The sequence below is a fragment of the Electrophorus electricus genome, chromosome 17 (assembly GCF_013358815.1).
Source record: "Electrophorus electricus isolate fEleEle1 chromosome 17, fEleEle1.pri, whole genome shotgun sequence".
In the NCBI taxonomy this organism is placed as follows: Eukaryota; Metazoa; Chordata; class Actinopteri; order Gymnotiformes; family Gymnotidae; genus Electrophorus; species Electrophorus electricus.
In genome coordinates this window covers 8,980,109-9,122,493 of record NC_049551.1, presented here as the reverse complement: position 1 = coordinate 9,122,493, position 142,385 = coordinate 8,980,109, and the positions used below count along the sequence as shown (strand labels likewise).

The 142,385-nt window shown below is 40.5% G+C and overlaps 10 protein-coding genes, 1 long non-coding RNA gene and 1 other non-coding gene across 17 annotated transcripts; 7 read left to right on the top strand and 5 right to left on the bottom strand.

Annotated features, from left to right (window-relative positions):
- Positions 1–28,353: 28,353 nt before the first annotated feature.
- LOC113576756 (claudin-23-like) lies at positions 28,354–29,219 on the bottom strand. Its single transcript, XM_027009043.2, has one exon. It carries the CDS (start codon positions 29,190–29,192, stop codon positions 28,377–28,379), a length of 816 nt encoding a protein of 271 aa, XP_026864844.2. The 5' UTR covers positions 29,193–29,219; the 3' UTR covers positions 28,354–28,376.
- Positions 29,220–39,199: 9,980 nt separating this feature from the next.
- On the bottom strand, positions 39,200–40,088 carry LOC113576757 (claudin-23-like). The gene has a single exon (XM_027009044.2). The coding sequence runs from the start codon at positions 40,013–40,015 to the stop codon at positions 39,200–39,202; it is 816 nt and encodes a 271-aa protein (XP_026864845.2). The 5' UTR covers positions 40,016–40,088.
- A 947-nt stretch (positions 40,089–41,035) lies between these two features.
- parm1 (prostate androgen-regulated mucin-like protein 1) lies at positions 41,036–49,376 on the top strand. Of its 3 annotated transcripts, none has more exons than XM_035535681.1 (5): positions 41,036–41,160; positions 47,279–47,388; positions 47,723–48,313; positions 48,590–48,665; positions 48,980–49,376. In XM_035535681.1, the coding sequence occupies exons 2-5, from the start codon at positions 47,340–47,342 to the stop codon at positions 49,059–49,061; spliced, it is 798 nt and encodes a 265-aa protein (XP_035391574.1). In that variant the 5' UTR covers positions 41,036–41,160; positions 47,279–47,339; the 3' UTR covers positions 49,062–49,376. The 3 variants fall into 3 exon arrangements, with proteins under 3 accessions (XP_035391574.1, XP_035391575.1, XP_035391573.1); XM_035535682.1 differs by having other exon boundaries at positions 47,276–47,360; XM_035535680.1 differs by having other exon boundaries at positions 47,276–47,388.
- Positions 49,377–52,008: 2,632 nt separating this feature from the next.
- On the top strand, positions 52,009–53,200 carry LOC113576760. Its single transcript, XR_003410554.2, has 3 exons — positions 52,009–52,095; positions 52,203–52,283; positions 52,503–53,200. It is a non-coding gene; the product is annotated as an uncharacterized LOC113576760 (long non-coding RNA).
- A 1,645-nt stretch (positions 53,201–54,845) lies between these two features.
- Positions 54,846–58,559, bottom strand: spp1 (secreted phosphoprotein 1). The gene is made up of 8 exons (XM_027009048.2): positions 58,500–58,559; positions 57,514–57,583; positions 57,245–57,301; positions 57,104–57,160; positions 56,893–56,946; positions 56,721–56,768; positions 56,126–56,422; positions 54,846–55,457 (listed from the first exon to the last, which is right to left on the bottom strand). The coding sequence occupies exons 2-8, from the start codon at positions 57,565–57,567 to the stop codon at positions 55,062–55,064; spliced, it is 963 nt and encodes a 320-aa protein (XP_026864849.2). The 5' UTR covers positions 57,568–57,583; positions 58,500–58,559; the 3' UTR covers positions 54,846–55,061.
- A 3,124-nt stretch (positions 58,560–61,683) lies between these two features.
- On the top strand, positions 61,684–61,755 carry trnah-gug. The gene has a single exon. It is a non-coding gene; the product is annotated as a tRNA-His (tRNA).
- Positions 61,756–75,459: 13,704 nt separating this feature from the next.
- On the top strand, positions 75,460–92,701 carry sh3bp2 (SH3-domain binding protein 2). Of its 3 annotated transcripts, none has more exons than XM_027009042.2 (13): positions 75,460–75,528; positions 80,501–80,640; positions 80,818–80,920; positions 81,691–81,808; positions 82,655–82,722; positions 83,443–83,528; positions 83,661–83,720; positions 83,854–84,463; positions 89,450–89,564; positions 89,891–89,946; positions 90,598–90,673; positions 90,826–90,885; positions 91,388–92,701. In XM_027009042.2, exons 1-13 carry the CDS (start codon positions 75,473–75,475, stop codon positions 91,526–91,528), a joined length of 1,689 nt encoding a protein of 562 aa, XP_026864843.2. In that variant the 5' UTR covers positions 75,460–75,472; the 3' UTR covers positions 91,529–92,701. The 3 variants fall into 3 exon arrangements, with proteins under 3 accessions (XP_026864843.2, XP_026864842.2, XP_026864841.2); XM_027009041.2 differs by lacking the exon at positions 75,460–75,528 and adding an exon at positions 76,813–77,036 and having other exon boundaries at positions 89,453–89,564; XM_027009040.2 differs by lacking the exon at positions 75,460–75,528 and adding an exon at positions 76,813–77,036.
- Positions 92,702–97,973: 5,272 nt separating this feature from the next.
- On the top strand, positions 97,974–113,609 carry vldlr (very low density lipoprotein receptor). The gene is given in 20 exon segments (XM_027009039.2): positions 97,974–98,293; positions 100,490–100,609; positions 102,068–102,190; positions 104,272–104,394; positions 104,673–105,044; positions 105,433–105,555; positions 105,927–106,049; positions 106,505–106,624; positions 106,857–106,982; positions 107,331–107,502; positions 107,716–107,940; positions 108,105–108,143; positions 108,145–108,221; positions 108,322–108,461; positions 109,046–109,187; positions 109,268–109,417; positions 111,033–111,101; positions 111,901–111,978; positions 112,074–112,243; positions 112,721–113,609. Coding segments are annotated over 20 exon segments (2,595 nt in total). The 5' UTR covers positions 97,974–98,226; the 3' UTR covers positions 112,757–113,609.
- A 933-nt stretch (positions 113,610–114,542) lies between these two features.
- kcnv2a (potassium channel, subfamily V, member 2a) lies at positions 114,543–116,747 on the top strand. Its single transcript, XM_027009050.2, has 2 exons — positions 114,543–115,850; positions 116,366–116,747. Exons 1-2 carry the CDS (start codon positions 114,543–114,545, stop codon positions 116,621–116,623), a joined length of 1,566 nt encoding a protein of 521 aa, XP_026864851.1. The 3' UTR covers positions 116,624–116,747.
- Positions 116,748–117,610: 863 nt separating this feature from the next.
- pum3 (pumilio RNA-binding family member 3) lies at positions 117,611–126,855 on the bottom strand. Of its 2 annotated transcripts, XR_003410555.2 has the most exons (19): positions 126,826–126,855; positions 126,256–126,338; positions 125,661–125,837; positions 125,417–125,555; positions 125,102–125,177; positions 124,780–124,873; positions 124,620–124,686; positions 123,743–123,917; positions 123,508–123,611; positions 123,316–123,394; positions 123,072–123,170; positions 122,913–122,966; positions 122,711–122,791; positions 122,228–122,370; positions 120,361–120,583; positions 119,829–119,916; positions 119,529–119,619; positions 118,092–118,596; positions 117,611–117,840 (listed from the first exon to the last, which is right to left on the bottom strand). XR_003410555.2 is itself a non-coding variant. In XM_027009074.2 (18 exons), exons 2-18 carry the CDS (start codon positions 126,323–126,325, stop codon positions 118,470–118,472), a joined length of 1,887 nt encoding a protein of 628 aa, XP_026864875.2. In that variant the 5' UTR covers positions 126,326–126,338; positions 126,826–126,855; the 3' UTR covers positions 117,611–118,469. The 2 variants fall into 2 exon arrangements, 1 of the variants encoding a protein (XP_026864875.2); XM_027009074.2 differs by having other exon boundaries at positions 117,611–118,596.
- A 266-nt stretch (positions 126,856–127,121) lies between these two features.
- Positions 127,122–135,170, bottom strand: carm1l (coactivator-associated arginine methyltransferase 1, like). The gene is made up of 13 exons (XM_027009026.2): positions 134,920–135,170; positions 133,857–133,982; positions 133,216–133,322; positions 132,981–133,085; positions 132,789–132,899; positions 131,760–131,937; positions 131,451–131,541; positions 129,375–129,456; positions 129,198–129,283; positions 129,004–129,093; positions 128,748–128,885; positions 128,544–128,633; positions 127,122–127,332 (listed from the first exon to the last, which is right to left on the bottom strand). The coding sequence occupies exons 1-13, from the start codon at positions 135,083–135,085 to the stop codon at positions 127,323–127,325; spliced, it is 1,380 nt and encodes a 459-aa protein (XP_026864827.2). The 5' UTR covers positions 135,086–135,170; the 3' UTR covers positions 127,122–127,322.
- A 2,009-nt stretch (positions 135,171–137,179) lies between these two features.
- On the top strand, positions 137,180–140,595 carry lyrm7 (LYR motif containing 7). The gene is made up of 5 exons (XM_027009027.2): positions 137,180–137,238; positions 137,992–138,064; positions 138,831–138,901; positions 139,158–139,239; positions 139,336–140,595. The coding sequence occupies exons 1-5, from the start codon at positions 137,221–137,223 to the stop codon at positions 139,404–139,406; spliced, it is 315 nt and encodes a 104-aa protein (XP_026864828.2). The 5' UTR covers positions 137,180–137,220; the 3' UTR covers positions 139,407–140,595.
- Positions 140,596–142,385: the final 1,790 nt, after the last annotated feature.

Sequence of the window (142,385 nt, the reverse complement as noted above, 5' to 3'; positions counted from 1 at the left end):
AAAATGGTTCCCTGTAACTAAGGCTTTATGAAGTCCCCTGAAAATGTCCCACATCAGCAGTGACTGTCAAAATCCACACAAGCAATATTGTCAAGGGGGGGGCGCATTTTCATTACATTTAATGGAATTGTTAACTTCTGCTGTTGGATCTTTAGGGGTTTTAGAGTTGTAGGATGAATTCTGTGTAGTTGCCTTGATGTAGAAATGGTGTCTAATCTTTTACCCTAACAGGGCAGTTCCAGTGTGCTCATAGGAGGATGTGTATAGATAGGAAGCAGGTGTGTGATGGGACTCCACAGTGCCAGGATCGCTCTGATGAGATGGACTGCTTTACACGCACCAAGAGCTGCACACATCGCTGTGACAACAAGACTCGCTGCATCCCAGAAACCTTCCTGTGTGATGGAGAGAAGGACTGTGTAGATGGCACTGATGAAGCAGGATGTCGTGGAAACTGTAATGAACACCAGCTCACTTTTATTAAGATCAAGTTGATGCGCTTTCATATTGTTGCATTCATTTTAATTAGGAGGATTCTTGGTGATCCTGTTTTCCCCAGCTCCTCCCACTGTAGGTGCTTCAGCAGCTGAGCTGTCTGCTAAAAAGATCTGTAAAAGTCCCTCTGTAATGTGTGAAGGCACATCACTGTGCATCAGTCAGTCTCAGCTGTGTGATGGGAAATTGGACTGCCCGAATGGATTTGATGAGCTCTCCTGTTTACATGAATGCTCAGATCCAGGTAATGTGTGGATACGATGCCTTTTGAGCCTTCAACTCCCATATCTGGGGTTTTTAATGGGTTCCTGTGTGCTTCGTGTAGGCCACTTCCTGTGTAAAAACAGGATGAAGTGTATTGAGCGGACCCTGGTGTGTGATGGCCGCAACGACTGCCCTGATGACTCGGATGAGCTGCGGTGTCCTACTTGTCCTCTGCACTGTGACGAGGGCTCGGTGTGTCTGACCAGCCTGCAGTTCTGTGACGGCCAAATGGACTGTAGGGACGGCACTGACGAGAAGGACTGCTGTACGCATTTTCTCACATTATACGCAAGCAATTTCTGTTAACGTACTTGCACTGACCGTTTCTGAATGTCTGTTTTGCAGACAATAGTGGCAAAGCAGCTACAGGCACTTCTCCTCTGAGGTGCCCTCTGGGCTTTAAAGCTTGCAGGGATGGAAGTGAGTGTGTCCTCTACAGTCATGTGTGTGATGGGGAGAAGGACTGCAAGGATGGATCAGACGAGAAGGACTGTGAACACAAATGTGAAAAAGGTGGGGATTCAGTGCATGTGCACAACTCTTCCATTTGGAGTTGTGTTCCTTGTAGGATTTTGAATTCAACAATGAATTTAGCCATATAGTGTAGACAAAATAATGGTTAATGGGTTCCAAATCAGTTCTAAATACTGCACATTCTGCACACTCTTCTTCTTCCGCCTAATCTGGCCCACCTGATTGCATCTCTGTATCTGGTTCTTTGGCCCATCTGGGGCTTAGTTAGGTTTGCAGGTAGACACGTGCAGGGGCTGTGGACTGAGCTTAGGAGCCACTCTTCCAGTGAGCTGTGCCTTTTGTAAAATGCTGCTTTTTCAGGATCACACAATGGCCACATGTACAAGATGTCAAGTAGGGTCAATGCAAGGACATGCAATTTTGCATGTCTGCAAAGTATAAATGGTTGTTTGCAAATTGACAAAGGACCTAAATCAGTGAAATGCCTGTCCTCTAATGGTAATATTTTGGCTGTTGCAGTGGAATGTTGATAGTTGTTTAATTGCAGAAAAACAGACAGAGCCGTAACTGCACTGTGGTGCCAAGAATGTTATTACTGAGTTGCTCAATAGGCTTGTGTTGTGCAAAAATCAAAGTACTCGGTAAGCAATGAGTCAGCATCTGCCCCCCCCCCCCAAAAAATCATCTGGAAGATGAACTGACACCAACCAGGTAATCAATAAAGGAGCTACCCCAAAGGACCACTGAACCTCAAGTTTGGGTTCCTCTTTCATACTTTATTTCCCATTTTTTTAGTGATGCAAGAATCTTGTCTTTTTCTTTATCCTTTTGGGGGCAGTGGTAGCTCAGTGGTAAAGGTACTTGACTTGTAATTGCATGGTTGCTAGTTCAAGCCCCACCACTACCAAGTTGCAACTGTTGGGCCACTGAGCAAGGCCCTTGATCCTCAATTGCTCAAGTTGTACTCACAATTGTACATTACCTGACGCTTTTATCCAAAGCAAATGTAAGTCTTCCAATCGTGTCCCATTCTCAATTTTTTGGCCTCTCCCTTTTCTCTTAAACCTAGTGGCCAATGTCATGATATAATTAATTATTCTTTGTTTTTAGCTTTGACCCAACCATCATGCAAGTGCGACCCAAGTATGAAGTTTAAAGATCAACCAATAAGACAGGCCTTGTTGAAGTCAGCGCCACAAGGATTGTCAGCTGATGCCAAGGGCTCAGCCCCGGCCCTAGTGCATTTATTGCTTTGTATGGTTCCATACAGTATGCAATAAAGGGACATGGTGACCCCATATGTTTGTTTGGTATGCAAAAGTCTAACTGTATCCAACATGGTTAGTGTGTAAAAGGCAGGTGCAACTTTGCATATTTTCAGAAAATGGTTCCCTGTAACTAAGGCTTTATGAAGTCCCCTGAAAATGTCCCACATCAGCAGTGACTGTCAAAATCCACACAAGCAATATTGTCAAGGGGGGGGCGCATTTTCATTACATTTAATGGAATTGTTAACTTCTGCTGTTGGATCTTTAGGGGTTTTAGAGTTGTAGGATGAATTCTGTGTAGTTGCCTTGATGTAGAAATGGTGTCTAATCTTTTACCCTAACAGGGCAGTTCCAGTGTGCTCATGGGAGGATGTGTATAGATAGGAAGCAGGTGTGTGATGGGACTCCACAGTGCCAGGATCGCTCTGATGAGATGGACTGCTTTACACGCACCAAGAGCTGCACACATCGCTGTGACAACAAGACTCGCTGCATCCCAGAAACCTTCCTGTGTGATGGAGAGAAGGACTGTGTAGATGGCACTGATGAAGCAGGATGTCGTGGAAACTGTAATGAACACCAGCTCACTTTTATTAAGATCAAGTTGATGCGCTTTCATATTGTTGCATTCATTTTAATTAGGAGGATTCTTGGTGATCCTGTTTTCCCCAGCTCCTCCCACTGTAGGTGCTTCAGCAGCTGAGCTGTCTGCTAAAAAGATCTGTAAAAGTCCCTCTGTGATGTGTGAAGGCACATCACTGTGCATCAGTCAGTCTCAGCTGTGTGATGGGAAATTGGACTGCCCGAATGGATTTGATGAGCTCTCCTGTTTACATGAATGCTCAGATCCAGGTAATGTGTGGATACGATGCCTTTTGAGCCTTCAACCCCATATCTGGGGTTTTTAATGGGTTCCTGTTTGCCTCGTGTAGGCCACTTCCTGTGTAAAAACAGGATGAAGTGTATTGAGCGGACCCTGGTGTGTGATGGCCGCAACGACTGCCCTGATGACTCGGATGAGCTGCGGTGTCCTACTTGTCCTCTGCATTGTGACGAGGGCTCGGTGTGTCTGACCAGCCTGCAGTTCTGTGACGGCCAAATGGACTGTAGGGACGGCACTGACGAGAAGGACTGCTGTACGCATTTTCTCACATTATACGCAAGCAATTTCTGTTAACGTACTTGCACTGACCGTTTCTGAATGTCTGTTTTGCAGACAATAGTGGCAAAGCAGCTACAGGCACTTCTCCTCTGAGGTGCCCTCTGGGCTTTAAAGCTTGCAGGGATGGAAGTGAGTGTGTCCTCTACAGTCATGTGTGTGATGGGGAGAAGGACTGCAAGGATGGATCAGACGAGAAGGACTGTGAACACAAATGTGAAAAAGGTGGGGATTCAGTGCATGTGCACAACTCTTCCATTTGGAGTTGTGTTCCTTGTAGGATTTTGAATTCAACAATGAATTTAGCCATATAGTGTAGACAAAATAATGGTTAATGGGTTCCAAATCAGTTCTAAATACTGCACATTCTGCACACTCTTCTTCTTCCGCCTAATCTGGCCCACCTGATTGCATCTCTGTATCTGGTTCTTTGGCCCATCTGGGGCTTAGTTAGGTTTGCAGGTAGACACATGTGCAGGGGCTGTGGACTGAGCTTAGGAGCCACTCTTCCAGTGAGCTGTGCCTTTTGTAAAATGCTGCTTTTTCAGGATCACACAATGGCCACATGTACAAGATGTCAAGTAGGGTCAATGCAAGGACATGCAATTTTGCATGTCTGCAAAGTATAAATGGTTGTTTGCAAATTGACAAAGGACCTAAATCAGTGAAATGCCTGTCCTCTAATGGTAATATTTTGGCTGTTGCAGTGGAATGTTGATAGTTGTTTAATTGCAGAAAAACAGACAGAGCCGTAACTGCACTGTGGTGCCAAGAATGTTATTACTGAGTTGCTCAATAGGCTTGTGTTGTGCAAAAATCAAAGTACTCGGTAAGCAATGAGTCAGCATCTGCCCCCCCCCCCCAAAAATCATCTGGAAGATGAACTGACACCAACCAGGTAATCAATAAAGGAGCTACCCCAAAGGACCACTGAACCTCAAGTTTGGGTTCCTCTTTCATACTTTATTTCCCATTTTTTTAGTGATGCAAGAATCTTGTCTTTTTCTTTATCCTTTTGGGGGCAGTGGTAGCTCAGTGGTAAAGGTACTTGACTTGTAATTGCATGGTTGCTAGTTCAAGCCCCACCACTACCAAGTTGCAACTGTTGGGCCACTGAGCAAGGCCCTTGATCCTCAATTGCTCAAGTTGTACTCACAATTGTACATTACCTGACGCTTTTATCCAAAGCAAATGTAAGTCTTCCAATCGTGTCCCATTCTCAATTTTTTGGCCTCTCCCTTTTCTCTTAAACCTAGTGGCCAATGTCATGATATAATTAATTATTCTTTGTTTTTAGCTTTGACCCAACCATCATGCAAGTGCGACCCAAGTATGAAGTTTAAAGATCAACCAATAAGACAGGCCTTGTTGAAGTCAGCGCCACAAGGATTGTCAGCTGATGCCAAGGGCTCAGCCCCGGCCCTAGTGCATTTATTGCTTTGTATGGTTCCATACAGTATGCAATAAAGGGACATGGTGACCCCATGTGTTTGTTTGGTATGCAAAAGTCTAACTGTATCCAACATGGTTAGTGTGTAAAAGGCAGGTGCAACTTTGCATATTTTCAGAAAATGGTTCCCTGTAACTAAGGCTTTATGAAGTCCCCTGAAAATGTCCCACATCAGCAGTGACTGTCAAAATCCACACAAGCAATATTGTCAAGGGGGGGGCGCATTTTCATTACATTTAATGGAATTGTTAACTTCTGCTGTTGGATCTTTAGGGGTTTTAGAGTTGTAGGATGAATTCTGTGTAGTTGCCTTGATGTAGAAATGGTGTCTAATCTTTTACCCTAACAGGGCAGTTCCAGTGTGCTCATGGGAGGATGTGTATAGATAGGAAGCAGGTGTGTGATGGGACTCCACAGTGCCAGGATCGCTCTGATGAGATGGACTGCTTTACACGCACCAAGAGCTGCACACATCGCTGTAACAACAAGACTCGCTGCATCCCAGAAACCTTCCTGTGTGATGGAGAGAAGGACTGTGTAGATGGCACTGATGAAGCAGGATGTCGTGGAAACTGTAATGAACACCAGCTCACTTTTATTAAGATCAAGTTGATGCGCTTTCATATTGTTGCATTCATTTTAATTAGGAGGATTCTTGGTGATCCTGTTTTCCCCAGCTCCTCCCACTGTAGGTGCTTCAGCAGCTGAGCTGTCTGCTAAAAAGATCTGTAAAAGTCCCTCTGTAATGTGTGAAGGCACATCACTGTGCATCAGTCAGTCTCAGCTGTGTGATGGGAAATTGGACTGCCCGAATGGATTTGATGAGCTCTCCTGTTTACATGAATGCTCAGATCCAGGTAATGTGTGGATACGATGCCTTTTGAGCCTTCAACTCCCATATCTGGGGTTTTTAATGGGTTCCTGTGTGCTTCGTGTAGGCCACTTCCTGTGTAAAAACAGGATGAAGTGTATTGAGCGGACCCTGGTGTGTGATGGCCGCAACGACTGCCCTGATGACTCGGATGAGCTGCGGTGTCCTACTTGTCCTCTGCACTGTGACGAGGGCTCGGTGTGTCTGACCAGCCTGCAGTTCTGTGACGGCCAAATGGACTGTAGGGACGGCACTGACGAGAAGGACTGCTGTACGCATTTTCTCACATTATACGCAAGCAATTTCTGTTAACGTACTTGCACTGACCGTTTCTGAATGTCTGTTTTGCAGACAATAGTGGCAAAGCAGCTACAGGCACTTCTCCTCTGAGGTGCCCTCTGGGCTTTAAAGCTTGCAGGGATGGAAGTGAGTGTGTCCTCTACAGTCATGTGTGTGATGGGGAGAAGGACTGCAAGGATGGATCAGACGAGAAGGACTGTGAACGCAAATGTAAAAAAGGTGGGGATTCAGTAATAGTTGTAGGACTTTGTATTCAGCACAGATTTCATCCAGCGTAATGTAAACAATAAGGGTTAGTAAGTACAAATGTTCTGTTAGAGACTCCTAATCAAAGTTCTGAAGCCCCATGACACCTCACCATTAGGTCCACCTGATTTGATTTCTATAGCTGTTTCTCTGGCCCGGGTGCAGCTTGTTCAAGTTTGGCCACTACATGCATAGGGTATTGAGTGGCATTGGTGGAGCCAAAGCAGGGTGATGTTCTAAAATTGTGCAGAGAATAAACATTTGCGACTTGAAGACATTGGGGCTAATTTCGAATTGCATGCCTTGATTCTAAAGCCCATTGATGGTGGAGGGACCTAGTCATGAGGACAGAATTATGCCATTTTTGAGTGCCAGCAATGAAAATGTCCATCAGCTGACATCTAATTGTTTTTTGATGCATATGGAATTACTAATGGTCAGGGTGTAGTTTGTGGTTTACCTCATAAATGACCATTATTCTTACACAGTAGGTTTGTAAAGATTAACTGAAGATTTAATCTTCCTATATATGTTGTTTGGGCCTGATTTGGGGTTGTTTACCAACTAGGTGCCTAATCCTAAATATAAATTAGATGAGGTGGAAGGAAAAGTATATTGAGTCTGGGTGGATGTTGCAGACTTGTTTTTACTAATGAGGATCAAGTGTACATTTGTGAGAAGAACATGTAAACCATGTATTTCATCTTTCATCCCACCAGGACAGTTCCAGTGTGCTCATGGGAGGATGTGTATAGATAGGAAGCAGGTGTGTGATGGGACTCCACAGTGCCAGGATCGCTCTGATGAGATGGACTGCTTTACACGCACCAAGAGCTGCACACATCGCTGTGACAACAAGACTCGCTGCATCCCAGAAACCTTCCTGTGTGATGGAGAGAAGGACTGTGTAGACGGCACTGATGAAGCAGAGTGTGGTGAGTGCTGGTGATTTTTGTTTGTTTGCTTTGAAATTTGGTGAGTGCATAAAGGATGTTTGCATACCCCATAATTTAATGTTGGGGGAAATCCATTCCAATGCTTTCTACAGCAAAGATGTTTATTCATGCTTGGAATGTATAATGAATATTTAAATGTATTCCTGTACCTCACCAGGTAGCGCTTGATGCTAGTAACACCAAGTTCATTTAATTCCCAAAGGGCACCTATACATATTTCAGTATGACCGTACGTTGCTCTGGATAAGTGCGTATGCCATAAATGAATGGGTCTTTTGACTTATGTTGACAGCTACAGATAATGGAGCTGTGGTAGAGGATAAAGTATCTTCCAGTGGTGGCTTGCCAGTTGTTCCAGCTCATGCTCCAGACTGTAGAAGTCCCTCTGTGTCATGTGCAGGCACATCATTGTGCATTTCTCCAGCTCTGCGCTGTGATGGGAAGCCAGACTGCCCTGATGGATCAGATGAACATTTCTGCAAAGACTCATGTGAAAACATTGGTAATATAATTGGGAAAATGTTTATTTGCCTTTGAAATAAGTGTTCAAGAGAAACGGAATGTTCACTTTTATGCTTCATCCTGTGCTGTTGTAGATTTTACTGAAGACTCTTTCCCACTAGGTGACTTCCTGTGTAAGGACAGAAGGAAGTGCATTGAGGGGTATCTGGTGTGTGATGGACACCCTCACTGCACTGATGGCTCTGATGAGGTCGGTTGCCCCACTGCTGCTGCGGAGACAAATGCAGGTCCCTTAAAGTGCCGTTTGGGCTCCAGAGCCTGTAAGGACGGCAGTGACTGTGTCCTGTACAGCCATGTGTGTGATGGAGAGGTTGACTGTAAGGACGGATCTGATGAAGAGGGATGTGACCTTCAATGTAACCCAGGTCAGATTAGCTCGCAATGCTTCCCCTCTGAGGTCATATGAAATGTTTGACTAGCTCCTGAGGCACCTTTTCTGTAGGCATTTCCTCAGTTTCTCAAAACGCAACACCTGGCTTTTTTGTAGAAACATAACATACAGAAATGTAGTTCATCCACCTGTAGCCACCAACCTGTGCTTAAGTACAATGTTTGCTTGCTAGTGGTCAGCACACTGCACTCCTTTTTGTTTGATTGTCTGCTCTTACCTGTTCCCCATGAGCTCTAGTGCATAGTTCCTTTGCAAACAGTTGCTATATACAGGTTTAATTTAGTTTCTCACTTGCTTCATGCAGCTGGGCCTTATGTGGCTTCTGATTTCTGCTGATGGTGATTTTATTTATAAATGCCTTTCAAGACAGCCAAAGGCACTGTACATAAAGGTGAAGAAAATGACAATGCATAGTAAGATATGGTGAAATGATTTTGTGTAATAAAATTCAAATGGTCACAGTGCTGCAATACATAGTTGAAGCTTTAACTGGGAAGGAAGGGTTTACTGCTGCTTTTTGAAAGATGGGTGAGCTGTACAGGTCTGTAGCTGAGGAGGGATGGTGTTCCAGAGTTTAGGGCATACTACATCAGAAACACCATCAGGCATGTAGCTGAGCCTAGAAGAAGGAACAAAGGAAATTTGTATTGGAAGACCAGAATATACGTGAAGATGTATGAGTGAAGGAGGGCAGAAAAGGAAGAAGATACCTGACCATGCAAGACCTCAAAAACCAGTAATACTTGTATATGAATCTGAACAGGTAGCCAATGTAGATGTTTGAGTGTGGGAGTTGTTCCCATGGTCTGGTGCAGGTGAGGTCTGCACATGCTGCAACTTTAAGCCTAGAGACTGGGAGCCTGTAGAGGACAGCTTTGCAGTAATCTAGTCAAGCAGTGAGAAATGAATGGATAAGGATTTCAATTGATGGGCACAATCTAGAAATGTTAAGCTGAAAGAAAGCAATGTTAGCCTCATTAATATTGGAAGTCAAATTATGGTGTGAGATCTAAAAATGACGCATCATGAATAAAATTCTCAGGCTTGGGTTTATTCAGTGTTCTTTCTAGTTTCCAGTTTATTTGGCAGTCCTCGTACCTGTTATTTACTAAAGTAACTATGGTGAACATATTTGTTGGAAGTGATTTCAGTAGTAGCATGTTTTCAGATGCCCATCCACAGGTTAGTGCAACATAATTGGCATTGTCTCTCCCAGGTCAATTCCAGTGTATTCGTGGCAAAAAGTGCTTGGACATGAAGCAGGTGTGTGATGGTGCTGCACAGTGTCCAGATCGCTCAGATGAGGCGAACTGCTGGATGCCTTCACGGAGCTGCAGCCTGCGCTGCGACCAAAACAGCCGCTGCATTCCTGAGGTCTTCATCTGCAATGGGCAGAATGACTGCTGGGATGGAGCAGATGAAGCCGACTGCGGTGAGCCCTTTTAATTCCCAGCGTTCCTGTTGCCTGTGCACCCCCCCCCCCCCCCTTCCAGCTATAGATGTCGGCAACCATCAGCAGTTCTGAGAGTTCGATATTTTTAACGCCGGCATCGCTCTTGACATTGTTTGGATTCCCTCCCCACTACCACCCCTCTGTCTGTCTATAGGCAATCCTGCACCACATTCTCGCTGCAAAAGCCCGTCTGTACCCTGCCTGGCAACATCCCAGTGTATCTCCCCAAGACAGCTCTGTGATGGAAGGAAGGACTGTGCAGACTGGTCTGATGAGAGACCCTGCATTCAGAGCTGCCCTTATAACAGTAACCCATTTAATTTGTCTACTGTTGGAATGAATTGAAGAGTAAGGCCTGGTAAGTCTAGCAAGTTACCTGGTTCTCTTCTAGGTGACTTCCTGTGTAAGGACAGGAGGAAGTGCATTGAGAGGTATCTGGTGTGTGATGGACACCCTCACTGCACTGATGGCTCTGATGAGGTCGGTTGCCCCACTGCTGCTGCGGAGACAAGAAATGCAGGTCCCTTAAAGTGCCGTTTGGGTTCCAGAGCCTGTAAGGACGGCAGTGACTGTGTCCTGTACAGCCATGTGTGTGACGGAGAGGTTGACTGTAAGGACGCATCTGATGAAGAGGGATGTGACCGTAGCTGCAAAGCAGGTCAGGAAATGATGCCATTTAAAAGTGTGTATATATACACACACCATGTGGCTGTGACTCTAATACCAGCAACTTTTTCCTTCCATACTGTGCTTTAGGGGAGTTTCAATGTGCTCATGGAAAGAAATGCATCAGCGCCGAGCTTGTGTGTGACGGTAAGCCACAGTGCCAGGATCGCTCTGATGAGATGGACTGCTTTACACGCACCAACAGTTGTACGCATCGCTGTGACAACAAGACTCGCTGCATCCCAGAAACCTTCCTGTGTGATGGAGAGAAGGACTGTGTAGACGGCACTGATGAAGCAGAGTGTGGTAAATATTTACACCTCACAAGGTAGGATTTGTATCGGCATGGTGAATGTAATTTGTCATGAAATCAGGCATCAGCTTCCAGGCGTAGGGAGAGGCCATGCAGATTTTAGCTTTGCAAGGGAACTAAATATGGGGGGTATTTAAACAGGGGAAAATGCTATGCTAGGGCCCTCCTGAAGTCAGCAATGTCCTTGTATCCTTCCTGAAGTAAACCCTTTATATCACATCTGTTAATCTTGTGGTCTAGGCTACCCTTCAGCAGTTTGCACAAGTCCTTCAGTGTTGTGTCGAGGGGGAAATTTGTGCATATCTAGCAATCAACTGTGTGATGGAAAGCATGACTGCCTGGATGGTTTTGATGAAGAGTCTTGCATCAAAAGATGTCCAAAGAAAGGTAGTGTGAGGAGGTGGTGGCATACTGACTGCTCCTACTCAGTTTTCAGGAGATTAGATTGGACCTGACCAAATGAGCTGTAATTACGGTCCTCCCCTCCCCCAATTTTTAAACAATATGTAGGTGACTTCCTGTGTAAGGACAAAAGGAAGTGCATTGAGGGGTATCTGGTGTGTGATGGACACCCTCACTGCACTGATGGCTCTGATGAGGTCGGTTGCCCCACTGCTGCTGCGGAGACAAGAAATGCAGGTCCCTTAAAGTGCCGTTTGGGCTCCAGAGCCTGTAAGGACGGCAGTGACTGTGTCCTGTACAGCCATGTGTGTGACGGAGAGGTTGACTGTAAGGACGGATCTGATGAAGAGGAGTGTCAGAACCAATGTCAAGCAGGTAAACAAAAGCTTATCCTCTTAAATGTTTGGCTCTTTTAAATGAACAAGGAAATGTCTGGCAGTATGTCATATTCAGAAGCCAGTATACAGTTTGTGTGCGTTAATAAATTCGATGAATTTAAATAGTTCTTATAACTTGTATTTTGTTTTTCCAGACCAGTTCCAATGTGCTCATGGGAGAATGTGTATAGACCAGAAGCAGGTGTGTGATGGGACTCCACAGTGCCAGGATCGCTCCGATGAGATGGACTGCTTTACACGCACCAAGAGCTGCACACACCGCTGTGACAACAAGACTCGCTGCATCCCAGAAACCTTCCTGTGTGATGGAGAGAAGGACTGTGTAGACGGCACTGATGAAGCAGAGTGTGGTGAGTGCAACTGTAATGACCCTCCAAACGGACAGGGGTGGACAAACCGGAACACTGCTTTAGTCTTTTAATGCTGCAATGCGTTGTGTAGTACATGGTTTCTTCTTGAAGAATTGCAGCATCTCCAGCTCTTTGAGGGATAGATCTAGAAATCTGCTTCCAGTTGGAGAAATTGCATGGTTATTAGATTTGGTGACTCTGGAGCCCATGGAAAAGGTTTACCTTCATCTTTTGGTGCACATGTTTAGCATTGTGCATGGGGGCACTCTTGGTGTTTGCACAGACTCCTGTAAAATGGCCTGATTCTTCAACTGCAACACAATACAAAGCACACATCTGATGTAATGACTCCCATGAGTTGACTGCCCCCATGATGAGGAATCCAACGCCACTTTTTACAGTTTGCAACAGATGTTGTAGCTTTAAGGCATCCTTTGGCATTCACCAAACATGCTAATCTTTGAATAGTAGGGAAAGAGGTTAAAGACTCGGGTCATTTTCCTTTTTTGTGAGGTGGCATCAAGGACTCCAGGTTTTGTGCTCATTAGCAGTTTAGGCATCTTTTGTACATTTTTGCCTTTAGGCTTTCAAATTATGGGCCAACCATAAATGTTCAGTTTCAGGGCACAGTGCTTTTATAGCTTTGGTTAAGATGGGCTGCTGCCTCAGCTCTGTGGTTACTTTTGACTCTAAGTAGAGTTTATCAAAATTCTAAAGTGAACCCATACATTCACAGCTCTATCAAAATGTATGAATGTTTTGGGGTTTTTTTTTGTTTGTTTTTTCCGCAATGTGCATTTGTGGTAGTTAAATCATCCGGCACCAACAGAAAATTGAAATGTCTTGGACATAAAGATGGGTATGACCATTCTCAGACTTTATAGATTATGGAGGTTAATGTTTTATAGACCTCACTAATGTCTTTTTTTTTTTTTTTTTTTTTTTTTTTTTTTTTTTTACCAAGGCAAAAAAACTGGGCAGACTTTGGTCTTCAGAAACAGGAAATAGAAAACGTCTGAGGTGGTGGTTTTTCCGTGGATACTTTCCCATTTGTCAAAGTTTTCAATTTATTTTTTGCCTCCTCTCACTCTAGGTCCTTCAGCTGGGATCTCTGCTAAAAAGATCTGTAAAAGTCCCTCTGTAATGTGTGAAGGCACATCACTGTGCATCAGTCAGTCTCAGCTGTGTGATGGGAAATTGGACTGCCCGAATGGATTTGATGAGCTCTCCTGTTTACATGAATGCTCAGATCCAGGTAATGTGTGGATACGATGCCTTTTGAGCCTTCAACCCCATATCTGGGGTTTTTAATGGGTTCCTGTTTGCCTCGTGTAGGCCACTTCCTGTGTAAAAACAGGATGAAGTGTATTGAGCGGACCCTGGTGTGTGATGGCCGCAACGACTGCCCTGATGACTCGGATGAGCTGCGGTGTCCTACGTGTCCTCTGCATTGTGACGAGGGCTCGGTGTGTCTGACCAGCCTGCAGTTCTGTGACGGCCAAATGGACTGTAGGGACGGCACTGACGAGAAGGACTGCTGTACGCATTTTCTCACATTATACGCAAGCAATTTCTGTTAACGTACTTGCACTGACCGTTTCTGAATGTCTGTTTTGCAGACAATAGTGGCAAAGCAGCTACAGGCACTTCTCCTCTGAGGTGCCCTCTGGGCTTTAAAGCTTGCAGGGATGGAAGTGAGTGTGTCCTCTACAGTCATGTGTGTGATGGGGAGAAGGACTGCAAGGATGGATCAGACGAGAAGGACTGTGAACGCAAATGTAAAAAAGGTGGGGATTCAGTATAACAATGCATGTCTAATGAAATGATAAGTGTAATGTGTTGTGCTCTTGAGCATGAACTGCTCTGTCTTCTGTACCAACGTTGTGTTCAGTGCCAAATTGACCATAAAATGGCGCAAATGAAACTGCACATATAGATGAGATGTGGTTATAGTGAGGAATTAGTCTGGACAAGTGGATGTTTAGGGTGTATGTGGTTAATGTTTTGTTCAGTAACAAGTTAATGAAGGCAGTAGTTTTGATTGTTTTGCTGTGTGTTCTCAGATCAGTTCCAGTGTGCTCATGGGAGGATGTGTATAGATAGGAAGCAGGTGTGTGATGGGACTCCACAGTGCCAGGATCGCTCCGATGAGATGGACTGCTTTACACGCACCAAGAGCTGCACACATCGCTGTGACAACAAGACTCGCTGCATCCCAGAAACCTTCCTGTGTGATGGAGAGAGAGACTGTTTGGATGGCACAGATGAGATTGGTTGTGGTGAGCTTTCACACGGTGCTCTACTGTTGCATTACTGTTGCGTTAAATTACTTTGTCATAAACTTCAAACTGGGCAAAATCCCACCTGTTGAGTTTAATGAAGCAGTCATTAGGCCAAGTATATCATGTGTCTGTAACCAAGGTCCTTTGGTGTTTGTCAATTTTCAGCACCAGTGCCTTGTTTGGTTGAGCAGTACCAGTGTGCCAGTGGGCAGTGTGTGTCCACGGTTCTCCGCTGTGATGGGCATGCTGACTGCCACGATCACTCAGATGAAAAGGACTGCCGTAAGCCTCCACACTGCCCCCTAGAAGAGCGCTGCCCACACAGCCATGAGTGTCTGCTGACAGAGTGGCTCTGTGATGGTGCTGAGGACTGCAGTGATGGCTCTGATGAACAGGTGAGGACTTTGTTTCCCTGATGCATTTTTGGTTTGGCACACATGTAAAGACTTGATGTAGGACGATGCTTTGCAAATTTAGTCCAAGCAGGCTTTTAATGTGCTTGGCTAAATCTTTTTAGAACTGCAGAATGCCTCCATTGCAATGTGGGCAGTTGCAGTGGTCATGCGCGTCGAAAAATCAGTGCATTCCTGCGTCATGGAGATGTGATGGCTCCAAAGACTGTAAAGACCAGAGTGATGAAGCTGGATGTGGGTACACGTTTGAATTCCCAGCTCTTGACTATACTATACTATACACCTGTACTATAGTGCCATATGCAAAGGTCCAAGTAACGGTGTTCGGTTTTAGGTCCAGGTGGGCAGGCGAAATGCCCCACACACCTGTTTTCGTGTGGCAACAAGGAGTGTGTGGACCCTGCACTTGTGTGTGATGGTCTCTCAAACTGTCAGGATGGCTCTGATGAAGGTCCTGGATGTCTCGTCAGTAACTGCTTGAGCCCACACAGGCCTCTGTGCAGCCACTACTGCATAAGCACACCCCAGGGAGCGGTCAGTCCCTCTAACTCATCAACCTTGGTTTTGTACCTCTGCACAGTTTGTGTGGATATACAATTTTTTTTTTAATTGCATGTTTTATGAATAACTGTTGCACATATGCACACAATGGTTTTTCTCCCCTTTTTTTAAACTCTTCAGAGGTGTGGCTGTCAGGAAGGCTTTGAGCTCCAGGCAGATGGTTTTTTGTGTATGGACATAGATGAGTGTAAGATTAGTTCTCCCTGCAGTCATAAATGTGTAAACACGCATGGCTCTTATGTGTGTGTGTGCTATCCGGGTTATATACTGGAGCCAGACAGCAGCACCTGCAAGACTGCAGGTATGTGCAATAGGTCTTCTTTACACTTGAGCCTTAGGGCATTTGCCTTGCACTGTGAACATTTGTGTGTGCTTGTTCTATGCATTTTAACTAGAACAGCCCAACTATATGGTATTTGACTCACCAAGATCTGTGTGTTTTCCCATCTGTGCTGTGTCTAGAGGAGCCTGGTCTTTTGGCTTCTGTTCAGTACGAACTGCTGTTCAAGGGCCTGCGTAGTGGCAACCTTCAGGTGCTGCACCCCCTTGGTCAGAAGCCCATCTTTTCTCTGGACTGTGACCAAATGGAGGAAAGGCTGTTCTGGGTCAGTCTGGAGGAAGAGAGCATTAAATTCATCTATCATGGACAGAAGGACATCAGGGCACTCGTTAAAGGTCTGGTGTGAGAGGGGAATTGGGTGTGCTTAATTCTTTCACCTAAAATGGGCCAGAAATGAGCCTGTTGGAAGCTGTGAAAGCAATCCACTGCAAAAATGCATCATATAATTAAGCTTCTGTTTTTGAGGAACACTTGTCAGCGTTGTTTCACACAATATATGCATGTCTCAGACAAATTGCTCTTCTCACAGGAGTGAAGTCTGACTCCATAGCTGTTGACTGGGTTGGGAGGAACCTGTACTGGGTGGATGGTGTTGCTGGGCAGATTCTGGCTGTGAGGCTCAGCACCAGTCTCGTCAAGCCTGAGAACTACATTGTGATTCTAGATGAAGACCTGGAGCAGCCCCGCTCTTTGGCTCTCCTTCCTCAGAAAGGGTAAGGAAGACCCCTCCCTCAGTACTGACGCATGCAGCCAGGTAATGGTTGCAAACAGGGCAATGATTTGGTCCTTACACTTTTCCCGGTAGGTTCAATAGGTTTTGTTCTCTTGAATTTTTACTCAACGTTTGCCTTTAGATGCTTCCACCATCAGTGTTACTAAATTGACAACACTGCTAAATTGCTGATATTCCCACTTCTGGGATCATAAGGTTTAATTTTGCATTACTGAACTGTCACTGCCTTACAGATAAAGCCTCCATGTGCAACATTCGTGTTGTTCAAAACAATTTTAATGTTTTGTTTTGGGTTTTTTTTTGGTTTTTTTCCCTCTTAGAGAAACCACCAGGCAGCAACCTTGGGACTACCTGCTTGCCATAATTATATATAATTATATGTCCCAGCAGTAAGGTCTAGTTGTTTAATACTTTTAGTACTTTTTAATTCATTTGAATATTTTTGTACTAAAGCTAGCTGATTCTATACCATATTTAATGTTTCTACTGGTCCAAAGCTTCCTTAGATTTTATCAGAACTCAGCAAACTTCTCACTCTGGCCAGTTCTGCATGTCCAGCAATGACTGTGCTTGGGACTTTAATATCCATGTGTACAGTAATTGTTCATTCAGTTGAATGGTCTGTGCTTAATTGTTTGATGCAGTGTGTCGATTTTCCCACCCACACTCAGCTGCTCATCAGATCTAATCTGTTCTGGTCTGGGTCAGTTGTCTCTGTAGTTGGTATTTCTGATCACAAACTCACTGAAGCTACTGCTAGAATCCGTTTCTCAGCAATGTATGAAATCTTTTTCATTTTGTAATAAAGCTATTGATCATCTAACTTTCTCTGCTCATCTTCAGTCTTGTCATCTTTCCAAACTTTCTTGTCCTGATATTCTTTTGTTTTATAGTGGCTCCATTTCTGTTGTTTTTAAAAGGTAGTCCCCTTTTTAAGACTAGACTGGTTCCTCATGGTTTGCCCCTGACCTGCATGCTATGAAAACTACGGGTCAGCTCTTCAGTTTTAAGGAAAATGGCTTTACTGTGCATGCAGTAGCGTGTTTATACCATGTTTGGTTATAGGACGGCCCTAAATCCTGCCTGCTCACTGTACATTTCTTGTCATGAATGGTTCCAGATATAAGCCCAAAATACTTTGTGCCATTAACAAATTTCAGCCCCCATCAACTATCCCTTTTAGTACTGTTGAACAATGTGATTTCTTGGATTCTTTAAAGAAAAAATGGCAATTTGATTTCCCCTGATCACAGCAACAGCCTTCCCATTTTAGCTGCATAACAGCTTTTTTTTTTTTTTTTTTTTTTTTTTTTTTTTTTTTTTTCTCTTCCCTTCTTTCTCTACCTCCCCGCCCCCACACTCAACCTTCCCAGTTCTACTTGCCAGCTTGATCCTGGACCCCATACTCTCCATACAAAGTGTTCTGTAATTACTATTCCTGTGTCACCCTTATTAAATCATCTGTAGCTTCAGGAGCTGTTTCTTCCCTCAAATCCTTAGCTATAACTCCCATTTTTAAAAAATAAATAAAATAAATAAATACAAATTGTTTAAATGCAGCACTCCTTGATTACCAGTCTATGTCCAGTCTCCCCTTTTACATGTCCTCCATCTCCTCCTCTACTGATTCTGGCACCTTCAGTATTCTCCTAGATTTAAGTGCTGAGTTTGACGCAGTTATCCATGACACTCATCACCCGTCTCAGCCATTTGGAATACCAGCACTGTACTTGCATGGTTCACTTGTGTATTCTAATAGATTACACTTTGTAGCCCTTGGAAAATCATAATTGATAGTTACTCAGGAAGTGCCTCAGGGATCAGTCCTTGGCCCTCTCCTCTTGGTCATACACAGCTATGGTCTTCACTTCTGCTGTTATGCTGATGACACGCAGATCTATATTGGCACCAAAGCTGCCACTTCCTACCACCCTCAACCCTGTATTCAAGCTCTTGGAGGATGAGCATAAATTTCCTCATCAGTAGTTCTACACCTTGATGTACTCTTTGACTCTTACCTTTTTGAACCTCGCATCAAATCTCAGAAAATGAAGACTTCCACCTCCTTAATATTGCTTGCCTTGGGCCCATGCTCACTGGGCAAGATAACTCTGGTTCATGTCTTGCCCTAATTTACTGCAACTCTCCTCATTGGTATCCCAAACAAAACAATCTGCTCACTTCAGTATGTCCAGAATTCAGCTGACACAATTCTTGCATGCTAGAAAATCAGCCCATATCACTACTATTCTGCATCAGTTGCACTGGCTACCTGGCAAACGATGCTTTCAGCTTAATCTCCTGCTCATCTACAAATCTTTGCTTGGTCTTGTAACCCTTTATTTAGCTTAACCTTTACACCCATACTGCCCTGCCCCTCCACTTAGGTCCTCTGATGCTGGTCTTCTCTCCATTCCTAAATTCAGATTTGTCTCTGCAGGGGGCAGGTCATTCAGCGTCATGGCCCCAAAACTACAGAACACGTCAGCACAATCTCTCTGCATGCTTCACTGTCCTCCTTTTAAAACTGAATTTGGAACATATGAAAAGGGGTGTGTTTTTCCTTCCCTCAGCATTTATCTTCCTCTCATCAATGGTTTAGGGATTTTTTTTTTTTCCTCCCCTGCATTGTTTTAAAGCAACCTTGAGTACTTGAGTCTCAGGTGTTGTACAAAATTTATTTTTGAAGAACTGGGCCCAACACTGTTTCCTGCTCTCGCAGTTAAAACGTCATACCCTTCACATGCTAGCTAAAGCAAAGCATGCAATTAAGGACCTGCAAGAACATGTGTATCTGATTCTCTAAACTCTTTTGGCTTTTCATGGTATTCTTCCAGGATTATGGTGTGGTCAGAGATGGGCAGCGTGGCACAGATTGAGCGAGCTGGCATGGATGGCTCCGACAGGAAGGTGGTGCTCAGCCATGGTCTGAGCTGGCCTGTGGCCTTGGCTGTGGACGCCCTGAAGGACCGAATTTACTGGACAGACGAGAAGCTCAAATGCATTGGTTCTGCCACATTGGACGGAGAGGACCTCAAGGTAATGGAAGTTTAAGATCATCTTTTAGAGAGTTTAATTTCAAAGTATAAAGAACAGACCAATTGTTTTTAATAAAATTGAGGACTAAATCTTATAATGCTTTTGAGAATCTTGGCACAGAAAAAGCCCTGTTCCATTCAGCTGTGTCCAACTTCTTTAGCTTCTTATTTGAACTAACACTCTTTATCCTCTTTCCTGTGTGAAGTTGCTGCAGTTGACTGAAACTCCGAGCCCTTTCTCTGTAGCGGTGTTCAATGACATGATTTACTGGTCTGACACCCAGAGAAGAGCCATTTATGGTGCTCACAAAGTCACTGGCAAGAACCCCAAGGTTATCTTGAAAAGACCTGGTCAGCCATTTGGACTTAAAGTAAGATGCCTACCTTTTTTTGTGTAGAGCCATTTTATAAGAAGTGGATAGTTCAGGTTTAGAAAGTTGTTCTTCCCTTAATGTGTTCATTGGCTCCAGCTAGTGTGTTGAATTGGTGAAATCAGCAAGAGTGCTTGTACACCATAAGGGGGACTTGCTTTCTGAATCTGAGCCTCTCCCCAAGTTCATAAAACTGTCCTGCAGAAACACTGCCATTTGGAACATCTACATTGCCATAGCTTCGAAGTTCTGATTACTGGGCACTTGTTCTGTCTTTATTCAGGTTGCCCACTTGCTTATGCAACCTATGGTGTCTAACCCCTGTGAGAGCCTTAGATGTTCCCACATGTGCTTGCTGACCCCAGCACCCAGGGCAGTGTGTAGATGCCCAGCAGGGCAGCTCTTGGCTACAGATAGACTCACATGCAGCCCACCTGAAGACTCCTCCTCTTCCTTCCTCCTTCTGCTCTCCCCCACAATGCTCACTCAGGTACAACCATCATTGCTGTCCATTTTAGATGCTTTTTAAAATGGCCCATGTCCGTCAAAGACGAGCTACAATGTAGTGAACATAGCCGCATGTGAGATGCATGCAAGTTCTATGTGTTTGCTCTGTAGATCTTCACCAGCAACCTGCGTGGTGAGGTTGGACTAAAGCGCTGGCCCAACCACAGGGCCCTGGCTCTTCCTGGCATAAACGAAGCTACAGGTCTCGACTTCGTCCTTGCTGACAACATGTTGTACCTGGCTGATGCCAGCCAGGCATCTGTAGTTCAGCTCAGACTCACAGACACAGCCCTTGCACCCGAAGGCAGCCCACTGCAGCTGCCGGGAGACACTGTGACCTCCCTGGCTGTGGACTGGCTCACCCACAATTTGTATTGGAGGGGTGCCAAGCAGCCGCAGCTCTATGTGACCTCAGCTGGCTGGAAATACACAGCTGTGGTGCTTCAGGTTGAGCTCCAGGATCCCACCTCAATCGCACTGCACCCACCCACAGGCAGGCTGTGTTTCACAGCCATAGGGCCAGGAAGGGACGGGCCTGTGCCTCAGCTGGACTGCGTCTCCATGAACGGCCAGAACCGCATGGTGTTGTGGAAAAGGGCACAGCTGCCCATGTTCCTGACCTTCTCCAGCCAGGGCTCAACGCTTTACTGGGCAGACATTGGTGAGTTTTATATTCACCATTTGTTTGGTAACAGTAAGGCATCTTGAGCACCATGCACTGTGGTGGTTGGTCTCATGTATTTGTGGTCCATCAAGGATGGATGGGCCTAAACACTAGCTGATTTGTAATGCAGCATTTCACTGAACATATGACCATTGTTTTGATAATAGCTAATATATACTGTATATACTGTCTCATTTTATAAGCTGACCTACCTCTCCCTCTCCAGCCACTGAGGTGATTGGATCTGTCAACATTGATGGTTCCGACTACAGAGAGTACAAAACTGGATCTCACTTAATTGTTTCTTTTGCCCAAAATGAGAATATCTTCTTTTGGATCACCCTCTATAATGGTAATTAAATGTAATTACCAAAACACCTGTCTTTCTTAAAATGCATTTTTTTTGGTGTACCAGTAGATGGCATCATGGTATTGTTTGTTAAAATTGCTGATGTTTTCCACACACTAACCCTGGTTTAAGTTGTATTGAATCGCAATGTGTTGCTTGCTGTAATGGAGTGTTAAAGATGTGTGGTAGTCAGCTGTGGTTTATTGGACACATCCAGACATTTGATTTACCTTGCAGGGACGACCAAAGTATGGTACAGTGATGGTGTCCAGCCTAAACAGATGTGGTTTGAGGTGCAAACAAACATTTTGGCACTGAAGGCTTACAGCAAATATAGCCAAAAAGGTATTGCAGCTAATGCCATGGCAAATGCTCTCACCTCTGGTGTGCCTTTTTTAGATTTTTCTTTCTGTCCTACTGTTCCTCTGAGAGGCTTCAAAAAAGGGCAGGTGATCTGATACTTGGTGATGCTTAGTGGGTGGAATGCAGAACAAACTCCCAAAATGAAGCCACACTTGGCCTTTTTTTCCCCACCTAGCTTCCCTCTTGTTCTCACCCACACGTCTGTGCACAGCTGCAGTTGTCAAACTAGTTCAGCAACTTGGCGCATGCTTTGCATGCAGCTTGTTGCTTTATCTCCAGGCTAAAGGTGAGCTATTCTTTCTCTTGACTGTTGGGGACAGACCAAAAAAAAACAAAAAACAGAACATTCTTGTCAAGCCACACTGACTGACTGTCTGGCTTCTTCTTGGAACCAGGTACCAACCTGTGTGCTGAGAACAATGGTGGCTGCAGGCACCTGTGCCTAGCATACCCTGCTGGTCGCACATGCCGCTGTACACAGGGCTACCTCACCGTGAACAAGACCCAGTGTGTGCCTGGACCACGGTGCCCAGCAGGCAGTGTGCTTTGTGGGGATGGATACACATGCCTGTCAATCAGCCTATTTTGTGACCAGGTCCCAGACTGCCAGGATGGCTCAGATGAAAAGGATTGTGAGTTTTCTTGGGCCCTGCTCAGTCTTTTGGTTTCATTGTCAATAGGGAAATTAAACCAGCTGCTGGACAACCCTGCTTCATTTTTCTACTGTTTCAGTGTTTAGTAGTTCATTGTGTGTAAATTGCAGCATAAACCTGTTTTCATGACTTGTGATATCCAAACTGATGCTTCCACACAGGTGCATATATGAAGACAAAGCCTGGCTTCCCTCAAGGTGGTGTGCTGGTACACCCCTTGGCTGGCCAGTCCTGTGACTCTGAGCTCTGCAGTGGCCAGGGGCGGTGTGTGTTGCAAGAGGGGGAGCCAGCCTGCGAGTGTCTGCAGGGTTACAGTGGGCCATCCTGTCAGTATGGTGGCTCCAGCAGTGCTCCCGTCATTCTCGCTGTTATCTTCCTCATTGGAGTATTGATTGTGTCTGCTGTAGCCCTGAAAAAGAGGTGCGCCATCAGTACTGGGAACTGTTATCAGGATCTTTGTTTTCCTCCTTTCAACTTTTTTTTTTTTTTTTTTTTTTTTTTTTTGGTTACCCTAGTGGTGCTTGCTGTTTGGTTGAGTGCTGTGTCCTGGTTTCTCACTCCCTCACTTTCTTGGTTCTTGCTGGTTACTTGCTTGCAGAAGAGAGAAATCAGCAAGGGAGCAGCCCATTGAAAAGGAGACTCTCATGAAGGACATGGAGGAACCTGAGACCCACCCCCAGAACTTTGCCAATGAACTTTACAACCCAGAGGAAGAGGTAGGTTCACCCCTCTGGTAGCATATTATAAATTTGTAACAGATTAAATTGGAGGGCAGGATGTTGGTGGCTTCCCTTCTCGGTGTGGTGGTTAATATCTTCTAGTGGGCTTTGTGTAGTATTAACTGTTCTTACCAGACTTCTTCTTCTCTTCCACAGGAGCAAACGTCAATCAACTAAGTATTTAATGGTTTTAAATAAAGTATATAACCTGCACTCTAAATTGGTGTACTGTGTGTTTCATATATTGCTAACTAATTGGTACAGTGCTGGATTACCAAACTCTTTTGGGTTCAATTAAGATGGCATCAAACTGAGCCAAATCATTGTAGCCTACTGCTGAAGACTTTTAAAGTGATGGTGTCATGCTGGAAATATTTACTGATTGATAAAGGACCATAAAGGTGAAAGAGCTAGACCTCACTTCCTAGTTTCTGACTCGAATGCCTTCCAGGCATGGGTGAACAGAGGGAAAAGATGATCTAAATATTTTTCCAAAGTAAATAAAAATGTGGCAATATGTGTCCATTAAAAATATTTGAACATGCTAAATGGTAGTTTACAGCATGTTTCTACCACAGACAAGTTACTATTGTATGCAACTACAGCTGTTACAGGGGGTAATGCATTTCATAGACATGTACTTATAATGTTTTGTATACAAATTAGATTATCCAGTGTTCATACATATCCAGTAAATATTTTCCATCTAAACATGTTAATATTTGAATTGTAAATGGATTCGAAGTCTGATTTCCAACACATTTAGTCAACACTGAGTCTTATTTACAATGGCTTGGTGTACTTGGCAGCTGACTCATTCCTTTAGACTTTCACGTCTCTGCTTGGCTGTGTACGACCTGCTTCCTGTTTGAACACTTGAGTAACCATTTTGCAGCGTGAGTTCATATATAAAATAAAAACGGTAACCAACTGAAGTTTGTCTCGTCAATGGTGCTCCACATGAATTCATGAAACTTGCGCATGGACTGAAACAATACAAATCTCAATTATACAGGGAAACTGCTTTAGAGACCTTTTAACTGTCTTGCATACAATGGTCGGGGGCATGGTAACTATTTGTTCACATTTACAAGTGTTCTGTTTTTTGTTTTGTTTTTAATTGTATTAAATTCTTTCGACTTCCGAGAGGCTTAATATCATATGAGCATTGTATCGTATGTGGTTTTTTGTGCAGGAGTTGTTTAGAGCCAGCTCCACTTGCTTGCATGTTTGCGAAAAATACCTAAAATAGCTGTCTACAGTCTAAATCAACCTTCCAAGTCTATTCACTAGCCTAAATATACTTTAATCTTTTAACCGGTGGAATGGGTGTTCTAGACCTGCCAAGTTGGAGGTGGATTCAAGCCAATACTTGTGTCTAATGAGGACCCGACTGCAATGTGTCTGTGCTGCAAAACATGTTAATGTGTACTTGGACATGGGAGGAATATCGTTTTACTTTTGTATTTTCATCCTGGTGTCTAACTTTAAAACGTCAGTTGGCCAGTTTAGCTTTGCTAATCATAGCCTTAAGAATTTTTTTTTTCTAACCGAATACCCTCACCGTGGGGTTTTGGCTTTGTGAATCGATTGGTGCCGGGACAAATTGCTGTAGCGCAGAGGAATAAAAGAATGAGACCATGAATTAAAGACTGCGATAATGCAATCAAAGATGTTCCCTCCAGGAGGCGGAGAAATATATTCATTTGTTTGCGTTACTCATCACATCAAGCCTATTTAAGACTTGGTCATGTTGGAAACAAAAAGCGTTAAGCAAGAAGTTTGTGTTGGATATCCGGTATAAGACGAAATTCCGAAGAGCATTCTGGTTTGAAACGATTACTGCATTGACATTTTTATTTAATTCACGTGTTTTCTTAGCGCATTGCAAAGGGCGTTGCGATCAGCAGTGTGTTTTTAATGTTCGCACTTAAGTACACTGTTTTCACTATTAACGAGACCTGTTTTTGTGAGAAGTTTACCTTTGATTTCAGGTCTGGTGGGTGGACGCGAACACCGCTGGGACAGGGAGGGGCAGCTTTTGCCGATCCTTCCTGTTCGCAGGTATTCACAGCTATGCAAGAGTTGGCTTGTTTCATTCCTTTAGCCTGTTTAACACTTTCTTTTATACAATGTCTTTGACTTATACTTGGACGCTTAAAAATAAGTATTGGCATTCTACATCTGGACAATTGGTTGATATCTTTGAGAGGGATCTTGGATATTGAACCCCACATTTTGAGAATGTGAGTATGTAGATATATTTGTAGCTCTGGCCGCTTTAGAGAGCTGATTTCATAAGATGGTTGACCATTTGTGGGGGAGGTGTGTGTGTGTGTGTGTGTGTGTATATATATATATATATATATATATATATATATATATATATATATATGCATGACAACTTGGCTCTGGTGGGCTTGAACTGGCAACCTTCTGATTAGTACCTTAACTACTGAGAACACTGCCAATGGGATGAAAGCTACAAGATCTCAGAAATGTTTTAATACTTTTATTTCTCTATTTATTTCAATCATTTTTATCTTTATTTGATTTTATTCACATTTCTGTTTTATCTGTAGTTTTATTATTTTAATATATGTTAATCTTCTCATTTGTAAAGCAGTTAGAGTGACTGCAGAGTATTAAACTTCCCTTGCCTTCCCTTAATTGCCCAATTTAGTATAATATGGCTTTGTCTCCCTGTAGAACAACGTGACATACCCAACCTCACCACCGATCCTCTGAAAAGTGCTATTATGGATCAGAACCAGATGGTGTGTGGTGTTGAGCATTGCCATGGTCATGGTGAATGCGTGACAATAAACGGCTTGCCAGCCTGTAACTGTATGCTTGGCTACAAGGGGGAGACCTGCATGGAAACAGTCAATGGTGGGCTCTCCATCCCACTTACGTTGGGCATCCTGGCATGTATTGTTGGCTTTGTCGTCCTGGCCTTCGTGTTGGCTTTTGTTCAACAGAGGCGAAGGGCAAAGGCCTGGTAAGATCTTGTAATTGTCTGCTTGTTTGTGTGTCTCTCTCCTCACTATATTTCTCTCTCTTGCTCTTTCCCTCCTGCTCTTTTTCTCTTTGGAAAACATCACAGTGAGATATTACATTCACTTCCCATGGTTCTTCAGTTGAAATTAAATGTTGATGTTGGTCAGACATGAATGTTGTTCTTCAAAGTCTGTGACATCATGCTTACAACACTGATAAGTCTGTTAGTTTTAACTCTTAATTTCAAATGTGCCAATAGGAAGCATACAGGTGGAGGAAATGGAAATCTTCTTCTCTACAACACGAAAGAGGTTAGTCATGATAACAAACCAATGCTTCAAAGGCTGTGATAATACATTCTGATACTCTCGTGTTGTTTTCCTGGGCTGTAAGTAGAAGACTGCATCTCTCTGACCTCTTTCTTTGTCTCTCACAACAGGAACAAAAATAAGATGTATCTTCATCTCACATCTGCTGCATCACTTTGTTCTTTTCATGTGCTTGGAAGCATGCTTTAAAGTGCATGGTATATTGTACACTTTAGCCTTTACCAGAATCCCACGCTCATCTTTTTAGATGGGAGAGGACAGTACAGGCACACTGCTCTTAGGTGCTAATGCTATGTATTTTCCAGATGCTAAATAAGAGTGACAGCTGCAACGTGCTCATGCTCTCTTACACTGCTTAACTATAAACTTGACATTATTTCTTCAGTCTTGTGAACTGAGGTGAGCTCTTAGTCACTGAACAACAAATTTAAATTACAATTCTTCCACTCATGTTAAGGCAGTTTGAGCTTGACTTCAAGGATTTTTAGCTGTGGTGCTTTCAAGCTACATCTTACCTGATTTCCCAAGAAGTTATCATAATTACAAATGAGATATTAGGAAATGTTTACAACTTTGACATGAATTTTATCATTATAACACTGATTTCAACTGAGTGGCACATGTGCTGAAAAATGTATTAACCAAGTATACAGTAGCCATTCAAGAGTAATTTCAAATATGTTACATGTTTGAAATTCACAAATATGTAAATTCAGATATGTTGTAGCCTCACTGATGCCACTAATAAACTCAACATAAAATGTCAGTAGTGAGTAGTCAGGCCAAGAATTTCAGTTATTTGCTGTGGTTTATCTTTAGATCGCTTCAGATCTGATTTGTCAGGGAAAAGACTCCGCTTGCTCATTGACTTGCGGTTATATTTACCTAGTGGGTGACTGGAGATTTTGAATTTTCTGGAACACAATAAAAATATTTTATTGGGCTTAATTTGAAACTCATGATAAAAGCAGCATAATGCGTTCAAATGCTCTGGCTCTCAGAATGCTAGAAGCTTTGGGGAGGCTTATTTATTAAACGTGATCTAGCCATAGAATGCATGTGATTTTATTTTTTTCATTAAAGCATACTTGTCTTTATAAAGCATTTTCATTACATTGCTTCATGTTAACTTGTGGACTAAACGTATCAGTCAGCATATTTATTGTTTTCTTTTGGTTTTGTTCATGCAGATGTTGTTAATTCAGTTATTAATTCCATTTCCATGTGCAAGAATCAAAATTCTCACATTAAAGAGCGCAAACAATACAAATGGAGAAATTTGGTTGTCCTTGAAGCTTACGCATTTAAAAACAAGTCAATTGTGTTTATATTCAATATAGTATATGTAATGACTTAAAGGTAGCTACTGATCATATTCTGTGTTCTCCAAATTATTAACTACAAAAGATCTCATCTTTTTACCTAATGGTTGTATACCTTCTGAAAAGCAACTGAAACAAGGGAGGGAAAAAATTAACTGTCGAGTTGCCCACATTCCCCACTCTTATAGGTTACTTCCTTCAGTAGCTGGAGACAGAGCAAAAAAACCCCCAGCCAAACCAGTCACACAAGATTATAGATGAATAATCTTTTCTGCTGTTTTTAAGCATTACTGATCTGTCTCTTTACATAAACTAGACATTCAAAAAGCAGCAACATGGATTGTCAATTGTTTATTTATATGGTGAAACATTAATATATGACACACCTCTGTTGAATCTCAAAATCCAAAACATCAATTTCAAGCATCACAGGACTAGATGTCACCTAAATGTGGTGATAAATAATTCCCAAGAATGACAACTATTCGTTGAAGAGCCCTTGAACTACACATTGTTATTCACGGTTATTCACATTTCACTCCTTCATATAGCCTGCTGTTATCCCTTCATAAACCCAGAACGACTCCTCTGCGCAAGAGGAGAGCCCGGGCTGTAAACATTTTTTTTTCAGTTTTTATAAGAAAAATATACTTTTAGGTTATGCATGTACACTTATAGAGCGATATGCTTATCAATTAATCAGTGGCAGAAGAAATAAAACAAGACCGAGTCACAACTAATGTCCTTCCCTGGTTTATAAATCTGCATCGTAGGGTCTTCCACTGTATGACGGATTGACCGTTCCTTTTCCGTGATGACCTTTCGCTCGTGGAAAATCGAAGTCGTCGTCACGTGTATTCCTGGAGTACGGGACACTGGAACTGCTAATCGAGCTGATGCTTCTTGGCACGTTCACTCTTGGATGTGGTGTCGGTCGCACCGGTCTGGTAGTGGTCCTTGGGGGTCTAGATTGGGGGTACTCTCCGCGGTTTCGACCTCCGCAACATTTGCATATCCCAATGAATATGACAATACCCGCCAGGACCTCCATGATACCCCCAATGTAGCCTAAGACAATACAGTATCCCACTCGTATGTCCCGATTTTGGGGATTAATAAAGGTGGTAGAAGTGTTGAGGTTGGGCAGTAAGTGAGTGTACCACGCGATGGGAATAATGGTCAAAACGCCCGAGCAGAAGATAAGAAGGCCGCCCATGCTAGCGAGCACCCACCGTGGTTTCTGGTTTGTCCAGCATCGCGCTGCAGGCGTTACAAATGCCAGTCCAAAAGCAGTCACAATCAACGAGGCCACCATCATACCCTGTGCAATCGGTATGATTTGGTTACTGAAATATACTGTGTCTGTGCTTCGTAGATTACAGTTGACTTGAGTTGATGTAGTGAAAGTGTTGCAAATATCCCATATTCCTTGGTTCACTACAGTATCTGAAGACTGTCCGGCAACATTGTTTAGAGTGCGCCAGTTGGCCGCTACAGTGCTTGTCAGATCCAGGATCCATCCGCAAGGTGAAAAGACCAGTCCAAATATCAAAATACCCGGGGTCCGCATGTCAAGTTCGAAGATGATAAACAGAGAACGCCTACAATCACTTTCACGCGCTTTAGCTCTTAGGTATCGTGCAAATTCGTATAAAGATGTCAGACTGAAACTTGGGGTGGATCCGTGTTCTAACGTAGCTACCTTTATTGCCCCGGAACGATGGGTGTGGTGTCACTGTCGAGTCAAATGCATGCAATTCAGACCAAAACTGGTTTTCGTCGCTTTCATGTTTTAAAAGCTTTGTTTTCAAGAGTCTATTTAATTGTGGTTTTGTTGTGTGATTGCAGTGGTAGGTTGAGATAATATATATGGTTAATCTCTGTAAGATAAATAAATAAGAAAAGGGTATCTCTGTATATAAACAAACATTCCAGCTCACTTTACTATAGTGCCCAATATGTCAGATATGATTTACGTTGCTTAGAAGAAAACTTACATTTCCTAAATTTGTTTCTATGTAACGTCATATATTGCACCTATAATATCTTAGAATTTTGATACCACCTATGATACCATAGAATGTACTCATGTGTAATTTTATCGTTTGTGGACACTTTATGTTAAAATCATGTGTTATATGACAAAGGCGTTATGAAGCATTATTGCCCAAATCTGGAAATAATGAACAGACCTATATTCCTTCGACCAGTAATCCAGCTGTAACAGGCCCCGAGCAGAAAACGAGAGGACCACCGACTCCCGACACAGTCCACCCTGGTGGGTAATCGGTCCAGGACTTCACTCCAGCTATCACCACAAGACCAAGGTGCGCAACCAGAGACGTCGCGATTATAGTTTGAGCAGTCGTAACTATTTGGTTATTAACGTATTACCAATCCTGCAGATTACGATAAACGCGCCTCGATGTGGTGAAAGACCTGCGTATGTCCCATATTCATTGTTGCAGAACCAGATCGCTAGAGTGTCCGGCAATAATGTCAAATAACGTGGTTCTGTTGACGTCAGGTCCAGGATGCAGTCGCAAGCTTCAAAGACCAGTCAAAATATCAACTTTCCAGGGGTCCGCATGGTCTATTAAGGCTAGGCCAGACGTTTTGGTGGATATAAGGGGTTTCAGTAGTTGTGGTAACACTAGTGAGAATTGCACTCTGAGGCTGGACCTTTGTAATTACCCTGTGTTCTGTGAACTCTTTTAGTGCAGATATACCGCCACCTAACACGTAACTGTGTGGTTTGTAGGGTTGCCAATATTTAGCACATATTAACACACACGTGCAGGGTTACTCTGGGTGCTGAAGAGAGAGAGAGAGTGAGCCTAACAACCGAAATGATGATACATATGACTGTGATTACTGCAACACTGCTTTTCCTGCTCTTCATCTAGCGGTGGGTGTTGAAAGGCGAAACATGAAAAGGAATGCAGGTGTTTTAGCAAATAAAAGTGGAACAAGGTATCAGGGTAAATATATAAACCTGCTTATGTTGGTTGAGGTGAGCTAAAATGAGAGGTTTTAGGATGGTGCTTGAAAACCATCAAAGCAATCATTTTTTGTCTAAAAACCTGACACGAAGTGTGTAAATTGGCCGTACTAGCATTATACTGACAATCATTTACCGTATCTTTTAGTTCAATATCAGCGTTCAACCAGGAGGTGTCAGCAGTTTCCTATGTAAAAAGCAACGTGAGCGAGTCTATTTCTATCTTTTCTGTTCAATCCCACTGTGACGTTTTATGTATGTAATGCAAACCACAACCAGAAGGACCCTAATTAGAGAGGGGTAGGACCAAGGGTGGAGCGATGCACTTCAGAAACGTTTAAAGGGGATTTCAGGAGAACAGGGACAGAGTGAGGGATTAAAACTTTCATTGTATCTCATAATTGTTATGACAGTATATCAGCCGCACACTGTTGCTGATGCTTAGGTAACACCTGTGTGCTAAGTAAGGTGTACTGGACCAGTAGGCTAGATTCCTGAGAGTGGTAATGTAGGAACATTAAGACTTTGAAACCTAAGCGTAACGCTTAGTGACCCGAGTGCCGAAGGGGGAGGGGCAGGACGCACAGACTCTAGCGACGTGGACGAACTATTATTAACATATAACGACAACGGCACTCATATGTATTACAAACGAAGAACATGAACATGTAACGGGTAACTTAAAAAAAACCACGATAAACACGTATACAACTAACAATGATGAGAATAACATTTAACATTACAATTAACAGCAACACACCACATTAACACGGTTACGTCAGCAATGACCAATGACGCTGCACACCTTGACGTGGGTTTAAATACACAGACAGGCGCAGGTGTGTGCAAGCGTGGCCACTAACGAGGATCCTCCCACTGCACGTGGCGGACCAAACCACGTGACTCGCGGGAGGCGAGCGTTCCGTGACACTAAGTCTATGGTTAATTTCCTTTACTGAAGGAAATAATTTTCTCTTCATAACAATGAACAATCAAAAGAAAATAGAAAATCAGTGAAAGTAATAATGGAAAGATTCTATTATTGCAGTTAATCGAAGAAAATAAAACACGATCTTACAGGTCTGATTGAAATCATGTTTTCGTTCTTAGTGAATTTATTACATTTTTGTTCCCTATTTGAATTTGAAATTTACTTTGACTAACAAGCTTTATTTTAATCATCCCTACTGAGGATTGATTCTAATCTGAGTTCAATTTGGCTATTTTTAGTGCTTGTTTAGGGTAATCACTTGCAATGAAAAAAAAAGAAATATGCACCTCAAATACACACCATACCAATAACAACACGGTTCATGTAGCCGCAACGGGAAAGTGACACACAAAATAAACAACAACAAATAAGACCAAATGCGGATTTTTAGTCTCGAGATGACACAAAGGTAATTGGCTGTAATTCTCATAAATTTGGCAGATTTTTCCAAATTTAATAGTTTTTTTTTTTTAGTTTCTCAGATTCCGATTTCTCTCTCGCTCCCTGACTCACACACTACGTCAAGAATAAAGGTCATTTGCCATTACTTTACTATTCCACACTCAGGGTACAGAGATTTTATCCTGTACTGGACATTAATAAAATTAAATTTCAAAGGGGAATTTATTTCCTTATTCATCTATTTACTAATTATCTCTATTCTCAAGTTGAAAGGTGAATAATGTGCTATTTATTTCTCGCTCTCCACATTATTAGGAAGTTCCTGCAAACCTCTAGGTTACACTTAGCAAAGTTTAATGAATGAAATGAAATAAGGACAATCGTAATAAATCAATTATCAGAGACAATAGAACTTTTAATGATTTAAATTTTTAATAATCTTGCCCTGGAAATTTTGTAAATTTCTTAAATTTCTAAAAAAAAATATCAGAACTAATTTAAACAGATTTAAACAGAACTAATGAACTGATTTGAGAACTAATGCATTTTTTCCCTCTAATATTTCATGGACTGGCCCTCAGGGCAGGGCTAAAGCTGGGTCTCCTCTGGCACAGATGACAGTGTCAGTTTGCAAGCGTCAGCTGAGGACTGGTCAGATCACTTCAAATTCTGTTTGAGGACTGGTCTAATCACTGGTCTGATCACTTTCCTCTGTTCCCACTCTTTCAACCAGTATGCATTCCCTAGCATCCAAATCTCTGACTTCTTTTTCTCCTCTCTCCTCAGATGAAATTCTTCGACTCCTGACTTCCAGCAATCTGACTACATGTCTGCTGGATCCAATTCCTTCCACTCTGTTCCAGACAATCACAAGAGATCTGCTTCCTTTCATCTCTGTCATCATCAACAACTCCTTATCTTCTGGATATGTGCCAACTGCATTCAAAACCGCCAGGGTGGTACCAATCCTCAAGAAAGCCACACTTGACTGCTCCAACGTTATCAACTACAGACCGGTATCACTTCTCTCTTTCCTCTCAAAAGCCCTTGGATGAACAGTTTACAATCAATTGTCTCTTTTCCTCACCCAGAACCAGCTGCATGATCCCAATCAGTCTGGCTACAAACCGGCACATTCTACAGAAACAGCCCTTATAGCAGTGACGGAGAAACTTCATGCTGCTAAAGCTGCCAAACTGTCATCTGCTTTAATTCTTCTAGATCGTTTGGCAGCGTTTGACACAGTGAACCACAACATTCTTCTCTCTGTTCTCTCCAGGCTTTGTGTGACTGGCTCTGTTTGCAGATGGGTTCAGTCCTATCTGGAGGGACAGTCCTAGCAGGTAACGTGGAGATGATCCACATCCAAACCATGTAGACAAGTTCCACAGGGCTCAGTATTAGGCCCCCTTCTCTTCTCTTTGTATACTCATTCTCTTGGTGATGTAATATCTTCTCATGATTTCTCCAACCACTGCTATGCCAGTGACACTCAATTATTTCTTTCTCTTCCACCCTCTGACACGCAGGTCTCGAGACTTATGTCTGCATGCTTGACTGACATTGCATCATGGATGACAGCCCACCACTTGAAGCTCCACCCCAGTGAAACCGAGCTTCTGTTCATTCCAGGTACTCTCAACCCTTACCATGACCTCACAGTTTCCTTAGAGAACTCCCTGGTATCACCATTCAAAACTGCTCATAGCCTGGGCATAACTTTGGTCAACCAGTTGCCATTCTCAACTCATGTTTCAAATCTAACCTGGTCTTGCAGATTTCTCCTTTGTAACATACGAAGGATTCGGTCTTTTCTCCTGCAGGAAGCTACCCAGGTGCTTGTGCAGTCTCTTGTGATCTCAAAGTAAGACTACTGCAACTCACTACTTGCTGGTCTTCCTCTAGGAGCCATCAAACTTTTACAATTTGTCCAGAATGCAGCAGTATGACTGGTCTTCAATCTTCAGAAGTTCACACGTTACTCCACTGCTGTGCTCCCTTCATTGACTTCCAGTAGCTGCATGCATCAGAGTTAAAACCTGGATGCTTGCCTACAAAGCCAAAAATGGACCAGCCCCTTCATACATGAGGTCAATGGTCAAAGCTCGATCCGTACCTCGAGTACTTCGAACCTCAAGTACGGCTTGGCTTGAAATACCTTGCTTCAGATCTCATGGAAGGCAAGTAACAAACACAAGCAGACTATTTTCTGTTCTGGCTCCAAGATGGTGGAATAAACTCCTACTTGCTGTCCAGACGGCAGAGTCCCTTGCAGTCTTCAAACGTAGACTGAAGACCCATCTATTTGCTGAATATTTAAAGGACAACTGACCCTGCTTCCATATTGACTAAATAAATTAGTACTTATTGTAGGGTATTGTTTATTACACGGATGTTGTTTAACAAACTCTAGCACTTATTGTTTATTGCACTTATCATTGTTTAAGATAGAACTTATGTATTTTGTACTTCTAGGTATAAGCATTGATCCCTGTATTTCTACAGTATTCTAGTTCATTTGTATGTTGGACTCTAACATACTGTACTGTACTAGGATATATTCTATGAGTAAATGACAAAGCACTTTTGTAAGATGCTCTGGATAAGAGCGTTGCTAAATGCCTTAAATGTAAGTAAATGTACATGTAAACAGTACTTATCAGAGTGAACTAACTTCCTTCCCATCAAAACGTGATCTTGTCTTTCTCATTCGGATTGAACATAGACTCTAGTGGCTCCTTTTGCTTACCTCAGAGATGACATAATGGATGACCATCTTTATTCATAATCATTAGATAGCACACAGTCACTGAATCACTAACCTTGGTTAAGGAAACGTTTTTTGTCATGCTGGAGTACTTACAGTAATGATAAACTTCACCATCGTGAAGTATTCAGATGTATTTAGTCTTTAGCCTTGTCCAAAACCAGGCAACTAACTGATTCTTCAATGCCAGTAATTTTGTGATCAATAAGTATTTCTGATTCCTGAACATGTTTTTTAATCTGCCTTTGTAAACTGTTAATCAAATCAGTAACAGTGTGAGGGGTATATATTGTGTTCTTCAGTTGATATCAGAATGTATGGTAAAAATTGTTAGTTAACATAAAAATATAACTGTAACTGCAAGATTTGGTTAAAGGCTGCAACCACAACACTTACAAGCAGTCATTCAGTTGTATGCAATATTTCCAACTGTGGAGTGTATAGGTATATCTTAAAACATATCTAACTATATAATTGTATAAGGTTTGGACTTAAGTTTGGTTTGTGAATAGTTCTGTTCAAAGAACAGCACAAAAAAGGAATTCAGGAATACCAAATATCAATTTTGATTTGAATACTGCCTAGTGTTTGCCTGGTGTTACCTAGTGTTTTGAATATTAGAATATTGCCTGGTGTTTTGCTGTTAACAAGCAAAAGTTCCAGATGTTTAAGGTATATTGTACCTTGCAATGTAGAGTGTGATGGCTTGATTTTTTTTATTTTTAAGATGTGTGCTTATATGTCACAGAAAGGAAAGTTACATTTATATTGTTGGCAAACTGATGAACACTTAATTTTGTGTATTCTCACAAATGCAATGTCACTGTCAAAATATTGGGCAGTTCTGTGTCAGCTTTAAACACAGTGAATCTAGCCACGCTGATAGGTTTTGAAGTGAAATGACCAAACTTGTGTAATATGGCTCTGTCTCCTTGTAGAGGTTTTGGCCTGCTGCACCAAAAAAAAAACCAAAAAAACCCAACAACAATGTGATATGCCCAACCTCACCTCCAACCCTCTGAAAAATGTTATTATGGATCAGAACCAGATGAGTTGAATGTTGCCATGGATATCATGAATGTGTGACACTGAAAAGCTTGCTAACCTGTAATTGTATGCTTGGCTACAAGGGGGAGACCTGCATGGAAACAGTCAGTGGAGGGTTATCCATCCATCTTACGTTGGGGTTCCTGGCATGTGTTGTTAGCTTTGACATCCTGGCCTTCGTGTTGGCCTTTGTTCATCAGAGGCGAATGCCAAAGGCCTGGCAAGATCTCGTCAGTTTCTGCTTGTGTGTTTGTCTCTCTCTCCTCACTATGTTTCCTTGTCTCGCTCTTTCCATCCTGCTCTTTTTCTATTTGGAAAACATCACTGTGTGATATTAAATCCCCTTCTCATAGTGCTTTAGCTGAGATTAATTGTTGATGTCAGTCAAGCATAGGAACTATGATAATTCTGTAAGTTTTAACTTTTAATGTCAAAAGCATGCTTTAAATTATGTGGTATATTGTGCACTTTAGCCTTTATCAGAACCCCACACTCATCTTTTTAGATGGGACAGGCACCCTGCTCTTAGGTGACCCTGCTCTTCATGACGCTTATATATTTTCTGGTTGCTAAATAATAATGACGGCTCATGTTGCCTTACACTGATTAAATATAAACTGGACATGATTTCTTCAGTGTTGTGAACTTGTAATGCAGAGAGAGAGTAATATGCAGTGAGATTAATAAAGAAGTAATATTATTATGCAGTGAGATTAAAACAGGCTTTTTCTTTAAATTGTTTCATGTTAACTTGTCGATTAAACCTATCAAAGTCAGCACTTTTTTTTTGTTTTTGTTTTCTGTATCTTGACTCAAGTTGTTTCCAGTTCATTTTAAAAACCACTAATTTTAGCATATAGAAGATGTTAATTCCATATGCATGTGCAAGGATCGGAATCTTCAGATTAAAGCGCGCACACAATATGAATGGATACTAAACTTGCTTTGTACCTGTCACGGGACGCCCCCCCAGTCACGGCCCGCCGCGTGCAGGGGGGTTCACCCTTGTCTATAGCCACACCCCCGTGATGACACGTATCTGCACAGAGTTTATTGTTGAGTGTTTGTTCGTCTATTTAAACCCCCGTCAGTGAGCGCCTCGGGGTTGGCCATTGTAAATGTTAATGTATGTTAAACCTCGTCATTTGTGTTTTATGTTAATAAATGTTTCACTAGATCGAGGGAGTCTGTGCGTCCTGTTCCACGCACTGTGGCACTCGGGCAACGTTACAGAATGGCCAACCACCACAGGACGCCATCTCCCTTGGCGCAAGACGGACCTCCTAGCTGGAAGTGCGTAGGCACCTCCCGCGCTGCCGCCTGGATCTCTGGATATTGCGGGAGAGGACTGCGACCAATGTCTGCGTGCACTCCTGAGGTGGAGGGGAACACCACCGGGAATTTCTTGAGGGGGGCTTGTGGCGTTCGTGCCAGGGCCGAGGAGTACCGATGTGCTCCACGAGGACCGTAAAGAGGATGGTTTTGTGGAGCCAGCGGGATCCCCGGCTGGCAGGGCTGAAGCCCGAGTTCCTCCCCCTCTGTGGACTCGTCAGCGCGATTGGAGGAGTCCGCCCAAAGCCTCGGAGGCAAGCTGCCTCCTAGAACGGCTGGTGAAGAGAGGACCATTAGCGGAGGCTGCACGTCTGGAACCGGGGCGGACGTGCACCCCCGCGTGTCCGTTGAGGCTCAGGACACGTTTGCGCACCTGCGCTGAGGGCGGACGCTGCGTCACAGCGCCTTGTGTTTGTGTAAAGGCGTTCCTGTTTGTGTGCATGTGCGCCTTTTATGTGTTTACAGGCGCAACGTCACTAGAAGTGTATCGGACTGTCCTGAGAAAGACAGGGAAGCTGCCTTTTTCCCTCCCGCCGAGAGGTCTGCCTTGTTGGCGGCACCTGGCCCGCCCTGTACTGGGTGGGCACGGTAGCCTGGAATTCGCTGTCCCGGATTTGGACGCTTCGGGAGCCGCGCCTCTTGGGAGGGGATTCTGTCACGGGACGCTTCCCAACCCGCTTCCCCCCCCCCCCCCCCGGAGTCACGTGGTATGGCCTGCTAGGCCTGCTGGTATGGCGTGCTGGGGGGGTTCACCCTTGTCGATAGCCACACCCCCCTGATGGCGCGCACCTGCGCGGGGTTTATTGTTGTCTATGTTCGTCTTTTTAAACCCCCACCAGTGCGTGCCTCGGGGTTCGCCTTTGTAAATGTTAATGTATATTAACCCTCGTCGAATGTTCACGTTGTGTAAAACCGTTGTCTATTTGTGAATGCCACCGTCGTCAGTTGTGTTTTATGTTAATAAATGTTTCACTAGATCGAGGAAGTCTGTGTGTCCTGTTCCAAGCCTTGCGGCACTCGGGCAACGTTACAGTACCTTTACAAGGAGTCTTTGGTTTGCTTGTTTATAAGACATTCAAAATAAGTCAATTGTTTAGAATGCCAACATTATAGTGCCTGCAATGAGTTGAATCTAGCTACTGTTGTTCCGTATTCTAGAGTACTGCAAAACATCTCGGTATACAAAATGTATGCAAAATCATTTTACACCATGTTCTTATACCTTCTGACAACATTGAAACAAGAAACAACTCAATTGCCCGCTCTTCCTCTTCCTCTTCCTTCGTTAAGAGTAGACAAAGCAAAAAGGCCAGCCAAACCAGTCACACTGGATTAAAGAATAATTATCTTTCTGCTGTGCTAGGCTACTCATCTCCCTGGTATTTATATCTCTTTACAGAAACCAAACTACATAAAGCAGCAACACGGATTGTCAGTTGTTTATTTACACGGTCATACATTAATATGATACATCGCAGATGAATCTCTAAATTCAAAACATACAAAGTCAGTTTCAAGCATCACAGGACTTGTTACTATAGTCACCTAATTGTGACAATAAATGACAAATTTGATCTTAGCTCTAACAATAAACATTCAATATTACAGATGACATATTTTTGCAATTACAGTGAAAACAGTTAGGCACAAATGATAAAGAAAACAGCTATTGACATTATAATTATTGTTTATTATATAAACACCATTATATGTACTGGTAGGGCCATATGCTTATTAGCATTGATCAGTGTCAGATAGTATGGGTTTAAGAAAGAAAACAAGACTAAATCACGATTAATGAACGTTTCACCCCTTCATATAGCCTGCTGGTATCCCTTCATAAGCCCAGAACGACTCCTCTGCGCAAGAGGAGAGCCCGGGCTGTAAACATTTTTTTCCCATTTTTAGAAGAAAAATATACTTTTAGGTTATGCACGTACACTTGTAGATCGAAATGCTTATCAAATAATCAGTGGCAGATATTACGGACTGAAGAAATAAAACAAGACCGAGTCACAAACAATGTCCTTCCCTGGTTTATAAATCTGCATCGTAGGGTCTTCCACTGTATGACGGATTGACCGTTCCTTTTCCGTGATGACCTTTCGCTCGTGGAAAGTCGAGGTCGTCGTCAAGTGTATTCCTGGAGTACGGGACACTCGAACTGCTAATCGAGCTGATGCTTCTTGGCACGTTCACTCTTGGATGTGGTGTCGGTCGCACCGGTCTGGTAGTGGTCCTTGGGGGTCTAGTTTGGGGGTACTCTCCGCGGTTTCGACCTCCGCAACATTTGCATATCCCAATGAATATGACAATACCCGCCAGGACCTCCATGATACCCCCAATGTAGCCTAAGACAATACAGTATCCCACTCGTATGTCCCGATTTTGGGGATTAATAAAGGTGGTAGACGTGTTGAGGTTGGGCAGTAAGTGAGTGTACCACGCGATGGGAATAATGGTCAAAACGCCCGAGCAGAAGATAAGAAGGCCGCCCATGCTAGCGAGCACCCACCGTGGTTTCTGGTTTGTCCAGCATCGCGCTGCAGGCGTTACAAATGCCAGTCCAAAAGCAGTCACAATCAACGAGGCCACCATCATACCCTGTGCAATCGGTATGATTTGGTTACTGAAATATACTGTGTCTGTGCTTCGTAGATTACAGTTGACTTGAGTTGATGTAGTGAAAGTGTTGCAAATATCCCAAATACCTTGGTTCACTACAGTATCTGAAGACTGTCCGGCAATATTGTTTAGAGTGCGCCAGTTGGTCGCTACAGTGCTCGTCAGGTCCAGGATCCATCCGCAAGGTGAAAAGACCAGTCCAAATATCAAAATACCCGGGGTCCGCATGTCAAGTCCGAAGATGATAAACAGAGAACGCCTACACTCACTTTCACGCACTTTAGCTCAAAGGTATCGTGCAAATTCTAAGATGTCAGACTGAAACCTGGGGTGGATCCGTGTTATAGCCAACCTTTATTGCTCCGGAACGATGGGTGTGGTGTAAAATGCAATACAAATCAGAACTGTTTTTCATCGCATGTTTTCCTAGTTTTCAAGAGAATCATTTACTTAATGTGTTTTAGTTATGTGATTGTAGAGGTAGGCTGAGGTCGTCTATATGGTTAATCTCTGTAAAATAAATAAGAAAAAATCTCGCTGTATATAAACAAATGCTCCAGCTCGCTCAACTATAGTACTGAATATGTCGGATATGATTTACATTGCTTGGAAATAAACGTATATTTCCTAAATTTGTTTCCTGTGCAACTTCCTATATGGAAAACATAATATCTTAGAATTACCAAGAAATTGTCTGACTTGTTAAAAATGGTCTGGATTTCTACACAAAAGATTATTGGCCCTTGAAGAAATAACTGTTCATGGTGAGCCTCCAAATAGTAATAAACAGGCTATAGGCCTATATCTATAGCCTTTCGTGTAACTGTGACATGGTAGTAGGTAGGCATGGTAGGCATGTCTAAACATTTAAATTCATATAAACAGCACCTCCTAAGACGAGTTCGACAGTATGACAGAACGCGTTTTTATGGTAGCATGGCTTATCAACGTAGACGTTCTCACGGCTTCTGTTGTATATGGTGTATTGACCAGGCCGTCCCCTGATACCCTTTGCTGGCTCTCGGGAAGATAACTCTTCCAAATGGAGGTTTGTGTCGCACAGAGTACATTTCTAGATTTTCTCCACTATTCAGCCTGCTACAACATCGACATATTCCCAAGAACATAACAAAACCGCCAGTAATTCCCAGGAGTCTCCCTACGTATCTCCCACGCGAATGTCGGGGGACGGAGATCTGATGTCATTACGGGTACATGTAAACCACGCAATGGGGAAGAGAACTCTAGCAGAAAACAAGAACACCGACCTGCTGATTACAATAAACGCGCCTGGTGAAAGACCACAAAGGTTCAATATCTGTTCCAGCTACATCAAAGAGGTTTATTCATTGACCAGTTATCATATCTCAAAGGTACTTTTTAAAAATACCGTTTTATACAATTTACTCGAGATAGTTTTGTAGCTAACGCTACAGTTTTCTCATCTGTTGTTTGTAACACTTGCAGCTGTATCGACTTTACAACAATTTAGCAAATTCTTGCATTTATGGGGGGTGCATATTAAAGTCACTAATCACTATTACATAACTAATGGTAGCTATGTTGATGTGTCGATAGCTAGAATTTAGAATTATTATTTTGAGGTTGCTAAGGTAGTGTGATAAAGTGAAAACGGAATAGGATTAAGTGAGCGATTGAGAGAAAGGCGCAAGCACAGAACCCGTGTAATTAAGGAGGTGGGGAACCCCGTTCGTTATGAGCGCGCGTATTTAAGTGCGACGAATTGAGCGGTATAAAGATGGCAGAGGCTAAAAGTGTGAGTGGATGGCGTTTGGAAAGCGTTCCAGTCGGCGCGAACAGACACGGGAAAATAGAAGTGTTGCAGCGGAGTAGGTTGCGTCCTGAATGAAAGGAGAGTCGTGGGAAAAGTTAAAAAAACCATTTTAAGTGGGTAAGCGCAATTTCGGTAAATATGTGGGGTTTTGTGTGCAGGGGGCTGAGTCACGTTTTTGTTCCCTCTACGTTTTGTATCTCGATAAGTTCGTTCCCGCTATGTGTTTTCCGATTCTGAGTTCTTTTGTGATGTAGTTTTATTAGGTGTGGTGTGGAAATGAGTTATCACAAACTGTACTGACGAAGTGATTTTTGCACATGTGATGGTAACAATGTTAAATGTTAGTGAAGCCCTTTTGTGCCTAAACTCAGAACCAGATTTTCCAACCAATGTGTTGAATTTTATGGTTTTAAAATTGTATTAATAAATTTGTATGCCCCGGTACGGGTGGTGCTGCTTTTTAAAAAAAAGGCCTAAGGTGGTACCTGTTAGAGTTAACTTAACATAACTTTGATTCTATACATGATTGTGTAGTCATCGACGTGTGTGTATGTGCGTGCATAGAAGCGCCCTATACTATTTCTTGTCAGCACAGTGTAGTTTAAGAAAGATAGCCAACGCTAGCTAACGTAACTTGGCTGTTAGCTGTCTAATGCGTCAGATTAAGAGGAAAAAACTCATACGTTTTAAAATGTCGCTAATTACTTTTGAGTGTGTGAGCGCAAGAACGGTGCTGTTCATTTTGCTAATTTAAGACAACTAGCAAGCAAAATAGCTTTGGCGTGCTTTTGCAGGTGGCAAATGAACTAACGCGAAAAAAAAGGATTTTACATTGGTTTGACGACGAAAAGAGGTGGTGGAGTCAAAGTCTGCCATCACTGATATTGTTGAGAGCTTGGCCTCTATTATTCCTGTAGAATAAGGTGACTTCTACTTGAGATTTAACGCGATAAAACGTCACTACAAAATTACCAGGCACTGTATTTTATTAAGCAGAAATTCTTTAAAGGTAGAATCTCCGCAGACCTAACCTAGTCATTGCCTTACCAGCTTGTTTAGGTACACAAGATTTTGATTAAGTGCAGCTCTCTCGCTCGCTCTCGCTCTCTCTCTCTCTCTCTCTCTCTCTCTCTCTCTCTCTCTCTCTCTCTCTCTCTCTCTCTCTCTCTCTCTCTCTCTCTCCTTCCTTCCTTCCTTTCTTCCTCTTGTCACACGTATTACATAATCACGTTTGCAGATATTTAGGCTGATTACATTTTTTATATCGGTTTTCTTTAGACTCCATGATTTACATTAGTCTTTACGTTTCACAAATATATTGTCACTACCAGCAAATGTGAATTTGGCATATGATTAATAAACAAGTTGATGTATTTGAAACAGTGCTGTTGCCAGTGTTCATGTACATAAATTTAGAATAAATATTACAAGTTGTGTAAATTCATTACTAAAGTATTAAAGTTGAGATATTGATTAGTTAATAGTGTTTTTTTAATTCTTAAGTGAAAGTAGCTGCTTTTGAATTGTGAATTTGAGTAATATGAACTTTTGACTTTAGCCTAATCTTTAATGATTAGTTGTAGTACCTACTTAAATTACTTGTAGAGTTTAATGATATATATGGTAATGTAAATATGTCATACTTAACACTTGTAGAGTTAGTGTATTTACATTTATCCTAAAAGAAAGTGCAATGTGACCCATGAATGCAAATTTATAATCATTTAACCTGTAATTTTATTAATCATTAATTTTATACTCATGTGGAAATTAATCCTTCAATAATTTTGTATATGGTCACAGCAAGAAAGCAAAAGTATGAGAAGAATGCCTGCATGGTGTCTCAACTACTGAGAGATACCAATCATTTCAGAAGACAAGTTTACATGCTGATTTTATCTACCAGAATGTCAGAATGAGGGCCTCCTGGTTGTTCCTACACACCAAGTGAACATTCATTGTCATTGGAAAAAAAAAACAATTTTTAAGTAATGCTAGCATGGCAGATGATTACTCATTTGTTTTGCTCAAGGTCTTTGGATTTGTATTTATGTATGGCAGATCTAAAATCTAGATCGAGATCTTGCTTGGCATGTACAAACAATGGCAGGGTAACGTCAATTAAATTCATTAATTTGTTTTATTATTACACAATAACAGAACTATTCCTTCTACTGAGTGTTAAAATGTTAGACTGTGGGGGCTGGGCATGGAATGAGACTGTACTTGATTTTTGCTGCCATTCCTTCAAAGGAATTGTGTGGCAGTTGTGGAGTCTGCTCATCAGATCACTGACTAGGTCAGCCAGAAGCAGTTTTTCTCGCATCCAGTTTCTGAGAATTTTGCATAAAACCTAGTGAAGTTGCTAAATCTGCCCTCTCGCTGTTAGCCTATACTAAATACAGTAGTCCTGTATATAATTCCACACACGCCTTCTACCAGAGGCTTTGGAGATTGAGGGTATCGTGCAGGCTTTTTGCTGGTCCTAGGACTGCATATACCCAGATCTGAATTATGTGCATTTTAGAATTTATACTGTAGCCTTGGAGCCAGATTGTGCTGTTCTCAATTTGTATCCTGTGTTTATCCTCACAAGATGACTGATATCTGCACATATTTGGGTTGTGGATCAGTCTCTATTCTTAAAACAGCTAGGGGGTTGAAATTAATTTATCCCACAGGTGCTAGGTTTTTACACAGATTGATGTCACTTTTGTTGAGTGGTCCACCATTCAAAAATATCTTGCTGTGGATTGATGCTGACCACTGATTAATTCCTAGGGAATAAATAATGCAGATGTAATAGTCTCTAACTGTACACTTAAATTTACCTACAAGTTAGGTGTTAATAAAGTTTGCGTACAACTACGCATGTTCCATGTCTACTTTTATTTTGGAAAGTTATAAATTGTGTGCACAATTAGGCAAGTTGTATTTTTTGAGGATTCATTTTATTATTGAACAACTACAGTGCTCTGTCAAGCCAAAATGTTTAAATCTCAAACCTGAATATTTAAGAAAGTGAAAGTGAGGTTTTGGCTTTTTTAGGGGAAAATCCATGTGCCTAATTATTGGCCAACTATTAGTGTGCAACTGAATGAAATGGAAATTCCCATCTTTTTTTTAATTTTCATCTGTTAGTGAGAATAATAAACAACTTAATTTAAAAATAAACATTTGTTTTTTGTTTAAATGTGACCAATATAGCCACACCTTTTTTTCAATGTCATAAGCCTTCCATTCATGAAATCTGTCAGTTTCTTAATCTGTTGATTCAACTTTTTGTGCAATAGCAACTACAGCCTCCCAGACACTGTTCAGAGAGCTGTACTGTTTTTCCTTCACCATAAGTCTCCCATTTAAGAAGGGCCCACAAGTTCTCAATCAGATTTAGGTCAGGTGAGGAAGGGGGCCATGTCATTATTCCTTCCTCTTCAAGGCCTTTATTGGCTAGCCACGCAGTGGAATACTTCGATACATGCGAAGGCATATTCTCCTGCATATAAATCATGGTCGTCTTGAAAGTTGCAGAACCTTTCCTGTACCACTGCCTGAAGAAAGTGTCTTCTAAAAACTGGCACTTGAATCTTATGATCTTGAACAAATAACTACAATTTAGCTACCTAACAAGAACGGTTCCTTAACCAATAACAGTCTAAAGAAGTTGGCTGCTCTTTTGTTTCCTTCACAGCAAGTGTCGTTGCCATAGTTATCGGATTCATTGCCCTTGTAGTTTTATTGGGGGGAGCATATCATTTCAAAATAAGGTAAGTTTGGGTGGATCTTTTAATAGAAAGTATTACATGATCTCTTCATTTTGCTGTACATGAATTCCAATTCTAGGGAAACATTTTAGCCCCTGTAAGGACATTTCTGAAAGATTAGATGTGATTGGGAAGATCAGGTTCATATTAGTCAGTTATTACCTTCTGTGAAATGTCTTATGGTAGTTTTGATTGCATTCCCCTAATTGCAGGTGGTACAATACCAACTCATGCCCTAATATAGGCACACCACAAGAAGAAAGGAGCTATAAAGTTATAGATTAACCACTGTTTTATGTGCTCTCTGCATATGACAGGCGCCCTTCCTATGGCCGTCTGCTGGATGACACGGAGTACAGATCAGGGGGCAATTTTCTCAATCCTGTGTTCGAGGGCTAGGTGCGTTCCGAATTCAGATGACTCTCCACTAGTGATCCTATTTCAGATGGATGGTTTTGGACTGCAGTGGCTACTGCTGTCATTATTCCTTCCTCTTCAAGGCCTTTATTGGCTAGCCACACAGTGGAATACTTCGATACATGCGAAGGCATATTCTCCTGCATATAAATCATGGTCATCTTGAAAGTTGCAGAACCTTTCCTGTACCACTGCCTGAAGAAAGTGTCTTCTAAAAACTGGCACTAGGTTAAGGAGTTGATTGAGTCCATCTTCAATCCAAAAAAGTCAAACTATCTTATCTTCAACAATACCAGCCCATAGCAGTCCACAAAGTGGAGCTCCATGCCCATTACTGATCCTGCCACGGGCCATCCATCTGGTCCTTCAACAATCACTCTCGTTTCATCAGTCCATAAAACCTCTGAAAAATCTGTCTTCAGACATTTCACCTTATGTGTCTTGTTCAGTGGTGGTCTCTGAGTACTGAACACCTTGTACTTCTGGGCACAATCTCTCTCCCTTTTTTCACCCATTTTGCCTGCGGGAAAAGAAGCTGCCTAATACTTGTGCACTCGTTGATAGTATGTTGATCTCCTTAGGCCACACCCTCCCTCATTACACAAATTCACGTCACCTGATATGCTTAAATCCAATAAGCATAAAATCTGTCTTCAGATATTTCTTGGCCCAATCTTGACATTTCACCTTATGTGTATTGTTCAGTGGTGGTCTGAGTATTGAACACCTTGTACTTCTGGGCACAATCTCTCTCCTTTTTTCACCCATTTTGCCTGCGGGAAAAGAAGCTGCCTAATGCTTGCTTGTGCACTCGTTGATATAGTATGTTGATCTCCTTAGGCCACACCCTCCCTCATTACACAAATTCACGTCACCTAATATGCTTAAATCCAATAAGCATTCAAGTTTATACAGCTTGTAGTTGGAAAATATGCATACAAATGATATGGACAAATACTCTCTTGCCTAATAATCTTGCACACAGTGTAGTAGTCCTACTTCTCTACTGATGGGGATGTATGAGTAAAAACAATACTGACAATGAAAACGTGTACCTTCCAGCGCGTAGGTCCTGGTTCATTTTAAAATTGAGTGTTACCTCCACCTCGTGGTGATAAGAGTAAAGTCAAACAAGCGCTCGACAATTTCGATAAAATAATCTTCTGGGTTTTGGGTCTTTTTAGTGTTGATAGATTTTTTTATTTTTTTTATTTTTTTTATTTTTATTTTTATTTTTTTTAAGGGTTAGGTTACTTAGTTTTATAGCGCACTGGTGATTTTAATCATCGACTGCCTCTGAACGTTTAAGACCGTCAATCATAAGATTAAGAACTTCATTAATTTAAAACTATATAAAAGCTTAGTACACAAAAATGTCAGAATGAGTCCTGAAAAATGTTTTTTAACAAGTCGTCGTATTTCGTAAAAGGCGTATCCTAGCGCGAAATCGGCCTATCAAAGTCACTTTAAACGAGAAATCTTTCCTCGTCACTGACAGTTTCATTTTTGCAGCAGCGTGGTGGAAGGCGAGCGCTGTGCAAATAACCGTGTCAGTACGTTTGCGAAGAAAAGGAAAATGACAGTTTCTCATCCAGCGGTGAGCTTCTCGTTTCTTCTGTTGGCAGGTAGTCTACATTTGTATAATTGTAAGAGCCAAAAAAAAGTCAGGTTTTTTTTTTTTACTACTAAAATTAATGGATGTGATTCAGAGCCTTTAGTCAGCCATTTAATACACAATGAGTTAGTTTTAAATAGGCCTTTCATTGACTTAGCGTATTTACGTTGACTGATGTATTTTATTTAATGTAGTGTCTTAAATGAATGTGACATCGTAAATGTGAAATGCAATCTAAAGATCTCATAGGTATTTATAGTTATCTACATGTAACATGAATAATTTATAAGTTATGTAACATGAATAATTACATGATGCTTGTCTAATAATCTATTTCTATTAAGGTTTGATGTTACGTAGATTTTGTCCTGCTTATTCCATTGACACGACAACGTTGCCATCAACAACAACAAAAACATCAACGCAAGATAACTTTACTAACAACTCGTCTACAATAACTGCACTGGTGACAACAAATCAATCTACAGCTTTCTCCACATCTGACTACAGGAACCAAACATTAGCGGCTGCATTAACTGTTACAAATTCCACTCCACATTTGAGGACAATCGTGCCAACGGTAGCAACCCCTGCAATTACCTTTACCAGTGCCATTTCCGCTCACAGTTCGCAGACTACGGAATATAACACCTTAAATAATGCAACCAATGGGACAGCTCTCGTCTCCAGCACGTCAACACCACAGTTAAGCACAAGGGTTAAAAACGCAACTAAGGAAATGGTCGTCAGCTTTTCATCAAGTTTTGATACTAAAAACAAAACATTTGCAACAAAACTTCAGGTGTCCTCAACAATTCTTGTGACAACAACTAAATTGGTGACACCATCATCAGCGGAAAAGCCATTTCCTATCACCGAAAACGACACACTTAAAAAGTCTGACAGCGATAACCTTCCTAAGGCCCTGAGCTCAGGTAATTCATGTTAACCTGCGTTGTTTATATTTCATATATACAGAATATTAATCCTGATTTCCTTAAAAAAAATAAAGGTATTTCAAACATAATGGCAAAATTGCTGAATAAAACTCCTAAAAGTCCCTAAAGTGTATTTATGGCAAAACCTAGAAATTTGTTTGACATAATGTTTGTGATCTTGAATAAATAACTACAATTTAGCTACCTAACAAGAACGGTTCTTTAACCAATAACAGTCTAAAGAAGTTGACTGCTCTTTTGTTTCCTTCACAGCAAGTGTCGTTGCCATAGTTATCGGATTCATTGCCCTTGTAGTTTTATTGGGGGGAGCATATCATTTCAAAATAAGGTAAGTATGGGTGGATCTTTTAATAGAAAGTATTACATGATCTCTTCATTTTGCTGTACATGAATTCCAATTCTAGGGAAACATTTTAGCCCCTGTAAGGACATTTCTGAAAGATTAGATGTGATTAGGAAGATCAGGTTCATATTAGTCAGTTATTACCTTCTGTGAAATGTCTTATGGTAGTTTTGATTGCATTCCCCTAATTGCAGGTGGTACAATACCAACTCATGCCCTAATATAGGCACACCACAAGAAGAAAGGAGCTATAAAGTTATAGATTAACCACTGTTTTATGTGCTCTCTGCATATGACAGGCGCCCTTCCTATGGCCGTCTGCTGGATGACACGGAGTACAGATCAGGGGGCAATTTCCTCAATCCTGTGTTCGAGGGCTAGGTGCTTTCCGAATTCAGATGACTCTCCACTAGTGATCCTATTTCAGATGGATGGTTTTGGACTGCAGTGGCTACTGCTGTGACCAATCAGACACTATCTATTTGATTTGACAAGTGCTGTCTGCTGCCTCATTGGTGAATATGTTAGACTGTAAGCTGTGTGTTTTCTTAGAAGTGAATAATTAGATTTTAAGTATCAAATAATCAAATCTTAAGTCAGTTGGAAAGTATTTAATATTAACTATGGTGATTGTGTAAATTTATGCATACTGACCAACATTAACTTGGTCGGTAATAAACGGGTAGTGCAGTTTCATTGGGGATGGTCAAGGCTGTTATTGGGGACTAAAATACACCACTAAGCAAGAGGAGAAGGAGGAGGCGTGACATCTGGCTGTCTGAGTCTGGGTTCGGTTCCAACAGTACTGTACAGTGATGTGACGGAACAGGTTTTTTTTTTTTTTTTGTTATTCATAATACCTACCGAACAGGATAATACTTCGGTTGCCACTTCTGCTTCCTGCTTGTGTTCAGGCTACAGCTTCAAAAATACACAAAAATGTCAACAGGTCCTTGCAAGAACTAGAAACTAAGTGAGATTTTATCATCTTGCATTATGATTAAACACTTCTCTTTGTACATGCAAAGATGCTTTGGTTGTTAACTGTTGTCTGCAGTACCTGCACAAATAAGTCAGGCATAATTACTATATTAAGCAGCTCTGTAGTATGAATAGCTGACAACCTGAAAGTGGTTAGGTAAGTAATGCCTTTCCTGTATGCACAACACAACTGTCATTTCCTTTTTGCCTGACATTTGAAGCTTGGTTTGGCCTGAAAATGAAGGGCTAATCCCTCATAGTTCAAACCCTCCACATATAAAGCATGTGTGTTTCCAATACATAACCCTTTGTAATGGATGTCAACTAGAGAAAAGTTTAAAACATTTTTGAACATTTGCCTGTCATATGGCTACGGCTTGTTCAGAGAACAGACATGCTCCACTAATTAGTGGGTGCTGAAGAGAGAGTGAGCCTAATAACTGTAATGATACATATGGCTGTTGTTCCTGTAACACTGGTGTTCCCCCTCTCTTCATCCAGTGGTGTGTGTGTGTGTGTGGAAAGGCAAAACATGAAAAGGACTGCAGTTATTTAAGGAAATAAAAGTGAAACGTGTGCAAGTTGACAGTACTATCGTAATACTGAAACACAGTTCCACAATGGTTCACTGAATCTTTAAGTTCAATACCAGTGCTAAACCAGGAGGTGTCAGCAGTTTCTTTTGGGAAAAAAAAACATTGAGTGAGTCTTTTTCTGTCTTCTCTGCTCAATCCCACTGTGATGTTTTATGTATGTAATACAAACCACAATGAGGAGGACCCTAATTAGAGATGGGTGGGACCAAGGGTGGAGCGATGCATGTCAGAAATGTTCAAAAGGGATTTCTGAAGAACTGAGAGTGAGCCCACATCTCAGTAGAGGTCCATATAAAACAAACCATATGTTAATTATTTACATCAAGTGATTAAAAATTTCCCATAGACATAGTGTCCTATATCACACAGAAAGTTGTAGAGACTGTGCTGTACTCTGCCCCATATAAATTAAACCATGTGTAATTCCACAAAGTAAATATTTTTTTAAATTGTGTAATTATTTAATTACACATAAATTATACTTCCTTTAATTGAACTCATGGTATTCTATATCAAAAAAATAATTTAGGCTAAAGTTCAAGCATTTCCAATTAGAATGACTGCTTTATATTGATTCTGGAAGTTTTTTCTTGCTACAGCAGTAACATGGTTTTTACTTTTCCTTTTAAAACTGCATATCTGAGCACATACCTCAAAAAGGTCAAATTTATTGTATCCCATTTAGTGCAGCTGTTGTAAAAACTCATTGTATCTCATTATATTAGTCACACACTTTGATTGAAGCTTAGCAACTTTAATGAATGAAATGAAATAAGGACATTCATCATAAATCCTACTTCAGAGACAACAGAACTTTTACTCTTTTAAGTTTTAAATCTTAACTTTTGCCATGGAAATTTATATAGGACTAGTAGCCTATAAAATAATATTATAGAATTTATATTCTTATGACTGTTTGATTGCAGAAAAGTTCAGTTCTCAAATAGCAGAGAATGATTTAAACAGAACTAATGGACTGATAAATACAGGATTTTTTCCACTAATATTTTATGAACTGGTACTCCGGGTAGAGCTAAAGACAAGTCTCCTCTGACACAGATGATGGGATCAAAGACGATGTATGTAATGGATGACCATCTTTAGTCATAATCATCAGATTGCACACAGGCACTGAATCACTAACCTCAGTTAAAGAAACTTTTAATGTCGTCTTGTTTGTACATGCAGTAATAATAAACTTCATTACTTTGAAGTCTTCAGATGCAGTTGGTCTTTAGCCTTGTCCAAAACCAGGCAACTAACACTTGAATGCCAGTAATTTTGTGGTCTTTCTGATTTTCTAAATGTTTTTTAATCTGCCTTTGTAAACTGTCACTACCAGTGTGAGGGGAAAATATTGTTTAATTCTGTTAAATCAATAACATTGTGAGGGGAAAATATTGTGCTCTTCCATTGCTTTCAGAAGGTATGGTGAAAATTGTTAGCTAACATAAAAATGTAACTAACTGCAAGATTTGTTTGCAAATGGCATTCAGCTGTATGCAATATTTCTGTGGTGGCGCCAAGTAAATTATCTTCTCAAACTGTATCACATAAAAACTCTGGAGAAAACAGAAACTGTTTGTCTTGTTCCAAACAGTGCACAAGCACAATGGTGCTGGTGATTTAAACTTGTGTGGATTGCCACAAACTAATTACAGAGATTTGGCAAGGTCACTGCGGATGTTGCTCAAAGCTGTGGATTTACATGGGCTCTCTCACTCAACTGTCTGGGTACATTCCTGTCTGCCCAGCCCCTGAGTTACTCATGACTGATTGGTATATCAGCTGCAGCTAAACCAAGATACAATTATAACTGGATTCAGAAGTGAAGAGAGGTAATTCAGTCCACAAACTATAATGTGTGGTGTATTTCATGTTTAATTCTGTGTGTGTTGTATGTTATAAACTTTAGAATTATGAAATGAAATGAACTTTTGTGCAGGTACCTTTCTCTGCATGAAAGATGTGGACTTTGCAGACAGCACTGTTAATGTTTCTCATGGTGCTCGTTTTCTCCAAGCCAGTAAGTTCCCGCATTTGGTTAACATTCAGCTATTTAACTGCCTTTGCTGTTGGTACTTGTTATTTTTGCCAGGTTTGAGGTCTAAATATAATGTGTATGTCCCTGTCCTTGACATGTTACTGCCTGCAGACTATAGATGCACCAACTTTGGGGCAGAGTTTCATTGCAGTTGCATGTTTACTTAAAAGGTACACACCATGATACAAATCTGTTTCACAGTTTCATTCATGGAATAAGAGTAAACATTCAGACATTATCCGGCACTTCCAGAAGTCTGATTCCTCAGATTCCTCCTTGGATGAATCAAGCAATGCTTCAGACATGGATGGCTCACAGTCATCTGAGGAAAGTGAGTCTTCTGAATCTCAGGGAGATGAACAGACTGAGGCAAGTGGGTCTGTATCTAGTGAGTCTAGATCTAGCGAATCGGTTTACTCTAAGGATGTCTTAACCTCCACTCCTCTAGCCAGTAGCACTACAAGGCATTCAGTCACCACATCTGAGGATATCACATGCTTCACTGAGTTTAGAGGTGATAACTAAAGTGTTTATACTTATGTCATGCCATTCTTGGTCTAAGATGTTCTTGCAAATGTTTAGTTTTGCTTCAGAATGCACTGAGCTCATTAGATTTTCAATGTTAAAGAAATTCATATAAATGTTTACCCATATTCATGTAATTTTGATTTTATTTAAATTTTCTTTGCTGAGCATGTTTTGTCTCTTGCACACCTATTGTTAGCCTATTGAGTTGTAGAGTTTTACAGTACAGTCATGTACTGTATGGGAGTATATGTATGTTACTATGTATCTTATGTATAATTAGCAGCACAGTGGTATCTGACTCAGAGATTCTGTGCACATTTGATCTGTCACAATAAATTCCAATAAAAGTCTCACAATTTTCACCATCAGTAGCCAAGGAGTTGAGTGGTAATTGTAACAATCAATAGATTCTTGTGTTTGGACACTCTAAGCCAAATTTCACTGTCAAAGGTATGGAGATGATCAAGAGTGGGTTCTCTGTTCCATTATAATTATTCTCTTAGTCTGGGTCTTGTTACATAAATGCCTCATAATTTTAAGATCATTTTAAAATAGAGAGAGAGCGAGTATTACATTCTATCATTTAAAGATGATCTTTGTGTTATGATACTTTTGGGAGGCCCAGCCCTGTTAAACTAAAAAGTGAGTACAAGCTCCTTTGTTTTAGTCATAAGTAATAAACAGAGGATGATGGATGATCATATATATGTATATATATACAGACAGACAGACAGACAGACAGACAGGTAAATTTCTAACAAGCAGAATGTTTGTATACATACAGCTTATACATATAACTAAAATATCTCTGAAGAAGATTCCAGGGAGTAACTGCAGTATACTGCAGTTAAGGATGTAGAGATAGTAAAATTGCATTGTAATCCACAATGTTTCCAGAGAAACAAGATATTTCAGACAGGGATCCTTGATCAGCCGTATAGGCAAAATGCTTCAGAAACACTTTTTCATAAGTATTTTTGAGAAACACTTTAGTGATAAAAAAAAACCTGTCTGAAACTTCCTGTTTCATTTACAGCATTGGGAAGAACCACTTCCATATTTAGCAGTGACAACGTGTACGCTCCCTGATAAGCAAAGCCATAACTCTGGTGTTACTAGTGCGCTGCACTACCTGTTTTACTAGGTGAGCTACAGGAGCAGGTGAATCCTTCTAAACCACACTGAAATGTTTACTACCTCTACATCCTAAGCTAGTCTCTGCAGTCTTCTTCAGAGATATGTAGGCTCTGATACCTATGTGTATGTGTATGAGGTGGGGGGGGGGGGGGGGGGGGTGATATATGTTCTTGCTTGGCATTGCAGGCTAACCTATAATTTGTATGAAGATTACAGTGCCCTCTTGTGGCAGTGGACTAGACTCTCAATGAATCTGTTCTACTTTTTTTTCCGCGGGGTTTTACTACCTCGTCAGCCTTTGTGATTTTGCGGTAGACTGAGACTTTTGATCAGTAAAAGCTTTTCTTACTAGATGTAGTCTGGAAATAGATCCAGAAGTGAGTATTGCAGGAGGATGTACATGCCACTGCTCAACGAATGAAGGCTGAAAGAATGTTTGAAATTCGTTCTTTAAATCTAGCGTGTTTTAATTACAGACATTGCAGCACTCCTTAGGGACAAGTAAAACAAATAAAACAAGTCTGTGTTTGCTTTTCTTGCTTTTGAATGTGGTGCTATACTGAATAAACTTGCTGACTTCGATAAGCGTCTGAAGCGCAGGCTTGTAATTTAAATCAAACGTTAAGTTTTGAAGCTCAAGCTAATTGTGAGGTTAGCATACTATGCTTTCCCTTGACAGTGACAAAGGCTGAAGACAACCCGTTACTGTTTCCTTTTGTTATTAGTTCCACTTATCTCAAAATAGAGATTCGTTTATCATGAAATTCGCAAGTGTAAATATGAATTCTGCCTCCGCTGTAGACTTTTATAATGAGGAAGAATAAGTACGCTGAATAACTTTTTGGAAAAACCCAAACAAAACAATTTATTCATGAAAGATACTGCACATAAAGATACTGTAAATGATTGTGCAAATATTTTGTTTAGATGAAACTGCTTCTTTACAAGTAACATAACACAGTCACAGCCATAAACCAGGCTTGTCTGAACTGTCATTGTTTTCTGCTACTTATTTTCACTTGCTCACATGCAGTTTAAGCAAGTCACATAGCACCATGACAGAAAATTATTTGAGCTCTTCTTGCTTCAGTCCATTTATTTTGCGATAACATCAGGGGACTCGCTTGTGGCCTCCAAAGTTTGCTCAGCTGAGTCGCTTTCCTGGCTCTCTGAGCTCTGAGAGGAGTCACTCTCGTCGGCAGCACCAGTTGCGGCTGTGAACTCCTTGCTGCTCGGGTTGCTGTCTGACTCCTCCTCCATCTCTTCCTCCTGGCTGGTACTACCGCTGGCGCTCTCACTATTGGTGCTGCTGGCACTTGCACCATCACTCTTGCTCTCCTCTGGCTTGGGAGGCGAGGCCCCATTGCCATCGAGGTCTGCCTGCTTATTGCTGGGCTCCTCGTCCTCAATCCCACGGGTGGCCTCCAGACCCTGAGTCTCCTCTGGGGTGCTCATTTCCTCTTCCAGCACTTCATTGTTCACCTGTAGAGCCTAAGAACCAAGAGGAACTTTTCAAGTTTCAAGTTTGGTTTATTCGTCACATACATAGTCATACACAGTATAACTCACAGTGAAATGGTGGATTAAGAGAAATAAGGGCGTCGCTGCTGTACGAGATACGCACCAAGGTGTGTAGAGAAGGGCTGCGGAGAAGTCAGGGGTAGTGGGAAGAGCGAAAAGAGCGAAAAATATAGAGAAAAGAGCGAAAAAAGTGCCAGGTGTGGACGGAGCAGTCGTGATGGCAGCCGACCTCACCGGCGCCATCTTTAACTTTTTCACAGTACAGTGTTTCCCATTATAAATGTTTAGACTTGAGACATAGACTCAATGCTAATGTTACCGGCAAATTTAATGTGACCCCTATTAAAGCCATGTTATTCTATGCTCTATTGATGTGATCATCCTCACACCCAGATGGATCAGCTCTACAATGATGAGGTCCTTCCAGCTTGTCAAATACTTTGTATGTGCACACTGTACATAGAAGGGTAAGTACTAATTACAAATGTTCTAGGATGAAGGGGCTTTGGATGAAGAAGTGTTGGAGAAAGATTTGAATAGAAGGCATGGTATTGAAGGGAGGGGGACAACCCCCTTTTGGAAGCTTTGTCAGAATAAAGAACTGTAAAAAATCAGTTACAACAGAGGACCCTGATTACCTTGTACACTTTCAGATGTTTCTCCACATTGTTGGCATCCTGGCCATCATAGAGGGGTGTCTTCTTACTGATGTTGTTTTTTCCATCTATTTTGTTAGATCCATAGGTCTGGTAATGAGAAGGCCCTTTCTCAATGCCATCCATGTAGATGATTGTCTTCTTGTAATCAACAGGGTATCCCATGCTGTCCCCGCGTCCACTGTCCACAGCAGGGGTTTGAGTGGGCTCCATGGTCAGTGGTGGGGCAGATGTGGCCTCAGTCTCTGTAGTCTCTGCACTCTCACTGGAGTCTGTGTCCTGAATACACAGCACAGAATTTGAGGCCCCATCCATGCACCCATATAAAATATAACATAATTATACTCATGAACACTAGTGACCACTTTTAATAATGCACTACAGTGGATTCCTGTCTGGCTCTGTTGGCTTTGCAGGAGACTTCGCAATTATATTTCTACATTTTACTGCATTTTCCGGCACTTTGTTTTATTAGTTCATAATGAATCTTTTGTCTGTAACAATGTCAGATCTGTAGAAGAGTGTGCTGTATCCTGAAATGAGGATGTTGTAACAGAACATGCAAAGTGGGACTCACATCTTCTTGCGTGTCTGCACTGTCTTTGTCCGAATCTGTGTCTGCTTCCTGAAACAAGAAAAACACATTCAGGCAGCAGCATGCCAAGACCAATAGAGTCATTTGTGTCTTTTATTAGGAAGTGTGGCTTTGCAGTGCTGTCTTATGTGGTTGGGAGGATGAGCCTGTTTACCTCATCTTCATCTGAATCATCAGCGTTCTCTTCCAGTCCTGTTGCTTTCATGGCCTGAAACATACACCCCACTCCAAAATGTGAGAAATAGAAGTAGCCACTTTAGGACATAGCTCTATTGTCACATATTTTAAGTGCTTTAAGGAATATGTATTTATTTGATTGCTGCAAGATAATAGAACAATGTGTAGCCTTGGTGCTGGGCACTTACATGTACAGGTACTGCCTGGGCTGCTTTGGCTGGGGCTTTCCGCAAGACAGGAGGAGGCTGTGTTTGGAATTGATTGCATATCATTAGATTTGATGCCTTTTTTAAGTACCATATATAGGTTTCTATGAGGATTTAAATTACCATTTTGACAACTGTTTGTTCCTCAGAACTTTCCGAGCTACTCGCTGAACGTTTCACCTGTGGCAAAGACACATAATACACACTCATCAGACAGGAGGGTTATGGAATGGAGAAAGCTTATCCTTAGTTTCTTAAAGAATGAATTCAAGTTTTAGTTATTCATGTCTTGTAATTTCTTGAAAGTATTTCTTGAAGTGTCAAACTCTAGCTTGCTTTTAACCCCATATGTAGTTATTGTTGAGTTAAGACTTGGTTTGCTCAGGACTTACAGGATGACAGTAGACTATAGTGAAGAGGAGTGCAAATACAATCACAGCCTTCATTTTCTTCAGATGTGTTCTGTAAGAAAGCAGTTATATGTCTCATCCTCCAATTATGAAGTATATTATCTTGTGTAAAGTCACACAGCACAGTCTCCATAATGCTGTGGAACTGCATGCTGTGTGTGCTGATCTTGGAGAAACATGCAGCACAACAGAAAGTAGAAAATGATGTTTCGGTATGCAGGCAGTGTAAATGCATTTATTATAAGCATTGCCTTGAATTTGTACTCATAATGGTGCTATTATAAGCTTTGACTGTTCACCTGAACACTTTTTGACAAAGAACAAACCCCGTTCTGCAGTTATATGCCCATACTGTGTTGCCCATTATGTTTTGGCAGCAGTATAAAGAGTGTTTCCTCATCTAACTGCAACCAGGCTTCACTATGAAACATCTGCCATGTTTTCCATTTTAGCCATGACATTACAGAAAGTACAAGCTAAGATAGTGAGTGTTTAGCTACACCTATAATGATGTTCTTCCAGCATATAATTCACGAGTTATATGTAGGCAGCTTGAGGCCACATAACTCCAGACCTAGAATGCCTTATATTTTGGAAAAGGTTCTGGTTTCTCATTAGGTCCTGTTAGGTAAAGGCCTTAAATTTTTGTCACTGCAGGGTAAACACACAATATGGCATGAAACAGCAAAAGGTGGAAAGAATGTCAGTGTAATTTTATAATTAATTTGTTGGAATAAATGAGGCATCTGATGATTAACTGAAGGATTTATGTGCTACAGCTTCCTCTTCTTCTTTCTCTATTCCTACAATAAACTGTGCTTTATGTCTATACCAATTGTTGTAAAGCTGCTGTTACAATTACCCCGTAGTAGCTCTATTATTAAAGTTTGTTGTGGTCTGAACTCCTGATGCTCATCACTTTGCTGTATTTCTAAGTGTGAAAGGGTGATTTAAAGGTTGTATCTTACCTGTGCCTTGGACAGCTTCAATCTGATGTTCTTAATGTGTGCAGGCGCAGTGGATCAATGTTCTCCAAGTTTATCACATGAGGTCTTGCTTTGTGTGGCTTTTAAACCCTGCTGCCTATGTAGCCAGCCAATCACAGTACAGCCTGTGATGTCATGACTTTTTACCACTGCTGTCCCATCTTTCTACTCCCACTCTTCCTGTGGGTTATGTGGCCAGTCAGAACAAACATTCAGCACCAGGCATGACAAGCCAGAAAAAAAGGAGTCCTGGATTGTTTTCAGCAGAGTCAACATTTTCAGACAGTTTGTGAAATACCACATTTTGTGGCAGCAGGAGTTATTGTGACTACAGTGCAATGACGGTGTAAAATTCCATTTGGTGTTCTTATCCTACACGCATGTAGTTCCTTTCTTTCTCTCTTCTGTCTTATTGGTTACATCGTTTGTAAATTATAAAGTTTAAAAATGAATGCAAAAGGTACATATGTCAAAGAGAATTCAAACCTAACATTTCTTATTACCAAATACAGTGTCACAGAATATAATCAGTGAAGTGCTGTAAAATTGTTTTTAACTTTTACTTAGAATATTTTCCATCTAGATTTGTGGAGTTGAGTAAGACAGGTTGTTCTGACACAAGGCAATGACATATCCTTATCAGAACAGAAAAAGGTAGGAAATAGTTTTATACAGTAAATCTAGAATTCCTCATGTATGATTAAAAAATAGGATTCTGTTTTTAGGGCTGTATCACAATGAATTACTTTTTCCTCTGCCTATTTTTACCCTTCATTAACATTTGTATTATGGGCTTCAGACTAAAGACTTCAGCTTGTGGACTGTTTAAAGGCTAAGCACCAGCTAATATGAAAGTGTCAAATGCCTAAATACAGCAATAGCTAAGTTTCTAACTTGTAATTATTATTATTATTATTATTTTTTTTTTACAAATTCAAGGAATACAACTTAAAAATGTGGTTTTGCCTCACCCGCTGTCTTTGGAGTCATAAACATCCTAAGTGTGATGTAGATGTTAGACAACAACTCAACAAGTTGAACTGTAAGTGATGCAAAATGACAAAAAAGTGTTGTCGTCTTCGGTTGAAATAATTCAATGTACAGTGGGACCCTTGTGTACAAATGGCCAAAAGATCCCAAAATATCAACAACAACAAAAACAAATGGACAAAATTGATCAAGTTTAAAAGGGTAGGCTGGACCATCCGCTTACTCCGTTATCTGTAGTGCGTTACCAGAACTATGGGATGTGGAAAGCTGTGCTCACAAGACTAAATCTTAGTACTTCTGCTTTTCAAACAATATGGGCATGTAAAGAAACTAAAGAGAACTTTGTAAATATAAAAAGCCTAGTAAAATATTTACAGAGTATCTTATGAATGCGAATTCCACGTAGATCGCTTTTACAACAGTAACAACTAAACACTTACGTTTAGCTAACTACCTATTGTCATTAATAGCTCAGGTTGCAGTTTCCAACGTTCGTTATTTAACCTAGCCATCTAGCAACGTTTCCCATAATGATCCGGCATCTTTAACACGCAGATTATTTCAGTTTTTTCAGTGTACGAAGTTAGCAATAGAAATTCACTAAAGTTAGCCACGCAGAAGAGAAAGTAATAATGCATACATTTTAAGGTTAGTCACATATAATTAACCTACCAAAAATACAGACCACTAAAGCAAACGTGTTAGCGTTATCTTAGCTAAGACATTGGTTATTAGTAAAAGAAGCACTGCTAACGCTAATTAGTTAGTTATATACCATGACAAGATAATAAAATGAGAACTATAACCAGTAGCTAGCTAGCTTTAGCTAATCAAACGCCCCTGCTATAAACAATTGTTAATAGACAAGATTACTTTTTTAAAAATACATTTTACTTTTATGATCAGCTGACTATAGTTAGTGGTCATGATAAATGTGATGGCATCTTTACAGCCAGGCCTATAGATGCCAGCATAATTAGGCATAATTGTTTTCCAAGCAGAGAACTATACATTTTATATAATTTGCTTTAGATAAGACTGGCAAATACCCCAATGATTTTGTAAACCTTTATGTGTTTGTGTCACTCGAGCTATGCTAAAAAAGAATACTTGGCAGCATCCTGTTTTCTAACACGTTTTCTTAAACGTGAATCCGAGGAAAATGTGTCTCAGAAGAAGTCATTATTAACTTGATATGCTCCAACACAGGGAATAGCACAGTCATCAGCATATCTGCTTCTACAGTGTGAAAAACCATGAACAACTATGTGTGGAAACACATTGCTTTTAAATAGGTAATCAAACGCCCCTGCTATAAACAATTGTTAATAGACAAGATTACTTTTTAAAAAATACATTTTACTTTTATGATTAGTTTTCAGTATAATGGCTAACAACATGTTTTAGCTAGCATTACCAGTCGGAATTCCCAGTTCTGACTACTGGGTCAGGTTGTTCTATCTCTGGCTCAAATCTAAATGGTTGAATTTCACTGTTATGATATACAGTCACTGCAGATTCATAATCGTATATTCAAAAATATATTCGGAATCTTAAGAACTAGCACAGGAAAATCTGCAGTCCAAGTCAGTAATGTTTGACCGCGACGTTGTTCACGGTTGTCCACAGTGACGTCACTCTGTAACTTTATAGAATTTCCAGAGCGACGCACGGTTTTTCGTTAATTTACTCGAATTCGAATTCGTGCCTAGCCTTTAATAAATTAGCATTGTTAAAATTCAGCATTGTAAGTATATTGTGTTTACAATTATGTCTTGCCATACATTATAATATACCACATTCATTTTGCCATGAGATTCGTTATTATTAAAAATGTAATCCAAAAAAGGTAAAATGAACATTTTTTAACGATGAATCTGCTCATAAGTATATAGGCTACAACTCATTATGACATACTGATTATGCACTATCATCATAACATACCGTATACACTGTGTGTGTTGCTGGAGATGTCAAGTTACTGTACAATGGTTGGAAATGCATAATATTGTCCTATTCTCCGTAATACGCGGCATCGTATAGTTAAAATAATCGTATAACTTTCACGTCCTACCTGCCAAACCACCCCGTGGTTCACAGGCAGATTAACACAGCAGACATCCCATTCTGTTTGATGGTAATCAAGTAAACACACCAGTGTATTCTTCGGTAGCTTGCCGTGATCGTATAGTGGTTAGTACTCTGCGTTGTGGCCGCAGCAACCCCGGTTCGAATCCGGGTCACGGCAAAATAAGTACAGAAGCAGATTATATTTTCTACGTTTTAATATTTGGCATACATAAGGCCTTAGTTTAAAAGCAGTATCACACACGAAGTCGTACTGTTAGAATAAATATCAACACCCTGAATCGGTCATAGGTCCGTGATAACATCATGCAGCATCTTAAAAGCATGGATTATCAAAAAGGCCTAGCGAAAGGGCAAACCCAACTGCAATATAGCTCGGTGGGCCGTAGGCTCCGCGTTTGTCCTCGACCTCCCTGACATATCGGCGTGTGTGATATAGATGCATTTTATTACGCAAGTGAGTCATGCTGAAGAACCTCTTTCTTGTTTGACGACCTGTGTGCTCCATGTGCTGTAGTTTGACTGTTTGAGAAAATCGAGGGAGAAAATGCCACATGGCTTCAAAAAAGTCACATGACTGGTCCATAGCAAGGCCTTCTAAAGCTGATGTCACTCTTTTTAAGACCGAAACTCACAAGACTATTATGTAGGACAACTTTGCACACATGATGTGTGCTTAATCAGGCAAGTTAAATGGATAATTGAATTAGAGCATTCTATTCTGAGCCATTAAACAGTATATGAGAGTATTACTAAATAGTAGGAAAAATCAGGTGTGGTCTAGATTAAGATACTGTATACAAGGGAATTACTTCTTCATAGCCTACAGATGGTTGTGGTATCACATTAATTGCTAAACATTGGAATAATACTGTGTAGGCCAGTGACTGCGGGTAAGGCTCGAATCTTGTATGAATGGAGTTCACAGTCATTCTCCCAGATACAGCTATCAATCGTGTGCGGCATTTGCCTCTGTGTAGCTGCTTGTCTAACTATATGATTGTCATAAAATGCAGAAATTATATGGCAACCACAAAATATGTTCATGTAAGATAGCTATGGGGCTGTTATGTGTGGGCATAAATGGTAGGTTCTGGACCCACTTGCACAACAAACATGTTACGCTGCAGGGCTCCTTCCCAGATAGTTCAAGACCATCATAAGTCATTATGAAATCAATGAAATGGCATGTCTAAAAATGCTCTAATGCTAACAAAAAAAAACCAAAAACAACAACAGCCTCCTTGCTGTCTGTGGACGCATCACTTTAGCATGCACTTAAATGATCACTACTGAGAGCACTTACCAAATATAAATTAATTAATGTGCTTATATTTTGTTTGTTGCTGACTATAGTTAGTGGTCATGATAAATGTGATGGCATCTTTACAGCCAGGCCTATAGGTGCCAGCATAATTAGGCATAATTGTTTTCCAAGCAGAGAACTATACATTTTATATAATTTGCTTTAGATAAGACTGGCAAATACCCCAATGATTTTGTAAACCTTTATGTGTTTGTGTCACTCGAGCTATGCTAAAAAAGAATACTTGGCAGCATCCTGTTTTCTAACACGTTTTCTTAAACGTGAATCCGAGGAAAATGTGTCTCAGAAGAAGTCATTATTAACTTGATATGCTCCAACACAGGGAATAGCACAGTCATCAGCATATCTGCTATCTTCTACAGTGTGAAAAACCATGAACAACTATGTGTGGAAACACATTGCTTTTAAATAGACCTCAGTGATGATTTTACTATAATTGAAATGAGATGTCTAATAATGTATTTGTTAGCATCATTGGAAAGGTTATGGGTCATAATAAAACATAGGGGACAAAAAAAAGAAAAGAAAAAAAGACCAAAGACCCCCCCCCCCCCCCCCCCCCCCCGAAACAATTTTAGCAGTTCAACTACAAACACTGATGCAGACATCTGAGTGACAATGCAAATTAATGAGAGGCACATTCTAAGTGAATTCTAAGCTGTTTGTCTGCATTACATAATATTATGTAATGCAGCATGTTTGGATCATAGAACAATTTCAAATGTATATGATTTCTCCAAGATGGCAAATGACTATCCAAATCCTAGTTGTTTTTGCACTGCTACTTTTCAAGCTCTAACCAGGAACAGCAGAAAAAGTGCAATGGCTCTCCCAGCAGTAGACATCAGGGACTAAAGCATTTCCTGATGGGGGTTTAAAAATATTGCCAAGTCTTGGATTGGACTAAAATCTGCTGCCAGTGCATAAATACACCAAGTGCAAAAAGCAGTGGCAATGTAACTCTAAAACCATGTGCTCATCTACTGTAGCTGGGAAAACTAAAGTTGCATCATTTTGGAAAATTTGCCATATGCACTAAACTGATTTTATTTATTTATTTTTTTGTTCCTGACACACAGGGCACTTCTTAGTTCATTATTTGTTCTGGTCTTAGGTCATGTGTGTGTATGTGTGTGTGTGTGTGTGTGTGTGTGTGTGTGTGTGTGTGTGTGTGTGTGTGTAAATGTGCATGTTTATGTTCGTGCCTGTGCATGTGCACACACCCTGCTATGATGCAGTTGCTTGTATTTTTGGTTTCCACCTCCACTTTCCTCAATGACTGGACCACCACACTTCCTGTCTTTTAGACCTGTCCTCACTCCCTTCTGAGTCATTGCCATGAAGTGACGTCATACCCATAATAGATCCTTCAAGGGGTTAAGTGCAAGTGGTTATTCTATGGTTCATGGCTTGCCTGTTCTTACCGTATACACTTATCTCTGGTCAAAGAAGACATCAAGCATAATCTCATTAAGAATTCATAGGAAATGTACCATGCAAACTTGGCAGTTTTCTTGAATATTATATTATTAACAAAGTCGTACAAAAACCTACAGCTACTACAAACATCACAAATTTGTAAAATGTCTAATATTTTGCTAAAATGGTTTCCAGATCTTTATATAGCTTTCTAACTAGAGCAGACACTGGTTAGAGTAGACAGTAGAAATCCAGACAGGATTTCAGAGTACCAAAACAATGGTCTGGAAGTACAGAGCTAGCCTTATAGTCATTGCTTCAAGGCCAATATAGTGGAGTTCAGAACTGAAACAATATGAACCTGTCACAGTCCAAAGTATGTGGATTGTTAAATAGTCTCTCTTATTGAGGCAGATTAAGGTTGATTCTGTTTATTGCCCTTGCCTTCCCAGAGCCAAGTCCCTGGAGGCCAAACTAGACCAGAGACCAAGTCACAAAATTAACTTTCTCTTGACTTTTAAATAATTATAGAGAGATGGTACTGATGAACCTAATTTAATTAAGGAAAAGGTTTCACCATATTAAGAAAATATCAAGTAGGGCACATTATTGACCCTAATGTCAGGGAATGTGATTGACATGTGTCCTCTCAGATGAAATGTTGGTATGAGACTAGGCCAATTCCCAAGAGAGAAACACTGTGAAGGAAGATCCAAGCACTCAAAAATCACAGTTGAACTTCTATCAAAAGGCAAAATATTCCAAAATACTGATATGTATGAGCAGACAGTGAGCTTTCATTTAGAACATTTAGCTGACACCTTTATCCAAAGCAGCTTACTATCATGGTTAAGCCCAACTTTGAGCAATTGAGGGTTAAGGGCCTTGCTCAGGGGCCCAAGAATGGTAACTTAATAGAAGTGGTGCTTGAATCACCAACCTTCCAATTACAACTCCCATACCTTAACCACTGAGCTACCAATGCCCATTTAAAAACCCTTTCAATGGAGTGGTAGACTTGAAACAAAAAAGTTGGTGCTGAAGTATCCTAGAAGAAAAAAAAAACTAACTCCACTAAAGCTAAGAAGATAAATTAAGAGGCCTTCTTCAACATGTTTCTGAACTGCAGAAACAATATGATGGCTTTTCTACCTTTATGCATATTTTTGGACTGCATGGTTATGTCTTGAACATGCCCTTTTGCTGTGGTATAGTTCTTCAGGAGTAACACCCATGCAAGTGTCTATGTGGAAATGTACACATATTAAAATATGAATTTCAACATTTGCCTGTATGAAAAGATGGGGATGATGCCATAAAGAAAATGAGCTTTTCTGTCTTTAAGGTTAAGGGGTGTGTATATGGAAGGGTTCCACAATATTGCTTTAACAAGATTTCTATTAAAAAATGCCATAAAATTCACTGACATTTTTGTGAACAAAGACTGTAAACTGAGGTTCAGAGTTTAAGGGTAGTATTAAAATAATTCTGGTTTGGACTTGTTGACAAAAACATTTTGCTCATTATATAATGCTGTTTTGTTCAGTCCTTGTAGAGCTTCAGGTCTCAGGACCAGCTCTATCAAGCACAATATGCTTCTTCTGGTTAATTTTGGTCACCAAAAGCCCTCCATTTTGACCAAAAGTGGTTTATTGGAAATCGCACAAGCCAACACATATAAAAAGCTACAAATGAATGTTACAAATGTTTAAGGGTTTAGTGATCATAGCCTTTTCAGTTTCAGTCTTGTCAGTGTTTCATGAGATTGGGATGACAATATACCTGATGTTGGGGAGAAAGCAGAGCTGCACTCCTGCACAGTAACATCTTGGCATTCTTAAACATGCCTGAAGACACCTGCCAACACCAGCTACTTGCTTTAACATTTTGCACACCCCACTTTAAATGGCACAAAGGAGGGAGGGATTTTACCAAGTCAAAGTGTAATACCGTTGTAAAATCTCAAGCCAAATAAAGTACTTACCAGATACCTGACAGCTATCCTTTGCTAGTAAATTCAAGTGAATACATCTTTAAAGTGTTTTTTGAAGGAGAGGTCTGTAGCTGTGATTGTTTCTTGAATGCCTATCTGATTGCTCAAGTAATTCGATCATGTATGTTTTGGCACAGCCATTATGGTCTTTTAAAAAACTCTGCCAATAGCAACATAGAGTGTGTGAGTTCATGGTAAACGCAGTAAATGTAGGCCTACATGCTGTCTGTTTGCATATGTCTGGCTTGCCCCGATTTCAGACATCATCATAACACTGAATTACCGACATATTAAAATAATCTTTTAAGGCTTCCTGTAAGAGCTTATGGAAAAGGTGTAACATTAGCCAGTCATTATCAGAATGTCAAGTACATGCATGTCTTGGCAATGCAGGTGGCACCAAATCTGTATTTCTGGAAAGATTAATTAGTACAAACCCGCCTATGTAACACAGTAAAGTTAGAGCATTAATATTTAAAAATATTCAGCATATTAATGTTTTTACATATAGTCCATGTAGTACCAATACTCCAAACATGGAAAACCTAGTGTTGGAAAGCTACACAATGGTTCCTGCAACTATGGTGTTTCCAAGAAATTCACCACCTTTAACCTGGTACTCTTCAGTGTGTGGGGGGATTCCCATAGCCACGGTGGTATCAGAGCTGTTCATATGCTGGGAAAGGATAATGCAGGCTGCTGTTACTCATAAAGCTATTTTTAAAGTCTGCATATTCATACATCTTCACTTTGTATGTTTTCAGTGAGATAAAATCTGTCCTTTTACATTCAATAAATGTTTGCACTCTCATTTCAAATACACTACCATTCTAATTACAGATGCAATTGTATATATGATTGTATTGTAAATGAATGGAGACAAATGGTTTAGTGGATGTGGTTAATATCAGGCAGGCAATAAAAGTCCCATTAAACAGGACTATAAACTTGTTTTTACAAGAGGAAAATGATTATCATTGAAAATACAGGGTAATGAATTTACCACCAATCAACATATTCAGAATAGAAGTCATAATATAGTTGCATAGCTGCAGACAATGGAACATTTGACAAACCTTAACAGGAAATATTCAGTGGTCTGTAGCAGCCTCAGAAAATGTCATAGTCTCTTGATGAAAACACACAGAAAGTATAAATAGGATATTTTACCCATTATTTTTTGAGAGTGTTATTTTTTAAGAGCTGACCTCTTGAGTAATCAAGAGTAATCCTGAGTTATGTGGTGTGGAGGACACTAGGATGAAGGAGCCTGTTTGTTTAAGATAAATATAAAAAAACAATTCCTGGCAGTGTTTTAGTAATATTTCTTCTTAGTGATACCTTTTATAAATATATTCTTTGTTAGCATATGAAACAAAGGATATAATCAAGGAAGTATTCCTCAGAGATGGATCTGCATATTCATGGAAGCTGATTAATAAAATGGCAACAATCTAAGTTGATTCCATGAAAGGAAACATTGCCTATCTGAGAAAATATCAAACATAATTTTCCTTTTGTCAGTTTATTAATCTTTTGTCCTGGAAATCCTACAAAAAATATGTGGCATTATAGTCATTCTTATACATCCATATTTCAATATCACTGTGAAAAGAGTCCTGTCAGAACAGCCCCAGCAGGCTGTAAGAGGTTTCCTCTAAGATTTCTCTGTGTTGCCATTGACCTCCTGTTTAAATGTTAATCAAGAGAATAATAGTATCACTATGCTTAATTTTTGATGAATGGTCCCACACTACTTGCCGTGTATCAAAGACACTATCCAAATAGCTTGAAAAGAAGAGACTGCATTCCATGTGATGGGAAAGGGCAGATACCTTGCACAGTCAGCAAGCTCTGAATTAATGCCCCATTTGTGTGTTGTGGTGGTGTTAGTGTGTTTGGCGGCATGCTTAAAGGTTATCACTGCACTGCCTGAGAGGGAACTTAGCTCGATCTTTCCATGTCACTCATTAACACACACTCTAAATAGGAAAACAGATGAGCGTGGGTTGTGGATCCCATAAGTGACATGAAAATGTGCCACAACTCAAAATTGCAGAATTCCTCTTTAACACTCTCCTTATTTCCAGGGACATATTTAAGATATGTGTAAAGTGAGGATGTGCACAAGATGTTCTTGTAAAATGCATTTTCAAACAATGTTTTTCTGGAGCCACAACCTCATAGACTGTCAAAACATTTAGTGAATTTACACAAGTGCACTTAAGACAGCTGTGGGTAAATTTTTGTTTTGTTTTGCATTTATGGAATTCCACAAGTGCACTCACCAAGAGGACTTTAGGGTTTTCTGTCTCGTTCTAAACAAATTATTGAAATTACATTGTCAAATATGTGCAGTATTGTTAGGAAGAGTTTAGTTGCAGGTGCAAGAACCTACTCTGTGCTTGCCTGATGAAATGGCAAATATAACTAAGGTTTCATTACATAAAGGGAGACCTATACTCTTGTTTCTCATAGTGATGGATAGCCTTGTGATTGTGTAACTATGTTTGTGTGTGTGTGTCTGTGTGTGTAAAGACATTCAGTTCATTAAATAGTCTCAAGTCTTTCAAATGTACAATATTAAAATTGAGATTTAAATAGAGATTATGTATAGCTATTTCTCATTCAAAATAAAGGCATTTGGGCTGGGCAGTTGAACAAGTTAAACTTTGAGAAAAAAGAAAATCCAAACGGAGTTGTTGTTCGTCTCCTTGATAAACTGATAAATGATGTATGCCCTTCAAAGAACAACAGGGCACTGAAATGGCACTTATCCTGGGAAGAAGTGTTATTACATTACTGTACAGGATTTGGCCATCTAGCAATGAGGCCATAGGTCTGTACAATAATTCATATCAGGACCAATGATAAAATATATATCATGATATAATAGCATATGCAATTCAATATATATTTCAGGTTTTGTGTGCAGTTAACTGGAAAATATAATATATCCTGTTTCATATATTGTAATCCATCACAAGATTCCAGAAAAGTTCATTTGAAATATTATGAATGCTATGCTCTTTGTGGTCACCTTTTTAGGTGTGCAAAAACGTATTCTGCCTACCCATTTTCCTGTCACACTCCCAAACAGTTTGAAGAGGGTGGGCGAAAGCCAGAGAATTAAACTGCAACAGGAAGTTCTTGGGAGTCAGATCTGGTGCTGTTTTTTTACCACCAACATTGGTTTTTTGACTGGGCCTCCACAGAGGTAATTACAGAGCAGCGAGGAAGGCGGAATGGTTGGGAGCAGCCTTCCACACTGGGAGGAAGCAGACTTACATGGTCTTCATGTGGGTGATACCAGCCTTAATGTGACCTGTCCAAGCCTGGGTAAGTAAGCCAGATCTGAATCTCACAGCCAAATGACAGACGTCAGGACGATTCATGAAGTGTGGTGAGGTCAAGGAGGGTGACCCAGTTGTGGGTTTTTTTCTTTATTTGAAGCACTCAAGATCCTAGATTTTGTGGAGATCTCATGTCTATAACATCTCATTCTCATCTATAGATGGGTAGGTAAATGCCCCCACTGCTATGAACAACTGTGACACTATTTTCATGTATTATGTGATCTCTGCTGTACCAAATTTACTAAACCACAAATTAGGCAAGCTAAATGGTTAAACTCTGACTCTGCTTTAGCAACAAAACTAAAACTTTAACAACAAAGAACTTATTAAAGTTATGCATATTCTTATAACTTGTGCTGGGCTATGCAATAGACTGTTCTCATCACAATATAATTTGTAATTATAATTTAGAGTTGCATGCCTTTATTAAGTTTTGCATGCCTTACAGTTTCGCCCAGTCCTATTTCCGCTACTGGGTGTAGGTAACAAAACAGCATCTTAGGCTTTTTGAAGGGGTTACATCTACCATTGTAATCTCCTCACTATTATCTACTGACCTTTTGAAGCAGATGCTTGCTAACACTGAAAAGAAAATACGAGAGATAAGACATTTTATGTAATCCCTACCAAAATTTCCAGCATGTTTTTGCATCGGCATGAGTGCCGCTGGGCGTGGAACAGGACACACAGACTCCCTCGACTTTCTGAAACATTTAATGACACAACACATAACACACACATAATGTTAACAGTGAACATAAACACACAACACTAACAATAAAGATTGTGAATTTAACACCGGCTAGCCAAACATGGATATTGACATTATACTCTGACTCTAACCAACAATGAGGGATGCACTGACAGGGGTTTAAATAGACTAACAAACACTAACGATTAAGCCCGTACAGGTGCGTGCCCTCACGAGGGTGTGGCCACAAAACAGAGTGAAACACCCCCCCCCCCTGCACGTGGCAAGGCCGTACCATGTGACTCGTGGGGTGGAGCGTCCCATGACAGTTCTTTGCAACCCATTGCTAATTTTAGATGCTTGTTGATCTTTTAAATATGGTTCATGAGGTCCTTTCTCGTTCAACTTCACTAGTTCTCTTAAACACCAACCCAATGTTTTGAAAACCAGGCACAAACACAATGTTTACGTAAGTCATAAGTACAGAAGTTTTTCCAAGCTGTCTTTCTAATTATATAATCAGGATTTTTATCCAAGTTCTCTCTGAAGCTGAATCTATGTTCAATTATTTAAACCATATATAGCCAGTATTAACCCCGAGTGTTTATAGCAGGGTTTACTAGTGCCATGGATTTCCAATTTTGTGTCTTTCATTTTCTAACACAAAGTTTCGAAATCCTACTGGGTACTTCTGTGCTACACTTTTTACACTTTTTTTTTTGTTTACACTTTTTTTTAACCCTATTTAACATTTCCAATGATTTGTTATTTAACTTATTCTTATTAACTTATTGCATTGAGAGCAGGAACACGTCAAAAAAATTTGCTGTCTAGTGGCTGTCCATTGCACATTCCTGCATTCCTACATTTGCCTTTCTCTATCATACCACTCAACAGGTCATGATCTATGATGTGCTCTACAAGAAACTGTGATAAAAACAATTATATTGTTTGATGAGGCCCATTTAAATCTAACTGTTGTTTTGTGAAGGTTTGCTGTATATATCAAGGTTGCATGAGTCCTTTACATAGATTGTCTATTTATGCAATCCTGAAATGTTTTTCTGCACAGCCTCTTTCTAGTGAAATAGAACACATAAGTTAAGCAATTACAGTTTAAATATAGGCATCTCTAGCCCTTCTTTGGCTTTTTTTAATAGGACTGTATCTTTTAATTGATGCTATATGTGTTTCAAGTACTGACTATTTTAAGAGGCAGCTATGGAAGGGGATTCTGACATGCTTCTTTTCCATTTTCCAACAGAGTAGTGAAGCCTATAAAATGTCTGTTTCAGGGACTTTACAAGTGGAGGGGTGTGAGCAGTGGTGCTGCCGGAAGAGAGTAGCACTTAATGTCTGCATTTCAGGGCATTTACTTCACTTCTGTTGAAAGTATAAGGAGCTCATAATTCAAGGTTTTTTTCTTTTCTTTGTTAATTCCTTACCTTGTGTATTGTCATAATCATCTGTATAAAGAAAACCATCTACTTTATTCTTTATTCACTGTTATAAAGCTAATTTGTGCCTCGTCTGAAATATGTCATATACATTCAATACATTCATATCACATATCAACTTATCAAGGAGAAGAACAGCAACTCCGTTTGGATTTTCTTTTTTGTCAAAGTTTAACTTGTTCAACTGCCCAGCCTAAATGCCCTTATTTTGAATGATAAATAGCTATACAAAATCTCAATTTTAATATTGTACATTTGAAAGACTTGAGACTATTTAATGAACTGAATGTCTTTACACACACATATACATATACTGTACCACTTTTATCACATCTCCTTCACCCCAAACCCAGTCCTTTCAGTGTATGTTCTCTGCACATAAAGGTTGTGTGTGTGGCCTTTTAGGCAGGTGGTCAGAGGTGATATTCACAATTGTAGTAAAGTACATCTCATAATTGCAGTACACTGCAGTTCTAACCTGGAATCTTCTATCGATAGATAGATAGATAGATAGATAGATAGATAGATAGATAGATAGATAGATACATACATACATACATACATACATACATACATACATACATACATACATACATACATACATATGTACATAGATACATAGACTGAGAGGAATGAGCTGTATTGTCTGTTATCATTCACTATCATTTTGCTTTTGCCAAACCTAACACTTCATAAATTACCTAATCAACGCATATGTTTGCCAGCAGATGGCAGTGTTGGTCTGCTTGATGTTACTGACATAACGCCATTAATTTTTTGCGTCACCATCTCTGTGACGTAGTCTTACGCCTCATCAACCCTGTGAAGTTTTTTTTTTTTACAGAGACGTTGATTTGTTTTATAAAGTGTCCTTTAAGCGGTACCATCAAGCCAAGAGAATAAGACCGAAAACAGTGAAAAGCTGAGATACAGAAAGAGAAACAGTGATAAAAATTGAAAATCATCAATAATTTTATTTTTATAAAGCTTTGCAAATCGTGTGTACAAATTGAACTACTCCGAAGTTTACATAGTTTAACTAGAATATACCACTTTTTCAAGCAGTAGTAGCACAAAACCGTGTGTAAGAATTGTGTGGGATGAACATCTATAATTACCTGTGACATTTTCGTATTTACGTACTGTGTTTTCCACGATAATTGTGTAAAAGCAGAGGCGTTTGTACGATTTAAAAAGAACTAGTAAGGAGGCCCAATGACATTTTGAAAATTAGAGGCAACATTTATGTTGTTTTGAGAGCACTATTAAGATCTTTATCAACCAAGGTCAAGTCTTGATTATTTACAAGTTAAATGACCTAATGACGTAACACAACAACAATATTTTATAATTCTGTGTGACCTTGTGCATATTTTGCTCCCTTTATGTTCATAAAATATTCTTAATTCAATTAAACTATTATATGGTTTCACAGTTGTGGATTTCACAAATTCACAATTTATTGTCATCACAAAAATAGATAAGTGTCTTCAACAAACTGAAACATTTGGGTTAGAGAAACATTCCAAGTGGAATATTTTAATAATGGTTCAAATGATTCACTGTGAATGGTTCACTCAACATCTTGTTCAACAGAAAGTGAATAAATACTAACAACCAATATTTTATTGTCTTAGTTAGCTAGATTGCTAACCTAGTTAGTGGTGCTGTGAAGAAAAAGAGGTCCACTGACAACTCATAGATATAATTTTGGAAAACGGCCAATTTAATAATTTATTTTGATCTGTATGAAATTAAATAGATTTGCTTATTGGCTAGCCATTTGCCGACAAATGTCTGATTTCTGCTGTCCACACGTTTTCTGGAACTAGCTCTGAATTTAATTACCACCACTAAAAATGTCATTCCTAACCAACACACTGCTCAAGCCTGCCCATGCCAAAGAAAACGTTCATGCCCTTTTGAAATAGTTCGGAAAAAAGAAGAAAATGATGATTAGCAATTTCCCCAAGGCTTAAACGACAGTCAATAATAGACCCTAAGTCCAGAGATGTGGGAGTACGTCATATGTCAGTAATAGCAGCATCGAAATGCGTTGGTGTTTTTGTTCAAGTCAGCAAGATCCTGCTTCCTTTTAATGAGTAGTCCTCAAATAGCTAGTAAATGACTTCGAAATATATTTTTATTTATAAAAAATAAAATCAACTTTTAGTCAGGCTTTTAAATCAAGATTCCTTGTAACTGCACATGTAAACATCATTAATCAACTTAGGCTATAACAACTGGTCTAACATGAGCGCTAGAGACATTTATGAGGCAATGTAGGCATGTGCATCTGCTGAGGAGGGGAGAACAAATTTTTTTAGAAACACCTTGCCTGTGTACAGGTAAAGTCTATGTGGTTTCCATGCACATTAGCGATTATATAGTCCTTCACCTGTGGTTAATGTATGACCAAAGCACTGTGACCAGAAACACTGTGTAGGTGTTTTTGAGTGGTACTACTCTCAGTTCAGTTCAGTACTTCATTATTGATGCTGACACAGTAACATACTGGAGTAAATCATTCATGTTTTTTTAAGGATTTTCCCTTATAAGATTGTACCAGATCATCACCCACAACCACACCGCCGTCATGCCAATGTTAATGTTGTACTGAGGATGGTCCATAGCAGTGGTCCTGTCATCAGCAACAGCCCAGTGACATGACAGCCAATGAGTGCAGTAAATGTAGGGTATATTTCACTGTATTATTGTGTAGGAAAATGATGTCATAACATCTCAGTAAAGCTGCTGTATTCTAGAGAAACAGTTTACAATGGTGGGACCTTGATAATGACTGGACAATTCCCATTTGTTGAATGATGTTTCACTTTTCTGCACTCTCAAAGTAATGCAGAAACCCACTATTGTCCCACATTGCAATCTGCCTTCAGTGGACACTTCCAGGCTAAATAGGAAACACTATTTCTGAGATGGAAAAAGATGCTTGTGTACTGCTTTGTAAAGTTTCCTATATCTCAGTTTCAATTCCCTTCTCTCTTTCAGCATTGTTCTTCTCACACTGTTTGTTCAGCACAGCCAAGCTCTTTAAATGTTCCAAAGTGGGTGGCAGGCGGGGACAGTACCGTGAAACAGCGCCTGTTAGTCCCACTGCCAGTAGGCTCCTCTCAGCATTGTTTACATGCAGCTTTCTGGAAGCCACTTTCTCCCTTGTACTTCCTCTGTCAGCCGAGCTGAATACATGCTTTTCTTGTTGCCGTGCCACATAAAGTGTACAGAGTGTACAGAGGCACAAAGGGACCCTTCCTTTATGTGTCATGAGCACATCAGTGCTAATACAAGTCTTCCTGACCACTTCTCAGACCTTTTTGGGCAGAATGAGATCTAATGAACTCCACTAGGGCTCTGGATCTACTGCTTGTTGAGTTTCACATATTATCCAATATCAAAAGCCAGACTGTTGTACATTACCAAAGAATTATGAAAGGTTAATTATTTTCATTTAGGAGTCATGTACACAACAACTATTTATATGCTCACTCTGCCAAGTAAAAATTTTTATTGGCCATTGCTGAAAGGACGTCACCTTTGTGATCCTCCTGCGAATGGGAGGATCTCATGCATAGCACACTCACACATAACAAATTCAAGTGAACCCTAGAGGAAGTATATGAGCTTATTGCCAGCTGCTCATTTTAATCCTACTCCAATAGATGGGCTCAATGGGTGAGCTTTTTAAAATTTCCTTTTAGGCAAAATGCACCACTGTAAGTCTAGTACAACTATAAGTTGCTTTTTATTTGAGACCAGGTTGTATTTGAGTGACATTAAAGTAGTTATGTTGTTTCTTTACACTCATGCCAAGTGTACAGTCAAAAAGAAAAAGCATGCAAAAGAAAACGGTTGGACTTTGCATCTAGGGGGTTTTTGAGGGCATGGGCTAGAATTCATTTTTCTTCCATCTATAGATATGAAAATAGCCTGAGCAGGTGTTGGGATGCCAATTGCTGGTATTTGTTGCACTTACATGGTATGCCTATTCGTCAAAAGTACATTTCCACATCAAAGTGTACTTAAAGTGTGCATTGTCTGCATGGCAGTTTACTAGAGTGTGTCTGTTTATTGTCAAGTCTGAAAATTCAGGCTGATTTCACTGTTTCACTGGCTTCTACCTGGGTCCTGTTCTGCTTGTCATTTTCATGTTACAGTTCATTCACTTTAAACTTGGCTGCACTTGGCTTCCACTTGATGGAATGGGAAGTGAGAAAAGCCTTTCAGGGTGCTTTTATTTACCTGTGGGAGAATACATTTATGGACTGGAAACGGTACAGGAAACAGGCCATTTTTGGGCAAAGACCAGTGCATACTGTGTGGCCACAGAGCTTAGGTGAAATAAACTGAGGTGGTGCATTGAGTCAAACTTCAGAACTGAAAGCAAAACCAGGATTTTTGAGTGAGCAATGAAAGGCCCTCTTCTGATTTAAAAAAAAAAATCTAAAATGCATTTACAGAGGGAAAGTATATTTGGAAAGCAAGCCAGAAGAAGTGGTGTACTTGTCCATTGTTTCTTCACTTTTGTATTTAAACAACAGCTTGTGACCATTTGCTCAAATGCTAAAACTGTGGTCCAAATGTGAAACATAAAGATTCCACGTGTATACACATCAGGAGAAAAATAAGATACATGTGTGATACATGAGGTGGAAATCTCTTCTGATTGCTTATTATAAGCATTGAGACCTGTTTTCTAGCTTTGGCCTTTGGTGGCTAGGGGGACTTTGGCTATACAAATGAGCATGTCTGGACATCTGCTTTGTGCCATTGGGCCTTTGGCCGATGGCATTTGGCCTGGAAAGTCCCTCTCTTTTCTCCGAAGCCTGTTAGTCCTCACAATGTGACTGAGCCAATCAGTTTAGCCGATCTGGCAGCCAACAGGAAGTTGCACTCTGACAGAGAGGGTGTGAGTTTGTGGCCCTGGAGAGGAAGTGACTCGTTGTATGTGAGAGAGCTTTAGGTCCCAGGCTGCCACTCTCTGGGTCCTACATTCTATATCAATTCCTGAACCCCAGCGTTTGCTGTGCCACTCCGATTGCGGTTATGTGTTTAGCTTCAGACAGATAACATGGTGAAGGGGGCAGGCATAAACCTATGGCGCTACTGGTGAAGAAAAAGAAATCATTCATTCATCTGCAAGAAACTCATATGAAAATGTGCCTGACAAATCAGCATATCATGTAAGTGTATTTTCCTTTTCACCACTGGCTCTTCTTTCATAATCTTATAATTAAAATTATTACACAATACTATTGTATATGGACAAACACATTAATAAAATGTATTGGTGAGTATTGCTACAGTACTTAGTGAGGCATTACAGTTACTTCGATAGTGAACAGAAGTGAAACTGAATATTCACTAAAATATACTATGAAACTGAATGTGCAACGTGTTGCTGTGAAAATGCACATCCCTGTGTAACATGCACAGAAGTGATAACCACTTTTCTTGGGTAGTTGTTTTCTGCATTATGTATAGTGTAGGTGGTCTGCTTAATCTGCTTGCTATTGCCTTCTATGTGTCTCAAGTAGCACATACTCATATGACTCAGACTCAGACAGTATGTGGTCATACTGAGACAACCAAAGTGATAGATAATAAATAATGATGATGTTGTGAGTCAAAGCCACATGTGGAAGGGGAACCAGTGTTCATGGGAACACAAATAAGTGGGCGAGCATCTTACAGCATGCCCACATAATTCAAACACTCTGTGATCACTGATCTCTTTTAACACTAATCTGAGTTGAAGCAGTTTTCTTGTTGTGCAGATATGTATATTGAAAGCCTGTTTCATTAAGGGTATATGCCTTGTCTTTACTACACTTCTTTGAAATTACAAGGAGACAGGAAATGATATAAATGGCATATTTGGAAACAGGAAATGATGCAGGGGAAAGCCAAGCAGACTGCTGAAGGGTAATGAAGGCATGCGACCTCTTGGATATTTATATATACTTTATATATCTTTAAATACATATTTTCTATAGCTTTACCTTTTATGAACTGTGAAATGTCAGTGTTCACTGACTGAGGGATAAGTTGATCTATTTATGAACACAACGCTCCATTAAGTGTATTCAAATGTGTTTATGTCTATTTCTAAGCCAATTAAGACATGAAGAATATTATTTTAAATGTAGGTGTTGTTGGCTAGGTGATAGTAGCACAGTATTAGAGGAACTTGAACTATGACTAGGATAAAGCCCATCTGAGTCTCAGTGACATCATCTGGCTGTGGTCACTCAAAAAATAATTTTAGTAGGTCATGCAAACATTAGGAGTTAGCTCATGAGCCAAGTGAGGATACATATTTCCCCAACAGTATTGAGTCTTAGTAGAATTGATATTAAAACTGGGTTGTAATCTTAGAATTTGAATCATACAATATTGTTTTGAATTTCAATTTTTATTTAAAAATTATTATATCTTAAGGAGATTTTGAACCCTCAGCATTACCTTTGTGGTTGGTTCATGGTTGACTGAGCTGAACTTATGATATGTTATCAGAGTCAAGGAAGCTGGCCATTAAAGGGTGCTATCTATGATCTATCAAAGTACTGATGCTGTGCACATTAGTCTGTGTGGACATATAAACTCCTTGTGCAGCTGAAGCTGCTTTGATCTACTGTCCTACTTCGCTTCCTGTTTGCATCCCATGGGGAAATTGTGAGGGCTGGCCTCTGCTGGCCAGACCCCTAGACTATCATTAGGTGGCCAGCTCAGGAAGCAGGCATGCTTCTTCACCAGTGACCTTAAGATGGCAAGTTTGGGAGACCTCTTCACTTGAATAACATTGATACAGATGTACAGAGTGAGATCTGAGGCACAAGTCTTTATGGTCTGGCAAGTTATTTTGGTTATTTCTCCTGCATTTCTTATGTAAACTAACTTGCTTCACTGATTGGACTAAAAAGTAATGTAAAAATGAAACTTCCTCATTAAATAAATGCAATAAGTGCAATGTCACATTACCTACAAAAGCACCAAATGAAGAACTACAAAAGCAGTTAACTAAGACCACTGAAGATGCTCTAAATGTTGTTTACTTGTGGGGGTTTATTTGTGGGGTTTTTTTTTTCATGTATTACCGTGCACCCACTGACACTGCAGCCCTATGTGGTAGGTGGGGCATTTTGCCTTACATTTTAGCTCACCTACACATCATGCCTAGGGTAAAGGAAGGCAGCATCCGATACAAATCATAAGGCCGAGGGTTTGTGTTCCATGATGGTTACCACTCACTGGTGGAACCTAGTACAGTTTCAAAAGATGGCAGAGAAATAAAGATTTGTTGTTTATCCTTTCAAATGCCTTGAACTCAAGGTCATCAGCAGGGCAACAGAAGATTTGTTGCTATGTCACAACCACACCACTCCATTACAATTTAAGTGGCTAAAAATAACATCAGCACACCCTACAAAAACTCAAACTTTGGAAATTCTTTGGTCGCATAATCCACACATAATCCATAATTCAGTAAGAGTTCCTGTATTCTTGAAGGCATTCCCTACTTTGCCCAATTACAATTGATCAAATTGCCCCTTACCCTTGGGTAATGTTGTGGATCTGTCATGCTACATTCCATTGTCTCGGGGCTCTACCGAACTTCCAGAGCAATTTGGGAGAACAAACTTCCGGAGCAATTTGGGAGAAATCAGATTCTGAGATTAGACTCTTTTTCCCCTCTACCTGTGGCTGCTTCATATGCGCTCACATAGAGGCATCAGTCATCACGCAATGGATTTGGAATGGCAAGCTCAACTGGAAATCTATGTCCCTGTAGTGTGAGCAAAAAGGCAGGAAGGGACTCTGCATTCCATCTGAACCATGGTGCTTCCTGCCTGTCATGCATTGGCTTTGTCTAGTCCAGGGTCAAAGGCTTGGGCTGCTCTGACCACCTTTATTAGGACAGTGAGGGCCCTTGTGGTGTGCTGGTGTGCACCTCCTCTGTGCTCTATGGATCTCCTCCTGGCTCTGGCCACTGCTACCAGATTGCTGAGCGAGAGCACAGCTGTTGAGAGCATTAGAAGGCACAAGAGTAGTAGGTAAGATTGAGCTGTGGAGGGATTTGGGGGGCGGGGGAGGGGGAGTGAGAGAGGGAGAGAGAGAGAGAGAGAGAGAGAGTGACAGACAGAAAGAAAAAGACTAACCTTGAAAACATTGTGAGAGAGTAGTGAGAGGGTGCAATGCATGGTGGAAACTTAACAGAGTTATGATTTTGGATATTTTTTGCTTATTTCAGCTTTAAGAATAAACTGGTGTGTTGCTGAGGTGTCTTGACATTCTGCTGGACATAAATTGTGTTGTGTTATGACAAAACCCTGCAATTTTGCTTTAATATTTATAGAATATAGCACACTCCTGATGCATCAGGGCCTACAAATGCATTTCACTACATACTTCTCTTTTTGGTGTCCTGTTTCCTGTCCGTTAATGTACTCTTTAATAACCATTTATTTTTCTGAGGCATTACATAGTTCAGTTTTCCGTTTCTCAATAGCTCTTATTAGCTATCAATCATTTAATATTCTTTGCAGATAACCCATTGGAATAGGAGGGAGAAAGTGATTGGGATTAGGAAATGCATTCATCTACTAGGCGTCCTGTGTTAAAGAGAAGCCTTTCTTATTTACTGTAGAAATATGGCTGCTGCACAGATCTCCTGGCCCATCCCCATGAGGGCTATTGGAGCTCAGAATCTTCTCACCATGCCTGGAGGAGTGACCATTGCTGGGTATCTACACAAGAAAGGGGGCAGTCAGTTTAGCTTAATGAAATGTGAGTATCTTCACATCACTCTTGTTATCTCTCATGTCATTTCCTTGTGCTGTCAAGAAGAATGCAAGGTAGCAATTATCACAAACTTCTGGAGTCTTCTTTGGCAATGAAAAGATAAAAGAGTGGCATTTTGGAAATCTTGAAACACTTTTAACGGGAGGTCTACCAATCCAACAGGGCCTCTCCGCTACATTATAATCCATAGAGGTTGCGTCTACTATTTCAAGACCAGTAGCTCTGCCACACCGCAAGGGGCGTTCTCCCTCAAAGGCTACAACAGGCAAGTTCATCCACTGCTCAGTTTAGTTTATGAGGAGGTTATGAGGAAGTCAAACTGTGCGCTTCAAAAAAACAACTTCAAAACTGTCTAGTATGACAAATAATTAAAGTTAGAATGGCCTGAGTATTAATGCCTAGGCCTAGAGTAGGGGCTTAGCTCAAGCAGAGCTCAAAATATAACCTTGCTTTAGTGACATTTGTTTGCTAGCCACATCCTGTCCCAATGAGCTCAGGCTCTGCAGCCAGTTTCATGGTCTTATGATTCTCACCACACACACACACACACAAAAATTAGAACACCTGGTTGGTGCGGACAGCACACAATTTCCCTGACATTTGATTTTGATGTGTTCAAGCTAAGCTACATGAGCATGCACAGAAGCTGGGAGCAGCCTTTTCTGGCCCCCTGAGTTGCAAGTTCCATGCTGTAGGTAGTGTGTGGGAGTGTGTAATTATTATGTATAGTTACCATCCCCTGCTGTGGCTTCATAAAAATAGTCCTATGATGCAGCTGCAAGCATGCTTGACCTGCCTACAGCCAGCACCATATGTACAGTACAAGTACAGAAAATCTCAAGGGTTGGTTGTAACACTGAAGATATGACAGATATAAGTTTCAAGAACTGGTATTTATAGTAATTTGGAATCTACATTAAGAGCTCTATCTGACTTTTGGAGCTCAAAATGAATGATAGAATGTGAAGTAAATAAACTTTCTTATCTTAAAGCAACTATAATCAGCTTCTCATGGAGGTTTTAACTGGTTGGCAGGGTCATGCGGGCAGCTGAGGAGACAACATCCAGCAATGTCTTCCCATTTAAGATTGTGCACTTCAGTAAGAGACACCGCACATGGTACTTCTCATCAGCCAGCGAGGATGAGAGAAGGGTGAGACTATTACACAACATGTATCCTTATTAGGGAGGTCTAGACCTGAGGAAGGATGTGGTGCTTCACCTATATAAATGCTCGCACAAATGAAGAAGGACCTCGGTCTAAAATGTTCTCTTTCCTTGGAAACGTTTTGTACTATAATACAATGTAAATTATATTAAAGTTATTTATATGGGTGGTAAGTGTTTATTTGCATTTACACTATATAACCTAGAAATAAAATTTAATTCAGATAAACCTTTACCAATCTTTCCTTGAGCCCTGAACTAAAAAAAAAAAAAAATTGTTTTTAAAATTTTTCTAATGTGTGCTTGTTACAGTACTGAAAATTATATATACAGTACCAATATATATATATATTTTTTTCTTTATTAGAGAGAGAGAGAGAGAGAGAGAGAGAGAGAGAGAGTCCCATGGAATGACTATTTTGTTTTAACATTTCATTCATTTTTCTAATGTATACTTTGCTTACACAGCTGAAGGACATCTGTCCATAGGTCTTGTCTCTAGAAACCTTGTGTACACTGCAATTTTGACACTCTCTTTCTGTCTGTCTGTTTGTCTGTCTGTCTGTCTGTCTTTCTCAGTCTCTCTCTCTCTCTCTCTCTCTCTCTCTCTCTCTATATATATATATATATATATATATATATATATATAGAGAGAGAGAGAGAGAGAGAGAGAGATAGATAGATAGATAGATAGATAGATAGATAGATAGATAGATAGATAGATAGATAGATAGATTTTTTTCACAATGCATTTATGCATTTATGCGTTTATGTTGTAGTCGCATGCCCTATAAAAATAAATATGTATTGCTACTCATACTCATTGCTACAGAAATGGATGCGTCTTTTGAGGAAAGAGATAGACCACTATAACAATGAGAAAGATCTCCTTGTCCTAAGGTAAGGAGTGATTAACCTCTCTCCTGTTTTGCTTGTTTTTTTGTGTGATAGGTCTAGCTACATAGCTGGTCATGTTCCCAAAGGCAAGCTGTTCACTGTCACTTGCTTTGTTGTAATTATTACCATTACCTTCACTTGGTGGTACTTCTTAATTGAATTTCAGTTGAAATGCTGCTTATGGGTTTTAACATAAAATCTATTTCATGGCATTAATTTTGCTCTTAAAGTCACTTGGAGAGTTCTAGCCAAAATTGGCCTTGAAAATCACATACATAATTTGTGTTTGAAAATTCCCACCAACATCAGAGCATGTTTAAAAGCCTCTGTCATGGATTACATTTACTAATACTTTAGTAAACAGGTATGCTGTAAATATCAATAACAGCGTGTACTGTTATAGTGTTACTATGGGTTTATGTCTCTCTGTCAAATATAATAGCCTGTGCTGACAGTGGTAATGATTCCTGACTTGGATATTTCAGGCTGTCTAAGCATATGTACAACTAAAGTGATGAACACATCTGTAGCTTTTGGAGACCACTTGCAGAAGTAAAGCTGTATTATTTTTTTCCGCAGCATTTCTCACACTATCAGCTTTGGCCACTTCCCCTTTCTGATAAACAGATCCTATAACTCAACCATTTTCAGTCAGTTTAGGCTCCATGAATGCTCTTATGAATGGCAATGTAATAATCAATGGGTGATTGTTTTTTATTCTAGTGAATCTGACTCTGATTCTGAGAGTTTCTATGGCCAAATAGAGAGTCCTCTGGACATCACAGATGCCCCTGATCATCCTGAGGCAGGTAGGGTGTGTATCACAGCAGGCATTTCTGGTTAGATATGGATATGAGATATAGTTTATTACTGTTAGTTTGCTGTTAACTGTAGATATAGATGACCTTTGATTAACAGATAATTATTTTTTTTCCATTTAGAGTATAGATTACAAGATGAAGACAGTGATGAGGAGGACTATCTTCTACCTGATGGACCAGGTAGCTGCAGAGATGCTTATATATGTAGATACTTTATATTTACTTCGTGTTAAGTACAGTCATATTTATATTCAACCATGTAAAAAAATGGCTTATCATAACTAGAGATGAATCTTGTCTGTGGCTCTTCCAGGTCATTCCAAAGTACCACCTCCAAACTACCCTCCACCTCCTGTCCCCAGCCATGACAGAGACCACTCTGTCCCCAACCATCCTAAAGGGCCACCACCTCCAGTGCCACCTCTGCCCAACAAAACTCCCCCATGTCCAATTCGCAAGAAACCCTCTCCCCTTTTTCCAGGTCCACCAATTCACTTAGAAATTGTAGCCAAAGGCCCTCCACCACCACTGCCAATCTCTGTGCACACCACACAAAAATCCCTCTTCAACAGGATTAACGGGGGATTGGCGAGTCCCACGCCACCGGCTCCCTCCGCCGCTTGCTTGAAAAAGCTCACTGTGCCGCCCATAGCTACCCTCCCTGCATACAACCGAAAGCTCAGCCCCCCAGTGATTATCAAGAGCCCCTCCACTTTGCCCATCTGTCAAGACCTGGAGAACAAAGTAGTGCTGAATAACAGGGACAAGTTTGGTTTGTTCAACTCACACAACCACATTCCAGGCACTAAATCAGCAGAGGAGAGGAAGTCCAACTTACCCACTTCTGGAGGGCAGAAGGCGCTTTTAGTACCCAAGCCCCCGCTGCCTGGTGCAAAGCTCAAAGTCAGTCAGCCATCTCTCCAGTAGGTGACCTCTTACATTGCTGTCTATATGCTCTTTTGACCAATTCAAATAGGTCTTATAGCCTCCACATCCTCAGTAATACTGTTCATAAACTGTATGAATACTTTGTTGTGGTTATAACACTTTAATGAAATGTCAGTCTCAGCTAATGAAGTTAATTGGGACACCACCCTGATTACCAGGGCGTAACGTTGCCGCTGGCCTGAGTGCCAATGGGCGTAGGGCAAGACGCACAGACTCCCATCTAACAATGACTACACACACATTTTACATACATCAGCAAACAAACAATGACCAATGATGCACACGCTAGCAGAGGTTTAAATAGACATACAAAACACAAGACGTTAAACCCTGTGCAGGTGCGTGCTATCACGGAGGGCGTGGCTACAAATAAGGATGAACCCCCCTGCATGTAGCAGGCCGTACCACGTAACTCGTGGGGGAAAGCGTCCCGTGACACAGGGGAAATGTATTGATTTTCATTAATTTGTTAATGATTAATAATTCAGTCTCAACTCATGAAAGTCACCAGTTCAATACTTGATTATTTCTCATTTGCCAAACTTTAGAGTATCACTCTTCACTCACAGACATAATAGCTATGTTTATTGAATAAGCAGAGATAGGAAAAACATGCATAAAAATAATTGACTAAGATTCTACTAATAACCAGAGATATCAAGTTCACTAGAATCACTATAATAAACAAACGTAACAATGCAACCAAGCCAAAATAAACACAAATGATTTGTGGTGGACTAAAGTAGTTAACTAGACTAATAAAGAAAAGAGAAAGGGAAAAAAAGAAAAAAGAAAACATGTGGGAATGACAGGCAATCTACTTATCAACCAAACAAAGATCAACAAAGGAAACTTATTAATCACAAAATTTGTGGTGAAAGAGCATGACTACAAGAATAAGCGAAGACTCAGTATAAAAAGGGGAAATTGTTGTGAAACAGCCACAGGGAGAACTATAGGATTGAGGAGGTTGTATCACAGATGAGATAAAGAGTTAACTAAGTTTATTTGTCACATACATAGTCATACATGCTATAACTGGCAGTGAAATGCTTTTTGTAACTGCTCTGTCTGTGGCTGAGGAGAGATGCAGGGAAATGGAATGTGGTTTAATGATTAAATAATATGTTATGAATAAATATGTTATGATGAATGAAGCGGGGAAATGTATACTATGCATATATACACTGTACAATTCCAGTTTTTACAATTTTCAGTTTTTTACAGTTTTTGTTTTTACAGGTTTTTTTATATATATTTTTATGTTATTGTGGACATCATATGCAGAGCAGTCCCATCAGTTGCCCTGATTCAGGGCTTGAATGGCCTGTGGGAAGGATATCCTCGTCATTCTCTCTGTGTTGGTCTTCAGGGAGCAAAAGCACTTCCCTGACCTCAACAGAGAAGAGCCTATTGTTGGGATGGGTGGGGTCCTTCACAATCCTCCTGGTCTTTGTCTGGCACCGCTTGCAGTAGACGGTCTGCAGGTCAGGAAGTTCCATATGAGTGATGCGCTCTGCTACCCTCTGGAGAGCTTGTCTGTCAGTTCCCAAACCAGACTGTGATGTTTCCCGTGAGGATGCTCTCGATAGTGCAGGTGTAGAAGTTCCGCACCACCTTGGAAGGCATCTGAGGTGGTAAAGACACTGATGAGCCTTCTTTGCCAGCGAGTTGGTGTGGTGGGACCAGGAGAAGTCCTGCGAGATGTGAACTCCAAGGTACCTGAAACTGTCTACTCTCTCCACCGTGGATCCCTTGATCCTAACCGGTTGGTAGTGCCGCTCCTGCTTCTTACTGCAGTCCACAATCAGATCCTTTGTCTTGCTGATGCTTATGAGGAGATTATATTCCTGGCACCAGTTCTCCAGGTGTTTAATCTCCTACAGGTATGCCCTCTTGTTGTTGTCTGAGATCAGGCCCATGACAACGGTATCGTCAGCAAACTTGACAATGGTGGTGGAGCTGGAAGTGGCCATGCAGTCGTAGATGTACAGTGAGTAGAGCAGGGGCCTTAGGACACAACCCTGGGGAGCACCAGCGCTAAGGGTAAGGGTGGATGAGACACAGTTGCCCACATATACTTATTGTGATCTGCCTGTTAGGAAGTTGGAGATCCAGTCACACAGGGATGGATACAGTCCTAGATCTTCTAAATTGGTAATGAGTCTGGAAGGGATGATAGTGTTAAATGCTGAACTGTAGTCAACAAACAGCATTTTAACATAACTACCCCTTCCTTTGTCCATGTGGGTCAGTGTGGTGTGGAGCAGATGTGCAATTGCGTCATCATTGGAGCAGTTGTGGCAGTATGCAAACCACCAAATGGAGGCTGGCAGTGAAGGTGATGGTCTCTGACCAGCTTTTCAAAGCACTTCATCACGACCAATGTGAGGGCAACAGGGCGGTAGTAGTTGAGACAGGAAGGCCGAGGTTTCTTCGGGACAGGGACAATGGTGGACCGTTTGGAGCCGGATGGGACTATACGTCAGAGAGCATCAGGGAGAGGTTAAAGATATCAGTGAATACCGGGGCTAACTGGTCTGCGCAGGCTTTGAGGACTCTCCCGCAGATGCCGCCTGGTCCCGGCGCCTTCCTGGTATTCTCTCTTTTAAACACTCTCCTCACGTTGCTCTCCGTGAAGATGAGAGGGCGCTGGCCTATGGTGGGCTCTGCGCATGCACCATTGACTGCGCCGATAGCGCCATTTGCGTTGTTAGTACTAACACCGTTAGCATTAGCGCTGCTAGATGCAGCCTCAAAGCGAGTAAATAATGTATTTAGCTTCTTCACCAGAGACTCACGAAGGAGACTCATCCGCGCTCATCAGTTAAGGGGGTAGGCTCCTGTAGTCCGTTATTGTCTGTAGTCCCTGTCACAGGTATCTAGAGCCACTCTGCTGGAACTGTGACTCCAGTTTCCTCCCGTAGCGCCACTTCGCCCCTCTCACCGCCCTGCGCACTACGTATGCCACAGCCTTGTACTTGTCGATGTTCCCACTCATGATCCCCTCGTTACAGGCAGCAGTGAAAGAGTTCAGAGCCTCGCGGATGCTTTTGTCCACCCATGACTTCTGGTTGGGAAACGTCTTGATGGTGGTTCTTTGGTTCTAATCTAACTCCATGTAAAAACAATAAAGTTATTGATAAAGTTAATATCGGTAATGTCAAAAGGGAAATTCACTGGCTCAACCACGTAAAACCATCTTGATGGAAATGAGGGAGAGTGTCCATCTTCCTTCGAACCACTGGGATGGCACACTGAGAAAGCCTATCTTCCATTAAACCATCAGGATGGTCCTGGGAAATAGTGTCTGTTTTCCACTGAAGTCCTCTGGATGGCACTGAGAGAGTGTCTGTCTTCCATCAAACTGCCAGGATGGCACTGAGAGAAAGTGTCCATTTTCCATTGAACCTCCGGAATGGCACTGAGAAAGAGTGTTGTTTTCCCCAGCATTGCTAGTTCCATAGTGCATGAGCAATGAAGGCCAGTGAGGATGAAAAGACCAGGCTTCTCTGACCGATGCATTCGCTCTTTGGAGCTGGCTTGGTTAGAGAGTCATAAGCCTTCATGGGCAGGCCTTTCCAAAGCAGGAGTTTTGGATTCGTTGACAGCCACAGAAAGGAACAGCAGTCTCAATCCACACAACCGGCGAGTTTGTTTGATATAAGCTGTGTTGAGCAAATTCACAAACTAACAAATGAACAAGCAAAACAAAGAAAAAAATTAAATAAACAAAGAAAAAAATTAAAGATAACATGAGATTCAAGTCTTTCTAACCACTTAGGCAAGAGGCTTTGGACTTGGTTCAAAAGAAAAATTTGAGTCTTGATTTTATTTCTCACAGAAGTTCTGTAGGGGGAGAGACCCCGTTTCCATAAGTCTCCCTCTGTTTCACACCTAATTCCATACTGAGTAGGGGGTCAAGGTATATGTCAAGGACAGGGTATGGCTTGATTCATGCATATTCAATAGCCTTTGTTTTCATGATAGGGGAAAAATTCTTGTAAGAACTTCTAATAAGATACACTACAAATCAGTTAAACAAAGAAAATCATACATTTACTATGAATTTCTACCTCATGCTTTTAGAATGAAGTTTGTGAACAAAGCATCAAATCCTAGAATGGGTGAGACTGAATTATTAATCATTCCTTTCCTACTTTCAAGAAGTTATAAACTACTGACTTTAATATAGTTTATCTTACTGGTTCATATAACATTTCTAATAAACACAATTAGGAGTTGTAACAATTTGTTGACAATAAACATGAGGTAAACAACATACAACTGAAAGGCTCAGGATGAATAAAGCAAATTAATAAGGAACAAGTCATGACAAAATTAATGAGACACTTATCAAATAATATAAGCAAACATCTCAGTTTGAAGATCATCTTAAAATAACCATACATTACTGGCTGATTACCATTTGACATCATAGTGGTTTAAATAGCAAATTGTTACTTTGTGAACCTGTGGAAAAGAGAAACATATATCTGTGAACATATATTTGTGGGATGAGAAATGTTGGTTGTCCTGGTAAGGGTTTGAGTGTGATGAAATGTATGGTCACAGTTCCTTGAAGTATAACCAGGCTGTTAAGAATTTCCTATATTCCACTCTGTGTGTTATATGACACATAAGAAGAGTGGGAAGGGTCAGAATGCCAGGCCAATCAGTTAGGCTATCAGCATTATGGTTTTGTTGCTCAGCATCATGGTGCCAGAGAGTTCCTGGTTCCTGGTTCCTGTCCATGGCCCAGGGGTGAGGCAAAGCCCACATTGACGAGGTCAAAGTTTCATCAGGGGGATGATTTGTAGTTAATTTTCACTACAACTTTATTATGCTTTTTATCCTTTTCAAGCTGAAGCAGTGATGAGCCATTTGGTGAAGAAGAAAGTAATAGGCTAGATTTAGACATGTGCGTTATGGTGTACATTTTCACTTTATTTTTCTCTCAGAAGATCTTCACCTGATGGCCAGAGTTTTCGATCCTCTGTGGAGGAGAACCCTTTAAAATTGAAAGTTAAATCAAAGACCAATGACGAAAACTCAGACGACAGCGACTATGAAAATGTGAGTGAATGCCATATGTGCAAACACCCTGCTTGTAAGGTGACACATTCCAATAAGGTTGAGGGGGCAAGTCACTTCTACAATCGAACTAAAGTCAAAAATAAATTCAGCTTTCTGTGGCTTTTATATCATACTTTCTCAATAGTCATGTTTTTTCCTATTGTCATTGCATTTAACAGCTCTGTGTTATTGGTTGATTAGAACACTCAAAGGACGATGACGTTAGGATTCCTTGGTAGAAGCAATTACGTAATGAACCTAAAGAAATAAGGAAGAAGTGCAAAAGGAAGAAATATGACTAACTTGTTCATGTTCCCATTTTTTAGGTAGAGCTGCCTGACTGTGTCTTCGTGGACACAACAGAGACCTGCGCTGTTGAAAAGTAAGTTGGCGATTTTCATTTTTAATATTTCCCCGTGCCTTGTGCTAGCATGTCAAACACATAGCCATGTTAAGTGCTATGGTTATGACATGCAAAAGATTAACTGATGGTTTTTATACTCTGTTAACTAGAGCCACTAGAACGAGTGAATATTTATATTGCATTTACATTTGAGCCATTTTTATGGATGATTTTTTTGTCAAAATAAAAAAAAAATTATATATATGACAATACGGCAGTAAATAAATAATCATAACATGAAAAATGTATATATGCAGTTAAATGCGTAATTAAATATATCTATTTATCTATATATCTATATCTATCTATCTATCTATCTATATATATATATATATATATATATATATATATATATATATATATATATATATGAATTTTAGTAATTTTAATTTAGTAATTTTAATTAAAGTATTTTATTTATTCCCACATTTTGGCTAATATTCAATTTCTGACCCATAAACGACCTCCATAATTATTAAGCTTCAGAGATGTGACTTCTTAAAAAGTACATTGGGATTTTGCACTATAATAAAGTTACTCACTACTCTCCACTAGTGGAATGGAGTGGCAATCACTTTAAGTGGGTCTTTCTGCTCTCATTTCAACCCTTGTTTAATTTTAACACTTCAGATTATTTAAAGAGACAGCAAGATCACCCCAGGATGGCCTCTACTGTATCAGAAACTCAGGAACAAAGACATCAAAGGTATGGCTCATAATTAAATCCAAGCAGGATATTATGCAGAGGCTGTCATGAAATGAGTGTGGATGGTGTAGAGTGTGGTTGTGGGGGGGAGGGTGTGAATTTGTCTATTTAAATGAATTCTTTTCATTCTCTTGTTCTTCATTCTTTCATAGGTGCTTGTTGTATGGGACATAAGTCTGAATAAAGCCAGAAACTATCGAGTCTTTGAGGAGGTGAGGGTCAAGTTTCATGACTGTGTGTGAAATTAAGACCTGTGCACAACAGAGAGAATTTTCCTTGATAGGGGCATATCCAATAGTAGAAGCCCTGAAACCATGAGTTTTCAAGTTGAGATTTTCTCATTAAATATACCTCACACAAAAGTGGAAGTGAAAGGTGAAGCATTTAGTAAAAGTATTTACTGCTGATCCAACTTAATGTCTGTGAATGCAATAACATTTAAAATATTTTGCAGACCAGGCATTATGCAAAAAAAAGTAGGATGCAAAAAATAACTGATCTTAAAAGTTTGTATTTCAATTTCAAACACATTTAAACTGTTAGTTCTGTAGAGAAGACCTGTGAAGAAACTGCTGCTGGTTAAACATGCCAAAACATCATGATGCCAAAACATCATTATTCTCAATTATGGTCTCTCTCTCTCTCTCTCTCTCTCTCTCTCTCTCTCTCTCTCACTCTCTCTCGCTCTATCTTTCTGTGCTCCTCCATTTGTAGAACTCAAACTTCTACCTGGATGCTGAGATTCCTCCCTTCTCATCTTTGGCAGCTCTTGTGGAGTACTATTGCCGCCACCCCCTGCCCAACCACGGCTCCCTGTGCCTGCAACATCCTTATGGATACACCTCACCTAGGTGACATCATCCCCCACATCTGCGCAGAGGCAGCCCATGGTATCATGGCCTCAAATCCACAGGTCTGTGTCTCCTGGACTGCAGATCAAATACAACTGCTCCCCCTGCTGGCTGTAAGATCTCACTACAGCAGATCAGGCATAGCTGCCATATGAACTAGACTTGCCAGTGAGCGATATGGAAAGACAGACATGGAGGAACATGAGTTACTGTCAAACAAAAGGACAATGACCCATTTAAAAACAGATGAGTTAGGGATATCAACGTGAAGCAATTCAAAATGGACTTGATGGAGAATCAAGCAAGTTGGATTTACTAGATTCAGCAGCTTGAGCCAGGTTGCTGGTGTTTATGTAGCTATTTTTACTTTAGCACATAAGCATGCACACAGCCCATATGTGAGCCTGCTGTCTGCTGAAACACATGGTTTCAGAAATTACCAGAATTGACATCAACATACTGTATACATACAAGCCTTCTTAACATCAATATGTGATCATTAGCATACGGTATGGTCCAAAAGACTCAGACCACTACCAAGAACTTGTTTATTACATAATTTACATAATAAGTTCTTTAACTGCTTATTTTTACAAACTTTTTATTTATTATTCAGAAATATCTCATTTATAAAAGGATTGTCTGAAAAATCTTCTTTTATTAAAAATATTCCAGGTGTCTGTAACAATGTGAAAGAATCTTAGTGACATAATTTGAGCCCATGTGCTGAAAAAGTAGACTGCACTTCTTAGTAGTGCACAGAGCCTTATGGACCTTCTGTATGTATGCTCTGAAGTGCAATACACAGGAGACACAGGGAAGGTTAGATGTCTTTCAGGGTAAACATATGAGCATCTCCCATATGATGCTTTCTGGAAGTCCTTCAGGATCTAAAATAGGGACTTTTGACCTATTTGATTTACACTTAAATTGCTAATTTTGTATAGATTGAAAATTCCTAATATATGTTATTACTGTATGTAAAATATTCAATTTAAAATTCAGCCTGCAAAAATATTTCCATTGTTAATTATCTGTTGTCAAATATAGCCATGCTTAATTAACTCAGTATGCAAAAAGATTTCTCCAACCAATTTTCAGTGTTACACTGTACAACACATGTCTATTTTCTGTGCAAATACTGTAAACAGTTACTTTAATACAATTTTACATTTTATAACTCTACTTCTTGAAACATTTGGAAAATGCACACATGTAATTACTTTATCAATGTCTTTTGTCTGAACACCATTTTTTCCCAACTTCAGTTCAAATGAAATCCAATGTCAGCACATTTCATACAGTGCCAGATTGCTAAACACAGTAAAACGCTGACAAGAAAGCCAAACAAACAATGTCAGAGGAATATGTTGATAAGAAGAGTATCATTATGATGTTTCCGTGATCTAAGTCAGTGATCAAAACAAAAGTCCTGGGTATGTGTTCTGGGGGAAAAAGTAAATACACATTACCTGTTATGACTCTTTCCTGAAATTTTCAGCATGGAAATCTTCAGCACTAAGATAAAAATTGTCTCTAATGTAGGTTTGAGCCTAAACATTGACATTATAACCTCTTGGAAAATTATCAATACACAATCAGAACTATATGTGAGTCTACCCACTCCTGCTCCTGCTCCTTATTGTGCTTCTCTATACATTTTCCCGGTTAAAATCTGTGCCTTGTTCTGTTTGATGTTGCTGGTCTAGTTGCTGAAGACTACTTTATCATCAAAAACTACATCCAAAAACCACCTAAAATGTTATGTTAACCAGTAATGTTAACAGTTTTGTTTTTGTATCATAGTTGCTTCCGTTCTTCCTCAGTGTGCAGAGTGTAACATGTTTAGCTATTCTTAGTTCGTCATTAGAGTTTTATCTGTGAAAAGTGTAGATTAATTACAAGTCTGACATAGTAGAATCTAGTGCTAGAGGTGCGCATCAAGACCTTAGAAAGTTTTAGACCTATCAAGGAATTAGAATTACAAGCTCTGGGTGCCTTAGGTGAAGTTAACAAGCCCTCAACTCCGGCACTACAGCCCTCACAGTGGGGAGAATGGGTGACATCAAGGCAAAATAACCTAGCTTCAGCTCGCCAACGGGAGCACCACACCTCTCCCATTTGTGTGTCCAACAGGACACCCACCCCAAGGCACCCACTGAGAAGCCTGTTGAAAGAGCTGTGGTTATAGGGGACTCTTTTTTGTGACACATGATATTAGAAAAGCCTTTAGGAACACAGTAGCGGTAGTTAGTTGTACACCGGGGTCCAGGGTGCCGGACACTGCAGGTAATCTTAGGCAAACAGAGGTTCTGTAAGATAGTCACTCATATAGAAGCTAATGATATATGCCTTTGCCAGTCAGAGATTACTGAAAATCATATTGCAGAGGTGTGTCAATTAGTGAAGGTGATGTCTAAAGCTGTAGTATGCTCTGGTCCCTTCCTAATGCAGCGTGGCTATATAAGGGTACAGCTGGTTGTTTTCATGGAACTGCGGGATGCCCAAGTGGTACTCACAAAACAATATGGGGTTTATAGATAATTGTAACACATTCAAGGGCAAGCCTGGCCTTTTCGAGTGTGATGATATCCATCCTACCAGGAAGGGCGCTGCTCTCCTTTCCTGTAACATAAACCATAATCATGACAGACCTAATTAATCTATGACAATCCAGAGCAGAGGCCAGGCAGCAGACAAAAGGGCCAAATCAACTGTCTGCTGGTTGCTATGTGACATCACTCAAGGTTCATCATATTGACACTGTGCCTGTTCCCCGAGCTAAGCAGAAATACAGACAACAAAGAAAAACATGTCTTAATAACCTAATTAATATTAAAGTCACTGATTCACAGAGCACTGCCTGCACCATTCATCTAAGACTGGGTTTACTAAATGTTAGAGCCATAACATCTAAAGTGCTCATGATAAATGAAATCCTAACAGAATAGAGATTTAATGTGCTATGTCGAACAGAAACCTGGATCAAGCCATTTGAAATTATTTTTTACTTGCATAAATGCTGTAGCCACCCAAGCCTCTTCCACTAATTGACATCTACAGGCCACCAGGACCCTATTCAGAATTTATTAACGAGTCTGCATATTTCCTCTCTAATCTAGTCACTCTAGTAGAAAGAGCCATTGTTGTTTGTGATCTAAATATTCACTTTGATGTACCCTAGACCCTGGGTAGTTCTAGCCTTTAGTTTTATATTAGAATCAAATATTTTCACCCATGTACAAGAGAAAACACACACTCTGGTGGATGGACACATGCTTGATTTAGTACTGACATATGGCATAGACATAGAGAACATAGTCATACTACCTAAATCTGATACCATCTCAGACCATTCCCTCATTTCATTTGAACTACATATGAGACACAATATTTTAACATTGCCTCTCTACCACATCAGATGCATGATCATGTCAACCACTGCATGTAGATTTATTGCGAATCTCCCAAACCTATCATTTGTGAATGTCAAACCCATTGGAACTTGATCAAATGACTGAATGCTTAGAATCAGTATTGCAATGCACACTCAATGATGTTGTTTCACTTAAGATTAAAAAAATAGGGGCAAAAAAATTATTGCCTTGGTTTAATAATCACAATTTAAAACAAAACACTCAAAAGATAGAATGAAAATGACAGCACAATAAATTTGTAGTCTTCCAGTTTGCATCGAAGGAGAGCCTTATCAAGTATAGAAAGGCATTATTACCACTTGAACATCTTATCTCTTGACCCTAATAGAAAATAACCAAAAGAATCATAGATTTTATTTAGTACAATTGCACATCTAACTAGGAATAAAACACCAATACTCAGATTACAACATCACATAGTAGTAATGAGTTCATGAATTTCTTCATTTTGAATTTCTTTAGAATTAAGCACATTAGACATAACATTCAAAGTATTAGTGTGACATCAGGCAGCTACTTAGAGATCAGAGCAACCAAGCCAAAAAGGACTTTAGAATCCTTTATGCCTATCCAAGAGCCAGAACTTACATCTCTGATCTTGTGCTCAAAATCCTCCACTTGGATACTAGATTCACTGCCCGCACACTTTCTTAAGAAAATTCTATATGAAGTAATTGAACCTTTACCAAATTTAATAAACTCCTCCTTGAACATTGGCTATGTACCTAAATCACTCAAATTACCGATAATCAGACCACTACAGGCCAATCTCAAAACTTCCATTCGTTTCCAAGATTGAAGAAAAAGCTGTAGCTCTCAGCAGCTAAGGTCATACCTTAATCAGAACCAGATACATGAAGTCTTTCAGTCAGGGTTTAGGGCTCATGATAGTTCAGAGACAGCACTGATTAAAGTAGTTGACCTGTTGTTGGCTTCTAACTAGAGTTGGCGTCTAACCTTTCATTTTATTGCTTGATCTGAGTGCAGCATTTGACTATAGATTACAACATTTTACTAGAGAGAATCGAAAATGTTGTTGAGAATCGAAAATGTTGTTGGGAAAATGTCAGCCAAACCAGAGGACATATACCATCTTAATATTATTGAGGAATGCATAAAGGATATCAGATACTGGATGATGAGGAACTTTCTTTCACTTAATTGTGACAAATCAGAGGTGCTTCTATTAGGTTTAGAGACAGCTATGTTCTCGCTCTCTAATTAATCAGTGAACCTCAATGGGCTCCCAAACACATCTTCTCAAACAGTTAAAGATCTTGGAGTAATAATGGATCCCAGTCTGTCATTCGAAGCTCATATAAATAATATTTCTAGGAACACCTTTCTCCACCTCATGAACATTGCAAAGATTAGGAACATGCTCTCCTCACATGATGCAGAAAAGCTAGCCCATGCATTTATCACTTCAAGATTGGTCTACTGTAATGCCTTACAATCTGGCTGCACCATTAAGTGTCTAAACAAGCTTCAGCTAGTTCAAAATGCAACAGTCAGAATTCTTACTAGAACATGAAAATTTTATCCCATCACTCCTATATTAGCTACTTTACATTGGCTCCCAGTAAAATTTCATAATAATTATAAAATACTTCTAATGACCTACAAAGCACTGAATGGTCTTGCCCCACAGTACCTTAGGGAACCCCTAGTGCATTATGACACATCATGTCTTCTTAGATCAAAAGATGCAGGCTCTTTACTAGTACCAAGTATTAAAAAAATCTACCGCAGGGGGCAGAGCCTTTTCCTATAAAGCTCCCACAATATGGAATAACTTTCCTGCAGATGTTCGAGACTCAGATACAGTCTCAAAATTTAAGGCTACGTGTATCCCTCACTCATTATAATATTTATAAGACCATGCACAGTTAAAAGTGATTTTAAAAAACACAAAAGTCAACACGTCATGTTAATTGGATTGAAATGTTCATCCAAAATATCATGAAATATTGCTAAAAAGCCAGAAAGAAGGGTTCAGCTTCTTCAGATGATCTGACTCTTAATCCAAGCCACAGTCCTGCATTTAGTCATTTTAAAGGTCAAGACCGGGTATCACTTCCCTGGTATTTACACGTGACAAAATCTAAAAACATGAGCTTGTTAAGCAATATTAGAAACAATGTTTATTAAGATCTTGTTAGAATCCTTTAATGTTACTTTGACATAAAATTACTCCTCCTGCACCTTTCTGTTGCAACTTCTTATTGCACAATTTGAAAATGAAGCATTAATATGGAGTAGACTGTTTAAAAAGCATGATCACTGAATCACTACAATGGAGTCTAAAAAGAATTATGTATTTACACTTTTAAAAAATCCATGTATGACATCAGACCAGCTGCAAGTTTTATGTATCTGCTGATAAAGCATCTTATCAATAAAATAATTTAAATGGATTACAATTAGATGAGCTTTTACTATTCAGCAACTTGTTTATTCATTCAGTCATTTATTCAAGAGCTAATCTGTGATCATTAAGGAGGATTCAAAAGGTATACTACTGCTGCTATGTGATTCTAATCATGTTAATGTTCTTCACTCTTAATCATTGTGCAGTTTAGTGTGTTCCTTGCTACAACAGTCCTGCTTCAGCTCAACACGGTAAAACATAAATTCAGTTAAATTACAGTTTCAAATTTTATTAGTCAATATATTTTAACGTAGTTATTAGTTTTTGGTAATTATATTAATCTATGATTCATTAGTTGATATTAGACCATTATTTTAGTTTTAAAGTGGCTGATAGGTGGAGCCACAACACCCTGACACTTAAGGTGCTATGTAGTCCCAATTCTGTAAAGCATATAATAATGTTTATCACAAGTTACAGCATAACTGTAATTTATATATTGACTAAGAATCTGCTAATTGTTTTAATAACAAATTGTTATCTACCAAACATGTAGGACATACATTTCTCATCACGCAATCTTTAAGACGTCTGTGGTACACAAGGGGTTAACAAAGTGTAAATGACATGTTGAAGGGGGAAAATCCGCCTTGCTCGTCTGGCGCGGTTATTTGCTGCAGGTTTATGCTATCAGTAAATAAAGACATGGATTACGGCTTCATGAGTCGTTCGCATGTTGGGCGCTTTTGAACGGGACGGGACGGGACTGCTTTAATGAGATAAAAGCGCGTGGTTCCGGTTGATTTCTGTTTGTCTCACGGAGACATATCGGCTCTGCTACAGTATCAGCACAGAAGGACGAGGCCGGAGCAAACCGTTCAGCTATACCACGAAATGGTCACGTCTACTCTGGGGCTTCTTCTGCTGCCGGTATGTCTTCAGCTGTGTGGACTTGCTCGAGGTAGGTGTTCGATATGGTGATAATGTGGTTGATGATATGTATGAACACTTGTGTGTAGATTTTGGTTACATTTAAGATGCTATAAGCGTTTGTCAAAGAAGTCACTCTGTCAAACCCTTGTAATAAAGATGCATGTGGGGCTCTTTTGAAATGCATGGTCAAATCACGTAGACTTGTTAGACTGGATCGATGTATTATGATGTGATAACTTATTCCTAGGTTAAATCGTAAATGTAACCTATGCTTCAGTGAGCAGTTGTATGTAAGTATGTGGCTCCTCTGTCGCTTATTGAAAAAGGCGTTAAAGCACAGGCCTCTGCAAGTGTTTGTAGCAACATGCCGCTTTTCAGTTTTTTCGTCGTTATTGAGCATGGAGTCCCCCCCTCCTTTATTTTGTCTGGTAGTCTTATTTGATTAACCGGTGATCTCAAATGCGTCTACTGAACACTTTATTCTATGAGATGCGACCGAACCGTTGCTGTGCTTTCGGAATAGCCAAGTATTCTATGCAAGGATGGCTGGTGTGGGTGCGGAGATTGCCCCGGGATTGCGTAATTGACAAAGAGCAGGTGGTTTTAGTTCTAGGATACAGTTGCTGATTTTAGTCTCACGATCACTTCGGTCACGTCTACGAATTGTAGTTGTGTTGGCGAATAGATGAGGGCATCGTTTTGAGCTACATTGAAAACTGCATTGTTATTATGGATCCATCTTTTGTTCCCACCTATATCGAAATCGATATTTCTGAGCACTAAAGTACGTTGTGCAAGTTCGTTGGTGCGCCGCTGACCTAAATTGCACGGATTTAACAGCCCTTTCTGGTCCTCCAGAAGAACGGGATTGTTAAGAGGCGGGGACATGAAACCATTGCGTGTCTTACGTGAGCGTCATACCCCGCGCAGGTTGGCGTTTTCTCTGCTCAGATCACCTGATTCTAGTTATCGGATAATTTGATCACGTGTTTTGGAGTCGGGAACCGTGTAGCGTTGTGACGCTCCAATACTAGTTATGCTTTCCATACATTTTCTGCAGTTATTTACCAACAGTGTTGTACTCAAAACTGAAGCCTTTTTTTCTCTAACACGTTGCACCCACCGTGAAAGTTATGACCCAAATTAGCCCCTAAAACATGTTTTGACACGCACATTCTCCACTCTCAGTAGGGTTACATTCTGTTCGTCTTTTGGATGGGGTGGCAGCACTGGTCTCGCTTTAATTGGTAGTGACGGCGTCCTGCTCTCTGCTGGAGGCTAATCTGGAACTGACCCTCGCGGAGTCTGATTGGCTCGAACAGCGTATCGCACGTCATAATAAGCGCTACCAAAGCGGCCACTCGCGACGTGACCACATTGCTCCAAAAGAATGTATACGGGGTCATGGGCTCGCAGTGAATGCTGGCCGTGTTGTCTGTCCAGCTGCGGATCGCTAATGTTTGTAATGCACAGTCGGAGACGATTGGAATAAGTGCGCTCTAAATGAATGTCCTTATACTGTTTTGTAGCTAAGGTGCTAATGTCGTTGGTGTTTTGTTCACATCGTGGAAAAATGATTGGGTATGATAAATTAGAGAGCAGCTTGACAAATGTTTTCTAAAACCCAGACAATTTGCCCTTGGAGGCAATAGACTGGCTCCTAGTAGCCATCTTCTCATTGAAGAATTTGCCCTTGACCCTACGTAATGTTCATAATGTGGTTGTCGTGTTCTGTGGATAAGTCGGTGAACTGGAAAAATATTCGGTCTGATGCGCTGTCCTGTTCGCGTGTCACCCGAGCTAGTCTCTTTCTCTGTTCCATGCAAGCTCACCCTTATCCATATCGGGTACAGATACTGGCGCTAATTACGGGGGCATTTTTATGCTGAGCTGCATGCTTTTGTTTTGCAGTTAGAATATGAGGGCAGCCTGATCTTCTCCTTGTAGTTTTTCAGTTCTAACCTAATAAGAGTACATTACTATGTGAACATGAGGGTTACCACCTGGTGATAATTTGGAAAGTTTTCAGTATATTACCAGGGTCCTCATTTTAGACACAATGATACACAATGTAATTATTATTATTATTATTATTATTATTGCCACTATTTAAAAAGTAGTAGTATTTAGGACTGATGCTTTTGTTGTATACAGCTGCTTCTCTACAAGCAGCCAAGTCAAGCTGCTGTCCCAAATTCTAACCCCAACACCAACCCATCCCCAGGCTCCCGCACTGAATGTGAGCCGTCCCAATTCCAGTGCGGGAATGGCCGCTGCATTCCCTCTGTGTGGCAGTGTGACGGTGATGAGGACTGTTCTGACGGGAGTGACGAGAACACGTGTGGTGAGTCACAATATGTCCATGCACATGCAACTGTGGTGCTCCAGGAAACGCGCCCAAAGACAATACAATGGCCGATTATGCAGTCTGCTTGCTTGGACTCTGTGCTGTACACTTTCAGGCATCTTGTGCTAATTTGGAGTACTGATGCAATCCTCCAGGGGCTCCATCCTGAAGTGCAGACTGTGCACAGACTGATCTGCTCAGGCTGCACCCAGATAGTGTACAGTGCCACTGCTATATCGGACCTTTTAAACAAATTGACCACTTCCCCAATTGAGTCAGGTCTGCCTGCTACCCCACATGCACGATTTCAGTAGAGATTAACATGACGAGGCCCTGGGAGCCATAAGGTCCCATTCTGGATGAACTAGCTTTCTTTGTATCTATGGTAACTGGGTCATAGATGGAGGGAGGGGTTGGCATAGAAATTAATCTGCATCCAAAATTCGTAACAGTTCCAGTGAAGTCATCAGGATTCCAGCCCAGTGCTGCAGCTCCTTCCCCGCATGGTGTCCGCTGTGAGTGTGCCTCCTGTGACAGCCACCACCCAGCACACACACAGAATTCCAACCTAGTGAGCGCAAACTTTGGCTTGTGTGGGGAGAATGCTAATGTACAGTATTGGGTAGGCGTCCTCCTACCACTCCTGTCTGTTGCACCCATAGTCGGCTCTTGTCTTAAGGCGTTCACTTGCACGTCGAGTGGACATGAAATGACTGAAAATGGGGCTTGGCTCTGCCTTCGGATGGGAGTTGTTCCTGTAGTCAATTTGATTTCTGTCCAACTTGCATGTATAAAATGCTGTGTTTTGACACACATGCTTCTTTTTTCAAATGAATTGGTTTGTACTGACTGGGGATTTTTGTGTGAAAGTGCTTAGTTAGATGCTTATCCATCTATCTTAAATTTTAAATGTAAAGCAATGACCGACATCAATACTAAACTTTTTAAAGGATTTTTAAGTTGTTTTATCATGCAAGCTCAGAGCTGTAAGTAACTTGACATTAGAGCTGTATGATGTTGACACTGGAAAATATTTGACATTGAAAGTGTTATCAGTACGTGATTAGAATATTTTGGTGCACCCATGTAATTTCAGAATGGCTAGACTTTTCATACATCTTAGATTTGTTGGCCACCTGATTTGACTGTTTACATAACTGGGAGAGCTTTATGAATATGGAGGCTTTTTGTTTATTTACACCATTATGTCCCAACATGGAGAGTTGGGGATGGGAGGGTTTTGGTGGGAAGGAGGGTTTGAGGTTCTTTTGAAGAGCAGCTGCTTCATTTTTGTTATGAAGTGTCCAGAGGGTGGGGCTGTCCAGAGGTCACTGCTAAGAATGCATTCAGGAACATGGGTTCCACTCCTGCTGTAAAATTGCTGAGTGATGAACTTGTTCTTACCCAGCTGAATTTGTACCTGACTTTGTGTTCTGTTTTCACCAACTGTCGCAGTGAGGAAGACCTGTGCAGAGCTGGACTTCGTCTGCCGCAATGGCCAGTGCATACCCAAGAGGTGGCACTGTGACGGGGAGCCCGACTGTGAAGATGGCTCCGATGAGGGCACCGACGTGTGCCGTAAGTATGAACCTTCCATCCCTAACCTGTCATGAGGCTGGTTGTAGCTGGTTGCGCGCCCCCCCCCCCCCCCCCCCCCCGGCCACAGGTCCTGTGCTGCTTCCATCCCTTCGGAGTTGCGCATGATCACAACAGCCATTTTGTTTAGCTGGTAATAAATCCTGTGGTTGACATGGCGTCAAGGCCATCCAGTAGGAGCACACAAGGGTGTTTCCTGCATATGTGTTCCATTAGTTAATGGATCAAATCCCTTGGGTATAAGTGGTTATCCTGCCTTGTTGTGCACCAGTTACTGGGTGGGGGCGAGCTGGAAAAGGATCGGGGGGTGGGACTTGACAGGAAAACGATTCAGGATGGTGTGTCCTTTTTCCCTCGAGTCATTCCCACCTGTTATCGGCACCTTTTTGAGGGCTGCACTTCCAAGCACGTCACATTGGATGTATCTGGGCGTCCACTCGGGTTACATTCTGGTTCATTCTGGAACGCCATCACATGGTGTCCTTTACTCCCAGCTTGATGGATCCCTGCTGAGAAATACCAGCAGCCATTTTTATCAGGGATAAAAAGGAATGCCTTTTTAGGCTCCCATGCCTCATATCCATGCAGGAGTGATAACTGATGGTGGACATAAGTGAGCTCATTCCATGGGATGAATGCTTCATACTAGAGTGATGGTGAGAGATGGCTAATTAATTGTTTCACAAATTTAAAGGTGAAATGACTAAATGTGTAATTATCTAGAATGTGGAAAAAATACTTTTGTTTAAATGTTTCTCTATTTTGCCGTTTCATGTGGTGGACATTTGGGTTTGGAGCTCAGATGTCTCCATGCAGGTGTGTTTTCTGGCATGTCGGACAATCTCATGACTCAGTGCTGTGGAGGTGGGAGGCACGTTTACCACAGGCCCACAAAGCCAGCAGAGTATTTTTATATGTTGTACGTGCTGCTCCGTATCAGTTCTTGTTTGACCAGCTGTTGGAAAGTTAGTCTGTAAATGGCTGCTTTCACAAGGGTAACGGTACATCTTGGTGTTTTTAGTGTTTTTTGTGTGGTCTCTCCCCCCCCCCCCCTTTCTTTTTATACATGGCAGAGTACTCTGACTGCATACATGGGCTTCTAATGCTTTATTTTTCCTGCATTCTTCTGAGATTTTAGGCCTGGAAAGATGACCTTTGACCCACTTTGGGCTGGGAGGTGGTGGGGGGTATGCCTGTGTAAATATAATCTTCCTTTCAAGAACACTTAATAGTTGGGCACTAGTTTATCTGGGGTGGGTTGTTTTTTGGGGTTGTTTTGTTTGTTTTTTTAAATCTTTCCCTCCTATTGGATGTAATTTCAATTTGAGTTCACATACTGCTGAATTTAGAAAATGCAGTGAATCAACTGTTTTAGGTTTCATTCCACCACCTGGGTGCCAGGACGAAAGTGTCGTCTTGCATGTCTTTTGCGTCTTGGGGGTGGTGATTCAAGTCGAGCAGCACGAAAGGCTCAAAGGCAGCTTGTTGCTGAATGGGGTGTGATTTAGCACTTTTAGGCATGTGGGAGCTGGTCTAGTTATGGCTTTGTAGGTGAGAGTCTTTTTTTCTGATAACCATTACAGGAAAGCCAGTTTAGGAAAGGGGCTGACGTGGGAGAACTTTGCGAGGTTGAAATCAAGCCATGCAACTGCACTCTGGCTGAGTTGCAGGGGTCTGGTGGCACTGAGGAGCAAGTTGTAGTACTCCAATCTCCAAGGCAATGCATGAGCAACTGAAGGGCTTCCATGGTGGTAGCAATAAGAGTTGGTTGTCCAGAATGGACAGTTGAATCAGTTGAGTGCTGGGGTGTAAGGGCTTCTTTTTTTTTCTTTCTTTTTTTTCAGGACTAATCTGTATTTCCTTGTTTTACAGTTAGTGTTTTGGGCCATTTTTAAGCAATTCATAGTGAGTGCTATGCCAGTTTCTAAGAACCTCAAGTGAATGACATCTGAGCATGAGCCCAAATGTTACTGAATTATTCGCCTGTAATTGGGTTCTCATTAGCTTTTTAAAATGGTTGGTGAGGGGTAAAATCTTGCCCTTACTTTTCACTTGCTCTTCAGACACCAGAACTTGCCGTGTGAATGAGTTCAGCTGTGGCTCAGGCTCCACACAGTGCATTCCTATCTTTTGGAAGTGTGACGGTGAAAAGGACTGTGACAAGGGAGAGGACGAAGTCAACTGCGGTGAGCCTGCGGCCAATTCTTGCAGACACTTAAATTAGTCTATTTGTTTGTGCGTTAGATTCCCCAGGGTGAGTGCAGTCATGACTCAAGCGATTAATTTTATTGCATGTGACAGGGTGATTCACCCATGTCTGGGGAGATTGGGGAAACTGGGATAATATTACAGCCCAGTTTAGACCTTTTAGAAAGTGATGCTTTATTCCGTATGTGGCTGCATAAGTAAAATTGTGTTCCTGAAAATGCCATTAGCACATTGGAATTTCACCCTTTCAACATAGGCAACATCACCTGTGCCCCCCTGGAATTCACCTGCGCCAGCAGCCGGTGCGTTTCGCGCAACTTCATCTGCAATGGTGAGGATGACTGCGGTGATGGCAGTGACGAGCTGGACTGCTTGCCCTCATCATGTGCCCCTGGCGAGTTCCAGTGTGGCAATGCTACCTGCATCCCAGGTGGTTGGGTGTGTGATGAGGACGTGGACTGCCAGGACCAGTCGGACGAATCGCCACAGCGTTGTGGCCGCGGCCCCACGCCACCGGCCAAGTGCTCGGCCAGCGAGACCCAGTGCGCCTCCGGCGAGTGCATCCACCGGCGCTGGCGCTGCGATGGAGACGCCGACTGCAAAGATGGCAGCGACGAGAGGAACTGCCGTGAGTGGGGGTGCTACCAACTGGATGCAGTTGCTAATAGTATTTACCAAGAAAGCAGGGCAGGGGATTCCTAAAAGCATTGTATTGCTGTTTATATCACACTGAACCCGCACTGCTTTAAGATCTTGAGATGCATGTGGGAAATGCTGCTAAGGTAAACTTTTAATGGTGAAATTGCAGGGGAATGATTTGATGCTAGAAGACAAGTTTGGGGGGGGGGGGGGGGAACTTGGCCACTGTCTTTGATGGAAATGCATATTTTGGTTATGCTGAATGATGCGTTTATGCTGTGGTGCTGAGGTAATGTGCTCTAATGGGTCTGCTGTTCTGTATGCCTTGGTATGAGAGGTCACATGCAGGTGTTTTGTTTCTGCGCTCCCCATTTTAGCTGCCCGCTCCTGTCACCCTGACCAGTTCAAGTGTGACGATGGCAGCTGTATCCATGGCAGCCGCCAATGCAACGGCATTCGAGACTGCGCTGATGGCACAGATGAAGTCAACTGTAAAAACTGTGAGTGCAGCGATCCACATGACCCGAGGATTTTCTAGCCTTTGAAGGCACTATCTGATGCTCTTGTTGATCATTTAATGTTTAAGGATGGTCACCTAAAACAAAGTGAAATGTGTGCAAGCTCTGTAGTGAGGAATTGGGTCAAATCCAGGCTCAATACAGTGCACAGTTTCTCCTGGTTATTTCAGATCTATAGAAATGAAGTGATACCCGGGGGCTTAAATCTGAAGTCCTGAAATGCTGTGTAGCTTACCATGTGGCACATCACATTGTTTATTAATAATGTACTATGTGTAGCGTTTTTCTGTTTGTCTGCCTCTGTCATGGTGTTCACATTGTGGAATCTTTTTTTCTCTTGCAATTTTGTGTAGTGACTCAGTGTAACGGCCATGACAAGTTCAAGTGTCGGAGTGGAGAGTGCATCGAAATGAGCAAAGTGTGCAACAAGGTCCGCGACTGCCCTGACTGGAGTGATGAACCAATTAAAGAATGCAGTAAGTATACTGTGCAACAATATTTAGGATCGTCCCTGTGAGCTGAGCTGCTGCTTTCAGATCAGTCTTGCTCTGCAGCTCTATAATGGAGACAAGGGGAACTCTTTGCAAGCAGAAGGCTGATTTTTGGGTCAGTGTGTGTAGGCGGTGTGTAAATGTAGGGCTTGGTCTAATGTGATGTTGCTTCTTGGTATTCTGATCTTGTGGATATAAACTGTGACCTAAAACACATTTGTCAGAAATGGAGAACAACTATTGACTAGCTACAAGTCATGGTTTCTGGTGAAGCGTTCCAAGGTCATGAACTAGCGGTATCTTCCACTGCCCATTTCTCCAGTCGCCCAGAACACCTCTAGAATATTGCAGTGCTTGCTTCTGTGATTGGTTGTGTCCTGTCAAGTCCCTATACTGATTATTAATCACACAAGTTAAGTTAACTGCCTGCTTTGTTTCAGATGTAAACGAGTGTCTGCTCAACAACGGCGGCTGCTCACATATCTGCCGCGACATGGCGATCGGCTATGAGTGCGACTGCACCCCTGGGCTCCAGCTCATCGATCGCAAAACCTGCGGGGGTGCGTGAAGCCACAGAAGCTAGCTGGACTTACAATTGGGGGGGGGTGTTTGGTGTGTCTGATTTTCACTGGAGCAGAAAATTGGTTTAGAGAAGTCTGATTTCTTGTTATAGTACAATGCTTTATCTTCCTATAAAGGTTACTGCAATAATTATTTCTCTGAAACAAAAAAAATTCCTGCTCACTTGGTCACATCATTAGCTCATCAGTTTTCTATTTCTACCTCCTGTAGATATCAACGAGTGTTTAAACCCTGGGATCTGCAGTCAGATCTGCATCAACCTGAAAGGAGGCTACAAGTGCGAGTGTCACAGCAGCTATCAGATGGACCCCACCACGGGGGTATGCAAAGCAGTAGGTTAGTAAGATGGAGCACCAATGTGGACAGCTGTTACTGCCTTCAAGGTATCCTGAGCCAAGTGTGGGATTTACCTTGGCGTAGCACTCTTGACCGCAAGTAATGCTGGTTCGTTTACAGCAGTTTCACATGGTCGGCTGAGTGATGTATGGATGGTCCACCCATCACTTCTTTTGGAGTATAACTGGAGAAAAAAAGGCATAGAGGCTTTAAAGTTCAGAGTGGTAACCTTCTAGCAAAGTTGGATTTTGATATCCATAAGCCTACATAACCCTGCCTTTCCCAACAGGCCGAGCCTTCAGCTGCCTTTGTGGCTCCCTAAACTCTCCACATCTCTCTGCCCAACAGGCAAAGAACCATGTCTGATCTTCACGAACCGGAGGGACATTCGAAAGCTGGGCTTGGAGCGCCGTGAGTACACCCAGATAGTGGAGCAGCTGCGCAACACCGTGGCCCTGGATGCTGACTTCACCCAACAGAGGATCTTTTGGGCGGACCTGGGACAGAAAGCCATCTTCAGGTAAAGGATGGTCTTCTGGTATCTCTCTACAGCTGTTGAAGTGTAGAAAAGGGTAGTTGGACCATATGTTTGATGCTAAAAGCCTAGTGTGTTAGCAAATTGAAGTGCCAGTCTGTGCTTGAAATGCCCATGAATGCAGAGCGTTCATTCTTATTGTGTGTGGGGTGGGGCCGTTCCCCCCTACAAATTTGCTTCTTGATTTGGTTTCCACAGCACAGTCCTGGACAAACGTGAGGATGTGGGCAACTACACCAAAGTAATTGATAATGTTCTCATGCCTGTGGGGATAGCAGTGGACTGGATCTACAAGAACATATACTGGTCAGATCTAGGCAGTAAGAACATAGCAGTGGCCAATTTCAATGGCACAAAGAAGAAAGTGCTGTTTGACAGTGACTTGAAAGAGCCAGCTTCTATTGCAGTGGATCCCCTATCTGGGTAAGTATTTTCAGATTCAAAATTATTTAAAATCAGCTGTAACACATCTTTTGTGTAAATTGACTGTTCCTAGGAGCAAAGGAGTTTTGGAATAAGGTGAACTGACAAGTCCATGGTGATGGGTGTGGGATTTTTTTTTTTTATTTTTTTTATGCTACCCATAGGTTCCTTTACTGGTCAGACTGGGGGAGCCAGCAAAGATTGAGAGTCTGGCATGAACGGAGTGGACCGACAAGTTCTGGTTGAGACTGACATTCAGTGGCCCAATGGAATCACTCTTGGTAAGGGTGGTGTTTTATTGTGGAGGGTTTTATTTGGTTTGAATTTCCCATGTAGCAGCCCACTTCCTTCATGGTGTGGAAATGTTGACTTTCTTGATAGATCTGATCAAAAGCAGACTCTACTGGGTCGACTCCAAGCTGCATACACTCTGTAGCGTGGACCTGAATGGAGATAATCGTCGAAAAGTTCTCCAGTCCCAGGCCTACCTGGCCCACCCGTTTGCACTCACTGTGTTTGAGGTACGGTGGGGTAGTGGTAACCCAGTGGTTAAGGTACTTGAATTGTAAACAGAAGGTTGCTGGTTCAAGCCCCACCACTGCCAAGTTTCCACTGTTGGTCCCCTGAGCAAGGCCCTTAACCCTCAAGTTGTACTCAGTCATAATTGTAAGTTGCTTTGGATAAAAGCATCAGCTAAGTGTAATAACGAGGTATGGGATTCTGGTCTGTAGAGTTGATCAGGTTCTAGAAACGGTGCATACTAATCTCATGCTATCCTTCATAAACTGAACATGATTTTTTGCAGAATTTGAAACTAGCTAGTGCCCATTCTGTTTGCTGGCCACAACACTGGGATTTTAACATGGCCTGATAACAGCTGATATAATTGAGGGTTGCTTTAAGACAGACTCCCTGCAATTCTGCAAGCTGCATTCAAACTTGGATGTGGCTCAGATATTTGATACTGTGCTGTTGCCACTCTAGTCACAAATGAAAGCTCAGGGGGTTAAAATGTACTAGAATGATTAATCTATTCCTATGTACATGAGGGTAAAACGGGCTTTGTGTTGCAGGCACAGTTTTTGGCACTTGCATATTTTGACAGGATCGTGTGTTCTGGACTGAGGGAGAGAGTGAGGCCATATATGGAGCAAACAAGTTCACAGGATCAGATGTGACCATGCTGGCCAACAACCTGAATGAACCTCAGGACATCATTGTGTACCACGAACTCATCCAGCTGTCCGGTGAGTGCAGTGGCCTGGCAGAGACCATGTGGAACTGGGATGGGTCGTACAACAAGTAAATCTGTGCTGTTTGTGTGCAGGGACCAACTGGTGCAATGAGAAATTTGAGAACGGAGGTTGCTCCTACATGTGCCTGCCAGCGCCTCAGATCAACAAACACTCCCCCAAGTACACATGCGTGTGCCCAGGAGAGCAGGAGCTGGGCCCAGACGGCCTGCACTGCAGACCAGGCAAGTATCTGCCGGCATGGTGAATTGATTTCTCCGCCGCCTGCTCCATCACTGGTTTTCATTTTAATTTTAACTGGGTTCCCCTGGCATCTATACTTTCGCAGTGCATTTGTGTGTGGCAGTGTGAAAACATCTCTTGTGAAGCTAGACATCTCGACTTTGGCTCTGGCTATCTCCCTTGTCGTATCCTGTGCCTGACACCCCCCCCAAACTTTCAGACTCCTCTCCTACTCTGCTCCTCTCCTCTTAAAGCAAGGCTGGGGGTTGTTTTCCTTAGAATGCTCTTTCAGAGAGAGAGCATGCCATGTTGAGGAATATACAGACAGTGCATGGTATTGAAAAGCCACAGTTGGAGGACAACACTGAAGGGAGCTTATAGGAACGCAGGGGTACCATTGGAGGGATCAGCACATGAATACTTTTATGGCTCTGAAACTTGAACAAAGTAATGGCCTTTTACTAAGCAAAGCATTGATGGCTATGGGGGGCCAGCAGGAGAGCTCTAATTGCCTTCATGCAGAATGCAGGGGCAGTAAACTATTCTCTCTGACATGGATGCTTTAAGATGAAGATAAAGAACACAAACTCCTTTGAGGAGGAAAGGCCCAAGCTTCACGGCTGGGGCTTCTCTTTAGAACTGCAGCTAGATTCACATCCAGAAATCGGCTACAGTTTTCTCCCTTTGTAGAGAACCCATGTTCCCTACATTTTAAACTAATAAAGACTCAGATTTTAAAACGTTTTTTTCAGTTTTGTGACACTAGATCTAAAACTGATCTCTTGGCTTTTAAAAGCTTATGTTGAGCTGGCATTGTCTGTATTTCTAGTCTCTGAAGCATAAAGTGGTTGCAAGGCATTGTAGGATATCCATTTTTGATACTCTGTATCCTATACAAAGCATTCCTTTTTTGACCAACACATAAAATGACAGAATACAAAGTGGTGGTTTGGTGTCCTTTCACATGCCATTGTTTTTGACAGCACCTCCTTTTGAAGTTTATTCACTGGGAGACTAATAATAAATTACAACCAAGTCAAGTCAGTTTGTAAAACTTGTGCATTACATAACCTATTCTGGAGCTTAAGCATTCTAACTAACCAGTGCCACACCCAATATGTGAACTGTTTTAAATTGGACCAAATTTCAGTAGTATTCTGTTCCTGATTAAACTGCAAACACTCAGTGGCCATATTGGCTGTGTCTGTACAAATTCATTCATTGTGCCTAGAAAGGCAGTAAATGTGCATGCCAGATTTATTTCCAACTACTGTAAAATGGTTTATAAAAGTAAATATCTCTAGTACATTTCTTGTAATGCATGGTACAGAAAGGGTACCCCCCCCCCCCTTCCTATGGCAGTTTGACATTTAATCAGTCTGTACATGTAGGTGGGTATGAAATGAGACGGTTCAATGGAATGGTCTTTTGATTTCAGCCCACATGCTACTAGCTGTCTGAAGCTGTGTCTCAGCTTGTTTTCTTGCCTTTTGATGGCTCCTTCAGTTCTACCAACACTCCAGGGGGGTGTTTTGAATAAACATGTAGCACTGTTATAATGCAATGCACTACAGGTGGTATTGGCCATGGTGTTATCACTGTGCTCTCTTGTAACAGTGCCATCTACAGCTACATCTGCCCCACAAGATCAAGGGCGAGTACGCATATACACCACCCATCCTCAAGGTAACCCAGTGTCCCTCTATGAGCCTTTTGGACTGCATGTGCATGGAAACATGCATCAGAACTGGCTCCATTAGCCTTAGTAAAGCCCTTTAGCACATCTGAGCACATTTCGCTTTTGCAACCATGTTGGCATTTCGGCCACTGATATGCATTTTACTGCCTTGCGATGACATTGAAAAATATTGGGGGATCTCGAAAATGAATTATGAACTGTGTGTAAGGCCAGAGATGCAAGAACCCTTATTACTACCAACTGTTAATTCCTTGATTAATGAAACAGTGGTCATTTTGGGGGGTGGGAGGAGTAGGTTTGTTGGCCATCTAGGGCAATTGCATTGTGACCTAGTTCAAGTGCAGCATTTTCAACTGAATACTCGCCGAGCCAGCTAACCTCAAGCTCATAGCAAATATTGTATCCTAGTGAATTCTGTGACTCATTAGTTGTATATTAGAGAGGTAATAACCATAGTGTAGTTACAGGTGTATTGGTGTAAAAATGTCTGTGCTGCTGAAACTTTTCCCCTATTCAAAGCCACTCCAAAACCAAAGGTAAGCTCAGCTGGCTAGCTCAGTGCTAGGGAAGAGAGAGAATGAGACAAATAAATAAAGTTTGAGTCATGTCATTGGTTACCTTCCTCTAGCTATACTAGGCAATTGATTGGTTTCTTCTGATGCACAACTGACTTGGAAGCTCTAGCATACTGGTCAAATGTTATGGGTTTTTTTTTTTTTTTTATTAGTTGTGTTCAAATAACCTGTTGATTCAGACTAACTTTTCTTCTTCCTCAACAACGCCTAGAAGGAAATATAAGTACCTCCATACATGAAGTAAAGTCAGCCAAAGGATCAGCAGCTGCCTGGGCTGTTTTGCCAGTGTGTGAGTAGCCCTACTTTCTGTCCATTAGAAAAGTCTTCGTCGTGTTGGTATGAGAAGGTGTGTGTCTATCCAGCCACTGGCTCTCTGGTCCTTAGTGCTGCTGGCAGTGGCTGCAGTGGGAGGTTATCTGATGTGGCGGAACTGGCAGTTGAAGAACAAAAAGAGCATGAACTTTGACAACCCAGTGTACTTGAAGACTACAGAAGAAGACCTCAACATTGATCTCAGCAGACACACTGCATCTGTTGGTCATACATATCCCGCAGTGAGTCTGACCTTTTTGTGTTAATTTGATGTACTGTACAAAACTGCAGCTGAACACCTGTTTTGTGTGCATCATTGTAGGCCATCTGTGAAACTCAGACAAGAGTCTGACTTCACTGTCTAGTAATCCGTATTCATACCACATGCCATAATCACATCTAGCATTGTTTTGGGCATCTTATTTGAAGTGGCATTTGATTTAAGCAGAGTGAAATCTCTGAATAGTGTCATGGAGGGAGAGAGAGAGAGAGAATTCCTCACCCATTGCCAATTCAAATCTGTGACCATGTCCTGAGTCAATTTTTCTCACACCTATATTTTTCCAAGGAGATGTATAGCTATGTACCAACACATGTAAATTTCATGATCTCGTTCAGCTAAACATTCATGTGACCAACATGAATGTATCATGAACAAGGCTTGGTCCAAAGAATCTCTTTAAATTGTTGTCTGAAAATGTCTCCTTCTTTGCCTCCAGATTTCAGTGGTCAACACGGAGGATGACCTTCCGTAAATAGACCTCTGCACCACTCCTTTCATGTACTGTACGCTCGGCACCCTTGCCAACCACTGTTGCTGCAGAAGACCGACAGTCAGATGCCTTCCAAAGTGCATTTCACGGTTGTTTCTTTGGGGTGGTGTGTTTTTGTGTGAAATGTGACAATGAATTGCTTCCTCCTTGGAGTAAAATGTTCCAAAGCATTACAGAATTGAAGATATGGCCTTTTATGGACTCAACCCCTAACTTGGGCCCCTGCAAAATTAATCAGCAACTGAACTACTGAGAGCCTAGACAGAGACTCGGAATCCAGACAACACTAGTTCTGTTGGGGTGTGTGTGTGGGTGTGTGAGAATATTTAAATGAAATGTTTTTGGTTTTTTGTTTTTTTTTTAGGCAGTAATGTCTAAGTGAGTAAGTGCAAGTTTTTGTTTGTTTTCCTTAGGAACATTTACCTCCAGAAGCACATTCTTATAAAGCTTTTTGTGTGTCCTAGGAAAAACCCAAAGCTCTATAAGAGGAGTGCTCTTAGATTGTTTGTAAAACACTGTACATATCCCTCTTAAACATTAATCAGGATTCTCCAAGCACTTTGATCAAAAGGTCCTGTGTAAATAAGATTGTATACATTTGACTCAATTTTGCTATGGTGGGTCATAGTACCAGGGTAGAAAAAAAGTATTTAAAAAGAGAACCAAGTTTGTTAAACTATTTTGTATGTTTGTGCTGTTCCTGTGATCTTTTTTATAGCATTGTACAGAGGGACACAGTGCTCTGTATTGAAGAAACCTTTGCAAACGCATAAAATAAAATGAAATGGTCTGTTAAATCAGATTAATGTTAAAATAAATCCTTTTGTCCACTTTCCTAAAGGCCACAATGTGTATGCTTGAGATGCCATTGACCTAAAGGATGGGAAATGCTGTCTGTTCTGGCAGTGTAGTTACCACAGGCTTCACAAGTAGTAAATCCTACTGGCCCAATATATTTAGTGGTGCATAATCCAGATTAATGTGGGTGTATGGGGAGGTGGGGATGAAGATGGTGAGACGTTAACATCTTGTGTTGATTGAGATTACATTTTAGAATAATGGCATTCATGTTCAATGTCTTGTGTGCCTACTAAGGCTTTGATGAGCATAACCCTGATTTGTCTGCTTCACCAGAGATTATCTGGACAAAGAAAACCAGTATGATGCATGCAAGGTGATTGGCTGTGGGTGTGCGTGTATCACTTTGAGTATGATCCCAAAAAGATTTGAATTTGTAGTTAAGTGTGTGTATAAATACACTCTGGGGACCATCTAGTGGTTCTCAACAACCACTACAGTAGTTAAAGGTACCTGTTACAAGCTGGCGCTTTTTTTTTTTTTTTTTTTTTTTTTTTTTTTTCCTCTTCCCCCCCACAACGATGTTACCTTGCACTTTGTTCCTCAAAATAATGGTGTAATTCATAATATAGGTATATTAATTTTTGATCAAAATAATTTATGCCACAAGGTGTATTTATTTATTTTATTTATTTAGTTTAAAGTGCCTATTTATTTATTTATTTAGATTATGGATATTACTCTGATACTATTACATTCACAAATGTCATCCAGAAGGCATTTGAAAGGCATCAGGGTGGGGAGAGATGCTGAGAGAAGATAATTGTTTAAACCGTTAAGCACACAGATCCTCGCAGTCAGCATCATTTAAACGGTCAGTGCTGCTTCCCATTGGTGTGCTAGAAACTAACTTGCATGGCATTCTGGGGGGGACGGCACTGATTTACCCAGCTGAAAGGACACAGCCAACATGTCTGATCTTAACAGCCAGAGGCAAAGCCCCTTCCCCTGTTATAAACCTGGGGGTAAAGGCCATTCTGCCATTGACTTCACAGAAGAGGATGAACTCCTATTCACACAGCAAAGCCTTTTGAAGCGATGGAATTCAGTGCAGGAACTCAGTTGGGATATCTATGATGTTGAGGAAAATGATGATGACGATGTTCAATTTTTCCCCACATCTCTGATTCCACCTGTGGCTAGGAACTATATACTGAATATTAATGTAGGTGGTAAAGTTTACCAGATCTCTTACAGAGTGGCAGCTAAATATCCCAAGACGAGGATTGGCCGTCTTGCAACATACACGGACCACAATAGAAAGCTTGACCTCTGTGATGATTATACTGTCCTGAATAATGAGTTTTTCTTTGACCGGGATCCAGATGTCTTCCACAACATTTTTAATTTCTACAGGACCGGGGTTCTCTGGATAAATGATGAGCTGTGTCCTCGTAATTTTTTAGAGGAAATCAACTACTGGGGTGTTCGGATAAAGAACACCCCCCGCTGCTGCCGCATCTCATTCGAAGAACGGCAAGATGAGCTGAATGACCAGCTGAAGGTGCAGCGGGAGCTGCAGGCAGAGATCGAAGTGGAGGAAAACGAGGAGCTGTTCAGGGGAATGGCTTTTGGACACACTCGCCGCAATATCTGGAACCTCATGGAAAAACCTTTCTCCTCGGTCATGGCCAAGCTCATGGCTGTGGCCTCTAGCTTCTTTGTGCTTGTGTCCCTAGTTGCCATGACCCTGAACACGGTGGAGGAGATGCAGTACAAAACAGCAACCGGCCAACTCAGCGGAAAAACCTATGCCGAGTACATGGAGACCTTCTGCATCGCTTTCTTTACCATGGAATACCTACTGCGCCTTGTGTCCACGCCAGACCTCAGGTGTTTCGGTCGGAGCGTGCTCAATGCTGTGGACCTGATTGCCATCTTGCCACTGTATTTGCAGATGGTCCTGGAATGCTTTGAAGATGAGGACCACCAGAGGCATGGCACTGACATCGAGAGGGTGGGGCGGGTGGGCAAAGTTGGACAGGTGCTGCGCATCATGCGTCTAATGCGAATTTTCCGCATCTTGAAACTGGCACGCCACTCCACAGGACTGCGAGCATTCGGCTTCACGCTGCGTCAGTGCTATCAACAGGTGGGCTGCCTTTTCCTCTTCATCGCAATGGGAATCTTCACTTTCTCGGCCATGGTCTACACTGTAGAGCATGATGTCCCCAAAACAAACTTCACAAGCATACCTCATGCATGGTGGTGGGCAGCTGTAAGTGCATCTTTTGTTTTCTGCCTTGGGGTCCAGTAGTATTGAACTAAGAACTAGTAACAACCAGCTTTAATTTGGGAAAAAAAAAAAAAAAAAAAAGTACTTCAGTCAAGCTGACTAACAAAAAAAACCTCTCACAGCTATATTTTTCTGCCATTCCATCTTGCTTACTAAGATACAAATTCTAAATTCCAAGTAGGGTACACAGCTTATGCTTGGTGCCTGAGGAAGGCTGAACCAGCACAGTGTTAAAGGCACTGCTCATCAGTATTACTATAAATATTTTCAGTAGTGACTGTCAATTTGGAGCAGATTCCTATTTGTTTACTGTGACTATACTGTAATGGTAGTACACCAAATGGCATTCAGGCTGTGTGCTGGGGTTTTTCCTACCATTTCCCATCATTATACATTTTAATAGTATATAAGAATTTACTAATGTGCTTGTCTAATTACACATGGCCTTGTTACATTTGTACAAGTCCATTAACATGCCACTCCTGTGTCTTATGCAGGTCAGCATCTCCACAGTGGGGTATGGTGACATGTTTCCAGAAACTATCCTGGGTAGGATTTTTGCATTCACATGCATATCTTTTGGAATCATCCTGAACGGCATGCCCATCTCGATATTGTACAACAAATTCTCAGACTATTACTCCAAGCTGAAATCCCATGAATACACATCCAATGTGAAAGCTCGTGGAAAGGTGAGATTTGCCAAGAGAGCCATCAAGAAATTCATGGAATGCTGCAAGCAGCCCAAAGGCTAGTCCCCCAGAATCCTTCCTGTGTGACTGATTTATCCACTGATGTGTTTGTTTTATGGTCTCACTGCTAAAAATATAACAAATTAAATCATATGAGAGCTTCTGTCATGTTACATGCAGAAGCTGATAAAATCAGGCAAAAGGGAGTTGTTTGTTTGTTTGTTTTAACTAAAAAGAACTACAGTTAAACAGGAAAAATTTAACATTCAAAAAGGAACAGCCATCATAAATCAAATCTTAATGCTGTAAATGGTCACTTGTTCACTATTGGCTAAAATGCATGATGCAGTGGGTTCAACAATCAACTTGACTTGCACCTCCTTTATGTGACCAACTCAGTTGAAGGTCCTACTTATTAATTTATGCTCATTTTAACATTATTCTCATTCTATTTATTTAATTTGCTTTTAAAGCTGTAAAGAGTATTAAGAAAATGTGATGCTATATATGACTTCTCTAAAGTTTTAGAAAAAGGTAATTCTAACTTACCAGCCACCCCCACAGAATAGTGGTAGACTGAATCTTCCATAAAATTTCATAAAACACCACATATTCTAAAATATGCATGGGGATAATTGCAAAAGTGCTCTTTAGGATTATTTAACTCTAGGAAGCCATTTTTAGTTATCGAATATGAAGACCAGGTGCACGGTGCTGAAACACCCATGCCTAACAAAACAAATGTAAGCCAGGCCCCAAAGTAAATAGTTTAAAATTGTGTTCATAATCTAACATTTAGCCTTGAATAGTTCAATATATTTGAAACATCTATGCAGTTGTGGAAAGTTAAATCTTTAAAAGATGATTAATAAAACAGACAGCTTTCCTCAAAAAATAAGGTTTTTTAGGTTTCTAATAAATTAGAAGAAACCCCAAATCCTCCCTACAGAAAAGTACAAAAGCTAGGTGTATATACCAGGAACTCAGCAGGACATGCTTGCCCTTGTACAAGCAATACAAACTCAACTGTTCCAAGGATCTTGAAAACTCTAAGGTTAAAAAAAATATATTGTATGCATGATATTCAAACAGAAAAAAAACCTCATGCACAAAGATGAGAATGTTCCCAAAAGTGAAGATTTGGACCAAATAAAGCCATTACAAAATGTTTATACAAGCAGAGATAATTAAATAATTCATCCACAAGCACCATAAGGATGCCAATGTTTCAGGAAATATCACACAGGGCACAAGCCATTTTTCCTCATCTCAGGTCCACTCTGAAAAGACAGATGGAGGTGTAACAGGACAACAAAATTAATTTCCTAGCAAACATCCTTCCTCTCCTAGTAAATACCTTCACACAAGATTGAAGGTTAGGAATTTAGCAGGGCACAGGGCCAAGAAGTTAGAAGCAACAAACAATTTATGTGCCATGAAAAGTATTTTCTGAGTGCTTAAATACCCTTTTGTTGTATATTGACAATTTTAAAATGATCCCAACAATTACAAAAGTTATCATTGTACTTACCCATCAATACTGCAGCTTTGACATCATGAGCTTGTTTACTCAAGTTCTATTGTTGGGTAAAACATTTAATGTCATGCTGAGACTAAGACTAAGGAACATCTTAAGTCACCTGAACAATTTTAAGACAAAACAAATCTTGGATTTCAGAACAATGTATTCGGTACTTAATTACAAAAAGATAGTCAACAATATAAATACCATTACATTGTTTTTCTCTACACCCATAAACTATATAAAAGGGCAGCTTGACTGAGAAACCCTTTGACCAGTGTAAAAACAGTCAAATGTTCTGAAAAAAAGCCCCCCTGGCTGTTCTAACATGATGAACATTCATGTCCAACACTGGTGAGATGCAGTGTTTCTCAGAACCCATGTGGGTTATGACAGTTTCTCCAGCAGCGCTTCAACTCCTTTTGATCTTTGGATTTTTTGTAGTTCAGGCAAAATGGACTGCAAAGCAACTTTCACTTCCTCTGCAGTGTCTTCATCAGTGCTCTGGAGGAGACTGGTGGCAAAAGAGACAAGCAGCAGGTGAATACTCATAAGCCATTTTATGATCATAGATCATGCTTTGCTCTTACTGATGCAATTGGTCCAGATCAAACAAATGCATAGAATAAAAATTATTAAAGGATTCTCCATTCTGCAGGAGTTACCAAGTAATCGGTCTTTAAAAGTCCAGCCCACTGCTGTTTTCACCAAAACAAACACAACACCACAGCATCATTAACAAAATTTAAATGTTAAAGCAAATCCCCCCCACAAATCCATCTAATTAAATGGCCTACATTGTCCAGGACTGGGTAGGTAGAAGCAAACAGACAAATCTCTCAGTTCTTAAAGTCTTAGGGAGATTAGAGGAGGTCAGGCACAAAGACCAGGGAGGAGGGAGTGGAACAAACCAAGGACCCAGAGACGAGAGAGAGAGAGGTCAGAGGGAAGTGAAGTCATCCCTGCAGAGCTACCCTCCACGAATGAGAAGAGGGAGTTGTTGTATAGGCCCCTATTAGCATACCAGCACAGGGAGGGCAGGCAGCACTACCATACGACAGGCACACAAGCAAGCAGAGCGTCGTGGAATTCCTCCTTTCAATAAAAACACTTTGTGAAATGGCTGGCCTGATGGAACGACAAGAAATCTTCTGTGAAAAGAGTCTTTGTGATGCTCTGTTGTTTTTTTTATATTAATTACCAGGTTCGAACTACAGTCGTCTGAATGTGGCCAAGAGTTTCTTTGAATATCAGGATGGTTTTAATATCAGCATTTCAGCAAAGCACATCATTTTACTGCTAAGTGGTAGCTGGGTTGGTGATGGTGGTGTCTTGACCTATGGGTTTGGACTTAAAGTTTTTTTTTTTAAAGTGGCATTTCATCAAAAATAAATAAGCGTATGAACGGTGGGGGGTAACATCAAAACCCCAAGCAGATTCACTCACCAAGAGAGGACAATGGCCCCCCGGTTGGCAGAAATCCATGTCTTCAGTTTTTCCAAGCCTACCGTCTCTAGCAGAACCCTGGAGAAACGTTCTGTAAACCCACAATGTAAAAGGTCAAATGAACCCAATAAAAAGTATGATCGCGACATTTTACAACAACTTTAAACTACACCTCGATTAATTTTGGCAATGTTCAGATATACTTCTTGGTTCCAGTGACGATTTTGTCCAAGGTAATATACTTTCAAAGTCGAAGTGAGGACAGCTACAACAGAGATGATGGAGAGCAATAGGGCTTACCTTCTCGCTCTGCTGCCTTCATCTTAGCATCCTGCTCAATTAGCCATTTCAGCACAAGGTGACCTGCAGGGTGCTCAGCCATGTGCAACTAGAGCAGGCAGAGAGAGATTCATGATGAGGCACATGTACCTAGCAGACTAAAGTGTCTGATTTTGAAAGAAAATTTCTCCACCACGAACCCCTAAATTCATGTACACATTTGTTTGAATACACACAAACAGACGAGTGCTGTTCTGGGGAGGTAATCGGGTAAAGCCCAGACCAGACCACATATAGAATGAAGCCTCCATGACCACTTATATGGCATCAGAAATAGCAGTGTGGGCTTTTTTGTTTTTCAAATAATCCCTTACTGGCAAAACGCAATTCAGGACTAAAACAAAACAGGACTAAAGACATAGTTGGAAGCCCAACGCATTTTGTTTATTTGGCAAAAAGACTTTAACACCTCAATATGCAGTGTATATACTGGCAAAGAAGTTAAATTGACAAACGCTTAATAATAATTAAACAAACACACAAAAGGCCTCACCTGGCCCTCCACACCTCCAGGCACAAAGTCATGAGCAGCCAGCAGGGCCACAGCCTCCATGGCGGGTCTGAGGTCACCGACGGCAGAGCCCAGGATGTCACTGACAGCCACGCTGCAGGCCTTGTCCGTCACCATGTCGCGAGTGTTCTCAGTCAGGTGCTTCAGGAGTGGAGGGGACACCGCCTCCAAGAGCTCACGCCGCCTCACTGCAACATCCTTCTTACTGCAGGAGACGACAACATCACATGGCACTGAGCATCATAACGCACCCTGGCCAAATGCTGAAGTGAAGGTGCCAGACAGGCTGCAAGACCACATGCATGGTCAGAGAATGTATGTACATTATATAGCCAAAGTATACAGACCACGCTCCTAATTGTTGAATTCAGGTGTTTCCACCATACCCATTACCAATAGGTATGTAATATCAAGCACACAGCCATTCACTCTCCATAGACAAACAGCAGCAGTTGAATGGGTCAACATTGAACTCAATAAATGTAGAGTGTAGTATTGCCTACCCTCTGTTGCATCTTTTGCTACAGAGTTCCAAACTGCCTCTGTAAGCAATATCGGCACAAGCTCTGCGTTTCAGAAGCTTTGCGAAATGGGTTTCCATGGCGAACCAGCTGCGCACACAAGCCTGAGATCCCTATGCACAATGCTAAGCATGGGCTGGAGTGATATAACACCTACCACTACTAGACTCTGGAGCACTGGCAGTTTTTTCTCTGGAGTTACGAATTATACTTCACAATTTGGCAGTCTGATGGACAAATTTGAGTTTAGCTGATGCTATCTGATAAAATGCTTGGTGCCAACAATAAAGTTTGGTGGAGGAGGAATAATGTCTTGGGCTGTTCCTCAGGGTTCGGGATAGGCCCCTTATATCCGATAAAGGGAAATGTTAATGCTACATCTTTCACTGACCTTTTAGACAGGCATGTGTTTCCAGCTATGTGGTAACTATTAGGGGAAGGCCCTTTCCTGTTTCAGCATGACCTTGCCCCAGTGCACAAAGCAAAGTTCATAAATACCAGGAAGAGCAGTAGCACAGGGCTCTGACCTCAACCCCACTGAACACTTTTAGGATGAATGGAAACATCTGACTGCAAGCCAAGCTTTCTTGCTCAACATCATCTCACAAAAGGTTCTTTTGACTGAATATAAACAAACTCCCAAAGACACACTCCAAATTCTTGTGGAAAGCGCTCCCAGAATAGGGTGTGTGTGTGTGTGTGTGTGTGTATATTGTAATTCCATATTAATGGTTTTGAAATGGGATGTCCAACAAGTTTCTATAAGCGTGTATGTCAGATGTCCACATGCCTTTAGTCATATATAGTGTAGTTATAACCAATACTAACCCTAGTATAACATTGTTTGAATTTTTTTTGGTCTAAGCAAAACATCCAGATCACACAACCCTACACAGAAATCACAAATCTGGATGTTATCATCAGAAAATGCTGGACTGGATACTGAAAGGAAAAAGAGAATGAATCTGACCTAAGAATGTACAATTCAAGCTTGACATATCAAATTATATAATTAAAAAGGAAAAGAGGTGTGTCACATTTTTGGCTATGTACCAAAAATGTAGGGTAGCAGGGTTTTTTTTTTTTGAGCATGGTACTTTTAGAATCTTAAATTATTCCTTTTAAATGGAATATATGGAATATATGTATCTTTTTAAAACTTTTTTTTTTAATCAGATGATACGGCAGTTTTCAGTTTCAAAATTAGCATGAAAAAATGTGTTATCGTGCCATCTCCATTCCCTAGGTAGAGGATATAAACAGCTCGTCCAGCATGTATGTTGCTTGCAACAGAATTGTTAGCAGGTTGCAGTGTGACTGGCACCAACCTGTGAGCATTGCCATCTCCCTTTGTCAGAAGCTGAATGATTTCAGGTAGGAGGTGCGCGGGATCCCGAGGACTAAGCAGGTACAGCAGAACCTTCTTGCCATGTTTATTGCTGATGACCTCAAACAGGGAAGCAACCAACTCCTGAGCAAGAAACAGACTAGAATATGTCACAAAAGCAGGACCATTACCAGACAGTGAATATATGATATTTGGTTGGGCCCTTAAAGTATAATATGCTATGATGGTAAAGATGGACTTTAAGAAACTTACTGCATTTTATATCTTAAACCCCAACATAATACATCAGTTCTCTAATCCTGATCTTCAAAACGTGATGTTAGAGGCAGGCACATTAGAACATGAATAGAATTCAAGTCCCCATGAGAGTCTTACAACTCCATTGCTAGTTAACACTGCACAGTGCCCAGATGACACTCACTGCTAAATGAATAAGAACAGAAGGCAGATCAGAAGCACTCACTGAAATAATTGCTTGTTTAACCAGTTTGGTGTCATCGATACAGTCAAAAGCAGCAAGGAGTACCAGGTGTGCATACTCGCCCTACAATACATAACATCAGATTTTTAAATTGCCAAAACAAATCAGTAAACCCAGAAAATATATGCCTCCCATACAACACTAGCACATCTTATAGAGCTGTACAAAAACTACATCTGCTTACCATTGCAAACTTTGCAATATACGTCTTCATGGTTTTCACAATAAGCTTCCTGTCCTGAAACACAAGAGCATGCAGGTATTCAGAAGCATGCAGCATGTAATGTGGCAACATCTCCCACCACAAGGTCACAGGACTGACTGAAATGCCAAGAAAGCTCACCTTGGCTGTGCCATGCCACAGGCAGTGCATGGCCACGCGAGCCCCGTCATGCGTGTGCGCCATGTACACTACCGATTCCCTTATGGACTCAATCATCTCCTGCAGGGACAGAGCAAAGGGTTACTGGGTGATGGATGTGTTTGTGATGAGAAGGATCATTTTGCATTTGTATTGCAGGACCTGCACACCAATATCAAGATAAGTCATACTGATGTATGTGCTCTTCACCAGGCAGTCCACTTACTGCTTTCTGCTTGGCTGGTGCGTGGAGGAAGAAATCGAGGAACACTTTGTGCACAAGTGAATGTTTAATGACAGCTTCCCTGCTCAGAACAAACAAAAAGTAATTCAGACACTGATGGGGACACAATATGTGAAATTCTAAGCATTCATATAGACCCCAGGAATGTCCACTATTTGGGGGGTGGGGACTCACTTCTGAGCCATAGGAGTGAGGATCTGTTTCATTTCCTCCATGATGCTCTCCAGTTTATCTGGATTGCTCTCTAGAACCTTCTCTATTGTAGGACACACTGTGGACTGGAAACAGATCTTCTTATTATTTCCTCCAAGATAATCTAAATCCCAGCCAGTGTCCATTCACTAATGGAACAATCCCAAGGCCCCAGTACACATATAATTCAAGAAGGGCAGTTAAGGCTTATCTGTACCTTGCAGACTTTGAATGTGTTGCCATAGAGCTCCTCGGTAAGCATGAGTCTCTGGGAAAGGACAGCCTTGTCATTGTAGGCATACTCAACCACGGATGAAGCCTCAGAATGCCTCAGCATCTGCCTCACCTTCCCCTTAAATGCCACCATCACCTCACCAACCTGCTGCTTGCTCCTGAGGGAACACAGACCAGCTGAGTGCCGCTCCGGCAACCCCCTGGGCCACACATCTACAGAATGACATACAACTATGCAGAAGGGGCTGAAATTATAGCTGCATTCCCACAAAATGTAATTGTTGTTGTTCTTTTTTAAATTTGTTGCTAGGTGATCATTCCCTGGCTTCTGGTACTTAGCAGTTCCTGCTGGAAGTCATCACTGTAGTCTCAGTAATGCCCATTCAGCTCATGGTCAGAACATTGCTTGGCCATGGCAGGGTTATGGTACATAAACTTTAAATTCACAAGGACTGTTTATCTAACAAAAAGTGTTATTAATAAAGAGACTTATAGAGGACCAAAGACTTGCATGCCAATAAGGAAATTTGGAAAGTCAGAAAATTAGATAAAGCAGAGGATATCATTCTATGCTTTCATAAAGCAATATCAGGGCAAAACTGCAATTTGAGATTCATACTGCTTCAAAGAGATTATAGTCATTTATTAGTTTTCTATTATATAAGGATTACAAGCCACAATGCCCATCAGTGAAAGAGTACTAAGCTTTTCATCCTCTGACCATGCTTCCATGCTAAAACAAGAACATATGCACTATGCCAATACAAACTAGGACATAACTCAGTAAGTACAAACCACACTAACCGGTTTCTTTGAGCTTTAACAAGGTAGTAGCTATATTGTACATGATGGAGACTTACCCATACATCAAAAATTTCTTTACAATGTTTCTAGCATATTTGGATTTACTCAACTCCACCAGGTAATCTAGGGAAAGAAAGCGAGAAAATTTAGAATACATTCAGGTGCAACAATTTACATTTAACACAGAGCTAATGTCATAATCAAATGAAAACTAACCCTTGAGTTCATTGAAGATCTCCTCTCTTTGTTCATCATTCCCAAACTGTATAAAGCATTGAAGAACTCGAGTGGAGTCATGAGCAAATGCAATCTAGTAGCATAGATGAAAAACACTGCATGTAAATCAAACAAAATTACATGTCATATGATCTTATAAATCCATCAATGTGGTTTGGTCAGAATATTGAACTTGGACAACACTAGTCTCAGTGGTATCCATAGTGCTCCGATTTTGAATTCTGTTCTACCTACATATCTAGATGAGCTTGGTCTTCTCAGAGCTTCCACTGAGAAAATGGGAAGTAATAAAATAACTTACTGCCTTAATCTTTCCATGCACAAGGCCTTGCAGTTCTTTCATCAACTTTGCTCTTTTTCTTTTGTCGCAGTCTTTTCTGTACCCCAAAATACACAAAGAGATACCAGTTGCATTTATTTAGCTACATTAGCTTGATGTGTTATGCATTTATACACACTGTGTACATGTGAATGTGCTTAAATAACAGCTGCAGTATAAGAATTGGGTGCAAATAAAAAATAAAGACCTGTTACTATTCAGAAAAATCAGATGTATATGAATTAGACAAAGGACATTTATATCCCTGTCCAAATGAAACTAGGAATAGCCACTCACCTTCTGACCATCTCCCAGACTTGTTTGGCTCTGTTTACAACATGGTAAGTCTCCTTCCTATCATTCATCTGTCGGCTCTGTTTTAACTCTCTCTTTTTTTGTTTGACCTCATTCCACTTTGGTTTTTTTGGTTCTGTTCCTGGATAGTTCAAAACAACCAATAATCTAAGTTATCTATGGGCTGACCTTCACAAACTGACCCAGAACTACATTGTTAAAAATGAAAAAGCATCAATATATATACCTTCAAGTTTTACACTGCCCTCAGAAAACTTCCTCTTCTTTGCAATCCTGCCATCTGTTGGCCTGTGTTTCATGAATTTCTGTGGTCCACCTTTTTCTCCTGATTTCACAAAAGTCTTTTTGTCTGAATTGTGAGGTTTGAAAGGACGTTTACCATAAGGCTTCCCCTCTGGTTTGCCTAGAAATTGACATAAACAACTGCATACTTATAGTAAACAATGATTCTGACACAGGACATTTTGCTTATTGTTGCATAGCATAAGTTATTTGTTTCTATTAAGTATCCTACATTTGACACCTTTTACAAGCAAGTACAAAAAGACAATGTGCATACAAGTATTTCCAATTCAATTTCCTTTGATTTCGTTTAGATGCTTCCTTATATAAACAAATTTTAATACCAAAGATGAACCGTCAATAGGTTTTAATCCCAAGGAAAAACTAACTCATAATCATACATTTACAGTATTAAACCGTGGCAGCCGTGTAACTGTTAGTTTTTGCATTTGGAACTCAGTGTCTAACGTCATCTTTAATGCATGGCTTCAGTATCACGGCTGACTAACCAGTTAGATTAACTATCTAACTTTAATTACCTTTCCCCTTGAATGTGGGTTTCTTTCCATCTTTAACACCGAACGATTTTGTCCTTGGTTTGGCCTCCATTGCGTGTTTAGAACTGAAAAATATAAATATGTTCTGTAGGTAGCTCGCCTGCGTGTACAGTTAACTTGTCCAACGTGCGATAGCTATTCTAGGTAAATGTTCCTCACAAACTCGATAGGTTAGTTAGCCAGCTAGCTAACGTGAGCTATCTAACCTAGAGCTGTAAAGCCAAGATGAAATAAATATTCTAATCAGTAAAATCTGACTACATACAGCAATCATCTGCTAATATTAATATTTGCTAGCTATCCATTCAATTAAACGCTCGCTCCATGGTGTTATCGTAATTAGCTATCCCTAGCTGGGCTTGCTAAAGCTGACCACCTAACTACGTTTATGAACTTTGTTAATAATCGCTGGACACAAGCTTGACATGTTAATTTCCAAAAATGACAAGCAACACTACTTGTAAAAATTACTGATTTTAACGCTGCTCCAAATATAGCGGAACGTAACCATAATATTTCAGTCCGTAAGATTCAACACGTTTACAAACTTACCCATGTGTTAAGAAAAACCACTTTACGAAATCCACCGGTTGTCGTAAAAAATGGCGACACTATTTTCACGGCACTCGATCGTTTTACGGTCTTATTTGAGCTACGTGTATTACAATCGGGCTAGTAGTTCCCTGTAGGGTAGCTTATACAAGGAATTCGGTATTTGAACATTTGGGGGAAAACGTTTTACTGCTGTTCTAATTTTCCATTATGTTTATTCTCAAAATTGAAATAGACCATAGTTTAACTAATAACGTAGGCCCACTCACGCATGCTGCATTGAAATAATTGCGCTTTATTTGTTTTCAGTTTCCACAAAAACAATTGTGGATTACTTAACACGGTAAAGACCACAATGCATTTTTAGAGACAATTGTTATAGAAATTATTTTAGGAAAAAAACTGCAGTACGACAGATTATTTGATACTGTGACGATCACAGAGTAGAGAGGAAAGGCAGTCTCTCCGGTCCTTTCACGTTAAAAACAAGGGTAGGGTCAGGCATACCTGAAAGAAAGCGACCACAGAAACCTTTATAAATGATCCGAGAATGACGGCTCAGAGGCTGATATGAAATTACTATGAACATGACGAATTGGGTTGCAGGCTACAGCATAAATTGCCTACAGCCAGGGACCACCATAAAGGTTTTCTGGCTACATGATGCTAGGGATGCAGATCAGTACAAAAAAATAGTTGTAAATAAACAACAGAAAGAAGATGTAAAAGGGAGAAAAGAAAGAAAACTAGTTATGCTTCACTAAGAAAAAAATCCACGTATCTTCACAATTTGCATTTAACATTTCAGTAATTCAGCTGCGCCCATAACAATATAGCTTGGATAGTGAGTGATATCTTCATGCTTGTTTTCCTAACTGTTTATTTAGAATGGCATATGTTAAAACATGCTATATAATGTACTTCAGTAACATCCTATTCATTTTGACATAACAGTGCACACATTAAAAATAGGGCTTGCATCCGTAAACATTGTTTAATTTGCCACTCTTTCTGAGATTCTATTTTGTAACTACTCAGTAACGACTCACTTAACTGTACTAACATAAAAATACATTTTAAGGAGAGGATTAACTCTATATATGATGTTTTCATTAAAAAAAAAAAGTTTTTTAAACTATCAGCACAACTCTGCCAGCGAGATATATATATATATATATATATATATATATATATATATATATATATATATATATATATAAAAGGTATGTATAAAAGCTGTGAACCTTCCTGGTTCCTTCCCAGCTACTGTGGCACTGACTACTCTGCCATCCTTCATCTAAATCTCTGCCTCTACATCTGCAGCCTCCCCTGCATCCCAAAGGCAAACAGCTACGCACAGCCACTCATATCCTGAACAGGGTAGCCACACACATACAGGTAAAGACAAGAAAGGCAGACTCAGACTAAATTAGGCATATATCGACCATATTATAGTGTATCTGTTCATGTTATTAAATTTATATTATTTTACTGAGACTATCTTCTTCCTAAGCCGTTTGCATGATAATATTTATGGAATCATTTTGCAAGAAAAATAATAATCGCTTCGTTCAAGAAAGGTATGTGTTGTTTGTAAGTATCTACAACCAGCAGATGGCGGTAAAGCAACAAAGGCACCGTTCGTTGATACAAGAACCAGATTAACAACAGTTGATATGATCGCTTGTTATAGGTGAAGGAATTTCTGCGCTGCCTACCGAAAGAAGGGATTTTTTAGATCCAGCGTATTGCCTGATTTAAAGCCAGACTCATCAACAACAGCTGTGATGTGAATGTCATAACTCTGTCTGTCAAGTAAAAGAGACAATAAGTAAGAAATATATTACAATTACGTAAACTCAGAGCTTGTCAGAAAATCAGCTTCATTTGATTAAGAGCCACTGTTACTTGCTGTGTAATACCTCTTGTTGGCAATCAGTAAAACCTGTCCAGACAGTGTCTGCCCCATTTTGGCAAACAGAGGTGTTTGTAGGAGACAGCGCACCTGGTACCAATGAGACAGTGGCTCATGAGGTGCGGTAGAAAGCCATACTGTCATCCTTTGGAACACATTAATGATTAGAACATAAAATCCTATTAGATATAAATAGCCAAATGCAGATAATATATGTAGAATTCTATATATAATTCAACTTATCTTTAAAACCTAATTCTTACCTTGAGCCTACAAATGCTACATCAAACCAGAATGCAAGTCCATGAATCAGTCCTGACTGCAGCAGTTTGAAGACAAAGGGGATTTCCATCCTGCAGAACCACATAGTCAAAACATCAGTATTTTAAAGTATGTTTCCAGTAGCTTTACAAGCACTGAAATAAAGTATTATCATCTAAGTATATATATAGCCTACCTGTGCAAGTCCTCTTCTTTAGCTTCAAGAAAGTTGATGCTGTATTTTACAGACCTGGCCATCAAAACCTGCATCTCAAAAGTGTCCTAGAAGACAAAGCTCATGTGTTTAATTTTTCTTTGAAAAAAAATTAGAATCCTGTCCATGCATGAAGTAAGCATGAAAAAAGTGACACACCACTATTGGTTGTCTGAAGAACTCATCCACAGCCACAGGATGGAGTCCACTCAGGTTTATCCCATAGAAACAGGTCTGGAGCCTGTGGAAGCATGCATATGGATTGGATAAAATAATGCATATAACAGACTTTGACCATGAAGAAACTAAATAATACTTATAAAAGTCTGTCACACAGGTCAAATACAGTAAGGTGAATGATGTCTGACTACTATTTCAACATGTAAGTTTTTAAAGAAAGATAAGGCATCTAAATGGGTTGCAAAGATGCCAGGATTGCAAATGCACCAAAACTGCAAAATTATTTAATACATTAAAAGGAGCAACATCATAAATCATGGCAGCATATGTCAAAGAAGTACAAACTGACTTGGCAAATGGGGGCTGTGTTCAACACTGCCAGAGTCCTAGCTTACAGGGATAGGCAAAAATCATTTGTATCCAAAGCCAACTCTGAATGACAGAATGTGATATAAGCAGCATAAAATGTAAACCCTTAAGCAATGGAAAGAAGCAATGTTATGATGAGTTGTCTTAGACCCTTCTTCCTGTAGCCAAGCATTGTTACACTTGGAAAAAGCCAAATACTTTACAGCTGGACATTTATCAACTGAATGCTGATCAACAATTGTGTCTTATAAATATTGATCTGTCTCCATCAATCATATCCATCCCCAAATCAACATTTCTGCTGTAGCATGAAAGCTAATGAAAGTGTACATCAAGCTTCCAAATAAAGAGAGATTTTAAACTATGGATGTGAATGGAACTGCTTGCTACTGATCACACAGCTAACTACAAGGCTCATTAAAAGAGCGAGACAGGATGTGACATGTATGATGCAGAAAAATATTTTCCCACCTTATGGACCACTTTGAGCCTTCTTGTCACATCAGCCTGTAATGTTCCAGCCAGGAAATCCTACTATTACTTGATATCAATCTAAAAAATATTGTGTAGAGTAAGCTGAGCTCATACCTTGTTGAGTTTAATCTTTTGGTTCCTTTGATAAGTCCAGAAAAGTAGCACTGGAGCAAGTGAGACAGTAGTTTGTATGGGCAGACAGAGTTGCCCTGAGTGTGTATGTGGTTATGACTTGAGATCAGCTGTCAGCACTCTAGTGGAGACATACTGGCTAAGAAGACATCAAAGACATTAAATTGAATCTACATGCAGGCTTTTGGAGCCAGAATAGCTGAGGGAAGCACTGATGTAATATGACATATTATCTAGTAAACAAGATAAAACAGCTGGTAACAAAGATTTCGACAGATTAAATTGTGGTGGGAATCTGGGTTCCAAAAACAATGCAACTCTGTAAAAGGAAACTACTCATTCCGATTAAAAAATAGGAGAATTACTGGCATTATCCTCCTGGAACTTTGTTTGGTTAACTAAGGCACTGGAGCAGAGAGAAAAAGAGTATAAGATGATCTGAACAGTCTGACTCTTAGTTGTGGGACAGGTTTTGACTGTACTGGAGCGTTTTACAGTAGTAGAAAACTCGCTTCACACGGGTCATGGCACCATGTGTGCGGAGCACGGGCTGTGGGTGGTGGGCCAATTGCCATGTCCCAGCATCTTTGAACCATGGCCCCCTGTGGAAGACTTCAAATAAACCCCCATAGATGTGACTACGACACTGTACATAACATTCAGAAGAAAGCACAAAACACCACTGGAGCCATGGTATGAGGTACTGTGGTGTGCAAGGTGGAGCCAGGTATGGTCTGTTAAGAGACAGGTATTTCTTTTCAGCCCATCATTCAGGAAGGAGGGGAATATGAATCACAGCATGAGCTAACCCAGCTAATAGGGATTCACAAGCAGATGTTTTTTTCATCTATGTTATGAATCAAATGACTAGTCCAGGCCCAAACTGGTCTTCATAGACCCTTGCGCTGTGCCTTTTTATATTTTCCCTGCTCATCAGTCAACATTTATCACACTTTTCATGAGTTAGATGAGGTGTGTTAGAACAGGTAAAGAGCTAAATGCAGTACAGGAAGCTTTCAGGACAGGGATACCAAAGGCTAAAGAGTATAGCCTATGAAAGTTGTTAGCTTTTCATTTTACCAGAAGCTGGAACGGGCATGGTGCTCCAAATAAAGCTGTTCATCAGTGAAGGGAGCCAGGTGGATGTCACTGAACGTGGGGAACATCATACCTGGCCAACAAAAGAAAAAAGCAGTCAGTTCACCAAGTAATGACACACGTACTTTATTCAGCACAGTTAGAACAATTATTAAGAGTAATGGGTAAGAAAAATACATTAATTAATCAAATAAGTGAATAAATAAGTGCTTGTTGGTGAAGGTTACGAAAATCCATAAAGTATAATGGTTGTTTTTTGGGACTTGTCATTTTTCCAAGGCCTCCACAAACCTTTGGGCTTCAACCAGTTTTTGGAGTACAAATAGCTTTCCAGCATCCTCTCATTGAGGAGCATGTAGCCGATGGGTTCAGAGATAATGACGTCCACTTTTTCGGGGCAGGATACCTCTTCAATCTTTCCAGTAAGAACAATGATCCGGTCAGACATGCCATTGCTTCTGACTAGTAACTGGACACACACAAAATTTTATCAGTATAAATTAATCTGAATCCTACCCTTAATCAATTACTGTGGAAACATGACCCTGTACTTTTACAATGTTACCATTTCTGTATAAGTTTTTTTAATGTCACTTTTCCCATTACTAATAAGGTCTTTTTATAATGCACACACACACTAAACCTGGCACTTTTAGGGTACATAGAGCATTGTGGGCTAGAAGGTTGATTTATTGTGATGTGCTGCAAGGGAGAAGAAACACATCTGGTAGTAGTCTAAAAAACTGTTACCAAATGAGTGAAAATCAAGCAGTTTAAACAATTCCTGACTGTGGAGCAAGTATCCATCCATCCATGAAAATATGCTTCCTTTCCTCCTCTCTCTCATACATCCACATTAAGACATAGGGGTTCTTGAGCTAAATGCCAAAACTGTCCATAAGCCATTTAGCACTCAGAATGTCATGAATTGGAGCACAATAAGTGTGACCCTGTTTTTACAAATCCTATGATCCTGAGCTTAAAAGGAACTGTGTGACAACACAGGTAATATTAACAATGATGAGGGATTTATTGTCTGAGAACATGGCTTTAGCCTTGTCTGCCAAGGAACATTTATGATCTCACTACATGGTGAAAAATTTCTGCAAACAGATTTTGCCAAGATGTCTTCTGATGTTGATGAAGAACCGGGCATTTTTCAAGCATAGGTGTAATTTTCTTTCTTTCTCTCTATATTTTACTTTCTGAGAGAAACAAAGTTCTCAAGAGGAGCAGAGAAAGAATGGGAGGAAATAATTTAAAAACTAAAATTTAAATCATGAAGTTAAAAATAGCGAGCTGAACAATGTAATTAAGTACTTCTGCATATTTGGCCACTGAGCTGGCCTCCACTGCATACACTTTCTTAGCTCCAGCCTGGATGGCAAAAAAAGACAGTATCCCAGTTCCACAGCCTACGTCCAGCACTACCTGCAGATGGACAAAAGATAGAAACGTATAAATGTCCCAGAAAATGTCACAAAGGTCAGAGGTGTTCACTACCCAGCCAACCTTGTTTCTGAAGTCAATGTCATTCAGCAAAATGGCTTTTTGGTATGTTGCCGTTCTCAGGTAATCCTGAAGCATGTTCTGCTGCTGTGAAAGACATCCGTAAAACTGCAAGAAATATTCCAAATTCTTTGTACCATTTTACATTGTGATGATGTATACATTACATTCTAATTTGCACAGACAGCAACAGATATCAAATTGTGTCACTACATTTGATTTTTAAAAATGGTTTTACCTGAAAGTACTGAAGGGCTGATGAGTTCTCTGTCCTCTGATCAAATGCTGACACCTCTGTGCTACAATCAATCAGAGCCTTTAGCATTTTGTAGAAGGTCTGGAACTCTAGGTTTTGGGGGAAAATTAATTATTTGAGGAACCTGATGACTTGGTGTCCCTGCAGCATGGGGGATGCTGTATTTTGGTTGCATGCCAGAGACCCTGATGGTGTAACATTTCTCAGCATTTGAAAGTTTCGCCATAAAGTGCTAAGTAAAGCTAATGAGAATGAAGAAACATAACAACTTGATCTTCTTTAAATGGGTATTTGCATCTAGTCCAAGGGTTTTATGGACTTTGCTGATTGTAATAAGTTCTCTGTTGTCTCCAGTTGCCTAACTACTGCTTTTTCTAAATAGAGTTCTGAGCAAATTTTGCCACTTAATCCAGCCCAACCCAAATCAGGTCATACACAGATGCCCAGCACATGGGCTTTAATGACTTTATCTCCACTATCTGAGAGGAAGAGAAATAATATATTTATTACCTTTCATTCTGCAATGTTACATTCATTTCTGTATTAAAACTGTAGTATTATGGGATCAGAAGTTAGCAGGTCTGACATGCCACTGGATGAAGGAATGGAAAATACGTGTTCACCTGTCATTGTCCTGAAACGCAGCAGGGTGCTAGCACAGCTTGTGTTTATGAGGAAGGACTGAGTTCCTACTTGACAACACTCCATCTCCCTTGTAATTGAGAATTTGAAGGCACACACTCCATCACCTGCCAAAATGTTGAAGAACATATTCAAAATGGCCAATAAAACATACCATTTAAAGATGCCCAGATAATTCCCTAAGGTAATCCCCAGATAATTCCCTAGGGCAAATTCCTATGAAACATTTTCCCCATGTACAAGCTATATATTCATTGATTATGTACATCGTAATAAACAAGAGGCTCTGCTGTAGTACGGCGCGGTACGAGCAGAATATTTTAAGATGCACTATCTGATCTTGTGCGGCAGGAGGTAGAGCACGCTGGCGGCTAGGACCAGTGTACCGTGGCAAGGAAAACAGTCTAGTGCATGCAATGCTGGAGCTCACAGAGCAGAACCGCCATGCGGCCCTGAGCTTCCACAGCGGTGCCATAAATCCTCATGACTTGTCAGCATGGCCAACAACCGGACCACACAGCGAGGCATGGAGAAATGTGCAATGCACCTGAATAAAGAGAGCAGGGCTGGAGGACAGAAACCTCTCTCTCTTTCTGTCCAGAGTGCATAACGAAGGCGAACAGTATGTGACTGTAGTATAATCGTATAAGAAATATAAGATGACTAGAGTATAAAAGTATAATTCTATAAGAAGTATAATAGAACTAGAGCAAGAGCATAGCAGTGCAAGATGTATGCATATGTATGTGAGGGTGAGGGGGTATATTAAAATTCTTCCCCCAAACAGAAATGAAGCAGCACTGAGTAAGGCTAAGGTGTTTTCTTTTCTGTCTCTGTCTATATGCAAAGTAAATTATAAAACTAATATTACTGTTTATAACATACAGCATTAAATAATGTATGCAGCACAGATATAAAAACTGTGGCACACAGAATCAAGCAGAACAGGTAAAACTATGTAAACTGTAGTGCATATAGAAACTGAAAAAGTTTCTATATGTACATCAAAAAGTTGTCATAAAATTTGCATCAAGTCATTTTTACCATCCTCCACCGTGAGAGTGACATCTGCTGTCTTCCTGCTGACTTGAAGAGTGAGATCCTGATGTTGTCTCACTTTGGAGACTTTTAGCTCCCCTTCAACCTCGCTGTCACTCAGGAAGATCAAGCTGACGGAGAAGCAGCTCTGTTCCTGACTGCTGCCCATCATTTCAATGTGTATTCATTTCCTAACATGTTTATATAGTTCCAGTGGCCATAAAAGCCCAAGTACTGCTGCAAATTTGGCTGGTTACTAGCTCAAATGAGAGAGGGTGTTGAAGCTGAGAGGAAGAATTGAGACAGAGGGTGGAGATAGAGGTATGCTTGGCAAAAAAGGGTGTGACTAAATCTACTGCCTGCTTAACTTCCAAGAACACTGAATCAAGAAATTCAGAGCCTACATGAAATCCAGTGGTTATGATATCTTTTAAAAGAAAGTGATAACATTTCACAGAAATCATGAATTTGTTTATGGCTTTGACAAAATATTTCCCACTTAATTTGTTCCTTCAAGTTTTCCTTAGGCAATTTCTGAAATCATCATTTTTCCTCAGTCACATCACACTATTAGTACATTTTCCAAAAAGCATAAATAATATTAGGCGAACAAAATGTATGACACATTTGTTGAAATAGTCTGACACACACCGAAGATATGAGGTTCTGCTATTTAAGTTCATGAAGACACTGGGAGATTTTTGTTTCTCTTGATTTGATGTGCACTAAAAAGGAGCACATTTTGGAGTACTTTGTGTACAGGCAGCTAGGTTATTTTTGGCCTACACTCACAAATAGGTTGTTGCTCTTGTATGGATAGCAATGTTTATAATAAACAATATAATACACAACTTATTGAATAAGTGCATATGTTCTTGTTATCGTTTATGTTAAATGAGAAAATGACCATACACTGACAAGATTTTTTAAAATAAATCAGAGCCAGTCTAGCAGTCCTGTAAAATTGGTCTTAAATGAAGCATTTCCTGTGGAGATGATCTTTTCTTTTTTACTCTCTCTCTCTCTCTCTCTTTCTCTCTCTCTCTCTCTCTCTCTCTCTCTCTCTCTCTGCCTTGTTTTTAAAAGCCTAGTGTAACAAATAACTAGTGAATCAATTTTAGGAAATGCTATGTTCTGTGCACAAACAAAGTGTATTTCCTTAGATAGAGTAGAAGCTGTTTAATAGTTCTCAATGCAGCTAACTCCATACCATATCACCTAAAGTGAACCATATTAGTTCTGATTTTTGTTTTTTTTCTTCCTCTTTTAAATGGCCTTGTGAGATGCATGACATATGAAACAAATTTTCCCTCTTCCCATTCATCCACAAATATAATGAGCCTTCATATGTTAGATTACTTAGCCAGTCTTTTGATTTACCTCTGTTGAAAGAAAGAGAAATGAGTGGTGTGACATCACTGATTGCTACTTTAGTGACACTCACTGGTGGAGTACAGTATTGGCAGGAAAGTTCATATTAGCCTTGGAGCACCACTGTGTTATCCCAACACTGCAGGGTGGACATGAGCCCACAAGCCCTGTCTTTGTAAGCCAATAGCTAATCAACAAGAGTCCAAAAATGGCCTTTGGGTAGTTGTACTTAGCATTCTTCCTTCTAATGAACAACACTTTATCAAGCTACAATTCAATTAGTGTGAACCGCTTGTTGTATTACATAAACCTCTCCTTGTGTTACAGCACACATATGAAGTGGATAACGTTAGCACCAAAATGATTTGTTTCTATAGACTGACAATTCTGAACACCTCTCTGGGCTGGCAGCTTTTTATTCAGGGTTAACACAGTTAACTCAGGGGGGGAAAAGTAATTTGACCATACATAAACAAGCAAAATTTTAGTTGTCATAGTTAGCACCTGTTCACCTGGTAGAGAAACAAAGTATTGGGTTCAATCCCCAGGAGCACAACACACTATCATACTAATAAATGTAATTTGTTCTAGATATGAGCATCAAATACTGAAAATGTAAATTTAGTTGCATCATTTTTACCAACTTGTTAGACATAATGACTTACATCATACGACAATCATAAATGAAAGCTGATAGAATATATCACCAAGATGTTGCTGAGATCCATAGCTAATTGTTCTATGAATTAAATGACATCAACATTCTCTCATGTTCCGAACTGTATTCATTTTCCTGAACACAAATAAATGGACGAACGAATGAATGAATGAATGAATAAATGAATGACACAAATGCTCCAAAACAATAGGCGGCGCTCAAGGTCTTAGAGGGTGAGTTCACGTTTTCCTGAGGAATAATTTTGTTACTACCTAAAGATGGGGACACGTTTGAAGGTTGGTTGGTAAAAATCTTGCTATCTCTTCTCTGGTATGGTGGGTATATGTACGTTTCTAGTTATAAGCTGTCAGTTACACAGGATTGTGACTGATGTCCTTGCTTTGATTGTGCCTTCTATGTACGTTCAACATTTAGCTTGTCCGGCTACTAAGCCAACTAGCTAGCTAACGTTACTTTGGCTAATTCACAAATAAAGCCACATGTTATCCGATGCTAGGTTAGCTAGCTAGGGAACTAGTTAGCGCCTTTTTATAGTATCAAGTTGTGTCGGGTTCTGTACATATAGAAACGACCCCATACTTCTAGCTACGTGGGCATTAATGAATACAAGTGTACAATGTGTGACAAATAAACGCGTGGGGATTACAACAGTCACCTTGATTATTTAAGTCTGTAATTATTTCTCTCTCTCTCTCTCTCTCTCTCTCTGTCTCCCTCTGTGTGTGTGTGTGTGTGTGTGTGTGTGTGTGTGTGTGTGTGTGTGTGTCTGTGTGTCTGTGTGTCTGTGTGTCTGTCTGTCTGTGTGTGTCTGTCTGTCTGTGTGTGTGTCTCTGTGTGTCTGTGTGTGTGTCTCTGTGTGTGTGTCTGTCTGTGTCTGTGTGTGTGTGTCTGTCTGTCTGTCTGTGTCTGTGTCTGTGTGTGTGTGTCTGTCTGTCTGTCTGTGTGTGTGTCTGTCTGTGTGTGTGTGTCTGTCTGTCTGTGTGTGTGTGTGTGTGTGTGTGTGTGTGTCTGTCTGTCTGTGTGTGTAGGTTCTTCAGACCTTTAAAGCTCTACACAGAACACGGATGAACGTATTTAAAGATGATGACATAGCTCTGACAGGTATGTAACGCTACAGAATAAGTGCATAGTTTTTTTTTCTGTGCTTTTGGAACAAACCATGTTAGAGGTCTTTCATTCACCAGATGGTTAGAGTACTTGACAATTCCAAATGCACCAGTGCACAAGCTCAGTAATGGAGAAGAGACTCCAATATTATCCAAACATGAATAGCCATTAATTACTTGATGTTTTGTGATGCATTTAGGTGATTAGTCTCTTAACGTTCACTTATACATTGACCTTTTCTAAAAATGCATTGTGATCTCTTTTTGATTATATGTTAAAAAAAAGTGCTCCCTTCAAAAAGCCTGTGGTTTATGTAATCTATCTTCAATTTTCCATTTCTGCAATTGCATCACATGTGGTTTCATTTAAACTTTGTACTGAAGGTATTAAAAGGCATGTTTAGTGCCCCCCCCACCATTGTATCATTTTGGGTTTTTTTGTTTTTTTTTTCAATACCATTGTATCATGCTGGTGATCAGGCATATCCAGTTATAGTTACTCAGTCAGTTTGTGTGTCCATTTAAAGAACTAATTGGCATTACTCAAAGACATACATTGTCTTTTTATTGTTGCATGAGTGTAGCCATACTTTGTGGTAGCATGTTGCTGTAAGGTACTGCCATTTAGGTTCATGAAGATACTGGAAGCATACAGAAACACCAGCAATGACAAAATATTTTGAGTGTAACTGTACTTTGGTAGCCTGTTGTTGAAACATTAGCTGAAAGAATCAAGTTGCAGTTTTTATCCAAATGTGCAGCTGCCAGGTTAAAGATAAATGAAGAATTTAAGAAAAACAAGAATGAAATATCAGAAGAAAATATACAACAGGTACATCCCTACATATATACTGTCAATGATATTGTAATAGTTGCTTATCACTGCTGTTTTAGAGTTACTACGTTAGTCTACTTGTACAGAATTGAATAAACTACATAACATTTTTGAAAATGCTAATTATTCCTTCATAGTTTCTCTTTAACTTCATCTATTGTAATTGTATTGTCATATTCATTTTATTTATTGTGAATTAAGTCTCCCTTTGAATCTGGAGGCATTTTGCCTGTGACTGACTTTTTGTCCCCAGATGATTAAGATGGGCAAAGCTGTTGAGACGGTTCTGCGTGAAAATGTCCTACAAGCCGAGCATGTTGGAGAAAATAAACTTGGTATGTTTTGGTTTCACTGACTTGGCTACTGTGATGATGATACAGTGAATTTGAATTGTGCCCACTGTAAACAAATTGTCTTGTTCACATCCACAGTGCTTCGGCCCCGAGAGAGTCTTCTTTTAGAAAATGTACCATACTGTGACTCCCCTAGAAAACAAACATGATTCACTGGATTCTCAAAAACTCCACTCCTCCTCTGCTATAGTTCTTTACATATCATTTGAACTTGGATCTACAGATGTCCTGTTTTTTCTGTTCAGTGACTCAGTGGAAACATAGCACGAACTCTTATGTATGTATTAATGTGTATAAGTGTAAAGATGATATCAGTCAGACTTGTCATGATGATTTACAAAATATATAAACCAAAACTGCCTGCTTTAAAGCTGCTCTCAGCCTGTTATGAGTCCTGTTCTGTTTTACTTTGGTTAGGTGATTGGTTTTGCTGTAGTCATAAGAGTATGAGTCTGCCTTTCTCACCTTTGTTGGGTAACACCTTTTGACCAAAGAATGTTTTTGGTGGGTGTTTTAAAATTAAATTTGTAACTGAACTTGTAAAGAGTATTTTAAAATTATATGAATGAATAGCATTTACAAAAACAGCTAGAGCAAAAATGGAGTGGGTCTTTCAATAGGTATGGTTCCCCTTTCTAGGGACCCAATTAACTAGACCTGAACAAGAATGAGGAGTTTATAAGCAAGTCAAGAAGAGAACATAATTATTTGTATATTACATGAAATATTATTTACTTATTTATTTATTTTTGCTACTGCTGTAATTCACCTCATTGTTTGGTACAACATAAACTATATGTATTTATATACACACAAAATACAGAACATATCCAGATATTGCTTGGCTCTGATGTCAGAATTTAAAAAAGGTAATTTATGAAATATGCTATTGGAAATATGGGGCAATTGTACATAATACAAGGCACATTAAAATTAGCTACATTCTTGGAATAACATTTGTCAAAGTACATAGACAGCTGTAGCATATTTAATAATGTACCTAAAAAAGTGGCTGCTAAGATTATATTTGTAAATTGTTTTCTATTTAATGAAAATGTTTAGTGTCTTCTGTGCCTCTTGTATTGATGCTTTTTATGTAAAGAGTGTCGTCCCTTTATAAGATAATTCCGGGAAGTTTTGTTTGTTTCACTTTGAAATGAGAAGAAATGTAAGTACTGTTGGCCCTCTTTTTGGAATGCTTTGTATGTTGAGGTCCATGTATGCAGTGTAATGTCATTTATCACGCAAAACTAACTTACTGATTACCAGTACTCTGGATAAGCAAGTGAATCACATGTCTTGCATGTCTGAACAATACAACATCAAAGTTAAAAACAACTGTTCCTCTGTCTTCTATTCTGGACATCAATTTTAATGACTTGACAATTTACCATCACATCTGGCATTTACATGCTCATTGTCTAGCAACTTTGTACTCTTGTATAATATGGTGCATGTAGTGTCTTTTATATCTGATGTGTCTTGTAGGCTGCTGCCATGGGACGAAAGAATTTCCCTCAGGGGTTGGTCTGTTGCTTTGTCTGCGTGTTGGTTGTTCTGTCAAGCAGACAGTGTGATGGGTCCTTTAGGCATCTTTACTTTTCTGATGTTCTAAACAGCAACTAGAACAACCCTAGTAGTAGTCCTCTCAGCCACATTATTTTAACCCTATTCCAGGATATCACCTTGGGCTAGACACATTACTTATCTGCGTTCAGGTATAGGACATCTGTTGGATCCTATTCTACAGTCACAACAATACTAGTTCTAAAGAAACCATTTCTGTGTTTTATAGTACACGAACATTATTTCTGATTAACTCAATGTTTACTTCTAATATGAATATTCCAGTTCTTGTATTTATGATTTTGTTGTTGTTTGTTCCAGTAGGACATTAATTTAAAATGGATCACTGGGTGCAGCTTGTCTTGAACATATAGTCACTAATTTCCTATTCTCTAATAGGCTAATAAAGGAACCAAAAAATAAGCTACATCATAAATGAAAAAACATATTAATGAAGTATAAAATATTAAGGTAGAGGCAGGATTTTGCTTGTGAAATGTGAATACCATCAGCTGAATTTATGAAAGCAGCTCATGTTAGCAAGAATGTTAGCAAGTAAAACTAGGTCACATTTGTATCTAGAGATATTAAAACAACTAGTTGGCCAGTGTACAAAAATAATATTGAAATATTAGAACCATAAAAAATAATGATACATAACTGATCAAAAGCAAAACAATAATAAATAAAATAAACGATTTAACAACTAATCCAAATAGCAATAAGAACAACAATGGCAATAACACAAATATATAAACAAGAGTCATTAAGAACTGACAGGGAAACAAAGTAACAAGAAATTACATAAATTACTAGCATAGGGATACACATTATCTAGCACTATCTATGATAGTGATAGCACTATCTATGAGCGCTACCACTGAATTTACAAGCTGCCACCTATCTACGGCATAGATGGGAAGGCTTTTAGTCCACATAGAAGCTTGGCAAGCTATGTTAGCCCTGACTGGGTGCTCAGGACAAGCACCTGTTTGCCACAGAACCTTCATGTTACAACCGAATTACTTTCTCACACACTGACAAAAGCTTATCTTTATTTTCTGGGGGAGAAAATTCTCTGTCCTGAAAAAAAAAACATCTATTCAGCTAGTTTGCATGGATCAGTGTCAACAGGACTTCTATGGCCAATATTTCCTTGTTCCCAGGAATCGCTGTTCACGACATCCCATATTAGATCTCAGAGTGCAACAAACATTTTACAACGTTGATGTGTAGCACTCTATCATAGTCGTCACATCCGAACGACTGGTTCACATCTATCACCAAACTAAAAGATGCCTTTTCCCTCATAGGCATTTAGTCCTCTCAGTGAAAATTCCTGCTTACTGCAGCACATGCTAAGAATATACAGTTCTGCAATTCAGACTCCCCCAGAGTCCACCGATGTTCTGTCTGCTTCTGGAAGTGGAATTTGCTCCGTTATGGTTAGCGGGACTCAAAATCATAATTTACATAGATTGGTTGGTTGTGGCCAATTCCCGAGATAAAGTATCATGGAACCCCAAACTATGTACTCTCCCATTTAGCCTCTCTCATGTTCA

Excerpts from the sequence above, each read along its gene's own strand:
- LOC113576756 (XM_027009043.2), bottom strand. The coding sequence starts at position 29,192 with ATGCGGACCCCGGGTATTTTGATATTTGGACTGGTCTTTTCACCTTGC.
- LOC113576757 (XM_027009044.2), bottom strand. The coding sequence starts at position 40,015 with ATGCGGACCCCGGGTATTTTGATATTTGGACTGGTCTTTTCACCTTGC.
- parm1 (XM_035535681.1), top strand. The coding sequence starts at position 47,340 with ATGACAGTTTCTCATCCAGCGGTGAGCTTCTCGTTTCTTCTGTTGGCA. Across the intron at positions 47,389-47,722 it reads CTCGTTTCTTCTGTTGGCAG|GTTTGATGTTACGTAGATTT; the intron begins GTAGTCTACATT and ends ATTTCTATTAAG. Across the intron at positions 48,314-48,589 it reads TCCTAAGGCCCTGAGCTCAG|CAAGTGTCGTTGCCATAGTT; the intron begins GTAATTCATGTT and ends TTTCCTTCACAG.
- spp1 (XM_027009048.2), bottom strand. The coding sequence starts at position 57,567 with ATGAAGGCTGTGATTGTATTTGCACTCCTCTTCACTATAGTCTACTGT. Across the intron at positions 57,302-57,513 it reads CTATAGTCTACTGTCATCCT|GTGAAACGTTCAGCGAGTAG; the intron begins GTAAGTCCTGAG and ends TCTTTGCCACAG. Across the intron at positions 56,423-56,720 it reads GTGCAGACACGCAAGAAGAT|GACACAGACTCCAGTGAGAG; the intron begins GTGAGTCCCACT and ends CTGTGTATTCAG.
- sh3bp2 (XM_027009040.2), top strand. The coding sequence starts at position 76,951 with ATGGCGCTACTGGTGAAGAAAAAGAAATCATTCATTCATCTGCAAGAA. Across the intron at positions 83,529-83,660 it reads CCCTGATCATCCTGAGGCAG|AGTATAGATTACAAGATGAA; the intron begins GTAGGGTGTGTA and ends TTTTCCATTTAG. Across the intron at positions 90,886-91,387 it reads ACTATCGAGTCTTTGAGGAG|AACTCAAACTTCTACCTGGA; the intron begins GTGAGGGTCAAG and ends CTCCATTTGTAG.
- kcnv2a (XM_027009050.2), top strand. The coding sequence starts at position 114,543 with ATGTCTGATCTTAACAGCCAGAGGCAAAGCCCCTTCCCCTGTTATAAA. Across the intron at positions 115,851-116,365 it reads ATGCATGGTGGTGGGCAGCT|GTCAGCATCTCCACAGTGGG; the intron begins GTAAGTGCATCT and ends TGTCTTATGCAG.
- pum3 (XM_027009074.2), bottom strand. The coding sequence starts at position 126,325 with ATGGAGGCCAAACCAAGGACAAAATCGTTCGGTGTTAAAGATGGAAAG. Across the intron at positions 125,556-125,660 it reads GGGCAGTGTAAAACTTGAAG|GAACAGAACCAAAAAAACCA; the intron begins GTATATATATTG and ends TGAACTATCCAG. Across the intron at positions 124,874-125,101 it reads TGCATGGAAAGATTAAGGCA|ATTGCATTTGCTCATGACTC; the intron begins GTAAGTTATTTT and ends CTATGCTACTAG.
- carm1l (XM_027009026.2), bottom strand. The coding sequence starts at position 135,085 with ATGATGGGCAGCAGTCAGGAACAGAGCTGCTTCTCCGTCAGCTTGATC. Across the intron at positions 133,323-133,856 it reads GCGTTTCAGGACAATGACAG|AGTTCCAGACCTTCTACAAA; the intron begins GTGAACACGTAT and ends CCCAAAACCTAG. Across the intron at positions 129,284-129,374 it reads TCTTCAGACAACCAATAGTG|GACACTTTTGAGATGCAGGT; the intron begins GTGTGTCACTTT and ends TTTGTCTTCTAG.
- lyrm7 (XM_027009027.2), top strand. Across the intron at positions 138,902-139,157 it reads CAGAAGAAAATATACAACAG|ATGATTAAGATGGGCAAAGC; the intron begins GTACATCCCTAC and ends TTTTGTCCCCAG. Across the intron at positions 139,240-139,335 it reads TGTTGGAGAAAATAAACTTG|TGCTTCGGCCCCGAGAGAGT; the intron begins GTATGTTTTGGT and ends TCACATCCACAG.